Source organism: Mirounga leonina, unplaced genomic scaffold (genome assembly GCF_011800145.1).
Source record: "Mirounga leonina isolate KUSES-001 unplaced genomic scaffold, KU_Mleo_1.0 Mir_178, whole genome shotgun sequence".
NCBI lineage: Eukaryota > Metazoa > Chordata > Mammalia > Carnivora > Phocidae > Mirounga > Mirounga leonina.
The window spans coordinates 11,783,708-11,927,886 of record NW_023270464.1 but is presented as its reverse complement, the minus strand read 5'-3'; the positions used below and the strand labels follow the sequence as shown (position 1 = coordinate 11,927,886).

General features: G+C 46.0%; 1 protein-coding gene across 1 annotated transcript; it reads right to left on the bottom strand.

Moving 5' to 3' along the window:
• Nucleotides 1-66,164: 66,164 nt before the first annotated feature.
• Nucleotides 66,165-127,597, bottom strand: FAM169B (family with sequence similarity 169 member B). The gene is made up of 6 exons (XM_035024046.1): nt 127,478-127,597; nt 115,456-115,555; nt 95,129-95,214; nt 89,025-89,202; nt 70,338-70,520; nt 66,165-66,625 (listed from the first exon to the last, which is right to left on the bottom strand). The coding sequence occupies exons 1-6, from the start codon at nt 127,520-127,522 to the stop codon at nt 66,480-66,482; spliced, it is 738 nt and encodes a 245-aa protein (XP_034879937.1). The 5' UTR covers nt 127,523-127,597; the 3' UTR covers nt 66,165-66,479.
• Between the last annotated feature and the right edge of the window lie 16,582 nt (nt 127,598-144,179).

Below are 144,179 nucleotides of genomic sequence, written 5' to 3'. Positions count from 1 at the left end.
AGAGAGAGAGCACGAGCTGGGGGGAGGGGCAGAAGGAGAAGCAGACTCCCCACTGAGCAGGGAGCCTGACATGGGGATGGATCCCACAACCCCGAGATCATGACCTGAGCTTAACCAACTGAGCCATTGAGGCGCCCTAATAAAGATACATTTTAGTAGGCTGCCCATTTATCTCTTTCCTAAGAACACCGTGACCATTAGCCACCGCCGAAGATCATGGTGGGGCACAGCCCTCCATCCCCACTGAAGCCAGAGAGCCCAGCTGACCAACAGCACCTCCAATCGTCAGGGAAGAGCAAGCAGTAAAGCTTTTCAAGAATGCGATCGTTCCCCCTCACCCCTGCATTTCTCAGCTCCTTAACAAAGGGAAGATGCTCTGGGACCTCTTGAGGGATGTAGTGGGCAGAGAAGAGCAAAGGTTTCACAAAATAAATCCACTTCCACGTTCCCATCCCCGGAAGCCTTTGGATCCCTTTCTCTATATTATGCCGAAGAAGTTCCGGCATCTTGCCGTCATGAAGTGTGGGTCACCACTGGGTCCGAGCTGTACTCATCCAACCAAATAAACCAGTAGATCCAAGTGTAGCTGCATGTGACCTCTGGGAACTCTGGTAAGTGCAACCATACAGAGACATGTGGTCCTCCAGTGCTGTATCCTGTCTTCTCTGTCTAGCAACCTTAAAATACATCACTACACGTAGTCCCCAGGTTTCTGGTAATATAAGTTATCAAAATCTTGCAATTATTTTGTAATATAGGCTATTTCCTCCTGTGCAGGCTTTGTACTCATTCTCTGGAGGGTGCTGGGCAGTGAGAGGTGGTTGGTTGGGTTTTGGTTAAGGTAGGCCTACCACAAAAGGCCACTTCCCCACGTGAGATTATTTCAGTGTCTTCACACGATAAAAGCCTGGTCTCCTCAGGCACAGAAGGCAAGCTGCTTCCACAGTCAAAAAAAGGATCAAAGTGTCTCAGGGCTTCCAAATTATCAGCTTCATCTAAGTCCATCCAGATGTCCCCATAGCAGGACTCAGGGACCCACTCCTTCCCAAAGAACACCCTAAATTTCATGTGAGAGACTTGCCATAGCTCTGATTTCACTTTTTATTTCAAAAAAGGTTTTAATTCTGCAACCTGCACAATTAAATATTTTGTCTGATTTTCAGGAAAGTCAGCCCTGAGGCTATAAGGAAAAGAGATTCTGAGGGCGGTCACCCTAGAAGCTCTCTGGTTCTCTGACCAAGACTTGAACTGAGAGTTTAAAGATCCAAGTGTGCTGTTTTTCTTTCTGTAAGTGTTCCAGCCCATTGAGAAATGCCATCCTATATCCCAGAGTCCTTGCAGTCATCATTCTACCTAATGGTCAAGTGCCACAGCCTCTTGACCCCCCATGGCCCTTGCTTCAGGAAGCATTTCATTAAAGGCCACTGTAGGGGACACTGATTACTCATGATGTCACTCCCTGCCACAGCCAAGAGCTCAGCACTGAATTCAAGTCCAAGAACATGATCAAATCATGCCCAAATCCCATCTTTGAGATCTTTTACCCCCTGAGGGTCATTCCTGGAACCATTTTCTGTATCATTTAGGGTTTAGTCAGGAGACAGGAAGCACATCAATTTTATTACTGAAAATTTACTATAAAGTCGTGTTAACTAATATTGGGGATGAAAAGGAACAGGGTGGGGATGCCTGGGTGGCACAGTCGGTTAAGCATGATCTCAGAGTCCTGAGGTCGAGCCCCACATCAGGCTCTGCACTCAGCAGGGAGTCTGCTTATGAGAGATTCTCTCCCTCTGCCCCTTTCCCCATTTGTGCTCTCTCTCTCTCTCAAAATAAATAAGTAAATAAATAAATCTCTAGAAAGAAAAGGAACAAGGTGGACACATAGTTATTGTAGAGGAAGCACCTAGACTATCTCCCAAGTGAGGTTCCAAAGCAATTCCTCCAGTCTATAATGTTTGGTAATAAAATGCAAATGACACGAAGAACAATAACAGGTCCTGATACCACTTAATAATCTCAGCTAATAATAAGTTATAAGTGCTTCCCACGGAAAGCAGCTACCTGGAGGAAGCAGTGACTGGCCCTGAGGCTGCAGGGACAAAGGGAAGAGGTTGGGATTATCAAAGTTTAGAGGCTTAAAGGAGAGACCCTGCAGCGCTGGAAATCAGACCTTCCAGGACAGGCCACCACTCCATTTGGACTGGGTGCCATGCTGGCTGGTAGTGTGTATCCTGGAAAAGGGCAACCAGGCTGGTTCCGAGAGCCTAAGAAGGCTGCAGTTGGACCCATGGGGGTGAAGGAGAGTGACTGCGGTGACATCAGAAGGACAACACCCCTCCTTCATCTCCCGGACCTCCAGTCTCTCCCCAGAGGCCCCGACTAGCAATGCACAATCGAGCCTTTTGGCAAAGGAGAATGTGGCTTCCAGAGCGCCATCCCCCACATCAAAAAAGCTGTATGCAAGGGTAGGTCTGCAGCTCAAAGACAATCGGTTAATAACCAGCAGACCCACATACAGAGAAATGCATAAAACCTCCGTGTATACAAGTTAAACACTGCCAACTCCAAGAAGCTCCTTCAAACCCTGTCCATTCACAGGCCCTCCCACCCCACCCCACGAAGGCAATCACAGCCCTAACTTTTAAGGTCTCACCTCCATGCTTCTCTTTATACTTTCACCACCCATGTCTACATCCCTAAAGACTGAAGTTGATTGTTACTGGTTTGTAAACCTACAAGATGTATTCTTTTGTGCCTGCCTGGGTTCTTTTACTCACATGTAATTGTGCATCGCTATAGTGGATTCATTTTTGTTTTTGCTGTATAGTATTCCATTGTATAAATATATCATCATTTATTAGCCATGATAGTTGATGGACATTTAGGATGCTTCCAAACAACCACTAATTTTAAGGCACCAACAGGTATTTTGAATACTTAAGATATTCTTTTGGATAATTATTCTCAAACTTGCTGGTTTCAAGATCCCCTTATACACTTAAAACTTGAGGACACCAAAATAATTTGGTTTATATAGATTTTACCTATCAATATTTACTGTATTATAAATTTAAAATGAAAAACGTGAATATATTAACTGACAAAAAAAATAATAAACTATTACATGTTAACATAAATAACATATTTTTACTTTTAAAAACTGTATTTCCTGGGGCAGTTGGTTGGCTCAGTTGGTTGATGTCCAACTCTTAATATCAGCTCAGGACATGATCTCAGGGTTGTGAGATCGAGCCCCACATCAGGCTCCACGCTCAGTGTGGAGACTACTTAAGATTCTCCCTCTCACTCCCTCTGCTCCCCACGCCCAGCTCATGAGCACTCTCTCTCACTCTTTCTCTCAGAAAAAAAAAAAAAGCAACTATATTTCCCAAAACAAAACAAAACTTAGTGATAAGAGAGGCACTGTTTTACATTTTGCAAATCTCTTGAACATCTGGCTTGATAGAAGACAGCTGTATCATTGGATCTGCTTCTGCATTCAATCTGTTGCAATATCTGTGTGTGTGTGTGGTGGAAGTATATGAAGAAAACCCAGCTTCACACAGATATGTGACTGGAAAAAGGGAGATCTTGCAGACTCTCAGAGTCTTGGGGACCCCCAGGACCACCCTTCCCAAACTTTAGAAAAAGGCCAGGTGGGTTTTGCCAGTCCTTGTGACTCAAATGCTCTGGTTTAAACCATTCCCCCTCTGCGAGCCTCCTACCACACCCTGTGCAAAAAGAAAAACAGTAAATTCATATGAATAGATGGGCAGAGGGAGGCAGAACCGGGCTGGGGGAGGGAGGGGCATCACCCCACCTGTTGACCAGGCAGTGCCACATCTGAATCCCAGTTTAAATTCAGCTGGAACATGCTCTCTAAGAGCATTCTGAGCAACTTCTATAGGAAACACATAAAACTTTCATGATAAGAAAACAAAAGCAATTTCCTAGAAGAAAAACTAAAACAAGGGGGAGAGACAGAACATCCAGAAGCTTTCCCCCACTTTTCTTCTTCACAGTGGGAGCCCCGGAGCAGAGAACAGGATGGTGACTGAGAGGCAAGAGAGGGGGAGAAGCAATGCCTGGGTAGCTAAGAAGCCCAAGGTTCCGCTCACAGACAAGAAATTCGCATGACACACATCAGAATGTGATTTCCTGTTCTGCAAGAAAAGACAAAGGTATTTTTCTAAGTTCGTTATTTCCCCGTTGATGGGATTGAAATGCAAACCTTAAGAGTCAGGAATAGAAACAAGGAGTAAGGAGAATACATCAAAACCCGTTGGCCAAGACCCCCGCGCCGCCCGCCACCCCGGCGCTGCCTCCCCCTTATGCATTACTCAGTGTCTCTGAGTTCCTGCTTGAGCAAGGAGAGTAATAACCCCCAAGATCCCAAAGCAGTCCGCTAAGTCAGATAAAGAAAACTGTCTGCAAAGTAGAACTGCATCTGAGCACAGAAGGCGGGGCCTCGCTAATGAACAGTAACCTGGTTGACAGCCCGGGCCGCTGGCCAGACTCATTCGTTTCCAGGCCTTCCACCTGCCAACTGAAGTGGTTGAGAACTAATAGGTCCCCAAAATATTTCTCTGGATGCACAATGTAAGAGCTGCCAACTCTGGTCAGTTTCACTGATGTCAGAAGAAGCAACATTGAAATGAAGTGAAAAGGAAGGGTGGAGATACGGTAAAGCATGCTCCAAAGGGAAGGCATCAACGGGATGGTTCAGTAGAGGCACAGCGTTGGAGGGCACCGTTCCTCCTAAATTCAGCGTATGCTCGCAGGTGTCGGCAGGCTATGGGGAGAACACGAGAAGGAAAGCCTGCCTCTGCCACCATAAATAATAAATAAGCGTTCAAATTTACGGGCATTTTCACTTAAAACAAGCCACGGAGTATATACTAATCTGCCTTGGGGGAAATGACAGAAAGGAGCTTTTAACTGGAACAGAGAATAAAAGGTGAAGCAAAATGACAGGAGAAGAGTTCTGGGATTCTGATAAAGATAAAATGTTAACCCTTTGATACATATTAAAATCTCTTTTTTAAACTAGGCTGATTGGAGCAGATCATTGGCTGCAAAGGGTCTCCCAGTATGTTTTCTCATCACACGTGTTCTTATCAAACTGCTTTCAAGGCTTTTGTGAATTTTGGGATTTGCCCTGCCCTCAGCTTCAACCCTCATGACAAGTCTACGTGGTTAATAAGCATCGGGTCTCCCGTTGGTTGAGTTTACTGGGCTCCCAGCACAGTGCTCACTGCTTTCACATACATTACCACATTTGGTTCTTGAGACAACACAGAGAGATGGTTATATTTATCTCCATTTTCCACATGAAGTAACTGAATTTCAGAAGTGAAATAACTTGTTCTCTGATATATAAACACAGCCTTTAAATGCACCACTATTGGGATCAAAACAAAACAATACGCAACTTTTTTTTTTTTTTAAGATTTTATTTATTTATTTGACAGAGAGAGAGTTAGCAAGAGCAGGAACAGAAGCAGGGGGAGTGGGAGAGGGAGAAGCAGGCTTCCCGCCGAGCAGGTAGCCCAATGCGGGGCTCGATCCCCGGACCCTAGGATCATGACCTGAGCCGAAGGCAGACGCTTAACGGCTGAGCCACCCAGGCGCCCCAACAATACACAACTTTAAACTCTGTGTGTGTGTGTGTGTGAGATGGGAAGTGTGGCAGAAGGTGACAAAGTTGCCTAGAGCTACTTGCATGACTTGAGAATCATCTCCTATGAGCTAGATTCAGAAAGTGGCTGTAAGACATTCACATTTATGTGTATGGAAAAACCTAAGGAGGAATTCAGTTCGGCATTTCAAGGTACCACTAAGGAAAAACTCTAAGAGACTGAGGACAGACAAACCGATAACCAGGAGCTACAAGCTATTTTCAAGCTTTAGTGGCTCTATCCCCCAAAGCACAGCACATGTTAGCTATCTTCAGAGACATGTAGCCAAAGGAATCTCCGACTTTAAGAGAATGTCTCCACAAAACAACTTACACCCATCTCAGACTATCTGAGACATGGTTTCTCCCCATTAGCCAGTCATGACTTACAAGATTCAATACGTGTGTGTCAGCATCCCAAGCAGTCTGTATCAGTCAGGGCTATCAACATTAGCTGCTGTGACAAACAACCCCCAAATGTCTCACTGATAGAACAGACCAATGTAAGCTGGGTGGCTCTATTCTAAGCATGTCTTAGACATATCTTGTGGCTCTGCCACTGAGCTTTCTTAAAGTCCCTCTGGATCCTCCACATTCAGAGTCTGCATCACATGGGAAAAATCATTTCTGTCCATATCCCTGGCCTGAGCTGATGTAAGGGAGGCCTGGAAAAAAAGCAATTTAGTTGTGTGTCCAGGAAGGAGGGGAAAACCAGCTATTGTGAATGCAAGCAGCTCAGCCAACAGTCCCTATGATTCCCGGGGTGCCACCACAAGAGGGAATGTCAATGGGGGGTTGGGGGGGGCAGTGTGGAGGTAGTGCTGGAAGAAAGGAGAAGGACCCACTGAATTCAGTCCCAGCTCTGCCAAGGACTAACGCTGTGTCTTGGCCCAGATACTGAATCTCGTGTAGCCTCAGTTTCCCCCATATGTGACATGATGCTTAAAATAACTAGTTCCAGGGTTGTTATGAGGACTGATTAAAGCAATGCACAGAAGCGTGGGCTTTGAATGATTAAAGACCAAATACTGGACCCTTTGCCAAGGAAGGACTTTGATAATGTCACGGAGGAAGCAGAAGAGAGCTGATGATTCCTGCTGGTGGGAGGCGTGTTGCTCAGGAGGCCCCCAGCCTGAAAGCTTTTCCTTGCCCCAATCCAGGAAAGCCTGTCCAGCACATGGCCCCTGCACTCTGGCCCCACCCTCTGACCCCACAGAGTGTGCGCTTCGCCCAGAGGGGCAAGGCAGAGGCATGGTGTCCTGAGAAGGAAGCTTGACCCCAAATAATAAGCACGTAAAGCAAGTATGAAGAGTCCTTAGCAGAAGGTGCCTCAAAGGAGGGAAACATCCTCTGGTTCAGCTTTGCCTGGATCCAACAGCAGCATCCTAGGATCCAGGGGAACTAGCAGTGTGGAAATCCACTCTGTCTTAGACAGTGACCTTTGGATATTGGCAGGGAGAGGGCCTGAAGGTTTTTTTCCAGTAGTCCTACTGGCCTTGATACAAGGATGCCTCCTGTTCAGCTCAGAACCCAGAGAGAAGGGAACTGACTGGGGCCCTACAGGTGGACACGTGGTTATACCAAGGGGATTGAGGAGACCCAGTGAAGACCAAAAGAGCCGCATCCCTCAGCCACACACCTGAGGAGGCCAACGGCACCTCCTCCTCCAGCCCCCCCAAGCCAAGAGAATGCTCCACTGCTCACCCCCTCAGGGAACCTTATGCTCAGTCATCCCAAATGACATCACCATGCTGCCCACGACTGGATTTTCTTTTGGCTCTATGCCTGAAGTCAGGAAAAGGATTTTATTCTAAATCTCAACTTCATGGCTTGGGGCTTGATCACTTCAGATGCTTGATGGTGGGCTCTCTCTTTCCCACCTGTCCTCAGAAATCACAAAGGGGCCGAGTTCCTTCTAGCTGCCAATGCCACCAACCTGAGGACAGAAATTCCATCCTTGTGGTTACAAAATGGCTGCCCAACCTTCAGCCCTTCCACTTCTGTTCCAGACTGGAAAAAGAGCAGAAGGGGAAAGCAAAAGGCAAAGAACAAAGAGCAAAAGGCACATGCCAGCTGACCCTGCCCCCTTTAATCACGAAAAACAAATAACTTCCCCAGAAGTTCCACCCAAGTAGACTTCCATGACTTTGGCCAGCACTATATTCCACAGCCACCCCCAACTGCAAGACTTCATGGGAACTTATATTCTTTGGCCTGTACATTGTTCCCTTGGGGCGGGAGGGGGGGGTGGAATCTGTTCATAAAGAAGGAGGGAAAACACATATTAGGCAGACAGCCAGAAGTATTGGCCACAGAGTGTATCCAAAAGGCCCACAGAACTTCACTTTGGGGAAAAAAAATTAAATCTGGAATTGGGACTGAGGCAGGTAGAATGATGCCCTTTTTAGCATCCACTCTGACAGTTCATTTCCACCAAGGCCCAAATGCCTGGGACAAGACTATCAGCCCATCATCCACTTGACTCACTCAAATGGCTCAAAATGTGTGCATTTCCACATAATTACTGATTTCCTCAACAGATTTAATGTCTAAGTTTATCTTCACTTTAATCCAATTTCATGCTTGGAGCAGAGGGATTTCAGCAGAAGGTCTTCCTTAACCTTCTGATATCATTAATTATTGCTACACTGGGAGTTAGTGCATGGAACAAGCAGGTTTTTAAATAGAAATCATTTGTCTCTCAGCAGGGAGACTAACGGCTTTATTTCTGAATACTCAAACTGCCGCACTTGAGTAATCGGTTCATGGTGATCTCCCTGCACTCACCTCTGTGCAGGATCAATCCTTCCTCCTTGGTTCCCAGATCAGCCCAATTTGCCACCTGTAGCGGGAGGAGTCCATTTCCTCCTTTAATTGTTGAACGAGGTTTTCAAGAAGGAAAGGCAAGCCTTTCCCTGAGCTCTGGGCATTTGGTCATGGTTCCTGGTGATTTTCTGCTAAAGGAAATCCCCTAACTCATTAAAAAAAAAACAAAAAAAAAATAGATTAATTGACCAGTTCAGTAACAAGTCGCTCCAGGACCCAATAAACTTTGCAAAGAGTACATTCCAATTACAACTGTGCTCAGCGGGAACCTAGTGGGTAGGCCAGCACAATCTTTCTCCAGCATGCAAGAATTTTTACATTTTCTTTTAGATTTATGTCACTCTTTTCCTTCAGCCTGGGCCATGGGTCCTGCTGCGGTGGCCCCACCCTGTCACTCTACCTGCTGCTGTGGCCCGGAGTGGCCAGCAAATGACTCTGTGACACTGGGGTAGGGGCTTCTCAGAGAGGGTGGCTGCAGGCTTGAGTTTGCAGGAGCTGTTGCATGAGGCATTTGGGCCGAGGTGGGACCATGGTCCCTAGAGCACAAACATCTGGGAAGTTGTCGGAGCCCCCGGCTGCTGGTGCAGCTGCAGCCTGCCCTCCACAGCATGAGAAGGTCAGCAGGAAGCAGGGATTTTGGCAACTAGCCTGATTGCAAAAGCAGGCCCAGGGAGTGAGAAGATAAGGCACTTGCTGAGAGACTTGGCAAGGACGATTCTGAATGGCTCTGCTTCCTTTAGGATGAGCTACAGCAGCATCTGGAGGCCTCAGACACCAAAAACAGCCCCCTTGAAAGGACACCAAATAGAGAGAGTGTAAGAGATTTCATGCAGGTACGGATTCCAAATCAGCACCCCGTGTGTCAGCTCTCATCCAGAACTCAGGGGTTGCAAAACCTGTAAGTCAAGGTCTTTGCCTGCCTCTCAAATAAAATACAATTTAGAGGTAAAATGAAAGCCCAGCTACTAAAGCATTCTAAATTCAGCATCTCTTCTCTTTGGCTGTCTTCCCCTCGACATTTTTTCCCCACCCCAACTTCCATGCACTAGTCTCTCTTTCAATGCAGGCCAAAGGAGCTGGTGCCAACCAAGGATGGAAGGACAGGACTTGTTTCACACGAGAAAAGGCAAAACCAACACCTGAGTCCATGTGGGGACCCAAGGGGAGGGGCTACTGCTTCCAGAAACCCACAGCTCGCAGCCCTTGGGTGACCTCTAGCTGCATGCCTCCAAGTGTGTCCTCGCCATAGCTGACAAGCTCCAAGGTCACCAGTCAAGTCTGATACATCTCAACACTCCCAGTCATTGGCACAGGGTCCAGAAGCTAGTAGGTACGGAATCAGGATTTCTCAGCCTCAACACTATTAACATTTTGGGCCAGGTAATTTGTCATGGGGGCTGTCCCATGCACTGGAGGATGTTTAGCAACCTCCCTGGCTCCACCCGGCAGAAGCCATTCCAGTAGCACCCCCCACCCTGGTTATGACAACCAAAAATGTCTTCTGATGTTTTGTCTCTTTGGAAAACCACTGAACGACACAAATGTTTGTTAACTGAAATAAATGAAGAGCCACCATAGTGTCTGAGTTGAGCTGCACCAATACTGCCTTTTTTTTTAAAGATTTTATTTTATTTTTTGAAAGAGAGAGAGAGACAGCATGAGTGGGGGGAGGGGCAGAGGGAGAAGCAGGCTCCCCCCTGAGCAGGGAGCCAGACATGGGGCTCCACCCCAGGACCCCGGGATCATGACCTGAGCCGAAGGCAGACGCTTAACCAACTGAGCCACCCAGCCAATACTGCTTTCGAATTCTAATTTCTTATAGTGTTTCTCATGATCTTTGTGGAAGACCCCATGGTTGGGGAACAGGGGGATCACATGGATTCCCCAGGCTCTTGGAGTCTGGGACGTTCTCCCTGAGTGTCGGTGCTACAGCCCATGAGATGCTTATCTCAGAGATGTGGTAGTCATGGTCATGGTCAGAGAGCATGGCACCTGCTGAAAATGCGTCAGGTTAAAAGGTCCATAGCCCTTGCTGCACCTTGCAAGTTTTCGCATGATCTCAAATCCCCGTGTCCTCGCCAGCCTCACTCCCCACCACCCCCTCTGGGCCTCTTACCTGCCAGACACCATGCCAACCTCCCAGCGTTCTCCAAGCCTGCTCTGTCCTTCCTCCTTCGGCCTGGACCATCTTGGCCCCGTGCCACCCTGCAGAATGCCTCCTGATGGTTCAGCCCTGGGCTCTGAGCTCACCACCCCTCCCGGAGCAGGGGAAACACCTCTCCCAAACCCCCACCTGCCACAACGCTGCAAATGCCAGCAAGGCTCTGCTCTAACATAGGGCCAAATGCGCATGTTCCATGATGGACATCATTCATGGGTTAAAGCCTGAAGCACAGTTTCTGTGCCCTCACCCACACGACATCACGCTAAGTGACCAACTCTCTCCATGCTCCGCCCAAAGCAGTAACACAACACTAACTCAGTTTGTTGGGTTTTTTTTTAACATCATTTAGGGAAAGAAAAATAACAACCAGTTGATTAACTAAATTTGGAGTTGTTTTGTTTTTTCTTCCCCCCTACTGGTTATTTGGGCACTGTGAATACACGATCAGGATTCGTGGTTCTCCAGACCTTACAATAGTATTCTAAGCATGCTACAGATATTCAAAAATTACACACTGCAGTGGGAGGTGTTTTAAAAAAACGCATTAGTAAAATTGGATCTACAGCACCAAGTGTTAGCGACGGTTTAAAATATTAATGCATGTTGGATGCCACGTTATTCTGAAGGCTCAACCAGACTTCTAATTTGGCAGGAATAATTTCATATAGGCAATTAGATACACGTGCAAATATTTAACTATAAGTTGCTGCTTATACCGTTGTAATACAGTGGTTTATTAACTAGCCACCTGGTTGGCAGGGCCAATTAAGGGTTTGCCCATATTACAACAAAATCCTCTCCACCTTTTAAAATTCTCCCACCTTTTCAGCATTCTGGGAATACAAACAAATTGGGCCAGTTTTAAGGGGGAAGGTAAGAAAGGTTCAAAGAGCCTCTGAATTCTAAATTCTCAATGGAGTCTGAAGGGCTGGAAATAAGCCAGCTGTATACAGTCACCTACCCCTCACATTTCATGTCTCCTAGGGGATCATGAATTGCTGAGTTGGCTAAACACACTCAAACTCATCCTTCAATTTGGATGAATTTTCAACAATTGCATATTTCATGTAAGAAATGAACAATTTCGAAAAATCAATTAGCATATGAAAGATCACGTTTCATCCTATATATTGAATAGTAAGTGCTGACGTGGGTATAAACACACATACACACAAATGGGGAAGATATATCAATGGAATTTTCCAATGTCCAGCTTTACCACTTGTCCTGAAGAGCCAAATGACGGGAAATCCAGCATAACATGAAGGAGCAAGAACCGCACTTGGGATCAGAATGTAGGATCCATCCTGGCTCTTTTGTTCACAAGTGTTTGACCCTCGGTAAGCTAACCTCTCTGAGCCTCAGTTTCCTCAATAGCAAAGTGGAGAAAACTGTATCTACCTTGGAAGGATGTGGCAAGAATTGTAATTGAAGAAGCCAAATGCTCACTTTCTTCTTTCTTCCTTTCAGAATAAGGGAAGCCAGCCCTCTAACCCACTCTTGGCCAGGGCCCCTGGTCTTCTGAGGGGCTTGTTTATGATGCAGGGAGCTTTCTCCGTGCTCCTAGAGCATGCTTTGGGAGTGGTCCTTCAACAGCTACACATGTCTCCTGAGACACATGTCTAAATTAATACAACATTTTATTCCAAATGAGCCTGACGTTGGACAAGCAATGTGGGGCTGGATTCAGTAACATGAACTACCCCAGTGTTTAAGTTACAGGCATTCCAACAATTCCAAGAAGCAACATTTTTTCAAGACAGGTATGGCACATTTTAACCATGAGACCCATATTTCAGGCTTCTAGCTTTTAAATATGGCAAGCCCTTCAAATTCCCTACGCCAAGTCCATCCAAAAAATTTCCAGATACACGTATTCTTTCTCATGAAACCCAAAGTAGCACACTTATATGGCATTTTGTCATTTATTGAAATGCTTCTGTGCCTTGCAAAGATTAGTCCTAATACTAAAATGTACCTTATCTTTTTATTGGTTGGTCAACCATTTTGCAAAAGACAATCTGATCCTCAAAAATCTCAACAGAGACACCTGTTAGTATCTTCAAGCTGACAACCCATGAGAGAGTTTGCATCATTTTATGTCGCAGCCAACAGCAGACCACACAAACAGTGTTCCCACTCCTTACAGCCTTGTTTCACTAGGAAAGCAGGACAGCATGTGTGAAAAGACAAAGATGTAACCATTGGACAAAGGGGCCCTATCTGGCTTACTAACTGTATGACTCTGGACCATTACTTACCCCTTTATAGCCTCAATGTCCTCATCCATAGAATGCAGTAAGGACAGAGGACCGGAATAGACATTTTCCCAAAGAAGACACACAGGTGTCCAACAGACACATGAGAAGATGCTCAACATCACTCATCATCAGAGATGCAAATCAAAACCACAGAGAGATATCACCTCACACTGTTAGGATGCCGTGTATCAAAAAGACAAGAACTAACAAGTGTTGGTGAGGATGTGGAGAAAAGGGGAACCCTCCTGCACTGGTGGTGGAAATGTAAATTGGTGCAGCCACTCTGGAAGACAGGAGGGAGGTTCCTCAAAAAAACTAAAAATAGAACTACCATTTGATCCAGTAATTCCACTATTGGCTATTTATCCAAAGAAAATAAAAACACTTAATTGAAAAGAAATATACACCCCTATGTATGTTACAGCATTGTCTATAATAACCAATATATGGAAGCAACCCAAGTGTCCACTGATGGGTGAATGGACAAAGAAGATGCGGTACATACATACAATGAAATATTACTCAGCCATAAGAAAGAATGAAATCTTGCCATTTGCAGCAACATGAATGATCTAAGAGGGTACTATGCTAAGTAAAATAAGCCAGACATAAAAAGACGAAGAGTGCATCATTTCATTTATTATGTGGAATCTAAAAAACAAATGCACACACCAACGGCAACAAAACAAAGAGAGTCTCATAAATGTAGAGAACAAACTGATGGTTGCCACATGGGAAGGGGATGGAGATGGGCAAAATGGATGAAGGAGAGTAAGGGGAGTAAGAGGTATAAACTTCCAGTTATAAAATAAATAACTGACAGAAATGAAAAGTACAGTAAAGGGAAAACAGTCAATAATATTGTAAAACACTTATCACGGTGAGCATTTTGTAATGTATATAACTGAAGAATTATGCTGTACACCTGAAACGAATTTAATATATGTCATTTATACTTCAATTAAAAGTAAAAAGGATGCAAAATAGTTACACCTATGACTCGGGATCACTGTGCGCCATTGTGTTCCAGGTGCTGTAGAACAGAGCCCGAGAGGATCCAGTGCCTCAAAAGAACAAAGGTGCTAAACCCTTCCTTCTGCACAAACAGAATACCACATGCAGCATGCTAACCTCACCCCCCTCCCCACTGCCCCAGTAGTGGCACAGATGTGTGGTGAATAAAAATCCTCTCTGGAACTTTCACTTCAAAAACTTACTTTTGGAACTTTTTTCTTTGGAAAAAAAAATACCGTTTTTCAGACCTTATTCCATTTTCACCAGTTTTTACATGCACTCATTGTGTGTGTGTGTGTGTGTGTGTGTGTGTCTCCAGGCAATCTGATCCCATAAACAGATTCTTGTAACCACCACCACCATCAGAATATAGGGGAATTCCTCCTGCAACCCCTTTACAGGTGCCCCTCATCCCAACTTTTAAAATGGATTGTGGTGTACAGCACCGTAAGTCACAACAGAGAAAAGGTGGAAGGCACCCATATGTCCACTGATGGATACACAAAATGTGGTCTATCCATACAACAGAATATCATTCAATCTTAAAAAGGAAGGAAATCCTGACACCTGCTACCACCTGGATGAGCCTTAAGGACATTCTAGCAAGTGAAATAAGCCAGTGACAAAAGGACAGATACTATATAACTCTGCCCATCTGCGGCACCTAGAGTAGCCAGGTTCATAGAGACAGAAATTAGAACAATGGTGGCCAGGAACTGGGGGGCTGGGGGGGATGAGGAGTTGGTGTTTAGTGGGAACAGAGTTTCGTTTTACAGGATGAAAAGAGTTCAGGAGGTTGGTTGTACAACAACATGAACCATACACCTAAAAACGGTCACGATGGCAAATTTTATGTTATGTATTTTACTGTGATTAAAAATAAAAATAAAGAAAACTAGAGATAAAACTGATTATGATTATGTGGCCTTCAGGCACTTCCAGGTGAACTTCGGTGTCATCCTGAGGAGGAGAAAGCATTGCACAGCAGTTAAGCACAGCACCCCTGGAAACAGGACAACCGGGGCTCAAATCCCAGCTTGGGATGTTTACTATCTATGCGGCTCCCTCCAGGCATTTACCTATTCCAACCTCATTCCTGCTCCTTCCCATCTGAAAATGTCAATAGCAATAGAACTTACTTCACAAGGTTTTGATGAAGATTAAATAAGGTATTGCCTTCAAAAGGTGCTTGGCCTGTGTTTCATGCTCAGTGAATCCAAGACATAGGACTAGAAGGCCACTACCCTCCTGATGGGTTTTCCAAGCCTCTCCTGCAAGACGGGATCTGGGGGCTGGTTTGGAAAGGAGCTGAGATAACGAGGTAGATCACCAAGCAGAGCAGGCCCCCTGTTCCCAGGTCGCCGTCTGCCCACGGAAGGACCTGTGAACCCCAACTCACCCCAAGAGCGCTCCAACTCCTCACCCACCCCCTTTGCAGTTTTTATCACATTTCTATTGATTTTCAGTCACAGAGTTTTGTGGGTTTTTAAAATTTCAGTCCTAAATCCCACTTGCCCTGCCTTGGTAGCTTAAAAAATGTGAGAGGTCACAGAAAATATAGGCCAATGAAAATAACATTGCAGCAAGAAATTAATTGCTAAGCTTGTTTAATATGACAGGGGACTCCCTAAAATCCTATTATATCGTTCCCTGCTTCCTTTCGTCGTGTGCACTGATTCTGTGCACAAAGGCCAGGGCAGGCTCCCCAGTGCATTGCTGCATTAATTTGACATTTCTGGCTCCAATTAACCTTACATTTTAGCTATTTTCTAAAGATTGTTCTTTTAATTTGCGATAAGGTTATTTTTTTTTTTCTATTGGTGTTCACTGGCTTGTGCACAAAGGCCTGTTGTATAAAATCCAGCCCAGTTTCTGCATGCTTCAAGGTAACACACTGTTGTCTATACTGGTAAGCAGAGAGTTGGGTCAGAGACCGTCTCACACCATGTGTGTTAGCATGGGACAGGCCTCGACTCCAGAGCTAGATGGAGTGACCTATGCAGGTACAGTGGGCACTTAGTGCTACTAGCCCATACTTCAAGGCAAGATCGAGAAAATCAGAATATAAAAAGAACACTGGATTCTGACTCAGTAGATCTGGATTCAAATCCCACCTGCATCTCTTACCAACTATGTTATCATGGGCAACTTGGCTGATGCTACGGAGCCTCAGTGTTCTCATCTACCAAATGGGGGCAAGGCCACCTCCCTCCTTGGAGTATTAAATAAGAGATCAATAGGAAAGAGCCCTTCTCAGAACAAACCTTCAGGGACCTGATCCCTACCTGCCTCTCCTAATGTCACACACAGTTCAAGAGCAACAGTCAACAAACATGGCCTGTGAGCCAAATCCAGCCCACCGCTTGATTTTTGTAAATAAAGTTTTATTGGAACACAGCCGTGTTCATTTATTTTTCTCATTATAATGGCAGAGTTGAGAAGTGGTGATGGAGACTTTATAGCCCTCAAAACCTAAAACATTTACTATCTGGCCCTTCACAGACAAAGTTTACCAACTTCTAGAGGAATGAAAGAAAGCAAGGAGGCCATGGGTCTTGGCACCCCTCCTTTACCACTGCCTGGCTTTGCCTAGTGGCTGGATCCTAGAGGCTTGAGAACTAGGGAAGATGCCTGTGAGGGTCCCCCACGTCCACCACACCACAGCCTCAAAGCAAAGCTTCAGCTGATACTGTGGATGATGCCTACCACTCAACTGGGGACCCTGGGATTTAGAATTCTTAGTTTCAATTCTTTATTTCCAGAGCTACCCTAACTTTTAAAAAAATCATCTTTAGAGTTGAAGCCCATTGTGGGATCAGATTTGACTTCTGCCAACACAGAATCGATTTCCCATAAGGTATTTTGAGCAAGAGAACATTCCCCCAACTTCCTTCTTTCTATAAACTGCCACCTTTTAGGTCCTCCCGTGGGAAAGGCACTGTGCTATGAATGACACTTGGAGGGGAACAAAAATGAACCAGACAGCAGTCCTTTTCGCCTTGATACTTATACTCTAATAGGGAATATACACAAAAAACAAAATGTGTGACACAAAGTGGCAAATGTGTGTGTGTGTGTGTGTGTCTCCAGGCAATGAGTGTCTCACTCTTACTCAGTGTGTGGTCCAGGGACCAGCAGCAACAGGGTCACCCAGATCTGGTGAGAAACTGGGAGTCACAGACAGGAGACTGATAAGCGTATGTGTCAACTGGGTAAACTAGGCGTTAGAAGTACAAGAGATTTATAAAGGGAAAGGGGCTCAGGAGCAGGACGGGGGCCTTCAGTTCCCATGTGATGGCTGAGAGAGCAGACAGGCAGGAGGCAGGCAGCCTCACATCCAGATGCAGCCCCGAGAAAGCTGTGGCCAGCCCAGCAGCAGGTTGCAAATGAGCTGGAGTGGATAGTGACCATTTCAGTGAAATAACCAGCCCCGCTCTTTCTCATCCTGCCCTTACTTCCCTTAGTCCTAATTTTTCTTTTGTAAGCCTCAAAACCTATGTGTAAGATCACATATTTAAAAAAAAAAAATTCAGATAAACTTACTTGTATTTCTTGAGTTTGAGTAATCTCTTCTCAAAAGATGACCCTTCTCGTTGAACATTGATATCATTTTTCTACAAGCCAGTATTTAATGAAACTGTTTTATGGCTGAAATGTCAAGGATCATTTTTAAGTGCTTCCCGGACCATCAGATATAGTCGCCCCCCACCCTGCCCGACCCCAACACCATCTTCCTCTGTCAACGCTTTATGTTCTCCAGTAAGGTAAGAAAAACTTTTCCAGCTTTCGGTACGCACAAAAAGGATTAAAAAGATATTTTTTTCACACTTCAGGCATCAGATGCTGGGTTTTAAAATACCCTGCATGGTGTGAACTTAGCTTTCAACATCAAATGCAGCTTTTTTCCAAGTCTGAAACCAAGCGGCTGAGAAATGAAGATGTTGAGCAGCAACACACACACCGCAGAGCGAGCGTCGTGCCGTTAAATTGACATAAGTGTGGGCAAGTGTAGCCATTCACACCCAAATAGACATCTGGAGATCCATACGTGGATCCTGGATCCTCCACCCCCATCCCCAGCAGGCGTGTGGGGGGAGAGTGGACGTGCGTGTGCCCGCGCGCACACACACACACACACACACACACACACCGGTTACTAGACATGCCAACTGAAATGCTGTGTGTCCTTTGCGTTAATGTCAATTCCATATGTGCACCTGACATCTGTACTGGGGGAAAGATGGGGAGATGCCCAATGAAACAGAGCTGCTCTTCTTCCTCTTTTAAAAAGAAATAGCCCCTTACACCCTGGAAATCACTGTGCTTGTGTATCATCCTGATTTGCTCTGTTTCAACAACTCAGATTATTGAAGAACAGAAAATACTATTGAGACTCTGTAGGATCGGGGCCTTGTTGGCCACCCGCAGGTGCACCCAGGGGTGACACTGCCAATGATGTGTGTCCCTGGCCCCGGTGCTTGTCCCATGTTTCCAAGTCTAGCCTTTGTGATATGTGTTCTTGTGGCTGTTCTGTGTGCTGAATCTCAAAGGTAGGTGATCAGTGCAATAGGAGAAACCAAACTTCGGGTTGTAAGATCTGGCCCCAGTCCTACCTCTACCCCTGGCTCCCTCTGTTTATCAAGTAAGCCTCAATATGTTCATCTGGAAAATGGGTACATGTCACTTCCTTGCATGGCTTAAGTAAGGATTCAAGGAGTGAAGGCAAATGGGTTTCATATACTATACAGGGGCCTACAAATCAAGGTCACCTTCCAGAGCACATGGCTATCACCAAGGAAAGGGGAGACCAGGGCCTGGGTCAGATCTGAGAAAGTACGAGGTCTGAGAAAGTATGAGAAGTCAAAAGCCTTTCCTACCCTCACCCTCCAAAGTGCATCTTCCCAGGGAAAAGCAGCTTTAATTTTTTTTTTTTTTTTTTGACAGAAAGAGACAGCGAGAGAGGGAACACAAGCAGGGGGAGTGGGAGAGGGAGAAGCAGGCTCCCCGCGGAGCAGGGAGCTTGATGCGGGGCTCAATCCCAGGACCCTGGGACCATGACCTGAGCCAAAGGCAGACGCTTAACCGACTGAGCCACTCAGGTGTCCCCGCTTTAATATTTAACAAAGTATGACAAACCCTTTCAACATTAGCACTTCCTTCCAACCCGACCAAGCCCCTGCAAGGCTCTTTGGAGAAGTCAGACTCCTAGTTTTTATTGTTTTGAAGCCTGATCAAATTCATCCTTTCTAAGCATTTCGTAACAGTAACTATAATAACCACACTATTTGCTACAAAGCACTAGTAATAAATGTTTTATCTTCTTCAGCCCTCGTAGCAATCCCTATTTCACAGATGAGGAAAATCGAGGCACATGAGATGAAATAAGTCACCTTAGGTCATAAAGCTAATAAGGGGTGACACTAAGATCCAAACTGACACTAAGATCCACCGAGCTCTCCTGCCTTACAAGCACTCCTTAAAGGAACATTCCCCCCCGCCCACCTCTCCAAGATGATACTTTACAGATTTTAGATACATAGGAATATTTTGGGAGCTCCTGAAGCAAACGCTGGGATGGCGAAGGTAGACACAAAGAAGAGGCCATGATTACATTGGTGTCTAGTTCCCAGAGGGACCACCCTGACTATCCCAGCTGAAGCCTGATGTCCCTGCTTCGTTAAAAGCTTCTCCCTTCATGCTCAGAAGTGGCCAGACCAGGTCAATAAATCGTACGGTCACCCTAGGGTTAAATCTTTTGCAAAGATATATAGACATTAAATGAATAATAAAAGGAATTGCAAGAGAGTACTGTTATGGAAAAATTAGCCACAGTTTCTCTGCAAAAATCCTGGGAAGACTTTATCTCATGCTTTACGATTTTTAGGTACCAAGTCCTTAAACCTAATCTGGATCACAAATTATAACATTTCTCTACAAATTAAATATCCCATACCTTAGAATGCAATACCACAAATCTAGGGGCCCTGGGGTTATAACATTTCTCTATAAATTAAATATCCCATACCTTAGAATGCAATACCACAAATCTAGGGGCTCTGTTTTAAAACCTGGTCACTTCGTTTTAAAGTATGCGTTTGTGTGTGTGGTTCTGTTTTGCTTTGCTTTGTAAATCATATTCCTACTTCAGTTTACCTTTTTCTTTCTAATTTATTCCATGAGTGTGGCTAGTAAATAAAGGAGACAATTATTTAGATCTTATTCTAATTGCATAGTTTCTTTTAAGACTATGTGTACACTAAAACTGATGAATGTTTATGTTCAACTGAGTTAATAAAAAGTTCCATTTTATAAAAGTCTTTCTGGTTAGTTACCTCTAGACACCATAGCCAAGTAAATAAGGAAAGCTGAACATAAAAGTATAATTCCCCAGGGGCGCCTGGGTGGCTCAGTCGTTAAGCGTCTGCCTTCAGCTCAGGTCATGATCCCAGGGTCCTGGGATCAAGCCCCGCATCGGGCTCCCTGCTCGGCGGGGAGCCTGCTTCTCCCTCTCCCACTCCCCCTGCTTGTGTTCCCTCTCTCCCTGTGTCTCTCTCTGTCAAATAAATAAATAAAATATTTTTTTTTTTAAAAGTATAATTCCCCAAATCTTAGCTATTTAAATGTGGTATTTGGGTTAATAATAACTAAGGCATACTGGCTCCTCGGTGTGATGAAGATTTCTCTCTCTGTTGAAAGGCGTAATTTTGTGGGAAGAACCTTCTGCTGGTCCCCCACTGCAGGATCTCTGCATGGGGAATCAGAGTCCATCCTATTGCCTGAGGGGTACCAGAGGAGGAAATAAAGGATCTTCTCAGTACAAACCTCCCAACACAAACAGCTGGAGCCCCCAGAGGCCACAATTCTCTCCAGGAACCCATGGATTTCCTCCCTGAGACCTGGAAGCCAACCAATGCCCACCCATTCCCGGCAATTAGCACAGGATACAGGGAAACTCTCCAGGGCTCTGTAGGGTTCCTACACCAGAATGTTCCCTTGGCTAACTGGGGGAAACTGCAGACAGACAAAAGTTTGGGGGAGAGAGTTCCAACTTAATCAACCTTAAATAAAGCAACTATTTTCCAGGAACAAAGATTTTTCTAAGCTGCTTTTTACATAATGCAATTACCCACATTTCCAATTCTTTTCTCAGAGCCCCAGAGCTGGAACGTTCGTTTCCTGTAAAATGGGGACCTCTGACCCCCTTTGACGTTGAAGTGTATCCCAGGTTGGGGCTACTGATTATCTCCTTTTTATTTTAGCTAGTTTCACTCAAAGGACAAAACATAGGGTCCTTGAGCGTTTGACCCTCCTGAAAATATTTAACATCTGAATTAAACCGACAGGCTTTGCCAGAAGTGCTCTTCACATTTTATGTCTGAGGCTATTTTCCCCCAGTACTGAATCACTAAAACATAAGTAGACAAAGACAGCCCTGATAAATTGTGTTCCCTGAACTAAATGCCATCAAGCAAATTCTTGAATTTTCCCTTTTCCACAGCAAGTGTTATAAACTGTTCTATACCCTTCATGTTCCCACTGGATTCAATTATTCTGGAAACAAACATTATTGTTCAAAATGAAGATCCAGGGGCTATTAGCATGATCCACCAGCTGTACTAGGGGTGAACCCAAAAGCAATGAGGCAGAGATGCGGATGGAGGTGAGAAAGGCTGCTTTGATGGAGGATGAGAAACAATAAAATTATACAGCCATCTTGTTTACTGCCCTTTAAGGATTAACACCAAAAGACCCATTCCATGACAGTGGACTACAAAGAGGAATAATGGGGTTTATTGGACATTTCCAGAAGGCATGTCTGGACTACCTTTTTCCCAATGAATCAGTCAACAATATTTATTACGCACCTCTGTCATATAAAGCATGCTACCGGGATATAGAAAAGAGAGAAAGCACAGTACCTTTCTTAAGAAAGATAGGCATTCTTCTCCCTGGTTAACTGAGTACCTACTTCATGCAAAGTAATCGACTAGACACGGCGACTAAGGGGAGAGACAATCTAGCCCAAGGCTGTGCATGCCCAGCTCCCATGCAGCCTGGGGCTTCGGTGACTGTGTCAGGGCTAGTGCTCTTGTGGCCCTGGCCACAGCTGGACTCAACAGAGCAAAACCCCAGATCCTGGGTATGAAATGAACCCTCCTGAAGTCTGGCGGAAACCAGTGGTAGTCTTTTTTGAGAAGCTGAGCCACAAGACAGAGCAGGTCGGTGCAGTGCCGATGAAGCCACACAGACTCGGGCTTATAGGAGGGGCCAGAATACAGGGAGAGATGGCAGCACAGATGACCAGGGCCACGTGCAGCTGATGTGGCTGGAGCTGTAGATGACCGTGTGGGCCCTGAGAAAGGGGACAGGAACTCGGGTGCTGACCTCAAGACTTCAGCTTGCACGGCTCTCTCAAAGTGAGGCTCCGAGCAGATACCTGGAAGGGGGGGCACAGTGGCCCGTGTCTGGCCCGTGCTTGAGGGATCTAACAGAGAGGGGCAGAGGGTCTCCCCTCTGCAGGTGAGTTGGGGACTCAGGGAGGAATCCACAGGTGGGAGCTTATCCTGGAAACATTTTTAAAGGGATGAGACCATGGGGCACGTGGGTGGCTTGGTCAGTTGAGTGGTCAACTCTTTGATTTCCACTCAGGTCATGATCTCAGAATCGTGAGATTGAGCCCTCCATCAGGCTCCACGCTCAGTGGGGAGTCTGCTTGGGATTCTCTCTCTCTCTCTTCCTCTCCCTCTCTCCCTCCCCCTGCTCATGCTCTCTCTCTCTTTCTCTCTCAAATAAATAAATTCTTTAAAGAGATTAGACCACAGGGGCGCCTGGGTGGCTCAGTTGGTTAGGCGACTGCCTTCGGCTCAGGTCATGATCCTGGAGTCCCGGGATCGAGTCCCACATCGGACTCCCTGCTCAGCGGGGGGTCTGCTTCTCCCTCTGGCCCTCTCCCCTCTCGTGCTCTCTGTCTCTCATTCTCTCTCTCCAATAAATAGGTAAAATCTTAAAAAAAAAAAAAAAGAGATTAGACCACAAAGAGGTGTGTGCATGTAGGTGGGTGGAGAAACCGAGCCTGAGGAGGGGGCAAGAGCAGTCAGCTGGAGTTGAGTACTACCTTCTTCCTGAGGGCCAGAACCTCTGAAGGACCCATAGACACATCTGCATGATAACGATGGAGAGGTGGCTTTGGAGGTTGGCTAGGCCCAGAGAAATAATTGCATCTCACAGTGGTACTAATCAAGTGCTACCAAATGTGTCCCTGCCCCCACCCCTGCCAAAATCCATACATTGAAGCCTTGACCCCCAGTGTGATGGTATTTGGAGATGGGGCCTCTGAGAGATAATCTCTTAGATGAGGCCATGATGGTGGAGCCCCATGATGGGATTAGTGCCCTTTGAAGAAGAGACACCAAATGGCTTGCTTCCTTTCTCTCTTTCTGCCAAGTGAGGACACAGTAAGAAGGCAGCCAGCCATCTACAAGTCAGGAAAGAGGGCCCTCACCAGAAACCAACCATGCTGGCACCTTGAACTTGGACTTCCAGCCTCCAGAACTGTGAGGAAACAGATTTCTGGTGTGTAAGCCCCCTAGTCTATGGTATTTTGTTATACAGCCCACACTAAGACATCCATAAAGTGGTCCTTACCTCCTCTCTTCCATTCTCCCTCCCCAGGCTCCAGCCTTGAGGGGTCAGTAGCCAGAACTACACGGTGAGGGAAGGACAGCAAGTGAGGTGACTCCATACCCTCCCATGGGGCGGGCAGCTGGCCCTGGTCTAGAAGTTTTAACTTCTTCTGAATCAGATTCAGAGCGTTAAATCCTATGCAGGACTGGCATCTTCATTACTGGAAGGAGACTCCATTTGCTGTAGATGCTGCAGGACCTTCCATTACTTTAGAGTGATGGGTAAGGTCATGGAGTCCAGGGGTGGCAGGAAAGTGGGGAGAAAATTGAGTTGCATTTTGATCACATCCCCAAGTCGTGGATGTTCAAGAAAAAAACCAGAAGTGACTGAAAAAAGCCTCCACCGTGGAGGTAGCTTCAAGTGAGGCAGGAGGAATGAACAAGGTCAAGTAAGTCAGGGCAGGGAAGGGAGAAGGTCAGGACAAGAAACTGGAAGGGTTATCGGTGGCCCGAATGTGAACTGGTCTAAGCAGAAAAGTGGCATGAAGTGAGCCATGTTTGGGGATGATACCAGAAGCAAGGCTAGTTAGCAGTTTTACAAATTCCTTAGCCAAGGAAATTACTAAGGCCTGTGGGACAGAAGCACAAACAGAAGAGAATGGGCACAGCTGAGGCCTTCAAAGGTAGACTCCGCAGGACCTGGTCACAGGCTGGCTATCGGTGGGAGGTGATGGAGAAGAACGGTCACAAAAGGATGGGATACCACTGATCTGGGGAGAGAAGAGCAGATTTGGGAGCGAGATTTGCATTAGTCAGGGTTCTCCAGAGACACAGAACCAATGCGAGGCTTCTAAGTACAGAGAGAGATTTATTCTAAGAAATTGGCTCACACAATTATGGAGGCTGGGAAGTCCAAAGTTGCACTGTGGCTTGTAGGCTCAAGACCTAGAAGAGCCAATGATGCAGTTCCAGTTCAAAGAAAGTCAGCTGGAGAACCTTCTCTTGCTGGGAGAGGCCAGTCGATTTGTTCTATTCAGGACTTCAGCTAATTGGATGAGGCCCACCCACATTGTGGAAGCCACCAATCTGCTTTACCCAAAATCTACCAATTTAAATGTTCATCTCAACCCCAAACATCTTCCACGTTGATACATAAAATTAACCACCACAAAGAGCAGAGAAACACCCATCTTGCTCGTTGTCCAGGGGCACAGTAAGAACTGATTGTTCTCCTCAGTACAGAAATGTCAAAGTTCTCAGCCTCCAAGGGTAGGTACACATCTCCTTGAAGAACCATGTGAGGACTTCTACTGACACCAACAGAAGCAAGTCCCCAGCCCTGCTGATGTCCAACCTGCAGCCCAGAAGTTAGAGCCATTAAGTGGATCCTTTAGAAACCTCCCAGCTGTACCCATGAGCCAACCGTGGACTTCATTACCAACTTAAGAGAGAAGTTTCCAGAGTTCACCCCGTAGTCACTATGGTGAAGGAGGGAGAATATGAAAGGTTATATAGATTTGGGTAGAAGATAGGGATTTTCCTAAACAAGGAAAAATGTCTTACCTAGCAAATATAGAATCTATTTCATACTCTGAGTTCTCCAAGTTCCCGAAGCAGCCTGCAAAGTTCAGTTACTGGGTGGGCTAAAGGCTACATGGTGTACAACATCACCTTGCATCTGCTGCATGTTTTATAATGGGCAAAATGTGTTCACGCACCTCTTCTAATTTAGACCTTAAGACAGCTCTGAAAGTTGGGTCGTTATTTCCCACTTAGAAGTTAGGAAAGGAGACCAGGTGGTTAATAAATGAGAGCAAGTGAGGACACAGCCCATGGCCTCTGACTCTGAGTCCAGTGCATCTCAGGCAACAGAGGCCCTTCTGGAATGGAAGCCAGGTGAGTGCCCAAACCATGGGGCACCAGGACCGATCCCAGCAAAGACTGTTGCCGATCATGGTGCATTAACCCCTAAAAGGAAGAAGGAGTGATGTAATAAACTGGGGGGAAAGGTGCTGGGAATAAAAATGGAGAACCTCTTCCTAGTAGGTCAGGAGGAAGCACACAAAAATGACTCAAGAAAATGACTCATTCTTCATGTCACTTCAGCCTCTGCACTCAGGGGACATATTTAGAGGCAAGCAAACCAGAGTGCCTTCAGGGAGATGAGCTGCCCAAAGAGATGCTGGAAGGATATACTTACAGTAACAAGAACTACTATGGCAGGCGAGTTCTTGGAAGGCCCCTGAGCTTCCCTCCCCCTGGTATTCCTGGTATACCCCTACCTTCTCCCAAATATTCCATCATCAAACACTAATCTGCGTGCTGCCATGAAGGGGTTTTACAGATGCAATTAAGGTTCCAAAACAGTTGACCTTAACAAAGGGAGATTGTCCTGAGTGAGCCTGACCTAACCAGGTGAGCCCTTAGATGAGACCGGGCTTCTCTTGGCTAAAGAGCCTCAAAGCATCAAAAGGGATTTGATGTGGAGCACCTGGGTGGCTCAGTCATTTAAGTGTCCACCTCTTAATTTTGGCTCAGGTCATGATCTCAGCATCGTGAGGTCGAGCCCTGAGTTGGGCTTCATGCTCAGCAGGGAGTCTGCTTGAGATTCGTTCTCTCCCTCCGCCCCTCCCCCTGCTCTTGCGTGTGCTCTCACACACACTCTTGCACACTCTCTCTAAGATAAATAAATAAATCTTTTAAAAATGAAAAGGAATACAATGCAAGGGCAGATCTCTGTGGCTGGCTTTGAAGATGGGAGGGGACCATGTGGCAAGGCACGTGGGTGACCTCTAGGAGCTGACAGCAGCCCCCCACTGCAGGTCAGCTTAAAGAAACAGGGACCTCATCCCCACAGTGGTAAAGAAGTGAATTTGACCAGCCATGTGACTGAGTTTGGGAGCAGATTCTTGCCCAGATCTCCCATAAAGGAACACAGCCTGGCCAACACCCCGATTCAGCCTGTCAGACCCTGAGCAGAGAATCCAGCCATGCCATGCCAGGACCTTTGACCTACAGAACTATGAGCTGACACATGGGCAACCCATTAAGCCACTAAGTATGTGGTAATTTGTTACACAGCAATAAAAAATAACTAATATAATTGCTAATACTCAGAGCTTCCTCTTTGCCGGACAGTACAAGTTGGATTAATTCAACTAATTCTCGGGACCCGTGAGGTAGACACTGATTCCCATTTTACAGGTGAAAAAATCAGGGAACAGAGCACTTAGCCAGTTCTCACCCATTTCTTCTTTTTAAATAAATACTGTGTATATGTAAGACATACAACATGTTTTGATATACAAATACATACTACAGTGAACTAATTAACATATCCATCCCAAACTTACCTTATTGTTGCTACTGTTGTGACAGCACCTGAGATCTCTCAGCAAATGTCCAGGCTGCAATTCAGTATTATTAACTATAGTCACCACGGTGCACTTAGATCTCGAGAACGTATTCTTCCTATGTAACCGAAACTTTGTACACTTTGACCAACATCTCCCCATTTCCCTGACCCTTGGTAGCCACTGTCCTACTCTCTGCTTCCAGCAGTTTGACTTTTTCAGATTCTACATATAAATGAGATTATACAGTATTTTTCTTTCTGCGTCTGGCTTATTTCACTCGGCATAACATCCTCCAGGTTCATCCGTGTTGTTGAAATGGCAGGATCTGCTGTTTTAAGGCTAAATAATATTTTATATTCAATATTTCATATATATGTCATATAGACATCACATTTTCTCTATCCATTCATCCATCCATGGACACTTAGGCTGTTTCCATATCTTGGCTATTGTGAATAATGTTGCAGTGGTGCAGATATCTCTTCAAGATACCGATTTCAGGCACCTAGGTGGCTCAGTTGGTTGAGCGACAAGACTCTTGATTTTGGTTCAGGTCATAATCTCAGGGTCTTAAGATCAAGCCCCGCATCGGGCTCCATGCTCCAGTGCAGAGTCTGCTTGTCCCTCTCCCTCCCCCTGCTTGTGCATGCTCTTTCTCTCTTTCTGTCTCAAATAAATAAATAAATAAAATCTGTAAAAAAGATACTGATTTCATTCCCTTTAAATATATGCCCAGAAGTGGGATTGGTGGATCATACAGGGTTCTATTTTTAATTTTTTGAAGACGTTCCATATTGTTTTCCACAGTGGCTGCACCAATTCCCATCCCCATCAACAGTCCACAGCGTTCCTTTTGCTCCACATCCTCACCAGGAATTATTAGCTCTCGTCTTTTTGACAACAGCCATTCTGATAGGTGTGAGGTGATAATCTCATTGTGGTTTTGATTTGCATTTCCCTGATAATGAGTGAGATTGAGCACATTTTCATGTACCCATTAACCACTTGTGTCTTACCTACTTCTAACATTTAGTCAGCACTGAAATTCCAGGTGTCTGCTGGCCTCCCTCCCGCAGAGCCCTGGATCATTTTCACAATCCCTCATCTTTCTACTCAGAATTAGTCTGAGGGGTACCTGCCTCCTGCCCCTGCTGTTAGGGCTCCAGTCTTACCTTCTTCAAGGCTGATGGGGCAGCTCCTTGAATGAGGTGACTTTGGGGCCCCCAAAAAGGGTGCTGAGTAGCAGACAGGTCGCCCAAATCAAGCAGAGGGTGAAAGGCCCTATGCTACTTTGGTAAGGCTGCCATAACAAAGTACCACAGATGGGGGCAGCTTAAACAACAGAAATTTATGTCTCATGGTGCTGGAGGCTACAGGGCCAAGATCATGGTGTTGGCAAGGTAGGTTTCTTCTGAGGCCTCTCTCCTTGACTTGCAGACGGCCACCTTCTCCTCTCTGGGTCTTCACACGTCTTTCCCCTGCGTGTATCCGTGTCCTAATCTCCTCTTCTTACAAGGACACCAATCGAACTGGATTATCTCCCACCCTCATGACCTCATGTGAACTTAATTACCTCTTAAAGACCCTATCTCCAAATCCAGTCACATTTTGAGGTACTGGGGTCAGGACTCCAACATATGAATTAGGGGGAGTGGGGCGGAAAGCTGGGGAAGAGACACAATTCAGTCTGTAACAGGCACCAAGGCCAAAGCCAAAGGTTCGAACAAACTTGTCAGAGCCCAAGTGAAAGGCTCTTCAGGGCTCTGTGTCAGCAGTTCATGGTCTGATGCCCAGCAGAGCTGCCGTTCCCCCTGATTCTATCTCCTCTGTCTCCCCAAACCTCCCTCCACTTGCACCCAGGACCCTCGGCACTGGTACCCTTTCCTGCCCCCCCCACTCGGAGATACAGGCTGTGCCCCATGGAGCACCAGGTACCACAGCATCATCAGCTCTTCTCATCAGAATTTCAAAGCCGAGCAATATTTAGCAGTTCAAGTGGGGCCAAGGGCTGACATTAAACAAATTTCAAGGGTTATTTGAAGTTAATTGAGTTTAATCATATAAGGATTTTATAATTAGTCATAGTGCTCTTGTTTCTATGTGCGTGGACCCAGGCTCTGAAGAAACAACTGTATCAGCCAGGGCAGCATTGGGGGAAGGCAGCAGGGCTAGGGAGAAGGGAGTGGTTTACAGATGAGCCCCCAGAAATGCTCTCGTGCCCTTGCTGGGTCCCAAACTGCACCAGCCTCGAGCCGGGATCCCAGCTGGGCCTCGGACATCCCACCAGACTTGCTGGTCGTTTCTGTGTGTCTGTCCTGCTGACTTGGGGTGGGCACCCCATCTGTGTTGAAATGGAGCCTTATCACCAGGAGGATAGCACAAGGAAAACTTCTAAGGTGACCAGACTCGTTTCCAGCTCCCCAAATGCTGCACCGGACCAGACCATGAACTCAGCAAGGTATCTGGGTGCATCCCCCAACTCCAGACTGCAATTTGTATGCTCAGCCCCTACTGACGAGGCCACCAGACAACAGCGACTGTCCTCCAGGATGTCAGCCTCCTGAAGGCGCAGCTGGAAAGGGAATGGCAATACAAGGACATAGGGAAGCCCCGGTGCTCCTGAGCACAGAGGAAGGCCCCAACCTGGACTGTGGGATGGAGCAGAGAGGGGTTCCTCAAGGTAGCCACCGACTTGAGTCTTGAAGGACAAGGAGAGCAAGTCACCAAGGGAGAAGAGTGGCCCATTACAGGGCAACAGCCCACGTGGAGAAAGGCGGATGAGAAAGGCTAGCCCTGCTGCGCCCAGTCTCCCCTTCTCATTGCTCACTTGCTGATGGGTCTTGCTCACTAACGTACTAAAGTTTCCAGGGGAACCTGGGTGGCGCAGTCGTTAAGCGTCTGCCTTCGGCTCAGGTCATGATCCCAGAGTCCTGGGATCAAGCCCTGCATCGGGCTCCCGGCTCCGCGGGAAGCCTGCTTCTCCCTCTCCCACTCCCCCTGCTTGTGTTCCCTCTCTCGCTGTGTCTCTCTCTGTCAAATAAATAAATTAAATCTTTAAAAAATAAATAAATAAATAAAGTACTAACGTTTCCATTTGCTCGTCCGCAGAAAGGGAGCTAGTGTGTGGGGCCGTGAGGCTGCTTCTCCAGAGAAGGCCATCTGCCCACCCCCTCCCGCCCACCGAGGCTCCTCCTTCCTCAGCGGACAATGCCAGCGTCACTGCCTCAACCTCCAGGCTCCTGTTGGTTTCCTCCTTCAGCCTCCTGGCTTCCAGCCACTTCCCTCCCTTTCTCTCTCTCTCTCTCTCACACACACACATACACACACACGCTTTTGCACACTCTCACGCAAGCACGTGCACTCACACTCACACACAGGCATGTTCATACATCCGCATCCTCACACACTCTCATACCTCTCCCACACACACTCACACCTTGCACACTCATTCACACTCACACATGCTCTCACAACATTCATATACTCTTACAACTCACAACCGATCATACACATACCCACTCTCACACACACAACTCACACACATACACGCTCTCACAGAAGCATGTACATTCTCACACACTCACACATGGGCATATACACTCACATACAGACCCTCATACACTCAAACATCTCACACATACACACTCACACATCTTGCACTCATACACTCATACCCAGTGCTCTCACAATACTCACATACACTCACAACTCACATGCTTTCACACACATACACACACTCACACATCTCACACACATATATACCCACATACACGTCTTACACACATACACAGTCATGCACATCTCATACACCCACACATTCACACAGAGGCACACTCTTACACACTCATCACTCAATGCTATTGCACACATACACACACACACACCCTTATACACACAACCATCCACACACTCTCTCACATACATACATACTCCCACACACAGTCACACTCTCACATACATACTCTCACACACTCACAAATACACACACTCACACACACAGTCTCTCAGTCAATTCCATTAATCTCTTCCTTCCCAACGGGATCCGGTCACCTTCAGCTTCCCTGCTGCTCCTGTCAGTGCTGAGCCCTTAAGAGCAACAGTCTAAAACTCTGGCTACCTCCCCACAAGTGTCTCCCAGAATACCTGTTGAAAATGCAGGCTCTTGAACCCCATGCTGGGAGATTCTAGTTTGTGTAGGCCTAGAGCCAGCATCTGTGATCTTACCTGATGATTTTGAGGTGTGAGGATGAGCTCAACTGCTATCACTCCTCTCTTTCCCCCCGAGAGACTTTTCTCTCCCCGTGCTTCCAGGTTCGGAGTTCTCTTTGAAAGCTGAAGGTTTCACTGGAAGGTTGGTCTCTGACTGTCTGAGGTTCTACTATTCTTTAGGGAAAGTGCCATTTTAAAGCAACACTAAGTGCAATTTCCATCATTCATGGAATGACAAACCATGAAGGAGTGTCACCAGCATGGAACCGGTATTGTTGGTTACCTCTGACTATCTTAACAATTCACCAGGCCAGGTCTGTGGCTTCTAACACCCATGCTTCCTCCTTATGGGACACCACCCACTAACACCCTACATCAAGAGATCTGTTATTAACCACTTTGACTTCCCAGGCCTTTTTTTTTTTTCAGACATTCTGAAATTCAAAACCCCTTCCCATACTCAGCAGCTCAAATTGTGGGTTTTTGTAACATTAACCAGCATGATTTGGCCAAAATCCAGGAACACAACTTTACCCACAACATCTGCCAGTGCCGTGCCCAGTTTAGATGATTCCAACTCCAAGTAACACACCACCCAGATTTAAATTGGTTTTAAAATATGGACATTGATGACTTCCTATAACAGGGTGTCCAGGTGGGGCACTGATTTGTCAACTCAATGGTGTCTTCAAGGATTGTGCTCTGTTATTCCCAGTCAACGTCATCTTAACACTGGTCCTTTGAAGGTCCAAAGATGGCTACCACCAGCAGCCCTCCATCAAACAGGCGGGCTGCAAGGTAGATTGCTCTTATCCTGCACCATCAGTCCATCAGTAGGCTCTGGAACTTTTCTCACTGGGCTAACATAGATCTTGTGCTCACCCTGTGACTCAGCTCGGCCGCCAGAAGACTGCTACATGCTGATTCCCCAGCCACATTCCCTGCCTCCCACAGCTGTACTGGGAGAGGGGGCCTAACAAAATTGGGGTCCCTTTAGGAAGGGGAATTGAAAGCTAAGTAAATGGCCCCAAGAACCACTGCAGTTCCCAGGACCTTGGCTCTTCTCAACACAAACTCTGGATCAGACCCCCTTGGCCAATACATGACAAGCCAGAATATGCTCTGTAAGGCACATCTCTCCAGAAAGAAAATCATCCACGTGGGGAGCTTCACAAGCCGGTCCTGGCAAAGGCAGACTCCTCCATCCCCGAGCCCTTCGTTGCTCTTATGGATTTGCAGGAGTTTTTTAAGTGCTTTAAGTACCTGGTTAAACATTAATAAAAGGTCAAGGTTATGGTCCTAGGGACCTCCTAACAAAAATCACTCTTTGTCTCTCTCCCCAGGAACCCTCCTGTTGCAACATTTGTCTCTCTATCTCTCTGCTTGCCCCATGGCTGTTTAAGAGCTGAGAGACCATGTGATCAAACTGTCTTTGGCACACGTAGAGGGAAACATTCCCAAAGCTTTGGCATATAGGAATGTTGCCCCAGATTTGGGGCATTTGAGGCTCTAGTTTAAAGAGTTTCGGCCTCCATACAAAGTACTTACAGACCACAAGAAACGGGTGGTCAGCGTGATGGAATCTCTGCATTCAAGGCCACCTTTCCTGTAGGTTAGTGTTATTGATTACCTACACCTCAGGCCCTGACAGGTAATCAATAGGCCCTCTGACCCAGATATGTGACTTGGCCTGTGGGGGCTTTAAAAACAAGAAGTGAACATGGCAACTCTGGTTCACGCTTTTCATACACGAGAATTACATTTTTTTTCCCCAGAGCTGCAAAGCTGTTTCTGCTCAAATTACCCCAGCCATCTGAAGAGAACATACTCAGAAGGTTCTGTTCATTTTTCCTGCTGGATAGTTCCACAACCAACTGAAGTCATTAAGAACAAGTGACAGGCCAAACTTTGGGAAAATCTATTGATGACCCCAAAGAGGTAGGATTCTATACCATCATCCTTTAGGAGGCCCCACCTTAGCTTCTCAGTAAGGGCTGTGGGAAATGAGGATGCTGAGGTGGGGGGTGGGAGAACAAAAAGGGGGCCGAGCGCCTACCAGGGAAAGAGGATAGAATATAGAAGCCGTTGACATTGTGACCTTCAGAAATGGAAGGTTCATGGCTAGTGATAATGACATTGACCCTTAGAATACCAATGTAGTTGGATGGGGTGGGAAGTGAAGCTGCAAACAGTAAAAGACTCTCAAAGAGAAATAGAAGCCCAACATCTCCAAAATGATTTCTGGTGTCATCTCCTCCAGGAAGGCAACCCTAACACAACTTGACACCCTCTACAGACTGGGAGCTGCCTTCTCGGTGTGCCCATATTCCCTGGGTAACACTTTCTGTGGGTCTCTGTGTGTATGTATATATTGCTATCCCTTCAAGGGTGTGAGTCCATTGAGGTTGAGGGTAGGAATCAAACCAGTTCACATTGAAATCCCAGCCCCAAATAAAACCCAGCACCTAACAGACTCCCAACAAAGCCCACTGAATGAATGAGTGAATGAATGAATGAATAATGTTATGAATGAATGATTTTATGAATGGGTGAATTAATTTAGGAGTGAGTGAATGAAAGTATAGCATCCAACCAAACACAGAATACAAGGTGTTAATATCCCCAGTGGGGATCGTTCATTTCTTTCCCAGAAACTGGCGAAGAATTGGCTAGATGCAATAAAAAGAACATAGACTTTTACATCCAGGGCTGGGTCCAAATCTTGGCTCCACTAGCAAAGTGAGTTGAGGTAAACTATTTAGCCTCACTGTCCCTCAGTGGTATCACCTAAGAAATGGGAACAATATAAGGCCCACCTTATCGAGTTGTACTGAGAATTAGAGATAGGGTATGCTCAGTGCCTGGTGCATGGTTGGTACTCAGTAAGTTGTAGTTACTATGCAGCAAGAGAGCAGAGTGGGCAAAGCTAGGGTATCTGTTACCATACAGGAAAGGTTAACCTCACAAAGAATGCCAAGGTCATTCTAAGGTATCAGATGGCTGAGTTGAGTGCCAAAAGTATTAAGACCATAACTTCTTTCTCCCCAGTCTTGAAAATGATAACAAATTCTAGCCATCCAATAGGCCATCAGAGAAAACTTCCTCCAGGAATGTGAATGGTTGAACCAGGGAAGGCAAAGGCACCGCCTCTGTGTAAATGAAGTTATGGCAAATATTAAGTTGCTAAGAATGCCAACACTATGCATTGGTCAGGATATGCTAGGTTGTGCTGCAGTAACAAACAATACCAAAATCTCAGCGGGTTAAAAGTCATGTCATATGTCCTTTGCCAGTCTGCAAAGGGACTCAGCTTGGAGGTCCAGGCATACCAAACAATTACAATGAATGAGTGAATTAATTTAGGAGTGAGTGAGTGAATGAAAGCACAGCTTCCAACCAAACACAGCATATCAAGGTGCTCATATCCCCAGGGATAATGAAGGACAGGGGTATCTTTCATCTCTTTCCCCCAGTGCCAGGGAGAAAGGGAGTTCTAGAGGATCTCATATTGACAATTAAATGCCCAGTCTGTGGGTGACATGGTCATGCACAATCACCGGAACCCACCCAACCACCAAGGGGCCAGGATGTAAATCCAACATGTGCCTAGAGTGGAAGTAAAGGGACATAGTTGCTGAAGAGCACTAACAAGCACAATACGCCACAAGAGAAGGAACATCTAGTAAGCTCCGTCTAAACCAGCCCCGGAAAGCGGTGCCATGAGGATGACTGGAAGGCAAAGGCATCAACCCGCTCCCGGGATCCAGAAGCTCAGAGAAGGGGGTCATGGCAGAAGATGGCTTTACTTTGCCTTTAGCAAAGGGGGGGGGGACTCAGAATTCCCTCGCTGCTCTCTTTAAAAGTCAGCTGTGTTCATACTAACTGAGCACGCACATCCTATCACAATACTGCCTGTGTTGGGCGAGTACAAGACAGAAGGCCTCAAAGAATTCAGATTCTTGCACGGGAGTGAGAAAGGGCTTCTTTCCCTAATTTGGAAGTGAGTTTTAAAACGTGCAAAACAGCAGAAAGTCCTCTGGGCATATTACTCTGCCAGGTACGGCTGTGAGTTATTAGTAGCAGCAGTACCCCCGGCTCTGCCAAGGCTTACAGGGGACTCAGGAAAGGACCTCATTTTCCAGGTCAAGATCATTAGGGAGTTTAATTAGCACCTTGGCTTCAGAATCTTTATGTACGCCCCTCCTCTGAGGCCTATATAAAATCAACTGGGAGCCCCATTCCTTGCCAGATGGAAAGTTCAGTTCTCCCCAAGATATCTTTGGACTCTTGGGGCTTACATTCACAGGGCTCCTATGGTGTTGCTTCCTTTCTCCCCTGTCCTTCATCCCACCTGCCAAAGGGAACCAGGAGCAAGATGCAAAGGTGGGGAACTGCCTCATACGACTATACCAGCAAGGGTTCTGGTGCTACAAGAACAAAACGGGGACGTGAGAGCGGGCTGGCCGACAGGGCACAGGGGGTCTTGGGTATCACGGACAGAAGCTGGACTCTAGCCCGCCCCTGGTGGAGAGGCAGGCAAGGATTTTAAGCAAGGAGTGAACAGAGTCAGAGATGCACTTTAGATGGATCAGGGGACAACTATATCTCTGGCTATCAGTGAGGAAATCAACAGAAACGGAGAGAGTCCAGAGGGGAGGCTCCCACAGGAGTGCTGGTGGGAGGCCAGGTGTCTGACCTGGGGTCGGGAAGGGGAGGGAATGAGGTAGGGACCAGATTTTGAAAAGGATGGAGAAAGCAAAGTCAGCGGGGCTTGGTGACTGAAAACAGGGATAAAGGAGAAACAGGGGTTCAAAGGGTGATGGGAATCAGTGGAGGCAGAGGATGGGGAAGCCAGGACGTGTCCAGAAAAGAGCAAGTCATCCAGCCGGGCTGGTAGGTGGAATGTTGCGGGGGCAACTTTGTGCTGACTCCTATAGGAAAAGGGTAGCCCCTGGAGGGTGCTAAGCAAAGATCTAGCAGGTCTGGCTAACTTTGCTGGCAGCTTGTCTGTCTCAGCTGGGATAAACCAACATGGAAGAGCTTTATAGACTAACTTCCTTAGAAAAATAGAGAGTAACATTTATATAAGGGCTACGGTGATTTTAAAATAGGTCCCCAAATCCTTCAGAACTGCTCCCTTCAAAGGTGGAAACTAAGTCCCCTCTCCTAAAGTTTGGGCTGGATTCTGACAAATAGAATTTGGGGGAAGAAAGGGTATCTGACTTTAAAACTAGGTCTTTTTTTTTTTTTAAGATTTCATTTATTTATTTGGCAGAGAGAGAAAGCACAAGCAGGGGGAGCAGCAGGCAGAGAGGGAGAAGCAGGCTCCCCACTGAGCAGGGAGCCCGATGCAGGGCTCGATCCCAGGATGGTGGGATCATCACCTGAGCCGAAGGCAGATGCTTAACCAACTGAGCCACCCAGGCGCCCCAAGACTGGGTCTTAAAAGGCATTGCATCCTACCCATTGCTCTGTCTCGTGGACCCTCTGCTCTGGGAAAAGCCAGCTACCATGTCGTGAGAACACTCAAGCAGCACTACGGAGAAGCCCACATGGTGAGAAACTGAGGCCTCCCACCAGCATGGGAGCGCACCATCTTGGAAGTGCATCCTCTGGCCCCAGTCAACCCGTCAGATGACTGGGACTCCAGCATCTTGGCTGCTACCTCACCAGAGGCCCTGAGCCAGAACCACTTGGTTAAGATGCTCCCAAACTCCTGATTCTCTAAAGTGTGTGAGATAATAAATATTTGTTGGTTTGAACCAGTATATTTGGGGGGAAGGATAATTTATTACACAGCAATAGATAGCTACACTGGGATGCTCAGGAAATTACTGGAAGCTGAGTGACAAAGTAAAAGGAGAAAGGAGACCCGTTAGACAGCCCTTGTCAAAGTTTAGAAAAGACACATGAGGGGTTGAAGGAGGGTGATGGGAACAGAAAGGACTGAACCACCCAGGACTGACGAAAGACAGAAACACTAGGGACCTCAGTAACTGGTCGACCACGAGAGGTGCAGGACAGATGGATTGCAAAGATTACTGCAAGGTTTAGAGCCCGAGAGACTGAGAAGGACGTAAAAGCCCTTTGGAAATTGAAACTGCGTGGATATGTCCTTGTCATCATAAACATCATGCCCACCATTGTTAGTTTTGGTGCTTAGAACACTTTTCCTTTTTTAAGATTTATGTATGTATTTATTTTAGAGTGGGGGATGGGCAGAGGGAGAGAATCTTCAAGCAGGCTCCCTGCTGAGTGAGGAGCCCCACGCAGGGCTCGATCTCACGACCCTGAGATCATGACCAGAGCCGAAACCAAGAGTCGGATGCTCAACCGACGGAGCCACCCAGGCACCCCAAGAACAGTTTTCCTTTTAAGGAATATATTCTCAAAGATGGCTTCTTAGAAAACTATTTCACTTAGAGGGGTTTCCAAACACACCAATTCAGTTACTGAAATGGCCAACGCATGTCCTGTTCCACAAAAGAATCTCCACGTTGATGTCATGTTATCTGAAATGCTTGTAATTATCCTTGAGTTTCTGAGGAACATGGAGCCGGCCTGGTCTCTTTCAACGGTCAAATAAGCAAGATAAAAATCCTTTCCAGCAGCATCTTGTAGCACTTTAAATGCGTGTGTGTTGACCACGGAGCTAGCTCGCATGCATGCGTGCACACAGGCTCACCGCCGCCCCATGAGAATCCCCAGTGGAGAGAAAATCGCAAGCACCACATTGATTGACCCATCAACACTCCAGAGCCAAGCGGGGAGAAAGGAACTCAGCTGGACCCGGGGCGGAGTGTTGACAGCGTCTTCTGCAAAGGATTCTTGAATCAGATGGTACTCTCCTGTTGGACATCACAGGCAGCAGATGTAGATACACCTCTGCCAAGCGCCAGATACAGCCAAGCATTTGGCAAAAGCTGAGTCTGGCCCCCTGGAGCCGGCACAGAGAAATCCATTTGCACACTTTTCGCCGCCACTCCTTTAAGGGGCCACAGACACGCTGCGGGAATTCAAGGTTTAATGGAAAGGTAGAAGAAGTGCACATTGCCCGCCTGCCACCAAATGGACATTGCTGCTTCTCCCCCGCAGTCATGTCAAGGTGAAGGGAAGGTCAAAGCAGAATAAAAGGGAAGGCCGTTGTATTCTTCACCTTATTCACAGATAACCTCCACCTACTTTCTTTGGGTGCCAATTCAGAGCATCCATCACGATCCTCCCATGATATTCAGACAGTTCCCCTCTTGACTGGAGATTCTGGGGGCCTGTGCTCAATTATCTGCTCAACAGGCAGGTACTACGACCTGAGTGCCCGATCCACTGCCTAGCCTCTAGAACAGAGCCTCAGCGGAGGCCCTTCCCGCCTCCGCAGAGGCTCAGTGATTGGTCCATCTCTGCCATCGGATCAGCGGTTTTCAGCCAGTGTGCTCTGTGTCACCCAGGGGGTGCTGAGTAATGCCTGGAGACATTGATTGTCAAAACTTTGGGGGGAAGGGAGATGCTACTGGCATCGAGCGTGTGGAGGGATGCTGCTGAAGCTCCTTACAGAGCACAGGACAGCCCCCCAGCACAGAGTTCTCCAGCCCAAAGGCTAATACTGCCCAGAGTGAGAAGCCCTGGTCTGGAGTTTCAACTCCATCCAGGCAGGCGGTGGCTCTTTTCCTGTTCACTGCTTTGTCCCCTGTGCCTACGACACAGCAACTGGCTCGCAGGAGGTACGGGAGGGACGCTGGGAGGGGAGGCACATTTCTCTGGAAAAACGTAAAGCCAGGACGAAGGAACATTACTAATTTTGGCTTCACCGATGTATTAGAATTTTAACGCCAAAACTGTACCCATCCAAGCCCAGCTGTTGATGTCAAGCCAGATGCCCCTCCTGGCCCATCAGGCAGCGTCACTCTTAATCAGCACACTTAATGTGCACACTGTGCACGTGATTCAACAGTCTTGCACATTTCACAGCACTCACCATAGCACATACCCTCCCCATGTCTATCACCCAGCCACCCCATCCCTCCCACCCCACCCCCACTCCAGCAACCCTCAGTTTGTTTCCTGAGATTAAGAATTCCTCATATCAGTGAGGTCATATGATAGATGTCTTTCTCTGATTGACTTATTTCGCTCAGCATAATACCCTCCAGTTCCACCACGTCGTTGCAAATGGCAAGATCTCATTCCTTTTGATGGCTGCATAATATTCCATTGTATATATATACCACTTCTTCTTTATCCATTCATCTGTCGATGGACACCTTGGCTCTTTCCACAGTTTGGCTATTGTGGACATTGCTGCTATAAACATCGGGGTGCACGTACCCTTTCGGATCCCTACTTTTGTATCTTTGGGGTAAATACCCAGTAGTGCAATTGCTGGATCATATCTGCCTGCTGAGTTTTACATAAATGCTGGTGGTAGCTCCATTCAAATGAAAAGTCCAGCCTTCCTGCAGCCACCTAGGAAGACTTCATCTGTGACAGTGAACCATGCAGTGTAGAATACCATAAACACAAGCCAAGACCTTGAAGGCCTGGAGCACAGCCTCAATGGGTGGATTCCCTGAAGTTCAACCTTCCTCCTTCCTGGGGACCAAAGATGTCTCTACTGACCTCGTCCTTTACTTTCTGTATGCTAATGCTTTGACATCTGAGGCCTGACTGACCCTGGAGGGACTGCCCCTTCCAGGGTTAGCCAATTCCTAAACAATTCCATGACACAGAGAACACTTTTCATATGCAAACCAGCCCATCCAGAGCCCACAACCCCCAGGGCTTCCTCTATCAGGCTGGCACACTCAGAGCAGCTATGCCCCTGCCCTGATCACCCAGGACCACAGGCACCAGACAACTAGGGACAGAGACCCTATGCCCCAGAGCCCTGAAACTATTCAACCCAGCCAATCTGAAGCTGCATAACCTGCCTCGCTCATCCCTCCTCCCACGGAAACCACAATGAACGTCCTTAACCCACATTTTCTTTTTTTTTTTTTAACCCACATTTCCCTTGCTCCCTCTGCCTCCTGACTGACCAGGGTGCGGCCCCCTGTGGCCCCAGGGGGAGTGCTGGGCCCCTGCCCCTGGCCCTAGAGAATGGTGAAGGTGATAAACTTCTTCAGGATAATCCTCATTTCTGCTTCTGATCAAAACAAACCCCGGGGGCCCTCGAACCAATGCAGTCATCAAAAATGCCAATGCCGTCAGCATTTCTAGATGCCTGTGCCCACTTGGGCCTGGGTCATGGCTGCACATCCAACACCTCCTCCAGCTTCGACGGGGGAGGAGTGAAGGGAAAAGACAGGATGGCGGGGGTGGGGGGACTCCTTGCTTTGGAAGCACCGACTGTGTGCAAATATAACCCCCATTAGAGACATTCTGCCTTCTCTCAGGGTTACACACTTTGAACTTGGGAGGGACCCCGAGGCACTTAAGGCCTCACGCTAATCAGATCTGGAACCAAGATTTGAACCTGAGCCTCAAACTTGGGCACCCCTTCCACCTCCCGAGGCTGCCCTCCCCGATGGATGCATCAAAGCATCAAAAAAGATGTGTCCTTCTTCTTTGCCGGGCCTGGCAAGGATCGTGCGGAAAAACCAGCTACAGGGTCATTGCTAGAGTCATAGCACGTCCCCTACGGTCTGGTTCTCCACCATCCCCTCCCTGGTGACAACTGGTTGGTGGGTCACCTCCGGTAGCCCATGGCCAGCCATCCCCTTCCAATGTCCCCTCTTCTTGGGACAGCAGCATTTTAAAGCTCCAAGGGTGAGGACGCCTCCCAAGTGTTTCCTCCAAACCCCTGCCGTGTGTACCCATAACACACATGGGAGTGTTTTAAAAACTATGCGGCAGAACTGCCAAGAAGGGAAAAGGTAGATTGTTCCCAGGCCGGAGCTGCTCCTGGGGGCGGGCGGAGCAGAGCAGCCTGGCCGTAAGTCCAGAGAACGGGGTGTCTGCGAGGCGTGGGAGCCTCCGGCATCGCTCATGCCTGACGTCGGAACTTCCTGCCAAAAGCCAGGAGGCTCATTCAGCTCTTGCAACCACAGCGGAGAAGAAAGACATTTTTTTTTCCCCAGAGCCCACATTGAAAAAGAGCCACCTTTGACACGACAGCATATGCACAGATGCTGTGGAAGCAAAGAGAAATAGGACCAGCTCGAGCTAGGAGGAAGTACTCGGGGAAGGTTCTGGCTCTAAATCGGCCTCCAGATGTCACACCCGAGAAGGAACAACATCCCCTGCGCTGTGCCCCCCCAGCACGATCATACAGCGACACCGGACAAGTGCAAAACAAGGGACGCCCCACTTTAAAAAAAAAAAATAGAGATAGTATATGCTTTAAAAACGTCAAGGTCATAAAAGAAAGAACTGTTGGGGTAACACTGCAGATGAAAGGGGTCTAAAGAGACATGATGAATAAATGCAGTCTCTGCTCCTTAATTGGATCCTGTACTACTGGGGGCAGGGGAGAGGTAATAAAAGACATTATTAGATAAGTGACAGAACTAGAGTACAGATAGATTAAAGGAAAGTACTATACCAATGAAAATCGATATTGATAACTTCACTGTGTTCCCACAAGCAATCATCTTCATTCTCAGGAAAATTCACATTGAGATATTCAGGTTTAAAAGGCCATGATACATGTAGAGACCTTGAACGGATCAGAAGAAAATATTACACACAGAGCAAATCTGAGTAAGGGGTGCAAGGATGCACCTGGTACCAGCTGCGGTTTTGCAGCTCCTGTCCATTTAAAATTAACTCCACGTAAAAACTTGGTTTTTAAATCTGATCTTGAGTGGCTACCAGCAGAGGTAGAGAATGCTCCGCCATCAGAGCATTAGCCGGCGACAAACTGGGATCAGGCAGGGGCAGCACCAGCATGGGCCCAGGAGAGGAACCGTTCTGATCTTCTCCAGTATCCACTATGTTCCAGAAGCTTCCCTAGGTCCAGATATAGTAGGGATTGAAACTGACAATCTCACGGAGTTTACAGACCGGAGGAGGGGGAAACAGATGAGAAACTGGAAATCATACAAGTAAATTCCTCACCACAAACTGCCAAAAGCTCTAAGAGGGAAGTTTGAAAAGATGTCAGAACAAGTAAAATGGGAAAGTGAAATTACAGATGAGTTAGCCCCAGGGCAGGAAACAAAGGAGGGACCAGGCAGAGCAGTGAGGTGAAGGGGTGCCACTCCCTGAGATGGGACCACCTCAGGGGCACCGTTCACACCACTGTTTCTTGCACGTGGACGTCTTGCTCCCTCCCTAAGGCTCCCTTGCCCTCACCTGGTCTTGCCCCCTGCACCTGTGGCCCAGCTTCTCTTCTTGAGAAGCCTAATTCTAAAACCAGAGCCTCGCCCATGCCTCCTGGCGGCCTTAGCTGCTTGAGCGCTTTCTTTTCAGCCTCTCCGATGGACTCAAAGCTGTGCCCTGTGGGGGCTCACCTGGTTTTCTCCGGCAGCCCCAGGGCTTGGGGAGCTGATCTGGGGGGGAGAGGAGGTGAGGATGCCAGTGGAGCGATGCACCCCCAGAGCACCGGGGCCCTCTGCTTCTTCTAATGCCAGTGAGAAGAGACAAATCTCAAGACGTCCCAACAGGAACAGCCCCCCTCAGTCTGGACACGGCTTCCAGGGACGGCTTTTAGGGGCCGCCGTTCTTCAGGTGTGGCCTGACTCAGACCCTCTGTGCCTCTGTTTCCTCACCTGGTAATCTGGTACGGGACGGTCCCGCGGTCGTGGGGTGTGGCGAGGATCGCACGAGTTACTTCTTTTAGAACAGTGTCCAGCACGCAGAAAGCATCCCGCGAAGACCCTTGGTTCCAACCACAGCATCGTCTCTGCTGCTGCTGTTCCTTCCAAGGAGACTGCCAAGTGCAGGGGTGCTAGGAGCCGTGGCCCTCTGCTACCCAGAACTCCACGTGTGTCTCACGCCCCGCCAGGCCCTGAGACTGACGCTGCCTCCAACCTTCGGCTGGCCCTAAACCCAGGACCAGCCTGGTGCCCCGCCAACGCCCACAGGCCCACGCATTCACGTGCCCTCGCCTGATAGCCTCAAACCCAGCAGAAAGCTATGCCTCTCTGGGGGCCTTCTGCAGGTCCCCTGCCAATCTGCGCGGGGTTTCCTTTTACTCCTGTCACCGCTAAAATGATGCACAGATACACAAAAGAACAAGAGGGATGCAATCAGATTAGAGGCTTTCCCGGGGAAGAAAACAGCCTGTCACCACTTTTATGAGCACTCCTCCGCCGACGGATATTAGGGCCTGTGACCTGAACTATGCCACCCCAAGGGGCTAGGGCTGGGAGCCCGGGGGGGGGGGGGGGAGGCATGCAGTGGATGAGAGGGAGACTTGTAAAGTCCTAAAGAGCTTTCCAGCTACAATCCCACAGTCAGCCTTCCCCCTGGCCAAAGCCTCCTGGCTGCATATCATTTCCTGAACATCTTAGTGAAATAGGCCTCGGCTCACAATGGCACGTTGTTATTTCACTTCGGGGACTCTGGTGGAACCGGGGAAGGTGGGAGGCGTGCCGGCGCGCAGCCCGCAGGAAAGTGCAACAGCGCCATCTAGTGGCCGCATCGGGCAGCTGCGGAGGTCCGCTCGCCGAGACCCGGCTTTCATTCCAGGGAAAACGTGGCCCGCCCCATCCGTGGTCCCAGAGCCGAGACGCGGCCTCCCGAGCTTCTGAGATAACAAGATCAGCTACCGCTGCCACGTCGGTAAGAGACGTAAAAGCCAAAACGTGTACAGGGGGGTTGACCTATTCGACCTGGATGTTGATGAGGGACTCAAAAGGGAAGCGGCACAGGATTCCTGGGACTCCTGGGTGCAAGGAACCCGGTGCGGGGCCTCTCGGGTCTCAGGGCCTCCTGCCAGGGCTAAAGCCAGCCAGCACCGAGTGCCTGTCTGCCTGGCCTGCGGGTTAGCAAAGCTGCTACGGAAAGGCCTCCTCCTCAAAGAGAGGAAGGCTGTGTTCTTTGGGGAAGAGACACCTCAAAGGGGCACAGGTTCTCAGACCTGAGTGCGCATCAGTGTCACCTGGAGGCTTTGTTAACACAAGGATTCCTGGGCCACAGCCAAGGCTCTGACTTGTAGGTCTGGGGTGGGGCCTGAGAATCTGCATTTCTATCACGTTCTTGGTTACATTGACGGTGCTCATCTAGGGCCCAACTCTGAGACCCGCTGCTTAAGCCTAATAGTTTTTTGTTTGGTTGGTGTGTTTTTTTGGGTTTTTTTTTTAAGCCTCATAGTTATTTAGGCTGGACTGCTTCTCCCTAAACATTTGGAAAGCACCCCTGGTCTGCACTTATCTTACCCCAGTTACACTGGCATCGTTCCAGGACCTCAGTCTGGCAACTCTCTTAGGAAAAGCCGGGGAGGGACTTGGAGGACAAGGAGGAGGAGATAAGATGGAGCTGAACGCTGGGGCTCTCTTTCCCACTCCCACGCCATCACAGGTTGGAATCCACCAGGAGACAAGGTCAGACCCAGCGCCAGGCCTGCTGACCCCGCGAAGACCCTTGGTTCCAACCACAGCATCGAGCAGGACAACGAGGTCAGTATACCTACCATCCACACTCATGGAGGGACAGCTTTACATCATCTCTGCAAAGTTAATGTTCGTGTGCTTTCCACAACCTTCACAGAAAGACTCGTACTGAGGCCATTCCATGATTGAGATGTATTAACACAAATGGGAAGCTTCTGCACTGCTACAACAAGCGTGATTCCTTGACAGGACCGTATTCTCAGCCTACAATTTTGAGCTTGCAAGCTTTGCCTGACACCCAGGCCAATAAGCTAGCACGTGTCCAGCCAATCAGAAGTGTGCAGTGCTCTTGGTAATAGCCTATCACATTCTGTCCAATCAGACCACAAGGGTATTTAGCCAATCAGAAGTGAGCACTGTCCTGAGTCCCAGCCCCATCATATACAAGCCAATCACAACACAAAAGTTTCCAACCAATCAGAAGTAGAGCACTGCTCCGCGCCCACCTTCACAGCCAGTCAGACCGCCGATAAGTTCACCCAAGGTGAATTCACCAAGTGATTAATAGGTTGAACCCTGCCCACCAAAATCTACAACACTGTTTATACCTGTTCTGTTAAGAACTGGGTCTCAGTTGATGTGGCTCTTAACTGCATCAAAGATCAATTGAAAAGGTGATTTGCCTGTAACTGGGAACTAAGTATTCGTTACAAATGTTTGCCCGTGACAAAACTGTATATAAGCTGGAGAAAAGCTAACACCCTCAGAGTTGACTTATCCATTAGCACAGCATGCACTCTGCCTAGGGCTCAAGGAAATATTTTATTTTAAAATAATAAAGAAAAAAAAAAGAATAAACTCTGTCCTGGGTTAGATTCATCTTTATACTAACAGAATAGCGAAATATAATTTTTTTTTTAATGGAGAAAGGGGCCCACAGAGGCAAAAGTGCGAACACCCATGGAAGTCACACATCGAGCAAATGGGCAGAATTAGATTGTCCTAAAGGCCAGTAACAGCTCTAACCATCTGTAGTTGTGTGTAACCTCTTTGCCTTCCATTATTACAAAAGACAGAGTAAATTGGAGAAAAAAGAATATCAGTCTGGACTCTTGGTTTCAAGTTAAAAAAAACACAAAAAACCTCAAACTGGCTTAGGCAAAAGAGAGAGACTGCTATTGCTTGAAAAATCTAGGGGAAGGTCTCGCTTCAGGTGCAGCTGGATCCAGGGACTCCATCAAAGCCACTAGGATTTGGTGCATCCCAATCTCTCAGCTCCAGTTCCATTTTCTGGCCCTCCCCTGTAGCCACAAGATGACAACAGTCTCTCCATGCTCACTTCCCACCAGCTTCTTTTCAGGCAGCTTAGACTCATCCTGTCTTGACCAACGCATGCTCTGCCTGGCCTCGGTTGGGGTCACCTGCCCCACTCAAACCTCAAGGCAGAACAGCCAACGTGAGAACCCAACGGCACATGCCTTACAGGTGAGAAGTCCCTGCATACATCAGCATATGGGATCACCCAACAAACCCTGGGGCCCAGGATCTCATTATCCCCGTTTCACAGATGAGGAGACTGAGGCCCTGACAGGTTAAAAGGCTCATTCAAGATCACCTACCCGGAAAGTGGAAGAACCAGAACACAAAGCAAATCTCCAGACTCCGGGTGTGTTTGGCCACCTGACTACCGTCTCCTTGCAGTCTAAGAATCGAGGAGAGAAAAGTATCACAGACCCAAGAGAGGTACGGGGGAAGAAAACAGCAAGATGCGAAAATCCCTAACAAACTTTTACCAGCGCCCTTGCTGATCAGTTCACTGCTGTAAGTTTAAGAGACATCCTTCCAGGTCAAGTCTTTTTGCTGTTTTCCAACCTCCATCATACCCACATCACTCCTGCAGTGTTGCCAGGTGTACTATTACCGACTTATTTTTCTTAAGTCAACTTACTTATTCTACTTACAAAAATGGGTTTTAAACATCCTATCACAACTGTAAATCAAAACAGTAACATCCTTCCACAAATGAAGACTCCTTTCAAAATCAACCCAGAATGATTCAAAGTGGTCATCTGCACACCACTCAACATCACCCCACATCCCAGGTGGGGTAGGGTCCACGGGCTCTCTTTGGGGAACCCAAGCTAGCTGGTCACACCAGAACACAAGCAATCACTGTGCTATTCTGCTAAGGTCCTCTCCAGTGTGCCCACCACATCCCACGCACTCTGGGGTCCAGGGGAGGGAAGTGAGAGCCCACTGGAACAGGAGGCTAAAGGTGCTGTATTAGCAGGCAGGCCCCAAATGTGGCCAAAGCACCGCTAGCTTAGGGCTCGGTCCTCTTCCCTCCATCCCAAGGCTGCTGGGTCTGCCGCAGCATCCGTGATAGCTAATTTTATGCGTCAACTTGACTGGCTCACAGGGTGCCCAGGAATTTGGCTAACTATTATTTTGGGGTGTGTTTGTGAGGGGGTTTCCAGATGAGATTAGCAATTGGATCAGTAGACTGAGTTAAGAAGATGGAGGATGGCCCTCCCCAATTATTGGGCATCATCCTAATCCACCAAGGGCCTGAATAGAACAAAAAAGTGGAGAAAGTGAGCTCTCATTCATTCTCTCTCTCTTCCTCCCTCCCTACCTCCCTGATTGCATGAGCTGAGATCTCAGTCTTCTCCCCTTAGACGGGGACTTACACCCTCATCACTCCTGGTTCTCAGCCCTTCAGACCCAGACTGGAATTTATACCAACTTTCCTGGGCCTCCGGCTTGAAAATGGCAGATCCTAGGACTTCTCAGCCTCCATAATTGCATGAGCCAATTCCTTATAATAAATCTCTTCTTAGAGATGGACAGGTTGGTAGGTAGGTAGGTAGATGGAGAGGTAAATACTTCATTAGTTCTCTTTCTCTGGAGAGCCCTAATACAGCACCTTTAGTCTCCTACCCTCACTGAGGCAAGATGTTATTCAGGAGCCACAAGATACTCGGTGGTTTCCAGCATGCTCTTACCTGGCCATTTAGTCACCTCAGGTCCCCAACTTACTTCCTCCATGATTATTTCTGTGATGCTCTGGGTGGAGGAGACCAAGGCAGCCCCAGGGTGAGCCACGGCCATACCTGCATCTTTGCCTACAGTCACTCGGACAAGCTAAACAGATGTATGGTAGTGTAAGTTTCTGCAGAGAGTCAGGGAGAGCCTTTAGAGCACCCACAGGGAGCCCCTCACTCTATGGAGATGGAAGCCTGCCCAAGTCCCCCAACCGGGGGTGGGCAGATATGAGTTAGGTCACAATCCCCTGACTCTTAATACAATTTTCTCCCTTACTCGATCAAGAATATTTCCACTCCAAATTAAACTGGGTCAGCTAAGGTTCCTAGCTCCAAGGACAGAGGGTACAAACCCCTCAAAGGAACAATCTAGAAAATGGGGCCAGACTGATGAAAGAGAAGGGGAGAAGCAAGACCAAATCACAGTTAAGGTCTGTCTCTAGGTATGTGGTCCCCCCAGCGTTTCCTGAACCCCTCTCTCCCAGGGGAGAATACTGAGGGGCCAGCAGAGCTGAGAGGGAGCATGGGGGCAGGGGCCTGGAAGGAGGAGCCACCAAGGCACCTGGGATCTGCGTTCCTCCCCTGCGAGCTTTGCTCCTTGATCAGTCAATGCACCCTCCCCCGGGAAGCTGGGTTTGGGCCTCCTGGGACCCCCTGCAGTGGTACACAGAAGGAAGGGAATGTGCTGAGTAAAAAAAATATAATGCTAGCGAATGCCAAAAATGAGTCTGGCTGAGAGAGTCCTGCCCTGGGGGGCACCTTTAAAGAGACAGAATTGAAATCAGGATCTTGAAGAGCTATCTGCACCCCCTTGTTTACTGCGGCATTACTAATAACCACGACATGGAAACCAAGAGCCCGCCCACAGATGAACAGGGAAAGGACATATGGAATATGCATGCAATGGAATATTATTCAGTCTTAAAAAGGGAAATCCTATGATCTGCAGCAACACGAATGAAACTGGAGGACATTCTGCTGAGTGAAAGAAGCTGGACACAGAAGGATAAATACTGCAGGATTCCACGTATATGTGGCATCTAAAATAATCAAACTCCTAGAAGCAAAGAATTGAATGCTGGTTACCAGGGACTGGGGGAGGGGCCAGTGACATGACATGAGTAAGTTCTAGAGATCTAACGTACAGCAGAGCACCTCCAGTCAACCATACTGTATTATACGCTTAAAACCAGTGAAGAGGGTAGATTTCATGTAGGTGTTTTTACACCAATATAAGGGACACAGGAAACTTTTGGAGGTGACAGATCAGTCCATTACCCAGATATCGTGGTGATGGTTGCACAAGTGTGTGCATATGGACAAACGCATCAAATTGTACGCACTAAATACATGCAGCTTCTTATGTGTGTGTTATACCTCAATAAAGCTGTTTTTAAAAGAGAACTGGGGCGCTTGGGTGGCTCAGTCAGTTAAGTATCTGTCTTCGATTCAGGTCATGATCCTGGGGTCCTGGGATAGAGCCCCGCATCGCTCTTCTTCCTCTTCCCTCTTCCTCTCCCCCTCCCGTTTGGGCTCTCTCTGTTTCTCTCTCTCTCTCTCTCTAACAAATAAATAAAATCTTTAAAACGAGAGGGAGGGGCGCCTGGGTGGCTCAGTTGGTTAGGCGACTGCCTTCGGCTCAGGTCATGATCCTGGAGTCCCGGGATCGAGTCCCGCGAGCGGGGAGCCTGCTTCTCCCTCTGACCCTCCCCCCTCTCATGTACTCTCTCTCTCTCTCATTCTCGCTCTCTCACATAAATAAATAAATCTTTAAAAATAAAAAAATAAAAATAAATAAAACGAGAGGGAGAACCAAAGGGAACGATCTCCCCATTTCCCTACATCCCAATGCTGATGGGGAGGATGGGGGCCACACAAACAGGTGGAAGAAAACCAAGAAGGCACGGTTCCCTTGACCAGCAGCATGCTTGCTTCCCTTTCGAGACCGCATCACCAAAGCACTCAGCCCATGCGGGATCTGGGGAGGAGGCGAGGGTTCCCACTTTACCCAGCAGCAAAGGGAGGCAGGGTGCACTGCGGTGTGTTGGAAGCCCCACGTCTTTATTTTTGCATTGGCAAGCCCATAGGGTTAATGAAGAAATGGGGAATTTGAAACCTGTCTACACTCCTGGACTCACAATGAAAGCTAAACATTTTTTCCTTTCAAAAACACATCAACGAAACAGATTCACAGAAGCAAGTATGTGCAGTCTGCACTCCTGTTTCTTTAACTTATAAAGCTCGGTGTTCCCAACTACAACTAAAGACGCCCCCCTGGCCAGGCTGGGCCTCTTTGGTTTCTGCAGGAAAGCCGGTGGGTGTCCACTGCCCTGGGACACCCCGCTTGGGTCTGTGGTCCTGGGCTGAGCAGACTTTGGTTTGTGCAAGGCTGCCATCGTGTGGCCGCCGCGGGTATTCTCACAAAACTGCCCAGAGGGAGAGGCGCAAGCTCTCTGCAAGTCTAGATTAGGATCACCCATCTACTGCCACCAGCCAGAATGGGGGCTGGAGACATAGATTAAGAGGAAAATCAAGTTCTAATGTTGCCATACAGGGCTGAGTCTTCTCCAGAGCACTTCCCGGGCCCTACTATGGACTTCAACTCTAGGCACACAGTGATTTCTGCAGTAAACGAGGAAGAACTTTCTCACCAGTCAGGACATTACGGAGGACCAAGATGTGAAGCAACCCCAAGCACCCACCTGGTCTCTGCTGGGTTATCCTGCAAGCCCCACCCCAGCCTTGGAACTGCACACAGTCCCGGGGGTTCCTTGAATCCTCCTTGTGCAGGAACTGGACCAGCACAAAACAAGCACTCAATCCACAGCACTTTGGTTTTTTTTAACATTTTTATTTATTTATTTGACAGAGAGAGGGAGAGAGAGAGAGTACAAGCAGAGGGAGTAGTAGAGGGAGAAGCAGGCTCCCCGCTGAGCAGGGAGACCAACTTGGGGCTCAATCCCAGGACCCTGAGATCATGACCCAAGCCGAAGGCAGACACCTAACCGACTGAGCCACCCAAGCGCCCCTCAATAGCACTTTGAAGTCTTCATCCTGGTCTCCTCAAGGCCTGAGCTCTCAGCTTGCTCCAAAGCCAGAACTGAACAAGGCTGAGGCTGACTGAGCCGGCAGCCACCCAGGATTTGAGAGCTAATGGCATCTGTCAGTCTGGGGCAAGGTTTCTCAATCTTGGCGTGACATCTCAGGCCAGGTAATTCTTGGAAGTTACGAGGGCTGCCTTGGTGTTTTAGGATGCTGAGCGGCACCCCTGGCTTCTATTCGCTCGATCCAGTTCACTCCTCACCTGACTGTGACAGCTGAAAATGTCTCCGGACATGGTCAAATGTTGCTGGGGGTTCTCATCAGCACCAGTCAAGATCCGCTGTCTGGGGGTATACTCATTTCCTACTGCCTCTACTAACAAATTACTACACATGCACTGGCCTAAAACAACATGGATTTATTACACAGTTCTGGAAGTCAGAAGTCCTAAAGGGTCTCCCTGAGCTAAAACCAAGGCATCCACAGGGCTGTGTTACTTCTCGAGGCTCCAGGGGAGAATCTGCTTCCTTGCTTTGTCCAGGTTCCAGAAGTTACCTGTACTCCTTGGCGCATGGCCCTTTCCTCCAATTTCAAAATGTGCCAATGGTTGGTGGAGTCTTTCTCATAGCACATCCCCCTAAGGATGTCTTTTGTAGTCAACCTCCCTCTGCCTCCCTCATTTAAGGGCCAAGGTGATACATTGGGCCCATCCAGATAATGCAAGAGAATCTCCCCATTTTGAGATCCCTGGAAAGTCCTGTTTACCATGTAAGGGAATATATCACAGATTCTAGGGAGTCTAACGTGGACATCTTGGGGGGGTCATTATTCACCCTACCGCAAGGGAGTACAAACGTGACTGGCCCCAGCTAGTGAATGAGTCCCACAGCCAGTGAATGGTGGGGACACACACTTGCTGGAAAGGACAACAGCGTCTGGGTCCTAAACCCCTGGTGTACCCCCAAACAAATCTCTTCTGTAAGTGGATTCGGGCCCTTGAGCTGCCCCTTCATTTCACTGATGAGGACCCTGGGTTTCCTGGAAGAGAAGTGGCCATTCCAGGTCCCACTGGAGTGAGGGGCCAGGCTGGAGCCAGGCCCCATGCTCTTTTCAGTCCTGGGACACAAATCCTGGTTACCACCCACTCCCAAAGGCAAACATTTCTAACTGTGGGATTTCAAGCTGTGCACCAGGCCTGTGAGAGAGAAACGGTGGCCCCCTGCTGCTGACAGCCCACATCCCACAGGAGGCTCAAAGACTGTGGGGCTGGGCCAAGGAGCCTGCTCCGCCTGAGGGATGTGATGTGGACCAGTGTGGGGACCCTAACTCTGCCAGGCATTCATAGTATGCACTCAGGGTTTGGCTCTGTGCCCCATATGACGACACAGGACATCACTGAAGGGTGTGGAAAAGAAATGACCAGGTAATTGGCTTTGGAGTCTGAAAAGCCAGACTCATTTGGGCAGGGATGGGAGGGGATGAAAGAAACGCTCAGATTTGGGGGCTCCAGAATGGAAAGGAGGTATGCCCCATCCCAGCCTGGAGTTCCCAGAGAAGGAAAGGCCCCAAAGAACAGCCTGAGCCCCAGGCTATGGGAGCTACATGGGGGTGCCAGGGCCCACTCCACATCAAAGCCACAATGTCCCCAGTGGAAAGCAAATGATTTCCCATGTGGCCAGGAGCAGCAAGACCTGTGTTGTGAGGAAACCTGCAGGCTTCAGCATCACCACCCAGCGGGGACCAGGCGAAGCATCAGCAGATGCTAGTGGGGCTGCAGGGCCAGAGTCCAGGTGTTGGAGGCCACCAGTGCAGCCCTTCATGGCCACCTGGTTGGGTCCCTGAGACCAGAGACTCTGACAAGACAACTGTACACATGAGCTGGTACCAGTGTGGGCAGGACAGATCCAGGCCAAGAGGCGATGCCCCCTCCTCGCCAAGGCCCCTGTCCCGGGCAGCCCCAGCAATGAATGCCCACTTAGGGCGGCCGGAAAAGGCCCGAGTTCCACCTACAGTGTTACACTTAAGTATGTTCCTTATAGGATTTCCTTGTGTAGCTTATGTGGATTTAATTTATACAAATCTTTTTTTAAAGATGTTATTTATTTGAGAGAGATAGAGAGTGCACAAGGAGGGGGAGCGGGAGAGGGAGAAGCAGACTCCCCACTGAGCAGGGAGCCCAATGCAGGGCTCCATCCCAGGATCCTGAGATCATGACCTGAGCCGAAGCGCACTCTTAACCAACTGAGCCACCGAGGTGTCCTAATTTATGCAAATTTTCTAAAGTTATTTTACAAATATAATACACACATTTGGCCATATATATATATGTGTGTGTGTGTGTGTATATATGTATGTATATATATGAATATATATACACACACACATATATACACACACACACACACATATATATACACACACACATTTGATGACACGCTTTTGCCTGCTCTGTTGGTAACCCGAGAATCCAGCAAACATTCCCCAAATCAAGCAAGTGTAGAACCAAGAAGGAATAATAACCAACCAAGCCCATTCACTGAGCCAGGAAGACCACAAAAATGCACCCAAGGCCACGCCCTCCAGTCCCATGAAATTCGAAGAGCCCGAGCACCCTAGCACCAAAGGAGCCATCTGCTCCGTATGCACCTCATACAGCCTCCGTGAGCTGTCCACCAGCGAGTAGGTGCCACGAGTCGGGGGCAATGAAGGCCATGAGAGTTCGCAAGCTCTGCAGCTCATCTGCACACTGCCAAGGGTCACTGTTGGAGAGGTGACCTTCTAGAAAGCCTGAAGAACACATTCAGGGAAGCCTTTCAGTTGCCGGGCCGTTGGTAGGAATTTTCCTACAGGACAGTCTTTCTGAGAAGGTCTCATTTGATGCTGCAAATGACAGAAAGCCCAGTTCCCTGGATGTTTGCTTGGGTGCTGGGCTTGCAGACCCTCCGTGAGTGTTGCTGTGGTTTCCAGCTCTTTTCTCTTGCTTGGCCATGGTGACATGTTGTGCCCTGTGTAAAATGGTGGAGGTAGAAGGGGGATGAGGAAGGTGGCCAAGGAATTTCATGGCTTCTCAACATGGAAACCCAGACACCTAACTTCAAAACTTCCAGATGCTGACCATCTCTCCCTAGAAAGAGAACTAAATCAAAATCAAAACTTTTAGAATGCTTCTTGCAGAAAATAGATATTTTAGAAATTCTCTCATAATCTGTTGGGTCCCTAAGGTTTCTGCAAGTAGTCAACCAGTTGGATTTCTTTCTTCCTCATGCCAAAGGGCATGTTCTCAAAGACTTCCTGGAACAAAATATCTGATGCTAAGATAGCCTAAAACCCTACTCCCCAAAAGAAAATGTTTGAGGCCCCAGTACATAACAGTGAATGTCCATCACCACTGCCCAACCCCGAATCCATGAGGCAAGCTTCTGCAAGACCACGGATTCCCAACATCCTCTGCCCACCTCGCATCTGGTTTTTCCCACTTAGCATAATGTGTTTAAGGTTTATCCATGGTATAGAATGTACCAGTACTTCATTCCTTTTTATAGCTAAATAATATTCCATTGTATGGATATACTACATTTTGTTTATCCATTTACCAACGGATGGGCTTTGTGTCTGATTTCAGTTTTGGCTATTATCAATAATGCTGCTTTAAACATCTGTGTACACGTTTTTTGGCCACAGTTCTTCGGTTCTCTTGGTTATGTACCCAGAAGGAAATTTCTGGATCATATGGTAAGCTTGGGGTGGAACAACACGCAAGGCAATACACCTCTCGCAGGACATGAGCCTGGGATCCAGAGATGGGTTTCTTCTAAGTAATGACTCCTTTGTGGATTTTTTTTTTTTTTAAAGATTTTATTTATCTATTTGACAGAGAGAGACATAGCAAGAGCAGGAACACAAGCAGGGGGAGTGGGAGAGGAAGAAGCAGGCTTCCCGCAGAGCAGGGAGCCCGATGTGGGACTCAATCCCAGGATCCTGGGATCATGACCCAAGCCGAAGGCAGACGCTTAACGACTGAGCCACCCAGGCACCCTGGATTTTTCTATAATCATTGTATAATCAAAAAACTTTCTCCGCAGTAACTCCCTTTGGATGGACTGCATTTATAAGACACAATCATTACTGCAACACCAAGGCACAAGCAACCAAAAAAAAGTAGATAAACTGCATCATCAAAATTCAAAATGCTGCACCTCAAATGACACTATCAAGAAAGCGAAGAGACAACCCACAGTATAGGAGAAATTCTCTGCAAACAACACATGTGATGAGAGACTTGGTTCTAAAATATATAAAGAACTGCTACAACTCAATAATAAAGACAACCCAATGAAGAAATGGGTAAAGGATCTGAGTAGACATTTCTCCAAAGAAGACATAAAAGGAGCCAGCAAGTACAGGAAAAGGTGCTCCATGTCATCAGTCATCAGGGAAATGCACATGAAAACCACAATGGGATACCAGCTCTCAAGCACTAGGATGGAGGCTACCAGCAAAAAGATGGCTAGCATCAAGCGCTGGCTGGGATGGGGAGAAAATGGAACCTTCACACATTGCTGGAGGGAATGTAAAATGGTGCAATCACTTCAAAAAATAATTGGGCAGCTCCTCAAAAAGTTAAAACATAGAGTTACCTTATGACCCAGAAACTCCACTGTTGGGTATATACCCAAGAGAACTGAATATGTCCACATCAAGACTTGTGCATGAATGTTCATAGCAGCATTATTGGTAATAGCCAAGAAATCAATCCAAAAGTCCATTAATTGGGGGCGCCTAGGTGGCTCAGTCAGTTAAGCATCCGACTCTTGATTTCAGCTCAGGTCATGATCTCAGGGTGGTGAGGTCAAGCCCCATGTCAGGCTCTGCACTTAGAGGGGAATCTGCTTGGGATTCTCTCTCTCCCTCTCCCTCTGCCTCTCCCCAAGCTCACTCACACAAACTCTCTCTAAAATAAATAAGTCTTTGTAAAAAATAAAAGTCCATTAATTGGTAAACAAATACGTAAGCAAAATGCAGTATATCCATACAATGGAATATTATTCAGCTATAAAAAGGAACAAAGAGGGAAGGAAAAATAAAATAAGATGAAATCAGAGAGGGAGACAAACCATAAGAGACTCTTAACTACAGGAAACAAACTGAGGGCTGCTGGAGGGGAGGTAGATGGGAGGCTGGGACAACTGGGTGATGGGCATTAAGGAGGGCACGTGATGGAATGAGCACTGGGAGTTACATGCAACTGATGAATCACTAACCTGCACCTCTGAAACTAGTAATACACTATATGTTATTTAATTGAATTTAAATTTTAAAAAAGGAACAAAGTACTGATACAAGCTACAATGTGAATGAACCTTAAAAACACCATGCCAGAGGCGCCTGGGTGGCTCAGTCGGCTAAGCGTCCAACTCTTGGTTTTGGCTCATGTCATGATCTCACGGTCCTGAGATCAGAGTCTGCTTGTCCCTCTCCCTCTGCTTCTCCTCCACTTTCTCTCTCTCTCATAAATTAAAAATCTTTTTTAAAAAATCCTTAAAAAAAATTATGCCAAGGCAAAGAAGCCAGATGGAAATGACCACACATAGTATAATTCTACTTGTACATGTCTAGAACAGACAAATCTATAGAGAGAGAAAGATTTGTGGTTGCCTTGGGCTAAGGGTGGGTGGAAAGGGAGAGACTGCTAACAGGTACAGGGTTTCTTTTTGGGGTACTGATTGTGGTGTTGATTGCACAACTCTGTCAATATACTAAAAACCATGGAATTGTATACTTCAAATGAAATTAACTTTATGGTTTGTAAATTACTGATTTAACAAAAACAACAAAACACATATGCACACACACACATGCTTTATGGGCATTCCCCATACAAGCTTCACAGAAGGGAACACTGCACAGGGCCCCAGACCCAACTCGTCTGTGTCACTGGCTGGAGAGGGGGTTGCTTGGAGCTCCAGTGTGTTTCCTTCTAACTCTGCAGGGTTTGTCTTCACATCTTTAAATGAACAACACCAACACATCAGTTCTTCTCCCTTGGGAGGATGCTTTTATCGAACAGTAACTTCATCAAACCCCTGAGACATTTTTGTTGGTTCATTTCCATGTAAACACAAAGCACCAGCCATTCACCTGAACAGTGCCAAGTTCACAGAACCCACCGAGTCACACATTAAAGGCCATGTCTGCCATTACACATGGAGCACCCGCTGGTTGCAGAGCCCACTTTTATGGTCTGTGCCTCATTCACGAGGGGCCCACATGCACTGGGGGACCTCACGAGGTCTCCGTACAGAGGCCTAAACTCTACTTCTTTCCACTGGACTCTTCCCTCTTTCTAATGGGTGAAAGACAACAACTCCAGGGGAACACTCTAGAAGAGACCGTTCCAGAGAGAAGAGTTTGAGTCCAGTAAACACATTTCACTTACCTATATATCCCCAGTGCCCAGCACAGAGCTCAGTCCTGAGCAAGCATGCTGAGTATTTGTTGTATATCAGGACGGATGGATGGAGAGATAAACAAATGGGCGGATGTGAGCACATGGATGGACTGACAGGTAGGTAGGCAGATAGATGGACAACTGGATCGATGGATGGATAGATGTCATTAGGACAGATGGACAGACAGGTGGGTAGATGGATAAATGAATGGAAGGACGAACAGATGATCAGATGGGTGGACGGACAGATGTGGACAGATGGACAGTTGAGTCCATCAAATAAATGGATGGGCAGATGAATGGACAAATGTGGACTGATGGATGGAAAGACAAGTGGGTAGATGGATGGATGGATGGACTGACAGCTGGGTGGATGGGTGGGTGGACAGACAGATGGATGAGTAAATAAGTAACAGAGGTCCCATCAGATGTGCCCTCTGACCACTCAGGGAAATAGCAGTATCTTGCCAGCATATGGTGCTGGTGGTCTCCTCCCTATCCCAAAGCTCCAGGATGGGCTTTACTACACCCCTAAAAGAGCTGAAACTGTTCTTCCATCCATCTCCAGGGTCTACCCACAGAGGAACAGAAGGAAGGTGTCACCCCTCACCCCTGAGGTGATCTGTTACCATTCATTCCCCACAGTTACTGAGGACCAGCTCTACACAGCTACTGAGGACACGAGGGGCAACTGAGCAGGCCCAGGGCTGACCCTGCTGGTGGCTCACGGGAGTCACAGCCGAGTGCCCAGTGCTTTGAGGCCATGTGGGAAGGGGAGGAACAGGTGGTGAGGAAGGGACATCAAAGCTGAGACTAGATGTGTGAGCAGGAGTCAGCCTGATGTGTGTGTGTGTGTGTACGCGCGCTCACAGGTGGGGGGAGAGAGAGACAGAGGAGGACAGAGAGAGAAAGAGAGACAGAAGGACAGAGGAGGGGAGGGAGGGAAAGGCACATGCCCAGGGCAGAGCGAGTGCATGAGTGCTGACCCCAAAGCAAGAGCACCGGTGTGTCTGAGGACAGGAAAGCCCAGGCAGCCGGGATACAGAAGGCAAGGCCGACTCTGCTCAAGGCAGAGTCATCAGGGCCCCAGGTGCTCCAAAGACAGTGATAAAGCCTCAGAGGGGTTGCCCAGTGGTAAGATCAGATGTGCATTCACCCACAAGCAGGGGCTGGGACGGGGCTGCCTGCCCCAAGACGACCCAGCCAGCCCCCGCCGGTTGGAAGGTTAAGAACCCAACTGACCATCAGTGAGGCCTGGCCAGCTGCAGAGAAAGGCCTACGGCAGTTTCCAGGGAGCAGGCTCTGGGGCCTCAGGAAGCAGCCTGCACCGCGCCTTACCCTGTGGAAGGCCTGCCTCGTCTGTCCTCACCGGGGTCTTACAGGCAGGGTCCTCAGCTCAGCTCCGAATCTGCAAGCACATGCCCCGAGCAGGGGGTGACAGTGGCTGAGGAGGGAAGGAGCATCACAATCGCCTTGACCAGTACAAGCCTTTCCCCTCACGGCGCCGTAGGCTGGAGGGCCAGCAGCACAAAGCCCCTCTGGTGGCTTCCCCTCTGAATGAAGTGATGGCTAAGATCCTGATGCCCGCCTGGAGCCCACTCGGCCAGACGCGGGCGAGGCGCCAACGAACTGTGTGCCTCAGGCAGTCCGGGCCACCGCCCTCGTCACGGAAGCTTCTCTGGAAAAGAACCGTGTCTCCCCTAGAAACCCCTCTGGTGCCTGTGGTCTCCCAGTGACATCTGGCTGGTGGGGGCAAACCTGAGACAGAGTTCTGCAGCACAGACCAGAATGGGTGTGGCCCTTCTCGGAGTTTCCTTGCACTCAAGAAAGAGGCATATTCCAGTGGTTCCAGTACAGTCTTTACGAATTCATCCCGAGTAACAGAAACCGTATTAGGTTTAACAAACACGCTTCTGGGATCTGAGCTCGGGAAAACAGCGGCCTGCATAGCTCTCTGTGCTTGAGGGATGAAGCACTTTCTTAGGCTTTCTATCACCTGAACCCGCAAAACAAGCCTGAGGTGGGTGGGGTCTGTGCCGTCCCTTTCTCCTCAAAGGACAGCACAGCAAGGGCAGAAGCCAGCTCCCAGGCACATGAGCAGGGAGTGACAGAATCAGCTCTCACACCCCTGTCCCCTGGGGTCCAGGCAGGCCTCTCGACGAGATTCGGGTTTGCCTCTGAGAGTCAGGAGCTGGGCCCCAGGTGCTTCTGCTGGGACCCCCAGGCCAGCCCCGCATCCACCGCAGTCCTCTTGGCCTCCTTCCCCTCCGGCCTGGCCCCGCAGGCTCGTCCAAGCCGCCCCGCTGCTGCTTCTTTCACTCCGCAGTCCTGACCACTCTTTGTCTCCTCCCATTCTCCACGGGTCCTCTCCTGAATCAGAAAAGATCAACAGGGGTGCCTGGGTGGCTCAGTCCTTAAGCATCTGCCTTCGGCTCAGGTCATGATCCCAGGGTCTGGGATCGAGCCCCGCTCAGGTCATTATCCCAGGGTCCTGGGATCGAGCCCCGCATCGGGCTCCTTGCTCAGCGGGAAGCCTGCTTCTCCTTCTCCCACTCCCCCTGCTTCTGTTCCCTCTCTCACTGTGTCTCTCTCTGTCAAGAAAAGAAAGAAAAGAAAAGAAAAAAAAAGACAAAAAAGGAAGGGAAGGGAAGGGAAGGGAACGGAAGGGATGGGAAGGGAAGGGAGGAAGGAAGGAAGGAAGAAAGAAAAGATCAACAAAGCTTTCCAGTGCCTGCCGTAAGGGGCCTGCCGGTGTCCTGGCCAAGCCGGGCCCTTGCACACGCTGCGTGCTCAGATTCAGGCTGGATGAGCCAGGCTCCAACACCCCGGCCAGCCACGAGGACCCCGTGTTTTGTTCATAAGATGTTCTGAGGACCAATTTACTGGTGGGAACGTATTTCCTGACAGGAACTGAAGAGCCCAGCCCATGGAGATCAGAGAAAGAGCAAAGCAAGGAAGCACTACTTTAAAAGGTGGCGCTCTTACGCCTGAGTATGTGGACCTCCCCAGACACCTGCCCCTGGGCGTGACGTCACACTGAACCTCCTGCTTCTCTAATGGCCTTCAAGGCTTAAGAGCAAAGTCGGGGATCAGCAAAGAGGCGAAACACAATACTCTCAGTTCAGTGGCCTCAGAGGCCGTCAATGAGCCCCTTTTTCCACTGTAAACCAAGGAAAAGGAAAGCCCTCCCCTGCCAGCCTTTCTAAAACAATCCAGCACTTTCTGGGATATCTTATGCCTTCGATGTTGAGTCTTCTATCCCCATACCATCTCCTTTCCAAAATAAGCAGGACTGCTCACAAGTTGCAATTCTAAGTTCTAGAGTTTAAAATCATTAACAACTTTTTAGGACTTCAGAGCAAAGACCCTTCCGTAGCAGAAAATGAATGTTATCAGAATTACCTTGCATGGGTGACGGTCTGTCTTGGCTTCAGAAAACACTTAATGGAATCACATCGCTTCAAAGTCTTATAAAACACTGAACAACAGATAATGGGCTACGAAGAAATACTTAGCAGCCATCCTTGTCCCCAGTTCTCTTCTCCCATCACCCTGGGTTCTACAATAACCTAATGCCATATTCCATTTTCTAGCATCGGGGCTCGAGGGGCGGAGGAGGAAAGAAAGAAATTTGTCCACACATTTGCTCTGCTTGAAAGATGCCGGTCCACGGCAGAATGTGAAATTCAGTTTTCAGTATTTCCTTAATAGTGCAAGGTTATGGCTGATTCCCACATGCTCTGTCTAGTTCTGGCTTCATTAGAGCTTGTCAAGCTTAGAGAAAAGGACCAAGAGTAAATAGGTCCTCAGAAAGGTCTAATTACGAAGGCCTCTCCTCATACCACAGGACAGAGACTCCGAGTATGAATCAACGACCCACTGCCATGGAGAAGCCCAAAGCCAAGGTGATTAGGAAGATGCCTTGCAGGTTTAGAGCTCCCCTAAACAAGCACAACATGATTGCTAAGAAAACAAGACCCAATCCTAGAATGACATATTCACCACTGTACCTTCTTGCCTTCTTCAGACTGTCTGGGTCCATCATCTGGAGACGTCCGCCCTTGACTGCTCACATCCTCCTTGGCATTTCCTGGGTGAGCTGCCCTCCCCAAGCAAGAGAGCAGGATAAACAAATGGGGGTGTCTCCGGGGGAATGGACAATCAAAAGACTAATACACTGGGGACCTCTCCAAAAGCACTGATCACCATGACCCAATTCCATCCTCCCGACTTACACTATGACGCCTGCTATGGTACTCTCCAGAGGACAGGGAAACCTGTCAGGTTTGGGGAGACAGGAGGTGATGGCTCTAGTCAAACATTTCTGAGCTGGGCTATGATCTTTTCTTCCAATTATTCAGACATTAAATGGAGTCAGTTTCCAGTGCTATTTATTCCTAGGCCCTTCTCTTTGCTCACTAGAATTTTTACTCATAAGAGAGCCCATAATCACACTTTCTAATTTAGCCCCCCACTCCCTTTTACCAAATCAGTCCCAACTTGGAAAGGGATGACTTTCTTATCCCACTGTGTGGGATTCCTACACCCCATAATCTCTATGTGGAGGTATGTGTGTGTTGAGAGGGCATTCAGATCCTTTAGGAAAAAAATACTCAGTTTCCCATTTGAGCTGAAAATGCAAATGAAACACATTTTTCAGGGCACCTGGGTGGCTCAGTCAGTTAAGAATCCAACTCTTGATCTCAGCTCAGGACTTGATCTCAGGGTCATGAGTTCAAGCCCCGCACTGGGCTCCACGCTGGGCGTGGGACCTACTTTATTTATTTTTTTTGAAAGATTTTATTTGACAGAGACACAACGAGAGAAGGAACACAAGCAAGGGCAGTTAGAGAGGGAGAAGCAGGTTTCCCGCTGAGCAGGGAGCCTGATGCAGGGCTCGATCCCAGGACCCTGGGATCACAACCTGAGCCGAAGGTAGACGCTTAACGACTGAGCTACCCAGGCGCCCCAAGGAACCTACTTTAAAAAGGGGGGGGGCACCTGGGTGGTTCAGTTGGTTGGGCGACTGCCTTCGGCTGAGGTCATGATCCTGAAGGCCCGGGATCGAGTCCCACATCGGGCTCCCTGCTCGGCGGGGAGTCTGCTTCTCCCTCTGACCCTCCCCCCTCCCGTGCTCTGTCTCATTCTCTCTCTCAAATGAATAAATAAAAATCTTTAAAAAATAAAAAAATTTAAAAAAGAAACACTTTTCAAAAAAGAACATATTATTTAGTTGTTACCTATATAGATAAATTATAAAGTTTATTTACAAACTTTATGAATTAGCCAACTTTGGTTTGGCAAAACTGAATCATAAGTATTTAAAAATACCAGCATACTTTAGTGCTTTCTTGGAGTTTCTATATCATGCAGTAATGGTTGCCCACGTACTTCTCTTTGCAAAAATGTACGCTCATAAATGAGTTCAGAGACTCAGTCAGCCTTATTCACCACTGTATCCTTATCACTTCTGCCAGTGGTCTGGCATTGGTAGATCCTCCATCACAGAAATTTATTGAATGAATGAGAAAATACATGAACGAATGAATAAATGAATGAATGAATGAGAGAATGAAGTAAACAATCCATTATTTTTTTTAATATTTTTTTTAAAGATTTTATTTATTTATTTGAGACAGAGAGAATGAGAGAGAGAGAGCACATGAGAGGGGGGAGGGTCAGAGGGAGAAGCAGGCTCCCCGCCGAGCAGGGAGCCCAATGCGGGACTTGATCCAGGGACTCCAGGATCACGACCTGAGCTGAAGGCAGTCGCTCAACCAACTGAGCCACCCAGGCGCCCCCAATCCATTATTTTCTACCCTGATGTGTGAAACTGTGTTTTTATGTGGTATGGACTAAAACATGCTAGAAACTACCAAATGTTTACTTGTATTTTATTCCTAACCAATAAAGGTCCAATAATCTTTAAAAATGAATGCTCTAGTTTGGAAGATTCAGGATAAGAATCTGAGAAAGCAACCACACAGGTAGGTCAAAGTAAGTTACCATCCACGAGTTACCATACAGGACACAATAGACGAAAATGGCCACTAGAGGGAACCACACAACCTTTCAAAGAGCAGCATTAGGAAAAACCCATCCAGTAGAGTGGTTCTGCTCTCAGCACTTCCCACCATAGCTCACCACCATAAAATTGCTATTACTACTGCACTATATAATGTCCAACTCACCAGAACAAGCTGAGACAAAGTTAGAGTTGCAGTTTACTAGGATTCAGACTTTTAGAAAAATGACCCCGCCTCCCCAGCTCAAATATTTCACATCTTTTCATGTACACTCTAGCATTAAAAATTAAATGTAAATAGAAGAAAATTATTTTCCCTATGGATGATGATTGAAACTATTAAAAATTCACCTGGAAAGAAGACAAGACTATAACCTAAAGAATGAAAAAATTAATTTTTAAAGCTGTGTGCAATTACTTCTTGTCTCCAGCCATATTTTTGTAAAGGAACTTTTCAACTGTTGGAGCATTCAATTTCACCTCCTCCAGTAAAGAAACAAGGCATGTGCAAGCTGAGAAGTCACACCAGATAATATTATGATCCTATTGGTCAAGTTTCAAAGGCTTCATATGTAACTGAGTGTAGGAAGAAAAAAATTTCCCACAAACTCCTTCTCTCAAAAGTTCTGAAAACCCTGTAAATATTTTCAGGGCCATTAAAAGCCACAGATGTTATCAATAGGCAAGATCCATGCAAACTTTAAAAGACCTAGTCCATAAAGGCCGCAGCTTCAAAAACAGATTTTGAAACATTTGAAAGGAACACAAGCTAATTTCCCTTTGGAACAATGTAAAATGTCCATGCCTTACTTAGAACGTAAAAAGCAATTGGCTCTAAAAAAAAAAAAATTTAAAAAAAAAAAAAAGCAATTGGCTCCACTGGGCTTCTTGCTTACAGTTCTATTTCTACAGCACATAAAATTGTAGGAAACCTCCAAAATAACAGTCAGAAATAAAGGAACAAAAGATAGAACTTGAAAAACAGAACAATTCAAGAAAGCAACTCTAAGAATAACTAATTAAAAACTAAAATTAAATTAAATGGCTGTGTGAGATTTCCAAGGCAAGAGAAGATTCCAGAACCTGCACTGTTTGGTGACCTGTGGGAAAACCTAATGGGCTAACACTTGCAGATTTCCAAGAAGGCAGACAGACTAGAAACTGAGAAACTGCAGAGCATCTGGGCTAATCTGTGATTGCATTTGCAGCCCCCACTCACCAACCCGGAAAAAACCTGAAATGTCAGTGCTGACAAAATTGTTACAAGATGAAGCTGGCTGGCTGAAAACCTTCCTGAGTGAATTAAAATCCTGACTGCTGGCCCCGGGGGAGACAGAAGTTGTGGGTGAAAACTGGGAACTAGCCATGATTTACACAGGGAGTGAAAAGATCATAATTTAGATTTTTTTTAATTACATAGTTTTAGTAATCTAATTATATCATAATTATAATGATGACCCTTCTTCCTTCAAAGGACTCCAAGCATGCTTCTGGAACATTCTCTGTGAAAGTTCCCTCATTTGCTGCTTTAAAGAGAGAGTTGGCAAATCTCACAGAGTGAGTTAAAGTGACAGGTCTGGCATCTGACTTCCAGCTCAGTTTCCTGTGACCAGACCACACCAACTCTCAGCTCTTGAAATAACCCCCAGCGGAATTCTCTTCGGAGGAAAGCAATCTCCCCAATTATGAGAAAACGCCCTCCCCTTCTTTACCCCCCTCTGGCCTGTGCAATTTCCACATTATTTCCACATTCAGATTCACAAACTTTTTTTTTTTTCATTCCCAGCCAAGGAACTGCAACATCCAAGACACAAAGGCCTCGTCCACGTGGGAGCTGCAGGCTCATTTGTAAAGCTCCTGGATAAACCTAAACCCGCACGGCTGTTCACCTTAGTGCATGGGTACTATCTCCATTTCTAACTGTGGATGCCACAGGGCAAGTCATTTAACCACCTCATTAGGATCGTAGTCACAGCCCTGCCATGGCCTCCTTCTCAGGTGCCTGGTCACCCCATTAATATCTGTAAAGATCCATTAAGTCTTCTAGCTGAAAGGCACCATAAAAGCAAAACCTATCACTGTTATCATCAATAAACTCCAAGGCGCTCTTCCCTGTCACGACCTAAGGTAAATCAGTTACCCACTGCCCCCTAATGAGCTACCTGCAGCCTGGGATGTTGCATTTGATGCTGACCAGAGCTTCCTTTCCCAGCAGGGAAGAAAAGCTAGGGCTTTCACTTTGGCCAGTGAACTTAAAACTCTTAAAACCTCCTGTGCCTCCCACCCATACACCGCACCTGCAGCCTCACGGGCTCTGCACGGATCCGGCCCTGCCTCCAGGGACCCTCACCTTGAGCACTGAGCTAAGAACCACCAGCAGTGTGCAATCCATGCTCAACGTGGGAGAGGTGGAAGACACACTGTTAAAAAGTAACTTGGAGGGGCGCCTGGGTGGCTCAGTCGTTAAGCGTCTGCCTTCGGCTCGGGTCATGATCTCAGGGTCCTGGCATCGAGCCCCGCATCGGGCTCCCTGCTTGGCAGGAGGCCTGCTTCTCCCTCTCCACTCCCCCTGCTTGTGTTCCCTCTCTCGCTGTATCTCTCTCTGTCAAATAAATAAAAAATCTTAAAAAAAAAAAAAAAAAAGTAACTTGGAGAATCAGACACCAGTATGTCTGGTCTTCCCAGCCGCTGCCTCCCTTTGGGACCCTCCACCTGTTCTCATTGCTCGAAAACCCCCTCCATCAACACCCCGCCAGCAAACTCACCAAGGAGCTCTAACACCCCAAACTGAGGACAGTGTCTGTCTGTAACCGGGGCTGCCCAAATAAACAACATCTCCACCCAGCAGCATACTATGCTGCCAGTAAAAAGGACAGGAAGGACAAGGTACTCCTTTGCAGAATGCTATCTATGCAACGCTACCATTTACGGATGCGTGTCATCTCCCACAAGGGTGGCGGGAGGGGGCATGGAAGGCTGGCTCTTCAGAGTAAATAAACCCTTGTGTGGCTTTCCAATTGTTAACCAGGTGCACACATTCATCTAGGTTTCAGAGATCCTTCTAATTATAAACGAGGAGCCCCTCCGTCCCTGAGAGCTTCTGATTTAGCTAAACTGGGGGAGATCTAGCGCAAGGTTTAGAAGGTGTGGTTCGTTCAGGAAAGGACGGTGGGCCAAGGACAAGAAGCCCCCACCCTGGTCTCCCTCCCCCCTCGGTTCTTGCAACATTAAACAGAACACCTGTACCGGCCTGACTCCATCAGCACGCATTAACCCGGGCTTCAAAGGGCACGGCGCTCACTGCGACTCACAGTCTGGAGGTCTTGACTGCTGCAGTTGAACCTTCAGCCAGATGCTGCCTCGCTGGCCCCAGGCTCCTGGGGGCTCCACCTCCCACAGGCGACCCCGCTCCTCCGGATGGGCCAACAGGAACTTCCTGCAGACTGAGCACGCGCACTGTGAGCCAGGAAGGCCCGCCCCCTTCTGCCTCTCAAGGCACTTCCGGTTCCTGGCGAGGCCCCGCCCACCCCGCCCTGGCTCACTGTTCCGCACAAACCACCGTTTCACCTTCTCACCTGCCACTTGGTGCTCCCACTTTCACCTACCCCCATCTTAGCTTGGGGCCGCCATAACAGAACGCCACACACTGGGGGGCTTCAACAGCAGACTCGCTGTCTCACCGTCAGGGAAGGGAGTCCCACCTCCGGATGTAGGCAGAGGCTCGCTGAGGGCCGCCTTGTCGCTGTACCTTCACGGGGTCTTCCCTCTATACCTGTGTCCCGGCCCCTCTTACAAATAAGAACCTCTTCTTACCAGTCTAGTGGATCAGAGCCCCACTCATATGACCTCACTTAATCACCTCTTTAATGGCCCCACCTCCACACACAGTCACGTGGGGGACTGAAGCTTCAACATAAGACTCGAGGGGACCCAATTAAGGCCATAACATCACCCCACACTGTCCTCTCCTCAGGCACTGTCCTTCCTCCCCCTGAGCCTCCCCAGCTCTCCTCTCCCACAGAACCTTCCAGCACATCCTCTGCAGATGCCTTGATTCCAGAGTCATCTCAAGGCTTATAGACTTCTATGTCCACGTTCACAGGGTGAGCATTTTTCACACGGCAGTGCCCCAAATCCAGCCAAATGGGAAGCTGCTCCTGGTCCTGCAGGTGCCCATGGGGACACCATCAGGCCCTCTCCTAATATTTCCCGGCCCAGGGCAACAGCACAGATGGAAACCTCCAGAGCATGACACTAAGTATTCAGAAAGTGTAAGCCAAGCTAGCAGAGTGCTAGATAGAATGTTCTGCTCTCCTATCTTGACAAATATAACTTCATAACAACAGGGAAAGCCAGTTTCAAATTTAGAATTTCTTGGACTCCTTGGAGTTTTGCACCAGAATGTGGCAATACCAAGAGAGCCGGCCCCCAGCAGGCTGCCCACCTGCTTCTCCTCCTACCCCAGCCCCACACACATACACCACAAGGGGCCTGTGCATACAAATGTGGACACCATGCCCACACTCCATCCACGTCCCACCAGTGGCTGTCCCTGGGGTCTAAAGACATGCAAACTGGTGGCATGGTCCACCCTTAGATGCACAGATCCAGGGATGGAGTCTACTCCAGCCCTCAGCACTACTGGCAGGAATCCTGGAGACCTAGTACCTTGAGCTGTCTTAGGAGTGGCCTGGACCCAGGAGGAATATCCTTTTGGGCCCACAGACTCCTGACGCCATGGAGTCACAGCTGCAAGGGGGCTCTAAAGAATGGGGCTGTGGACAGGAGTCCCTGTTGTCCATTCAAAGGTACTCAATAAAAGCCAGTCAGTGAAGGGTGCAGTCAGTGCACCTGGATCCAGGCTTGAGCCTCCAGAAGCTTCTTTCTCCACACTCTACCTATTCACCTACATGCCCAGATACAGCCAGGGGTGATATAAAAGCCTGAGGCCCCAGCATCCTTGGCTAGGAAGCTGAAACCCCTAAGACAAGTAGCATGCTTCAGAATCAGCACCTTCATATCTTCTTTCTCTGCAGGGCAGAGAAAGAGGAGGGAGAATAGGGATCCACAGAACACTGCAAGGGTCTCAGCAGAGCTGGCCCTGGAGCAGCCCCCCACCCTTGGAGGCTGCTATTTCCCTAGGAAACCTGAGGTGGCTGCCCTGGGAGGCCAATGCACTCAAACAAAGGTCTCAGAGCCGAAGCAAAAATAAGGGGGGGGGGGGCACCTGGGTGGCTCCGTCAGGTAAGCATCTGCCTTCAGCTCGGGTCATGATCCCAGGGTCCTGGGATGGAGCCCCACATCTGGCTCCCTGCTCAGCAGGGAGTCTGCTTTTCCCTCTCCCTCTGCCACTCCCCCTGTTTGTGTGCTCTCTCTCTCTCTCTCACTCAAATAAGTAAATAAAATCTTAAAAAAAAAAATGAGAGGAACAGGACAGGCATGTGGACAGAGAACCAGCTGCCTAGGTTCTGGAACTTTCCAACACCTCAAAGTGAGCAACACAATGCAGTAAGCCTGGAATGCTCTTTGCAGAAATTCAAGGATCTTCAGAGTTTAATTATAGACCAAGACTTTGGAAATACAAAGAAATGACTAAACCTACTTGAAAATATGTTTCACCTGCTTTTCTTAGGACTTCAGAGCAACAGAAATTTCCTTACCTTTCCTACCTTCTCTCTCTTATCTGTTCTCCCCATATGATAATGGCACTGGAAACTCAATACTAAGGGTCCAAAAACATCTGTATCACAAGAAGTGAAACAGAACCCAATGTGGGGTGGGTGGGCTTCGTGGGCGGGGGGGGCACAAAGGGACCCTGGGGAAATACCCACCAGAATCTGCCCTCCTTACTGACTTGGAATGTGATGTTTAGTATCAGAGCTTTTTTCATTTCCTCTGACAAATATATATAAAGATTTCTCTTCCAGAATATGGAAAGGGACTGTGACAGTTCACTTTAAGTGCCAACCTGACTGAGCCAATGGTACCCAGATATTTGGTCTAACATTATTCTGGGTATGTCTGTGAAGGTGTTTTGGATGAGATCAGCATTTGAATCAGTAGACTGTGTAAAGCAGATTGCCTTCCTGCATGTGGGTGGGCCTCATCCAATCAGTTGAAGGCCTGATTATGGAACAAAAAAGCTGACCCTCCCACAAGTAAGAGGGAACTCCTCCTGCCTGTTGAGCTGGGACATCGATCTTTTACTGCCTTTGGATTTGAACCAAAAACTTTTTGTTGGCTTTTCTTGGGTCTGGCGCCTGTGGGCATTTGGACTGTTAGGACACCATCGGCTCTCCTGAGTCTCCAGCTTGCTAACAACTGCAGATCCTGAGAGTCTCAGTCTCCACATCATGAAAGTCAGTTCCTCATATTAAATCTCTTCTCTCTATATATCTACATCCTATTGGTTCTGTTCTCTGGAGAACTCTGACCAATACAGGGACTCAGTGGGTCAAGAATGGAAGAGGGGACTGTCTTCTGCAGTAGGAGCTACAGAGGTGCTTGGGGGCTCAGTGCTGTCAGAGCTTGCCTTTGCACTCCAGCTGCCCTCCCAGCTGAAGCTCCTAAGGATCGCTTGCAGCTTCTAGTGGAAAGGATGACGTCATGGGCTCTAAGCTTCAAGTAAAGGAGCAAAGGCCCTCTGAGCGCCCAGCAGCAATTGGCAGCACAGACGCACTTCTCTGGATTCTACTTCTCTCTGAGGTTGTGTGACTTCTTTTTTTTTTTTTTTAAGATTTTATTTATTTAATTGTCACAGAAAGAGAGACAGCTAGAGAGGGAACACAAGCAGGGGGAGAGGGAGAAGCAAGCTTCCGGCTGAGCAGAGAGCACAATGCGGGGCTCGATCCCAGGACCCTGGGATCATGACCCGAGCCGAAGGCAGAGGCTTAACGATTGAGCCACCCAGGCGCCCCTGTGACTTCTTTTTTATTAGCTCTAAACCAATTATTTCTCAGGCTGGGAAGGGCTCGCCGCCTGTGATACAGCATAAAGCCTCATCTGTGCGGAAGCAATGGGAGATTTCTCAGGAGGAAAAGAAGACCCACATGCCGAGAGTGCCAAGGAACCTCCCTCCTCACAGTCACCTAGAACGCACATGTGTTATCCATCACCATTACCCCAACTCTTCCTCCTGATACAAGGTGGGTTTACCTTGGTACATGGCAGGAGAAATTGGCCAACTGACGCCCAGAGCCTCGTCCTCTCGGAATGTCTCACAGAAGTCCTGCAGCATGGCCATGCCCAGGCCTTGGCGACGGTACGTCCTCCTGACAAACACGGTGTCGAAGACAGGCAGCAGGTAGCACACACCTGTGCCATCACCACACAGGCTGCCTGCAGGGAAAGGAAGTGACATGCACTGGCCCCAGACTTGCACCAAGCTGCCAGAACCCTGCAGAATGCCCACACAGCCGGGTCATTGGTACCACCTGGAAGAAGGGCTCACATCACTGACGAAACAACCTGACAAGACAGCAGATCCTCCCAAACCACCAGTTCTCCCCAGCTGGCGGGTCAGCCCACATGTGATTGATCACTGGGAGGACAGCCACCAGACTACTGCACGGAAATGAAAAGCAAACCCAGGTGAATGGACCATTCATGCACCCAAGACCCTGAGATGCTGCCCTCACCACGCACAGTTCACAGAGACACTTGAAGCCAATGAGAAGCATCTGGGCGACATCGAAGTTCTCCATGAACCCAGGCTGTACGGGCTGGGAGATCCACCCAATACATCTCTAGGGCATGGACTTGTTTTGGTAACTCTAACAAGGGGTCATCATGTCCTATTAAGGCAAAGTACATTTACCCCGAATAGACTAAGTCCTGTTTCCCCTACGATATCAATGACCTTGCTATAGCAGAGCAGGAGAGGTGACAGTTGGCACCCTTCCCACTTTTCTTTTTTTTTTTAAGATTTTATTTATTTATTTGACAGAGACACAGTGAGAGAGGGAACACAAGCAGGAGGAGTGGGAGAGGGAGAAGCAGGCTTCCCGCGGAGCAGAGAGCCTGATGCGGGGCTCGATCCCAGGACCCTGGGACCATGACCTGAGCCGAAGGCAGACGCTTAACCACTGAGCCACCCAGGGGCCCCCTTTCCCACTTTTCTACCCTGAACTGAACTTCACTGCAACCAGCACCAATACCAGCACAGTTGCTGTTTCTGCAATGGGAGCTTAGTGTTGCAGCCAGTTGCCTCTGTCATCACCCTAACCAGAAAATCAGTGCTACATGGAGCCTACTACATCATCTTTCTCTCTTCCAAGCTGCACAGGGGCCTGTGTCCTAGATGCACTAGAGTCCAGGAGAAGGAGTATGTAGCATATTCAGCTCCTATTGGAAAAAGAGGTATTCATCCCCACCAAGATTCAGAAGGTGGGTAATCTCCCAAACAAAAAACTGACTCCAATTCTAATCGGCCAGACTGAGTTGCAGAGACACATGCTACCATAATAACTGCAAAAATGGCCACAGTTATTACCCCTCCTGTATCCACATCCCTTTACATGTGGTTCTGAAGCACCTGCCATCAAGAGACTGGGTCTGGCCACATAGGGTCCAGTGCCCATCTGTTCTCTCTCATATCCCTGCCACTCACCCCAAGAACAAATCTGGACTAGCCTGTCACCATGAAAGAAACATGGCCTGGGTACCCTTGTGGTCCCAGCAAACATCGAGCCACCCCCAAAAAGCAGAGCCACCTACTGTCAATCAAAAGGATGGTGAGCTGAATGGTTGGTTTTGTGGGAAAATGAATGAAATAAATAATCTGTGGCCAGTGATCAATACCACCAAATTCACTTGAGATGGTAATTGTAGAGTATTTGAATTTCACCTTCATTGTTCTTGAAATGATAGTACAAACTTGGATTGGAATTCTATAACTTCCAACTTCTACAGACAATGAGAACAACATTCCCCAAATGATAAAGTCTTCCAAAGCTGAAAAGGTTTAATGTTAAATAAAAATACAATTCCATTCATGATAGCCTTAAAAAAGAGTCGGTATTTAGGAATATATTTAAACAAAAGAAGCTCAAATCTTGAATACTGAAAAACTAGCAAACATTGTCAAGGGAAATTAAAGAAAATCTAAATAAATGGAGACATTCCATGTTCATGGATTGGATGACTCAATACTGTTAAGATGGCAATTCTTCCCAAACTGGTCTGTAAGTTCAATGCCTATCAAAATCTTAGCAGGCATTTTCTTTTTTTAAGAGAGAGTGAGAGGGAGGGCAGGGGGTGGGGAGGGAGGGAAAGGGACAGAGGGAGAGGGAGAGAGGGAATCTTAAGCAGGCTCCACACCCAGCATAGAGCCCAACACGGGGCTCGATCTCATGACCCTGAGATCATGACCTGAGTTGAAATCAAGAGTCAGACACAATCAACTGAGCCACCCAGGCGCCCCACCAGCAGGCATTTTTGTGGACACTGACAAGCTGATACTAATATTGACATGAAATGCAAAGTCTCTACAATAAGCAACCCAGTTCTGAAAAAGAAGAGTAAAGTTGGAAGTTTTACACTACCCAATTTCAAGGTTTCTTATAAAATCAAGGCAGGCAAGCCAGTGGGATACTGGTGCAAGGATAGGCACATACATCAGTGGAACAGAAATGAGTCCAGAAATAAACTCTTACACTTTGAACTTCAACAAAGGTGCCCTTTTCAAATAAGGAAAAGACAGTCTTTTCAACAAATGGTGGTGAGATGACTGGATATTGATAAATAAAAAAAAATTTTTTTTTTTTTTAAGGGAAGAAGCTGGAACAGAACAGAAAGCCCAGAATTAGACCCACACAAATATAGTCAACTGATCTTTGACAAACAAGCAAAGTAAAGTCAATGGAGAAAGGACAGTCCCAGTAAGTGATACTGGACAACTGGATATCCATATGAAAAAAAATAATAATAATCTAGACACAGACCTCAAGCCCTTCAAAAAACTTGCCTTAAAATGAATCACAGACATACATATAAAACGCAAAACTACAAAACTCCTAGAAAATAACACAAGAGAGAGGCACCTGGGTGGCTCAGTCATTGGGCGTGTCTGCCTTCGGCTCAGGTCATGGTCCCAGGGTCCTGGGATCAAGCCCCGCATCAGGCTCCCTGCTCCAGGGGAAGCCTGCTTCTCCCTCTCCCACTCTCCCTGCTTGTGTTCACTCTCTCTCTCTGTGTCTCTCTCTGTCAAATAAATAAATAAAATCTTAAAAAAAAAAAAAAGAAAGAAAAGAACACAAGAGAATATCTAGATGACCTTGGGTTTAGCGATAAATTTTTTACATACAACAACAAAGGCATGATCCATGAAAGAAAAAACTGACAAGCTGAATTTCATTAAAATTAAAATTTGCTGCTCTGTGAAAGACCATGTCAAAAGAATGAAAAGGCAAGGCATGAACTGGGAAAAAATATTTGCAAAAGACACATTTGTCTGATAAAGAACTGTTATCTGAAATATACAAAGAACTTTAAAAAATCAATTGTAAGAAAACAAACAACTTGATTAAAAAGTAAAAAGTAGACCAGAGATTTTAATAGAGATCTCAATAAAGATGTATACGTACAACAGATGAGCGTATCAAAAGATGCTCCACATCATGTCATCAGATAAATGCCAATTAAACCAACAAGATATCACTGCACACCTAATAGAGTGACCAAATTCCAGAACTGTCAACACCAAATGCTGGTGAGGATGTGGAGCAATAGGAACTCTCATTCATTGTTGGGGGAAATGCAAAATGATATAGCAACTCTGGATGACAGCTTGGTGGTTTTTACAAAAGTAAACATACTCATATCATATAATTCATCAGTTGTGCTCCTTAATACTTATCAAAAGGAGTTGAGAACCGTAATTCAAGATGGATCTAGGCATAAATAGAAGTTAAAACTATAAAGCTTTCAAAAGAAAACATAGAGGAAAATCTTCACAACCTTGGGTTAGTCAGAGAGTTCTTAAATTCAATACCAGAAGCACAATCAATTGACAAATCTGACTTCATTAAAGTTAACTTTTGTACTTCAAAGTTAGACTGCAGAAAATATTTACAAATCACATTTCTGATAAAGGACATATCCAGACTATATAAAGAACTCTAACAATACAATAAAAAGAAAACAACCAATTAAAAATGGACAGATGATCTGAACACTTTTTCAGAGAAGACATACAAACGGTTAATAATCAGTGAAAAGACACTCAACATCATTAACCACTAGGAAAATGAAAATTAAAACCACAATGCAATGCTACTTTTGACCTACTAAAAAATGGCTATAGTCAAGATGACAAGCAGTAATAAATGTTGACAAGATGTGGAGAAATTGAAACCGTCCCATACGCTGATGGGAATGTGTAATGGTAAAGCTACTTTGTCAAATAATTTGACAGTTTCTTAAAGTTAAACATGTGCTTATCAGATGACCCACCAATTCTATTCCTAGGAAGCTAGTATTTGCTACAATTTGGATGAACCTCAAAAACATTAAGTAAAATAAGCCAGACAGAAAACACCACATATTGTATCATTCCATTTAGATGAAATACCCTGGAAAGGCAAATTGATAAAGACAGAGAGCAGACTGGGGGTTGCCTAGAGCTGGGGTGGAAACAGAGATTGGCAGCAAACAGGCAACTTTTTGGGGTGATGGAAATATCCAAAACTCTAAATTTTTTAGAAATCCCTTACCATCAGCAAATTTTATGGAGTGTAAAATTATACCTCAACAAAATTGATTTTTAAAAGATTCAACGAATTGTATTAAAATTATTGTATTGGGGCACCTGGGTGGCTCAGTGGGTTAAGCATCTGACTCTTGGTTTCAGCTCAGGTCATGATCTCACAGTCGTGAGATTGAGCCCCACATCTGGTTCCCCACTCAGTGTGGAGTCTGCTTCAGATTCTTTCTCCCTCTCCCTCCCCCTTTGCCCCTCTCTGCTCACATGTTCTCTCTTTTTCAAATAAATAAAATCTTTAAATAAATAATAACAATAAAATTATTACATTGAAATTATATGAAAAAGATACAATCAAGTGTAAAAGAGGAAAAATAGTAACTTTACAGTAGAGAAACCTACCAGACACCCCCTTGAGTGATCAGGGTGAGCATTGCTAATAGTAATGTTGGCATCATGTACCTTCACGTGTGATGGAAGCATGTGATTACAAGGACACTTCACTTTCCCCCAAACCCATATCCCACTCTAATCATGTGAAAATATCAGACAGACCTAAATTAAGAGACATTTCACAAATCTCCTGACCAGTACTCTTCAAAAGTGTCCAGGTCATGAAAGACAAGGAGAACAAAGAAATGGTCACAGATCGGACCAGGGAACTAGGACAATCTGAAAACTACATGCAAGGTCGTATCCTGGATCAAACCCTATAAGAGATAAAGGACATTGCTAAAAAATTAACAATGTTAATTTCTTAGGTTTGATCCCCATACCATGGTCATGTATTACCAGTAGGGGGAGGTAGGTGAAGGGTATAACAAGAACTCTGAACTATCTTTGCAACTCTTCTGTAAATCTAAAATTATTTCAAAATAAAAAGCTGGGGGAGGGAGAGAGGCAGAAGAAACAAAAGCATCCCACCAGCCCTTTCTAACAGCTAATCATACCATCAGGTTGGTCAAATAAAATTTATCTTCTAAAATCAATTCCTGGGGCACGTGGGTGGCTCAACGGGGTAAGCGTTTGCCTTCAGCTCAGGTCATGATCCCAGGATCCTGGGATCAATAGGGCTCCCTGCTCAGCGGGGAGTCTGCTTCTCCCTCTCCCTCTGTCCCTCCCCCCCCCCCCCCTCCTCTCCCCTCTCTCTCCCTCTCTCAAAAAAAAAAAAAAAATATATATATATATATATAATCTTTAAAATCAATTCCCAAAACCCAAAGAATTGGCTTTTTTGTTTGTTTGTTTTAATAAGGATACTAATTAGCTGTAATAAGAATATTATGTGATTATGAACAGGGGCAGAGGCAATGAGCTGGTTGCATGTCAACAGACTCTCATCATCAGCACATCAAGCCTAAGGAAATCATATCATATAGCATGGGATGGTTGGGAAGAACCCCAGCAATGATCTCATTCATTCTACCCATTTTACAGACATGGCAGGTGACAGGGTCAAGAAAAGTAAAAACAAACAAACAAAACAAAACACACAGACAACAAAGGGCTTGGCTCCCTTCTATCAGTAACACCTGCCCAACTGCCTCTCATCAGCTCATAGAGAGCCTGTTGATCCCGAGCAAACTCAGACCAGCCCACAGCACCAAAGTAGCTGGTGGCAGAACTGAGCCAAGAACCAAGACCTCGGGTGCCTGGGTGGCTCAGTCGGTTAAGCATCTGCCTTAGGCTCAGATCATGATCCCAGGGTCCTGGGATCGAGGCCAGCATCGGGCTCCTCACTCAGCAGGGACTCTGCTTCTCCATCTTCCCCTCCCCTCTGCTTGTGCTCTCTCTCTCTCATGCTCTCTCTTTCAAATAAATAAATAAAATCTTAAAAAAAAAAAAAAGAACCAAGACCTCTGGGCCTCTTGGTGCCCTTTCTTCTTCTTTCTGGCTGCTTCGTGTCTAAAATTACTTTCAGTGATTACACAGGTTTTCTGTACCTAAAACGCTTAGGAGATTAAAGCATATTCCAGATGGGCACTGTTCAAAATCGGAACAAAGATGCTGTCTCTCAGGCAAATTTAAATATCCAGAAAGGTCTTTTACCTGAGGATAATTGATCATGGAAAGAAAGGTCATGGGAACAGATCCATGGAGACTACAATTCATAGTCAGTGGTGGGGATAAAACAAAATAAAACAAACAAAACTATGGTAAAGCACAAACCAGTCAGAATGTTCAACCCATGAGGCTACACCAGGGTGAACTGGCTAAATGGGCAGCAGGATGAGATCATTTTTACCATAAATGCTGATAGGAAAAAAACAAGAAAAACTGAAAATTAACAAGCCAAGCATCAGAATTTAAAAGACTGAAAAAGAACAGGAGAGAGACCCAAAGAAAATAAAGGGAAGGAGGGGCACCTGGGTGGCTTAGTCGTTAAGCGTCTGCCTTCAGCTCAGGTCATGATCCCAGGGTCCTGGGATCGAGCCCCGCATCGGGCTCCCTGCTTGGCGGGAAGCCTGCTTCTCCCTCTCCCACTCCCCCGGCTTGTGTTCCCTCTCTCGCTGTCTCTCTGTCTGTCAAATAAATAAATAAAATCTTTAAAAAATAATAATAATAAAGGGAAGGAGACAAGGAGGATAGAAATTAATAAAATAGAACACAAAAATACAATATAAAGGATTTTTTAAAATTTTAAGAGTTGCTAAAGTAAGAATGAATATACCATACATAAAGCACATTAGGAATTAAAATAAAGATATGGCTACAGATGTGGCAGAAATTTCAAAGGTAAAAGAATATAATAAATATCTCTAAGCCAATAAACTTAAAAACAGATGAAAAGGACAAATTCCTAGGACAATACAAACCACCAAAACTGACTCATAAAAAAAACAGAAAGACTAATGATGCTCCTATGAGCATCAAAACATGAACTCAGTAGTTTAAACCTCTCCCACACTGAACACATCAGGCCAGGTGGCTTTAGATATAAGTTCTACCAAACTTCCAAGGAAAGCCTTCCAGAGAACAGAAAAAGGGAGAATATTCTCCAACTTAGTCTATGAGTCTAACCTTTTAAGGACAAAGGAAAAAACAGCCAAGGATCAGAAAAACAGCTAAACAACAGTAATTCTTAAGCATAAGTCAAAAAAATTTAAACCGATATTAACAAACAGAATTCAAGAGGGTGCACAAAGTTAATCTAGATCACGGTAAGGGGCTGGTTTCTCTGCTCACCACTCTGGCTGTTTTCGAGGAGATGCAGAATCAATAAGGTATCTTTGAGGAAACCATGACCAAGGGGCATGAACTAAGACTGCACATAATGAAGGCTTTGCCTTCAACAGCCTGGGAGGACCTGAAGACAGAACCTCTGAGAGAAGAAAACAAAGCCTACCAAAGAGGAGGCAATGTGGTGACAACAGGCTGTCCATTAAAAATAGGCACCCCAACAAAACACAGAAAAAGACAAGGAGGGTTACTTCACAAATTCATTGAGGGAATTCTTGGAATACCTAAGACAGCATTCACAGATGGTGCGCCATGGAGGAAATGATAGCAACAGGCGGCCAGAAAGTAATAGAAGAAACGGAATCTGCTTCAAAGAGAGAGATTTGTCAGGAGGAAGATAAAACAGGCAGGTGGCGAGACAACAGTCTATGACTGTGGGTGGGTGTATTCCCACCGCCGGCTGTTTTTGAGAACTAAGACCTGGGCCCCAGGGAAGTTATGATGGGAGGACCCAAGGCACAAAATAGCCAAGTGCCTGGCCAAACGCAGCCTGGCTCTTGGTGCGTTTCCTTTTGCAAAGTAGCATTTGTGGGTGCTAGGAAGCACCTGTCCAGGTTCGCTCTGCTAATCCCAAAGACAATATGCTGTCCGTGGTGGTTGGAGACGCTTGGCTCTGACACATTTTAAGAATAACTGCTCTAAAAATCCAAATTCAGGCAACAGTTGCCAGTCCAAGAGATTAAGTTCAGACTATAAAGATATTTGGGATACTCCTAACCCATGGAAACCCAACAGAGAACTAGCTAAAAGTGTTAACTTTTGCCAGCCATTAGCACTCTCCTTTTGTTACAATCATACTACCTGTGGGTGGTGAACCCACTGTACAAGGTCAGAGCCAGATATCCCTTGGAACCGGGTCAGAGCCAGACTCCCTGGGAACCCACTGCACAAGGTCAGAGCCAGACTTCCTTGGAATCTGGGGCAGCTGAGCATCTACTGAAGACATCAGTAAATGATCTGGATGTTCCTGAATTCTTCCCGCCAGGGAGCGCTGCTAACACCTATCTGCATAAAATCATTTTATTTTTTAAAGTATGAGACATTTAAATTCTATCTGCCGGACTAGGCACCAGCAAACTTTTTCTGTAAATTCCAGACAGAAAATACTTTAGGCTTTAGGAGCAAGCACTCATCTCTGCAGTTGTGGACAAAATCAGCTGTGGACAATACGAATGGGCATGGCTATGTTCCAATAAAACTCTATTTACAAAAATAGGCGATGAGCAGAATTTGACCTCCAGGCCATAGTTGCCAGTGCCCACTCCAGAAAAACATCACTTTTACAGGGAGGACTAAGCGTTTATAACACCTATTTGTAATACTTGCCTTTTCTCGAGAACAATTGAAAACAATGCATTAACCTGAACCACCCCCAAACAAGACACATTTAGAGATAAGCATTAATTATATCATTTTTCTTCTAAAAGTTTCATTTTACTATTACAAGAGGAATTAAAAAAAAACAAGAGGAATCTATTTATAAGGTGCCATGAAATTTGATTTATCTCTAAAATATTGGGGAAAAGAGTTTATCTGCTTAAATAACTTTGGCCAACTTGACTTTATCTCAGGTTGTTAAATAGAAGAAAATCTGGGGGCACCTGGGTGACTCAGTCGTTAAGCGTCTGCCTTCGGCTCAGGTCATGGTCCCAGGATCCTGGGATTGAGCCCCGCGTCGGGCTCCCTGCTCAGCGGCAAGCCTGCTTCTCCCTCTCCCACTCCCCCTGCTTGTGTTCCCTCTCTCGCTGTGTCTCTCTCTGTCAAATAAATAAATAAATAAATAAATAAATAAATAAATAAATAAATAAATAAATAAATAAATAAAATCTGTATCAGTAATTCACCTCCTTTTTGGATTACAGGAGCAAGAACTGCTCCAGTTCAACTCTGTGCTGGACCCTGCACATAATCTAGGCCACGTGGCCTAGAGCAAAGGAAAATTATAAAAGCCAAAGAAAACTACCAACAAATTATAGAACTAAGAGGAAAGTCTAGCAAGGTTAACAGACATAAGATCAACATGTAAGAGATGGATGGCATCTCTATCCGACTAGCAATGATCAGAAAATAGGCTCTAAAATAAAATATTTCATAGCCACGGGATCAGCAACCACAAAAAAAGCTGGACAATACCAGTGTTGATAAAGATGTGGAGCACCAAACACTCTTCGCCTTTTGCAGGTGACAGTATACACATGTCCAACCATTGTGGGAGACAGCTGTGCGTCCCCTCAGGAGAAGCTGAGTATATGCTTCAGCTAGCGGTTCCTTTTTTTTTTTTTAAGATTTTACTTATTTATTTATTTGAGAGAGAGAGAGAGAGAGAAAGCAAGAGCAGGGGGAGGGGCACAGGGAGAAGCAGGCTCCCCGCTGAGCAGAGAGCCCAGTGCGGGACTCGATCCCAGGACCCTGGGATCATGACCTGAGCCAAAGGCAGACGTTTCACTGACTGAGCCACCCAGGTGCCCCTCGCAGTTTCTCTTTTAAGTATACACTCTCAAGTGGTGTTGCCCAAATGTTTTCTCATTATTACCAACCTAAGGAGCCATTTTTTCCTAATCACCACCCTCCCCCCCAACTAAATACTAAGGAATAACACTTTGTGGGGTAGGGTTTAGGTTTGGAGAGCCACAGACCATTGTATTATCCATGATTCTTTTGCTTCCCAAAAAAAAAAAGGTTTGATTGTTGGGGGCAATGCTTCCCCACTGAGAATGCATGCCTTGGGTGAGTGTTTCTCCAACTTCAGTCCTTGGGAGTCACCTGGAGGGCTTGTTAAGACAGATCGAAGGGGCCCAGTCTACCGCCAGGGTTTCTGATGCAGCAGGTCTTTTTTTTTTTTTTTAAAGATTTTATTTATTTGACAGAGGACAGCGAGAGAGGGAACACAAGCAGGGGAGTGGGAGAGGGAGAAGCAGGCTTCCCGCAGAGCAGGGAGCCCGATGCGGGGCTCGATCCCAGGACCCTGGGATCATGACCCGAGCTGAAGGCAGACGCTTAACGACTGAGCCACCCAGGCGCCCCTGATGCAGCAGGTCTTGGATGGAACCTGAGAACTCCTGTAGCCAATAATATGTGAGCAGCACGAACTGTCTGCTGAGCACTCCGTCTATTACACATCGTCCACTGTGCAGCAATGAAGGGCTGCCTGGTGGTGGTGACTGCAAGTATTCCAGGCCAGACTGAGACTTTATAAACAGGATTCTTCCATGGATTATTATGGGCTGTCTATCCAGCCTACGGTCCTTTAACATGGCCCCACCACAGCTAAAAACGAAGGCCAGGTGGCCATATCTGAACCATGAAAGCCAGCCCCCCCATCCACAGTCAAGCTGAAGGTGAACCCATGATGCACAAGAAAACCAATCCACAGGCCAGCTGGGCCAATCTGATTCTTCCGAGAGACTTTAAATGAAGTGAAACGAGGACCACAATAGATCTTGGCCCTTTAAGGCAGGCACAGGGAGAGGCCAGGTGGGCATCGTAGCAAACTAAAGTCAAGCCTATGAGGAAGCAGGAGATATAAGTGGGCAAAGTTAGCAGGTTTGCAAGGCTGAGAATGCAGCAGCTGCTGGTGCACATCCCAGCAGACGAAGCCAGGCTGCATCCTGTGCATTTCTCCCTGCACCCTCCAATACCCCGTCTTCAAGGGGACCTCCATTCCTCATCAACAGCAACCCCTTTCTCATTGGGCAGCAGTCGGTACCTGATCCAACACCGCACTCCCCACTCATGCCACCTTCGTTACTTATGTTTCTGCTGAAGTCCAGAAGAGGGCCTGGGGGGGGCCTGCCCGATGAGACAACCCAGCAGGAGGTATCTGTGGCATTGGACATCTGGGGGAGGGGAGAGCAGAAGACCCTCACCCCCCCCCCCCCACTGCGATGAGCAGGGCAGCTGAGGTCACTTCGAAACATCACTGCCATCTCGAAGGTCACATGCTTGTCTGGATTGCAAATCACCTAATTTAATACTTTTAAGTGTCACTCCTGCTTTTATGATTTGCATTAGTGTTGGAGTTTTCAGACATCTGAAATATAAAGCTGTTCTTTTTAGATTTTTATACAAAAGCAAAACACTTCTTAGGTCTGCCTCAAATTGGCCAACTCGCCCCTTACCGGTCCAGGATTTTCTTCCCTTGAAAGCTAACAGTCTTGTGGACTAGTGGTTTGAGAACAAAAGTTAAAGTAAAACCTCATTAGTTTTGATTACCTAGGGAGAATTTCAACATAAAATAGTTAAATGGCTGAAGTGTCACTATTTCATATAAAAGACAATTACTGAACAGTCAAATGAAGGGAGAAATGCAAACCAGCCTATTAAGAAAATATTCCCAAAGAGAGGTCTACCTGAAAAGATCTCATTCAGCCTATACAAAGGCGCCCACTTGTTTCAAACTGAATGTGCTCCTCAGCAATAAAGAGGCACAAACTACTGATCTACACATTGACTTGGATGAATAGCATTATGCCGAGTGAAAAGAGTCAGTCTCTTGGGGCGCCTGGGTGGCTCAGTTGTTGGAGTGGCCGGGTCTGGATTTCAGCTCAGGTCATGATCTCAGAGTCCTGGGATCAAGCCCCAGGTCAGGCTCCACATTCAGCTCGGAGTCCGCTTGAGATTCTTTCCCTGTTCCTCTCCTCCTCCCCTCTGCTCGTGCTATCTCTATCTAAAATAAATAAAATCTTAAGAAAAAAAGAAGAAGAAGAAAAGGGTCAGTCTCAAAGGGTTACAAACTATTTGATTCCATTACATAACACTCTAGAAAAGACAAAACAATAGTGACGGAGAATAAATCAATGGTTGCCAGGGGTTTCAGGTGGCAACTAGGGGGTACGGAATGACTATAGATAGCATGAAGGAGGTTTTGGGGATGGTGGATTTTACTCTGTATTTTAATTATGGTTGTAGTTATATGAATCTATACATAGGTCAAAATTCACAGAACTATAAAGCCAAAAAAAAATAAGGTCAATTTTACTGTCTAATAAATTTTTAAAATACTTAAAAGTATGTGCCAAGAAAGCTCTTAGAAACAATGTATACTCTTAAATAGGTGACCCCTGGCCCCTGTGATCCAATTTATGCAGTGAATCTGCACATTTGCTTTTCCTCTCAGAATGAAATTATACACTGCAGCCCAGCTTAAGCTAAATTAACAGATATTCTGAATCAAAAGGAAAAATTGTAATGCTGCGAAGTTGAGAAGCATGCCATGTGCTATGCCCATATCCACAAAAACACTGCATAATGCCCTGACAAGCACAGAGGACAGAGCCGAGACTGAAGAAACGTTAACTGTTCTGAACTTGTGAACTACAAACTCCTCCTATTGTAGTCCATTAAACCACATGTATTCACTGTGATTTTTCGTAAATCATGTGTGCAAATAATAAGACATAATAAAATATATCTATTCACTAACTAAATCGTTTTGTTTAACATACTTATATGCTGCTATATCAACCATTTCTTTCTTTTTTTTTTTTTTAGGTTTTATTTATTTATTTGACGGAGAGAGAGGGCACAAGCAGCGGCGGCAGCAGAGGGAGAGGGAGAAGCAAGTTCCCCACCGAGCAGGAAGCCCCACACAGGACTCAACCCCAGGATCCCAGGATCGTGACCCAAGCTGAAGGCAGACACCTAACGACTGAGCCACCCAGGCGCCCTGCTATATAAACCATTTCTTAATTCATCAAGATATATCCCTCTCTCTGATTATAGAAAAAGATGAGAAGGAAAGGAATAAAATTCTATGATCCATATCTGAACAGGATCCCCATCAGATAATGGTGGTGGAAGGAAATGGTCGCGCAAATCCCACATATAATAACTACTTAAGAAATAAATGTAAGAAATCATTTAAAGACACCACTAGGTAGACGAAAATTTAATTTCAGGAAATTGCAACTGGAAAGAGCACCTATGTGGTTCTGTTGGTTAAACGTCCAGCTCTTGATCTCAGCCCAGGTGTTGATCTCATGGTCGTGAGTTGAAGCCTGGCGGTGGGCTCCACACTGGGCATGGAGCCTACTTAAAAAAAAAAAAAAAGAAAAGAAAAGAAAATTGCAATTGGACTAGGTAAAACCTATGAGTTTGCAGTTTACTGACCATGGGGTATAACTCAACCCCCAAAGCTACAGAAACCACTGGTGGGAAAAGCTGAAAAATTACCAGTTAAAGGTGTCAGAGATCAGATTTAGGATTAAGAAAGTAGCTGGAAAGTTAAAGCAGCATAAGAACCACAGAATGAACCAAACTCAAATTCAGAGCAACTGCCCAAATCCCTAGCTTACAACTAGCCTACACATGAGTGAAGGAGCCCCCACGGAACCCAACAAGAAATATGTCAAAGACCAGAGAGATAGTTTGAAAAATGGCACCACACAGGATCAGATCTGAGAGTTTGGTGCTTTTCTCAAATATAGACATTCCTCAACTGAGACAGCTCAAGTGGCAGAGAGCTGAAGCCAAATGGGCTTGAACAGTGAAAGTACAGAACCCCAAACCAGCAGGAGCCAAAAACAAACAAAACAAAATAAAACACAAAACCACAAAAAAAAAACAGGAAAGGTAAGCCAAATCCATATTCAAATCTTTGGCCACCAAATCTGCAGGCACAGGGAAGACCTCTACAGGGCCAGGCTAAAGAAACAGCCATGGGAAGTCACACAGACAGATGTCAGCAGCTACAGGTCACAAAGGAGACAAAGTCTACCATTTAAATCTAGGCAGGTTGAACAGCTACTAGATCAAAAATCTAAAAATCCTCAGAAAACACACACCAAAAAAATTAGTTGTTACACTATATCTGCAACATCTAATTTTCAACCAAAAATTATTCAACATGAAAAAAAAACAGGGAAGTATGACCCATACTCAAGAGGGGGAAAAAAAAAAGGTAGTCGATATAACTAATTTTAAATAGACCCAGATGTTGAATTTTGCAAAGGCCTCAAAATGGCTTTACAAATATATTCAAAGTATTGAAATAAAATAATTCAAAAAGTTAAAGGGAAATATATGGAAAATCTCAACAGAGAAATAGCAACTACAAAAAATAATATAAATTCTAGAGCTTAAAACTACAATAACTAAAAATTTTCAATGGGCTCAACGACAGACTGGAGATGGCAAGCGAACTTGAATATGTGCCAGTAGAAATTATCCAACAAAGAAAAATGTTTGAAGAAAAATGAATAAAACCTCTGAGACAAAACTTAAGACACTATGAAGCACCCCAGCATACACACAACTGGAATCCCAGGAAAAGAACAATGAAAGCAGAATTTTTTTAAAAATTGAAGAAATAATGGCCCAAAACTTCCAAAATATGGTAGAAAACATAAAGATTCAAGAAGCTCACCACACCTCAAGATAAACAAAAATAAAATCATTCCTAGACACACACTACAGTCAAACTACAAAAAAGCTAAAGTTAAAGGGAAAACTTTGAAAGCCATCAGAGAAACCTACATGTTATGTATGAGGGAATAATAATAAATAACTGGCTGACTTTTCACCAGAAACTATGAAAGCCAGAAGACTGGAAAAACATATTCAAAGCACTGAAGGGGGTTGGGGAGAATTATCAGTAATAATTCTATATCCAGCTAAACTACCCTTCAAATATGACTGCAAAATAAAATAGATTTTCAGTAAACAAAAACTGAGATATTGGTTGCCAGCAGAACCACACTACAGCAAATTCTAAAGGAAGTACTTCGACCTAAAGGAAAAATGACACTGAATGGCAAGTGGGACCTATATTAAAAATTTTTTTAAAGATAAGTATGTGAGAAAGATTTTAACTGTATTTATTTATTTTAAAACATATGACTACTAAATTAAAAATTATAAATCCATAATGATAGGTTTATAACATAAACAGATCTAATATATAACAATAACACTATGTAAATAAGAGGTAAACAAAAATATACTGTTGCAAGATTTCTGTATTTCATCTGAAGTAATTCAGTATTAACTGTAAGTAAATTGGGAAAACTTTAAGATGCATATGTGATCCCTGGAGCAAAAACTAAAAATTTAAAAATGCAAAAATATAGAACTAGAAAGCCAATAGAGAAATTAAAATGAAATACTAAAAAATATCTGATTAAAATAAAAGAACACACAAAGGAGGGACAGAGGAACAAAAAATACAGAAGACACAAAACAAACTGCAAAAGGGAAGACCTCAGTATATATCAATAATTAAATGTAAGTGGACTAACACTCCATTCAAAAGACAGACTTTTTTTTTTTTTTTAAACAGACATTTTTAAGACTAGGTTTAAAATCCAAGGCCCAGGGATGTCTGTGTGGCTCAGTAGGTTAAGTGTCTCAGGTCCCAGGTCTCAGGTTCCTGGGATTGAGTCCTGCACTGGGCTCCTTGCTCAGTGGGGAGCCCGCTTCTCCCACTGCCTGCCACTCCCCCTGCTTGTGTGAGCATGCAAATGCTCTCTCTCCCTCTCTGACAAATAAATAAAATCTAAAAGTAAATAAATAAATAAATAAAATCCAAGACCGAGTTGTATTCTGTCAACAAAATATATGCTTCAGATAATAAAGACATAAACAGACTAACAGTAAAAAGCTACAAAGAATGTATTCCATGCAAACAATAAGCATAAGAAAGATGATGGGTCTATATATTAATATCAAACAAAACAGACTTCATAACAAGAAATATTACTGAAGACAATTGGGGACTTCATAATGATAAAATGGTCAATATATCAGGTAGGTATAACAATCATAAATATAGATGTAACTGATAACAAAGCTTCAAAACACTTAAAGTAAAAACTAACAGAACTAAAATGAGAGATGAATCCACAATCATAGACTTTAACAAACTCTCAGAAATTGATAGAACTAGACAAAAATACCAGTAAGAATGCAGAAAATCTAAATGACATTATTAATTACCTTATCCCAACTGATATTGCCAGAACACTAAACCCAATACCTGCAGAATATACACATTTCTTCAAGTCCACAGGGCATGTCTACCAATACAGACCATATAATGGGCCATTAAACAATTCTCAATAGTTTCTAAAATCTTAAAATGTAATAGACTACATTCTCTTACTGCAACAGAATTAAGTTAGAAATCAAAAATAAATAAGTAAAACATCTGAAGTATCTGGAAATTTAAAACTTACTTTAAAGAACTCATAAAAATCACAAATTAGAAAATATTTTGAACTGAATATAATGAAAATTGGTAAATTGATAAAAAATAGATTTCATCAAAATTTCAAATGTCTGCTCTCTGAAAAATACTGTTGTGCCAAAATGAAAATGTTTTCCAAATACATATCTGATAAAGAACTGCCATCTATAACATACGAAGAAACTGCAATAAGCAAACAACCCAATAAAATATGGGCTAAAATATTTAACAGACACTTAAAGAAGATACGTGACCATCAACAAAGCACATGAAAACATAATCAATATCGTTCACGATTAGGGAAATGCAAATTAAAACCAAAATTAAATACTACTTCCCACCTTGTAGAATAGGTAAAATTAAAAAGACTCACAATACCAAGTATTGGCAAGGAAATCTCACACATGGCTGGTGGCAACATGTATGTAATTATTCTAACAGAAATATTTTTATTCTGTCTCTCTAAAAATAAGCTAATCCAGCAAAAGACAGTAAAAAAAAAAAACGTCTGAATTGGAAAGGTATACCTGAAGCATATATTCTACTGGTTTGTACTTCTTAAATGAAATAAATTGAGTAACTAAAATTCAATTGCCACTTAAAAAAAATCAGTTCATGGATGAAACGGCGTGACCCAGTAAGCAGCTTCAGAGAACTTTCCACCAAATTTGTGGAATTCATCAAAAATGAAGAAGAGGCAGAAATCCAAGCACCTAGTCTAGTCTGCCTCAGCTCGACATCTTAAGGTCCTCCTTCCACTCTGAGTTCTGGGTCAGCCTCTGGAAGAACAAGGCAGATACAACCAACCTCTCTACTTGAGTATCTGGACTGACCTTGACAAACAGTTAACTACCAGAGTTACTTGCATGGGAAACTGGTCATCTCACACTGAGAGGGAGAAAAGGGAGAAAAGTGGATTTCCTCCATCCTGGACCAGTGGAACAAACACAGTGTGAACAAAGCTCAACACCATAATCAGCCTTCCGAACCCCCTGAGAAAAACATGTAAACCAGGAGAACAGCATGTCCGTGGTGCTTCACCAGGAAACTTTATTCTTGCTCAAATTTAGGACTTAATAAGAACTGAAGGACAGGGCTGGGACTGCTTGGAGTAGAGATGTTGACAGCTTTTTAAAAAACTCAAGAAAGCATTAAAGAAAACAACTTTAAAGAAAGAGACCAAATCCCTGAGGCAAAATGGTCCTAATATCACACTCACTTCTCATCGCAGCCCCTAAAAATAAGTCCCAGTATTTTACCCCGACCTTGATATCATGGCCGACCTCCCCCTCCTCTGAGGTAATGTCTGTAAATCTGGGCATCCAGTGTGCTTTTGAGCCACATGTCAGCTATTAGCAATGGTATTTTTCCTGACGGCTAATTGGTAACATTAAAGAAAAGAAATGAAGAGCATCATGTTTTGCAGAGTCATTTTACACCATTAGCAGCAATAAACATTTTATGAGGGACATGGCACTGCCTGGGAATCAAAAGGACACGGTTTTCACCCTATTTGCCAGTAAAATGAGCAATGAGAAAATGAAATCCATACCTTGGGTTTACTTGGGTTTATTTACAGGACAGCTGAATTAGTGACACTTCCTGTGCCAGAAGATTCTCTCCAAGGAACACTTGTGCTGAGGGAGTCCTCGGAGGCAGGCAGACATCTAGGGAGCCTCCCCACCCCACCCCTCCCCCCGACCTGGGGCAGCGTGTCCCTTACCTTTCCTTTTGGTTGTGTAAAATCCAACAGCTGATCCATCCCGCCACAGAATCTTTGCTTGCTCCTTCACAGAGTGAGGTAAAAAAAACATGTCACCATCATCCAAATTTCTCTCCAATCTTCCAAAAATAACGACGTTTAGAATGAAAAGCACAATCCTTTCCCCAAATGACTGAACCTTTGAAGGGAAAAAAATAAATAAATAAGAAAGAAAGAACAAGCAAGTGAGAGAGGAAAATCACATGCGATAAATTTTGCACTTGGAACCAACCCACACATCGGGGCCAGGTGTGTGCGCCATCACACGATTCCGTTCATGCTCAAGAGCCAAAATGTGAATCATAGTCCCTCACGGGGGTTTTCACAACCCTGACCTTTCGCACCCATCGGCCTCCAGGAGTGAGGGGCAGTGCCCAGAGGGGTCTCCCGGGGTCCCTCCCGGGCCACCTATATGGAATGTAAGTAGACAGAGGACAATCCATTGCAGGTCAAAAAACAAGAAGTTACCTCTGGAGGGGCACGCAAGGCATTTCAGCAGATCCCCTGGATGTGTCTAGAAATAAATCCAATCCGCCATTTTTAATAACAGTCCCAGAATTCTGGCCCTCAGAAGGATGGTAAAGAATTGGGGGCATCAAAAAAAAAAAAAAAAAAGAATTGGGGGGATCAATGGCTACATCAGAAGCAGATGATTTTCAATGGTTTGTGATGTGGTAGATCTGGAGCACACACTACAGTCCCAACCCCAGAGAATTACGGGGAGTCAAGGGCCATCTTGTTCTAAGGCTATAAAATGAAACCACTTCTTGCCTCCCACAATGTCATGACAGGTGAAGAAACTATGTGGTCAAGGTCAGGCCCACACAGAGCTTTAGCATTAACAAGTCAAAATGACTTCATGGTCCCGCCTGTTAAAATTTTCTGCATTTGTATAGCCCACAGGTGGCAAATATGTGGCATAAACAGAGGCCTCCAGCTCCGGCACCCACAGCAGACATAACTAATCAATCCTACTCTATGTGGCTGAGCCTGGACATGGTCACAGAGTCCTTCTAAATGCATTCCTCCAGACAACCACAAGCCAGCACTCAATGTGATTCTTCAGATGAACCCAGTCAACTGTTGATCAAGTGACAGTATTGTTTTATTAGATTGTAACTCTGACAAGACTTCTATGTGACAGCCTGCTTGTGTGGGCATTTTTCACCCATCCTATGCATCACCATAAGATCTGCAATGCCATTAAATGGGCTGTGACTTCCACCCACAAGCTAGCATTCGAGTCTCTTACCCGCTGGGGAGGTCCTGATTTGTAAGTAAGGAAATTGAAACTCAAGGAGGGTAAGTGACTACATTTATTGATTTCCCTGCCTCATTCCAAAGAGGACTTATATGACAGCTGGATGAGGGCTCTGTCAGAGGCCGGCAGGCTCAAAACAATAGGCCAGGGCTTCTGAGTCCCAGCCTGGTGTACCTGCGACAGCCCAGCCCATGGTTGCCTTCTGCATCTTCATCCATTACAACCAAGGTTTTGGAAATGGGAAGTTTAATATAAATATCTACACTTAGTTTTATATTGAATACTTAATCCTTAAAGTTTTATCATCATCATCATCATCATCATCATCATCATCATCATCATGGGTGACTGTGGCTTCTTGGCCTGTGGATTTGCCGAAAGATCTTTAGCAATGCCAACTCTCTGAGCCTCAGTTTCTTCCACTGGTCAAAAACACTTGTTTTTGGGGAAGGGTGGGTAAAACAAACAAACAAACAAACAAACAAAACACTTGTTTTCAAATGCTCTAATAAAAAATAAGGCAGCTTGCTGCCCTCTCGCAAATGGCACAAAGTGTTTGGTGCCAATAAATTTATTAATTGGTCCAGAATGTAAAACAGTTCACCTTCATCTGGAGCCAAATCTTAACTGAGGAAAAGCTTTGTGAAAACCACACCTGCTCAGCTCTGAGAAGCCACCCCAATTTTGTATCTCAGACAGTAGCAGCCAAATCCAGTTCAGACGTGAAGAATCACTAGCTGGTCACAAAACCTGAGTGGGGTGATGTGGGAGGTTATATTTTTCAACTTATAAAACCAAAAAGTTCAGAGGAAAGCCAGAAGAGAAAAGCAGATTGCATCTGGCAGAAAGGAAATATCCAATCAAAAACTGGCAGGAGAAAAAGGAGGAAAGAAAATGCACTTAATTTATCCAATTTCATTACGGGGCGGGGGGAGAAATGTGTGTGATTCTGACTTAGAAACGTTTCTGGAAACACAAAACCAAGATCCAGTTCTAATCCCTCAATTAGGACTAGTAATTATGTTAACAGAAAGAACATTAAGCCTTTTTTTTTTTTTTTTGGTAATTTATGAATAGCTGGCTAAGAAACAAAATGTAATTAAGAGAAAAAAAAAATCAAGACCCCATATTCTACAAATGGAGAGGGAAACTATCTCCCTAGATGAGGCAGATCGATCTTTACAACACGGTTCATTAAGTGCAAGTGGCATCCAAGTTTCTTTCTGTCCATAACATAGGCCACATTTTCAGAAAATCTGGGGTTTCCCTCATCTAAACATGGAGGAATGGACACACGGAAGAAGTGACCACTCTTGTTCTGGGGAAAAAAAAAAGTATTTAAAGAGCAAGTCAGACTCCTCCTGGCATTCAGAACCCCAACCACTAAATACCTCTGGCCCACCTGTGGGAAGGGGCCGGAACAGCAAGATAAATGAGTATGCCAGGCCATCCCATTGGGTACCCCACACTCATTGGCTGAATCTCAAGCCACTGTTAAATTTGCTGGGGGTGGGAGGAGGGGACACTTTTAAAAACAGTATCTACTGAGTCAATTAAAACCAGACCTGAGGGCACCTGGGTGGCTTAGTCGTTAAGCCTCTGCCTTCGGCTCAGGTCATGATCCCAGAGTCCTGGGATTGAGCCCCGCATCGGGCTCCCTGCTCAGCGGGGAGCCTGCTTGTCCCTCTCCCACACCCCTGCTTGTGTTCCTTCTCTCGCTATGTCTCTCTGTCAAATAAATAAATAAAATCTTAAAAAAAAAAAAAAACAGACCTGAAAATACCCTGCTGTTTGCAACAATATGGATGTAACTAGAGGGCATTATACTAAGTGAAGTAAGTCAGGCAAAGACAAGTACTGCATGATCTCACGTGCATGTGAAATCTTACAAAACCCAACTCATCGGAACAGAGAATAGAATGGTGATTACCAGAGGCTGGGGGTGGGAGAAGAGAGATGTCGGTCAAAAGGTACAAACTTCCAATTATAAGATGAATAAGTTCTGGGAATCTAATATACAGCAGGGTAATTATAGCTAATAATACTGTATTATATTAAAGTCGCTAAGAGAGTAGATCTTAAATGTTCTCATCACAAAAAAAAAATGGTAATTATGTAATATGATGCGGGTATTAGCCAACACCATGGTGGCCATCCTTTTGCAATATGTAAGTATTTCAGATCAACACCTTCTATGCCTCAAATTTACACAATGTTTATGTCAGATATATCTCAATAAAGCTGGGAAGGGAAAACAGGCATGAAAAAGACAACCCACAGACGGGAAAACAATATTTGCAAATCAAATATTGCAATACATGCAATAAGGACTTGCATCCAGAATATATGGAAAATGTTTACAACTCAACAGTGAGACGTCAAATAACCCAATTAAAAAGTGGGCCAAGGATTTTAATAAATATTTTCCCAAAGGGGATATACGAATGGCCAATAAGTACATGAAAAAATGCTTAACACCCTTAGCCATCAGAGAAATGCAGCTCAAGACCACAATAAGATACCACTTCCCACCCAGTAGGATGGAGAGCATTAAAAAAACAGACAATAACAAGTGTCAGGGAGGACATGGAGAGATGGAAGCCATCAGATGTTACCAGTGGGACTGTTAAACGGTGCACCTGCTGTGGAAAACAGTTCGGTGGTTCCTCAACAAGTTATATAGAGAATTACCATATGACCAGCAATTCTGCTCCTGGGTATATGCCCAAGAGAATTGAAAATATATAAGCTCACAAAAATCTATGCACAAATGTTCATAGTGGCATCGTTCCTAATGGCCAAAAGGTGGGAAAAACTCATGTGTCCATCAACAGATACACGGATAAACATACATGCTGTAGCCATGCAGTGGGATATGATCCAGCCATAAAAAGGAAGGAGGCTCTAATGCACACTACAATGTGGATGAACCTTGAAGACATTATGCTCAGTGAGAGATGCCAGACACAAAAGCCTACATATTATACAATTCTAGGGATGCGAAATGTCCAGGATAGACAAATCCACAGAGACAGAAAGCAGGTTCCTTGCCAGGGGCTGGGGCAAGAGGGAAATGAGGGGTGACTGCTGATGGGTAAGGGGTTTCTTTTGGGGGTGATGAAAACATTCTAGAATTCAATAGTGATGACTGATGCACAACTCTGTGCAAATATTGAAAATCACAGAATTGTATACTTTGAAAGGGTGAAATTTATGGTATGTGAATTATATCTCAATGAAGTTGTTGTTTAAAGGGAAAAAAACTGAATTTGTTTTTGTTTTTGTTTTTTTAAATTGTTCAAGAGAAGGAAAAAACCCAGATTATCAATTTGTTCTCTAAACCAAACCCAAAAGAATACTGATATTTCATTCAGTATTTGTAGGTCCCAATGAGGGAGATCAAGTGGAATTCCAAACAACTGTGGACAGATCCACCATTTCAAGACTGCCAAGAAGCACCTATGGAATTAAGATAAATATGCCAATCAAATGAAAATGGACAGACGTGAGGCAAATAGTCCAAATTCTTCACTAGTTACTACCTTTCTCTTCAGCCGGTGACCCAGCCAAACTGCAGTTGAGCGGACACCACAGGGACTCCAAGGTGCTGCTGTGGCACCTGCCCTCACCCCTGCCATCCTAGGTTTTGGCTTTACAATGGCTCCATACAGCCACAGCCCATTAAAGACCTCCAGGGCTGACGTCAATGAGACTGGAGTTTGTGTCCAGTTCAATCACTCTCTAGCTGTGTGGCTCAGCCTCAATTTCTGCATCTGCAAAACAAATATCTTGAGGATTCTAAAATTAGATAATCCCTATAAAGAGTCTGAGGACATAGGCGAGTACCTAACACAATATCTGACTCAGAGTAAGTACCAAAAAACATTACTTGGATGCAATAGGCAGAATTTTCCTACACACTAGAGAGAGACGATGGGGATTTAAGTTTTAAAACGAAGACATGGGAGGCCACTCAGGAAGGTAAGAGACATCTGCCAATAGCCTGATGCCTGTTGCATACAGCCTTTTATTACTATTTTCCTTAGTGGCAGGGCATTCTAGATTGAATCTCATCCCCCAGAAAGTTGTTGCAAGCCCTAACGCCCAGTACTTGGGAATGTGACTTATTTAGACATAGAGTCTCTGCAGATGATCAAGTGAAGTCATTAGGGTGGGCCCTAATCCAAGATGATTGGTGTCCATATAGAAAGGAGGGATCTGAACAGAGAGAGACCCTCACCGAGGGAAGATGATGTGAAGACATGGGGAGAAGGTCATCTCCAGGCCAAGGAACACCTGAGGCCCCCAGCAGCCAGGACAGATGCCTGAAACAGATTCTCCCTCACGGCCCTCAGAAGGAACCCTGGTTTGGGTGCCTGGGTGGCTCAGTTGGTTAAGCGACTGCCTTCGGCTCGGGTCATGATCCTGGAGTCCCGGGATCGAGTCCCGCGTCGGGCTCCCTGCTCAGCAGGGAGTCTGCTTCTCCCTCTGACCCTCCCCCCTCTCATGTGCTCTCTCATTCTCTCTCTCTCAAATAAATAAATAAAATCTTAAAAAAAAAAAAAAAAGAACAAGATCTGTCATTTTAAAAAAAAAAAGAAGGAACCCTGGTTTCAGGCTTATAGTCTCAGGGCCTATGAGACAACAAATTTCTGCTGTTTCAGTGCCCCCCGGTCTGTGAAACTTTGTTTCAGCAGCCCTAGAAGATTAAACACCAAGGCAGACTGCTTTCAATTATTAACATGATAATAAGCACAGTGACTTTAAAACCTGTTTTGCACTATTTCAGTCTACACCACCTCACCTTCATCAGACCTTCTCTAGCAGGATCAGAGGTTCGTAGGACGTCTTCGGTGGGCCACCAGGACTCCTTTATGTAAACAGCCACCACTAAAGAGAAAGCCAAGAGAAAATGATGATATGCGCGCAGCCAGCCGGCCACCAGAGGAGCAGTTTCAACAGCCTGCAGCCACTGTTAAGGTGAACAGACAAGTACGTGTAGGTAAAGCAGGTGATGTTTCTAGAGCTAAGTTCTCCAAGAGCACTGACCAAGACAGAGTGACCACTCTCACCCGAAGGTCTTCACAGAGGTCTTCACAGATGGCCTGTTGCCACCTCCAAAACAGGAGGTGTGTGTCCCGATGTTATTGGGCAAAAAGCCCTACACACCAAATTTGATGGAAAAGAATTACATCTTTTTTTTCCAAAGTCCAGTTATGTGCCACAACTCAGAACTCCCCATGGAGTCAAATCCAACATTACTGAAAGGCATCGAGCACAGAATCTTTTTTTTTTAAGATTTTATTTATTTGAGAGAGAGAGAGCATGAGCAGGGGGAGGGGCAGAGGGAGAGGGAGAAGCAGACTCCCCACTGTGCAGGGAGCCTGACATGGGGCTCGATCCCAGGACACTGAGATCACAAGATGAGCTGAAGGCAGATGCTTAACCGACGGAGCCACCCGGGCGCCCCTTGAGCACAGGATATTCTTATCGCCCTCAGCACTGGGCCTGGTACTGGCTTCTTTTCCGTGATTTTTTTTTCCCTTCCCACAGTGATACTGTCACCTGCATTTTTCTGAGGAGGACACTGACACTCTGAGAGGTAAAGTAGCCTGAAGGCAGCCGGTGAGGGGGGCCTGAGGTGGGTCCACCCCTGAGCCATGGACTCCAAGTGCAGTGCTCTCTCGCAGAGGCCAGAACTAAGTCAGCTGGTAGGAAATGGGGTGAATCATGCAAGGGTGGTGGGGGTGCCTTTGAATAAGGAGGCTCTGGGGCTGGATCTGCAGGAGAAGGAAGAGAGACATCTCTCCTCCCCCCTACTCCTGCCCCACCCCAATCTAGACAGTCCCTGAGGCCTGTGGATTCCACCCATTCCATGTTTGGACAAGGGTCCTGCTATTGTAGGGGTGACCTTGGAACAACCTCAACCTCACTAAGCCCCAGGCTCCTCATCAGAGTTGCCCAAACTGATCACCCAAGGTGGCTGACAAGTTCCAGTGAGGACTGGGTGCGAAACACCCACCATAGAGCCCCGTGTGTCAAACTGCTCGGTGACAAGTGATCAATGTCAGCTCTCCCCCCCCCCGCCCCACCCATGCCCCTGCCACCAAATCAATCAGTTCCACCTGCCACCTCGTGATGGGCTCCATCCCCTCCTCCCCAACCCCAGATGCCAGCAGGGTCCAGGCCACCATGCACAGAAGACCGTGATAATACCTCACCTGGTTCCCTGCCTCAGTCTCCCCCACTGATCCATCCCTACCAAGTGGCCACTCCAAAGGCAAATCTAATCATAGGGATTCCATTTAAACACCAAAGTTACTTCAGTTATTTTCCGATATTTTTTTTTTAATTAAGATCATTTTTTACAGCAGTTTTAGGTTCACAGCAAAACTGACAGGAAGGTACAGAGACTTCCCATGTGCCCTCTGCCCGCACATACATATAGCATCCCCACCATCAACATCTGCACCAGAGTAGAAACATTTATTACAACTGATGAACCGACACAGACACACCAGAGTCACCCAAAGCCCATGATCTACATTAGAGTCCACTCTTGTTCTACATTCTATGGGTTTGGACAAATGCGTAATGACATGCATCTATCATTATGGTATCATACAGAGTATTTTCACTGCCCTAAAAATTCTCTGGTCTCCATCTATTAACCCCTTGATCTCATCCCCCACTCCACCCCTGGGAACCACTAATTTTTTTTTTTAAGTCTCTATACTTTTGCCTTTTCCAGAATGTCATTTAATTGGACTCATACGGTTTGTAGTCCTTTTCCGATAGGCTTCTTTCACTTAGTAATAAGCCTTTAAGTTTCCTCCCGGTCTTTTTCTGGCTAGAGATCTCGAAAATCTTTTTTAGCACTGAATAATACTCCATTGTCTGGATGTACCATAATTTCTCCTCTGGTATCTTTTTTTCCTACCCCTTTTATTTAAAAAAATGCCATTTTTATACCATCTTCTCAAGCCAGGCGTCTGAGGCTGAGGGGTCCAGAAGCCATACGATAAAAAGATGACCTTCCCAGTCAAATCTTTTTAGCTGAAGATGTGTAGGAAAATAAGATGGAACAGAAAACAACAGTCATTTGGACATTTATATAAGGCTCAAGACTTTAAAACCAATTTTGTGGGCCAATCAGGTTAAGCCTGCTACCACCTTCTTCCCTATTTCTGTCTGCTCTTTGAGGAACTTTAGTAGAAAATTCTGTAAGGACCAGGTTACAATGACATTAGTCAGTTATTAAGCATTAACTCTGCCCAGCCAGCCCCACCTCCCCAAAGACCAAGAGCGTCTAATCCACTATGTCAGTTTCATATCATTGGTGAATTACATCATCAACAATAGTTCCAAAATTGATTGAGCTGGCTGAGAGAGAAGGGCCAATTAAATGTTTGACACCTGCCTTCATTTATTCAATTAAATTCATGTTCAAAATAGCACCTACTAGAACTTACAGTTGGTTTATAAAGCCATAAGGATTATTTTCCTGCTTAACAAGGTGAATCAATAAAAGATGTTCCATTTACTAGTATGGTGTATTACTGTAATACAGATGTTCAATTTGCTAAGACAGTTTCAAACAGGACACGTGTTATGATTTGGCATTTGTGTGGCGCCTTGCAAGTTTCACGGTGTACTACAGAACATTAATTAGTCACACAAGTTGTCACAAATTAGATTGAACTGTTTTTTTCAAAATGAATCTGAAGCTGCTAAGGATACATAACAATGAAGGGGAAGTCCAATCAAACTTAACAGGCCTAAAATAAATTGTCCTCCAAACCAACTCTTAAAAAAAAACAGAATCAGCCTTCTGGAAATGAGCAGCTTTTGATCAGAGAAGCATAATTCCTAGTCAAGAGGAAACCGTAGGAGAGAATGGTGGCAGAGGCCTGGGAGAGAGACTGTATCCAGCTCAGCAAGGACAAGGGACAGATCCTGGGCACTGCAGAATCAGCCTCAGGGCATCACTTGAGCCCCTGAAGCCAACAAGTTCCAAGAGTTAGAAAGTGGAAGGCACACATCTGTGGTCTTAAAAGAAAAAAATTGATCCGTCTCCTCTAGGCTGTCTCCCATGTAGGGCCTGAGCAGAGACTGGACGCTCATAGAAGGCTGTCCAGGGGTGACAACAATCAACAGGGCGTTGTGAGTTAAAAGCCAGTCTCGCTGCATGAATTTAATTTCTCTGCGCCCCCAAGTGACAGGTGATGTGGACCTCAGAGAAATGTCAGTAATGGATTCTATTCTGGGACACTCCAAGGTTTCCCAAACAAGTTAAGACAGCAAGGTCCCTAAGCCTAAATCCCAGCGGCCTGGCTTCATTGAAGCCCAGCATGGTCAACTGTATTCAACTACCTGAATTCAGTCCCTGCATGCATGAACAGTGCTGTCTGTCCTAGGCTCCCAGCAGCTGATGAGTAAGTCCCCATCCTTGCCCCTGGGGGTTGGCAGGCTGCAGAGGAAGAGAGCGAGCGATAATCAAGCTGCCCCAGTATAGGCCGAGGCATGAAAGGTGCTGAACTCGAGATGGGAGCCAACGTGTCATCGGGACCCAGAAGAGAGAGGCAATTCTGTGGAGGGGTGTTGGGAAGGCATCCCCAGGGATTTCAGACAGCTCGGGTTCTGGATCGATGGGTAAGGCTTCAACAGGCAGAGACAACAGGCAAGGGCGCTACAGGCAGGGTAACCTGTGAGCAGAGGCACAGAGCCCTACAAGTTCAAGGCCGCTCTCAGGGCATCTCAACAGCAGGGATAGCTGGAATGAGGCCTAAACAATGGAAAGACAGGGCTGCAAACATTGATGACAACAAGGTTTCAGAATACAAAGCTAATACACAAAAGCCAACTGCTTTCCCACACACCAGCCATGAACAAGTAGAATTTGAAAATAAAAAACACAATACCATTTATATCAGCACCTCCAAAAATGAAATACTTAGGTATAAATCTAACAATATATGTACAAGCTCTACCAGGAAAATTATAAAACACAGAAAAACAAAATCAAAGAACTAAATAATGAGACAGTCTATGTTCATGGATAAGACGACTCAATATTGTCAAGATGTCAGTTCTTCCCAATTTGATCTATTGATTCAAATCAATCCCAATCAAAATCCCAACAAGTTATTTTGTGGATATCAACACACTGATTCTAAAGTTTATACGGAGAGGCAAAAGACCCAGAATAGCCAACACGAGATTGAAGGAGAATTTGGAGGAATGACCCTACCCAACTTCAAGACTTACTATAAAACTGCAGTAATCAAGACAGTGTAGTTTGGTGAAAGAAGAGACAAAAAGATCAATGGAACAGAATGAGGAGCCCAGAAATAGTCCCCCATAAATACAGTTCACTGACCTTTGAGCAAATACAATAAAATGGAACAAAGAAAGTCTTTCCAACAGATGGTGCTGGAACAGCTGGGCGTCCACACACATAGAAATGAAGCTAGACACAGACCTCTCGCCCTCACAAACATCATCTCAACAAAATGTGAGCTTCATCCACTCACCTATCTCTAACGGACTTTGCTGCCAGTGGAGAGCAGGATGACATAAAGCACTTGATGTGGCCCCACGCACCCGTGTAGGGAAAAGACCACAGCCTTCAGAACCAGATGGGGTTCAAATTCTGGCTTCTCTAATTACAAGTTATGTGACCTTAGCCCCCTCCCCAGCCTCAAGTCCCCCACCTGTCAAGTGGAGACCACAACATCCTCCCACCTGATCATTACCCAGGTTAGGTGAAAGAGTTCCCCTCCTCAAACTGCTTTTCCTAAGGTGTTGGAAGCTTGTCAGTGGTTTCCAGAAATTTCCTCCACTTGCTTCAAGTGGTGCGCTGGGATTTTGAAGAAGTATGAAAAGCCCTTTGTTACTTGTTGGCTTTTGTCAGTGAGACAATGGAAACAAGCATGCTTCATAACATTCCCTTCTCTTCCTGGGAACTCCCATTCCAAACTTTCTGCTCTGGTTTGCACGGAAATGTCTGTCTTTCTCCCCCCAGCTTGACTACGGCTGTCCTGTCTGCTCCCTCAAGTGGATATAGGTTTCTACCCAGCACATCTTCTCATGCCCGCTCCTTTTTCTGTCAGGGGATGTGAATCTGACCACTGCATCCCTCACTTTCTCCTTCCAAGGCTGTGGGCACACATCATGCTTGATTAAGACACACACTTCAACCCACCCAGTACCTCCCAACAAAATTTTTAAACCTTTCATCTTGGCTACTAAGATTTCTTAAAGGAGCTAACTTCTTTTTTATTTAAACATGCTCTTTATAATGAATCAATAAACAAAGCAACCATTGTTGAGAGGATGACACGACGTTTCCATAGCACAGGACAGGGAGAGCTGGTTGTTGTCACCTATCACCTCGGAAGGATGGACTATGACAAGAGGGGGGAGCTTTCCTGAGGAGGATTCTGAGGCCACATTCCAAGTCGGCAAGGAGGAAGGAGCACTGGGCTGGATTAGCAACAGGTTGCACTTGTCCTCCCTCCTCATCTGCTCCAGCACAGGGGACAATGACAGAATGCACCCCAGTGGTACACGGACCCTCCAAAGGTCACAACTCTGAAGCACTTGCTGCCCATTGAACCCACACGCTGAGTCACTAGGATGTGCGAAGCACAAAATAAATCCACTCAAGGAATTCAATTTAGACTCTGGCTTAAGACACTGACAGCTCAGAGGAGGAGACAGTGTCTGGGACATGAAGCAGAAGAAAGCAAAATCGGATCAGGACAGCAGAGAGGAAGAAGCAGGCATTCCTACCGAGGGGCCGGGAGAGTCTTCGGTGAAAGGTGTCCGCAGCAGGCCTCCAGAAGGAGTCAGGCCCAGGCAGGAAAGGGGACTCTGGATGGGGCAGGGGACAGAGCCTCAGAGATGTGAGGGCACACAGCATGCCAGGCAAGGACAGGAAGGCACAGGGAGGAGGCCAGTCAGGGAGGACTCGAGGGCCCTACTCCGGACACCACTGCCAGCCATCATGCTTCAGAGGCAATAAAGGGACATGACCCAGTTACAGTTCTAAAACAATAACGTGTCCCACAAGACACTCACCCAGCGTCTGGCACGACACCAAGGGCGGGATCACGGTTCCTGCTTGCCACAGCTGGTTCGTGTGTTCCAGGCGACGCTCAGAGGGGTTAAGAAACCTGCTCAAGGGCATGTGCCTATAAACAGCACCACTGGGGCCGGATGTGAACGGGGTCCTGCTGGCTCTGGAGCCCCCGTGCTCCAGGGGAAGGAACCGACGGAGAGCCAAGAGGAGAGAGCCAGGGGCCAGGCCCCCGTGAAAGCTCGCAGAGTCGGAGAGAGCGAAATGAAGGATGAGGAAGAGACAAGCCAAGACACTATGACAAGAAAGGAGAGACCAGCACGGAAAGACCTTACCACAGTGGATGCCTGCGGATTTCATTTTGCACTTCGGGAGGGGGCGGGGGCGGCCATTTACTCAGCACTGACAAGTGCCAGGCACTGTCCTTGGCACCAGTGGGGGCAAGACAGGTGACCGGGCCATGACCACACACACCATGACCTCCCAGACATGAGCGGCAATCACGCACCCACCCAGGGGCTGTATGTTCATCCACTGGGGCTGCCAGGACAAAATGTCATAGACATCTATAGGCTTATAAACAGCAGAAGCATAGTTCTCACAGTTCTGGAAGTCTGAGATCGGGGCGCCAGCATGAGCGGGTTCTGGCTGGAACCCTCCCTCTTCCAAGTTCCAAGCTGTTAACCTCTGGCAGGGTCTTCACATGGCGGGAGGGGCAAGAGAGCCCTCTGGGATCTCTTGGGTAAGGACACGATTCTCATTCATGAGGTGGAGCACCTCCCCAAAACCCCACTTCCTAAAGCCATCACACTGGGGTTTGGATTTCGACATATGAATTTATGGGGGTCACAAACATTCACAGCACAGCAGTCTTTCTGCAGGAAGAGTGCCAGTCAAAGGCCTGAGCCAGACTGGGCTTCACAGCTGGGGGCTGTGGGGGCCAGGCTGAGGTATGAGCTTCACAGAAAGTCTCTGGAAGAGTCTGGCCAGTGAGAGACATAATCAGAGTGGTGTTTTAGAAAGAGAACAGTTGGATTATGGCCAGGTAGGAGGAATTAGCCCTTTTGAAGTTAAAAAAAAAAGGTTATTGGAGAAGCATCTCACTGCCTGGGTGTAGAGAATGGTTTCAGGTGAGGCTGGAGGCAGGGAGGACAATGGGAGGCTGAGGTGATCCAGACAAGAAGTGAGCAGAGGCTGACTGCAGAGCAGTCATGCTGGTGGGGAGCGAGATGCCCAGGGGAGAGAAAACATCCCTGGGTATCGGACTGGTCTAAGTCAGAAGAGACAGGGGAGGTTGGGGTGGCAGCCAGCTCTCGAGCCTGAGTGAAAAACACAGGTGCCTCCACCAGGAAGAAGGGAAGACCAAAAGATGGAGACGTGAAGGCTTCAGTTTTGAAATGCCTGTTAGAGAGATCGAGGTCGGGGCAGCCAGGAGGCAGCTGGATACACAGCCCGGAGCTGAGCAGAGACACAGAGAAGGTCCCTGCCCCCATACCATCCTGGGAACCAAAGACGGGAAGGGCTGACACACATACGTCTTACCCCCTCGCACTAACCGCAAGTTGTTCACGTACTGGTCCCTGGTCTATACTTCTTCAATCACAACTGAAAGGGCTTTAAGTCCCCTGCTGCCCACCCCCCCGCCCCACCTTGATGGCTCCCCTGGACTCTAAGCTAACATCAATTGCCCCGTTACAAATCTAAGAAATATGTAGTTCGACAAAAAAAAAAAGAGCACAGTTAAACCAAAGTGACAGGCCATCTTCCCAAAAGCAAAATACACGTAGGGGGGGAAAAAAATGCTGAAAAGTTCTGGCAGAGGACAGCACATAAACACATTCCAAGGCATTGCATGACTTTTATGCAACATTGAGCGAGCCGGTCAATAATTTAAGGGGAGGAGAAAAATACGCAAGTTGACATAGCAACTGTCACATCACATTACTCGGGCTGCCATTTCCATACAGATGTCTTCCTTAAAGGAAAACACTTCCCCAGATGCCCCATGAACTCGGGCGCCTCTCTGCCATGGAGAAACATCTGGTTTGCAATATATTTGCAACAGGCTCCCTGTGGCTCTCGGGCCTTTGTTGCCTTAAGCAATTTTGTTTTCATGAGTCTAGATTTTAACTCAGGGAAGAGGGGCAAGATGGGGTGGCTGGATCCTGAGCTACAGCTGGACTGCAAGGTGTTGGAGCAGAAAGAAGCCCGCACCAAAGCTAGTGCATGGAGGAAAGGAATCTTAAAATCACCAGGCTGGACCGACCAAGGCAAGTGCAGTGAGTTTCTCAGGCCCCAGGGAAGCAGAGAGAAGTGCAGGCAGCCCACAGTGCACGGGTAAAACCCTCAGATGCCTCCCAGACGCACCCCTGCCCCCAAACAATGGCTCTATCTTTGGCGCTAGAAATATTTTCCTCAGACCTTCCCTGTTTCGCAAATACCATTAGTCCCTTGGTAAGAATGACATGTCTTTGTTTGCGGGATGCTGTTTTCCCCTACATTTAAATCCAACTCACAGTAAGTGCCATAAATTAACAGGGAATAAAGAAGAAAATCCCAAACAATAGCCAACATGTGTTCCCAAAACACGATGCTGTCGCTGTGCATAGTTCTTCAAACTGCATCCATCACTGCCCCAGGAAAATAGAACCCTCGGAGCCCCTCTGGCTTAAGTGAACTCTGGTCCTCCTGAACCTGGGGGTCGCCTTCACGGCTAGAAGGAACAGGTTTCTAAACTGAAGCTGCATTCCTGGCCAGAATTCTTTTCCCCCAAACTGTCAAACCCACTTACGTGGGACTCTACCTGTGTGGAAGGTGGGAGGAGGGACCCGTCCTCAGCTGACGTTGACCTTTGCATTACCCAAAAGGCAAGCACAGACTCAAAACTCCCAGATCCAGGGCACCTGGGTGGCTCAGTTGGTTAAGCATCTGCCTTTGGCTCAGGTCATGATCCCGGGGTCCTGGGATGGAGCCCTGCATCGGGCTCCCTGCTTGGCGAGGAGCCTGCTTCTCCCTCTCCCTCTGCTGGCTCCCCCTGCTTGTGTGCTCTCTCTCTGTGTCAAAGAAATAAATAAAATCTTCAAGGAAAAAAAAAACAAATGAACACCAAGACCCAACATCCACACGATCATGGGAAGCTACACCAATGAGGTGCCTACTAACCAGGTGGTCCCTGGACACTAGGTTTCGTGAGTCTGTGGGGTCCTCACACTTCAAAGCAGAAAAACTGCAATTACTTCTCCTCATGTTGAATTCAGATTTCACCAGGCCTGCAAGCCTCTCCTCCGCCCACCCCCCCGTCCCATAGTAGCTTGCTTTTTACCGGACATACAGAAACCACCATTTTATTGGGTCAGATTGACAGGCTCATCCTGCTAAACAGAGCTGTGTTTAAGCCCCAACCATCCCCCACGCCAGGAGGCCAGGCCTCTCCCTTTAAGGCCCACTCAGGACAAGGAGCTGCCCTAGCTGGGTCTCTTTCTGGGGGTCAGAAATTCACGGCACCCTTCCACCACCACCTTCGGGCCTTCCCTCCTTGACTCGTCCCCCAAAGTCTGGACAGCACGCTCAAGGGTGAGGAGCATCCCAGGTAGGGTTCCGCAATTCTGAAGGCCCCCGGGCAGCTCAGGGGTGCACCTCCCATCCCCGACTCCACACCCACCTGCCCCGAATGCAGCCCAGAGTCGGCCTGGACTCGGGCCCGGCGTGTCGCAATCCCACCCTGCCCACGACAGCCACTGGGAAGGCGGGCTCCGCAGCGGTTCCAGTTTCATCTGAATGTTTGCCTTGGCTCTTGCTGTCGCTGCAGGCCTAGAATGGGCATGCTTTTCCAGGAAAAAATCATCATTTTCTGATTCCCTGCTTGTTTTTCTCAGGGTGCACATGACATGCAATCACCAAAAACTGTAAATAAATTAGCAGCAATTTGAAGGATGAGTGTTATGCTTGGTCACAAAACGTCCTGGAAGCCAGCTAGGGGGATAGATGTTCTAACCAGAGAAGTCAACATGTGGCAAAGACAGCAAACAGTCTCTCCTCCGGCTGCCTTCTCCGGAAGGATCCTGCTTTCTGTTTGTCAGCCTGGCCACCTCCCCTGCACACGTCTGTCTGCCCTGCACAGGGAGCTAACGAGAATTTAGCCAACACCCTCCGGGAAGAGCCCCCACCCCACCCCCCCGCCAAGAGCTGACCATCCATCTAAGATCAGCCATAGGAAATGACTGGAGAGATGAACAGCCACCAGGGACCAACTACAAAGTGATGTGCCCCACACTGAAGGTGAGCCCAGGGCCCAGGGCCCCACCCAGACTCCTCCCTCCAATTTGAGGTCCTACAGACACTTCGGACATGAGCTCAGCTTACCCTCGCCCCAAATTTTTCCTTCCCAATCACCCGACATTGTTGGCATCACTGCCAGCCCAGCTGCAACCCAAGCCATTCCCAGCCCTTCCTTCCCGCACCTGCAATCCACCCCCAGTCCTGTCATTCCCACTGTTTCTCCAACCCTCCCCGCCAGGCAAGCCCTCAGCATCCCTCCCCTGGGCGCTAAGCACCTCCCAAGGATTTGTTGGCTTCTCCTTCTATACATCGTCCCTTCTGGTCATGCGTAAGGCATCTGCGAAGGGCTGAAGATCCAAACAGGACCCCCATGTCTCCAGCCCCAGAACCCACCCATCCTCCAGAGCATCACTAGTCATCTTTCTCTCCCTGCCCTCAGCATGGCCTCCCTGCAGCCAAGGGCCGGGGAGAAGGTTCTGTGAAAGGAAACTTCAAAATATTCAAAGAAGGGACTGGTGTGAGTCATGGTCAGACCCTCCAAGATGGGGAGCTGCTCGGAGTGGGTAGTGGGGGCCACCTTCCGGGTCCCCTGGTCCTCTGCAGGTACTCCTTCAGGTTCAGAGCCCCAGCCCTGTAGGGCAGAAGAGCAGTGTCTGTGATCACTGTGTGACCCCCAGTGAGCCCAAGTGCCCGGAGAGAGAACCAGAGGTCCCAGGAAATAGAGGAGAATTCCTGCCCCCTATTTTGACCAGATCGCTACTTCCCTACCAAGAACCAGGGTTGGCCCCTCCCTACACCCAGCAAGACCCAAATGACCCTTTATTCTGGAAACTCCTGTAGCACTGTGGCATTAGTTCTCCTTCATTTGACTTAATTATAAATTGCCATTTTTAATCAGCCTCTGGACATTCCTCCTCATCCTCTCTGATCATCTGACCACTGGGTTTTATATGAAAAAAAAAAAAAAACCCTGAACAGATAATTATCCGAAAAAGTGCTAGGAAAAAAAAAAAATCTGGCAAGTTTCCTAACATGGAAAACAGGTAGAGATCATCTAGGAAAATTACACATGTGGCCCAGAGCTTTGCAGAGAGACCTCCCAAACAGGAAGGGTCAGAGGTTAAAAGAACAAGTATAGAGGATGGGCGACCCCTCATAACCAAGGACAGGTCCCCAGGCCCAGCACAATCCTTTAAGATCACATGGGAAAGGCTGGAGCACTGAGTAAGTCTGAGCAGGCTGGGAAAATATTCAGGAAAATAGAGTGAGCAGCCTGGGGAGGCTGGCTCGATTCCGAGGGGAGAACCTGGAGGGAGGAACGCACCTTAGCCAGATGCTCTAATATTAGGTCACAGAGGACCATCTTCACTGGGAAGGTGGAGGGTCACCAAATTAGGAGCAAGTCTGGCAACTGGAAATAGTGGAAAGGCAAGAGGGGGTGCATTAGCTACTTCCAGAGGAGCTCAAATCTCTAGACACAGTGAATTTATGTCCCAGGGGCCAGAAAGTCCTGCGAATGTGATCCTAAAGTTGTAACCCTGAATCTCTGAGAGCATGGGAGGCCAGAAAACCCCAGAATGAACCAGTGCTATCCTAGTGTGTAAGGGGAAGATGTAGATCTTGGAACCAATGCCTGGTTCCCCGAACATCCCCTCTTAATGAGAGTCTAGAGTGAATTATAAAAGATGGTACATAACGACCCTAGGAAACAAAGATTGGATTTAAAATCAGCAGAAATTCACCAAGACCAAAGAAGACACACTGGCCTCACTCCCTCTTCTGACAAGTGTTCCAGGCTAGTGTTAGGAAAAATATTAAACGTAAGTAATCTTAATTTCACTGGCCAGATTTCCCCCCATTCTTAATTTCAGGCATGCATTTCATAAAAGCTCTTTAAATTTCCTTGTGGATGAACTAGAGATGTATGGTAAATAGTGGTTTGGGTGTATGTTCAGTGGTATAATTGCTGCATGAATTAAAAAAAAACAGCATTTTCAGGGGTGCCTGGATGGCTCAGTCGGTTAAGCAGCAGACTCTTGATCTCAGCTCACGTCTTGATCTCAGGGTGGTGAGTTCAAGCCCCATGAGCGGCTTCATGCTGGGTGTGGAGCCTACTTAAAAACAAAACAACAACAAAAAAAACAGCATTTTTTTTTAATTACTTGGATTAAAAAATTAAGAATGCACACCTTCAGGGGCACCTGGCCAGCTCAGTCAGTGGAACATGGGACTCTTGATCTCGGGATCGTGAGTTCAAGCCCCACGTTGGGGTGCAGAGATAACTTAAAAATAAAATAAATAAATAAACTTAAAATAAAAAAAGAAAGAATGCACACCTTCTGAAGGTTACATGACATTAACTTAACAACCAGAAGGAAGAGTTCATCTAACTGGATACAGGGACTTACTCTTCCAACAAGCAAAGTTTTCTTAGATGTGACACCAAAACTACAAGCCACCAAACACAGATAAACTGAGCATAATAAAAATGTTAAACTTTTGTACTTCTAAGGACACCATCAAGAAAGTAAAAGGACAACCCATAGAATAGGAGAAATTTTTTGAAAATCATGTATCTAATAAGGATCTTGTATCCAGAATATATAAAGAATTCCTACAACTCAAAAACAAGAACACAAAGAATCCAATGTAAAAACGGGCAAAGAGTCTGAATAGATAGTTCTCCAGAGAAGATATAAAAATGTCCAGTAAACACTTGAAAAGATGTTCAACATCATTAGTCATCAGGGAAATGCAAATCAAAACCACAGTGACTCTAAAAAATAAAAATAAACATAAAATAAATAAAATTTTTTAAAAACCACAATGACTCCTTGACATTGGTCTTGGCAATGACTTTTTTGGATCTCACACCAAAAGCAAAGGCAACAAAAGCAAAATAAACAAGTGGGACTACATCAAACTGAAAAGCCTCTGCACAGCAAAGAAAACCATCAACAAAATGAAAAGGCGACCCACAAAACAGGAGGAAACATTTGCAAATCACATATGTGATAAAGGGTTAGCTTTCAAAATATATAAAGAACTCCTACAACTCCACAGCAAAAACAAACAAACAATCCGATTACAAAATGGGCATAAGATCCATGTGATACTGGGATTTATAATAAGGAATATATATAGTTGATCTTCATCCCCAGTTTCTGGCAGAGCGCCTAAAACCACTGCAATTTCTTAAGGGACAAAGGTGTCTCTTGTTATGTTAACAAGGTGACTTTTGGAGCTTCTAAGGACAGAGGTTGGTTGTCAGGAGAACCAGCCATGGGATTAGTCATGGGAACTTCCAGTCCACCACCTTTACCTCTGAGAAGAGGAGGGGGCTAGAGGTCAAATCAATTGCCAGTGGCCAATGATGTAACCTATCATGCCCATATCACGAAGGAGAGGGTTCAGAGAGCTTCCAGGCTGGTGAACATGAGGAACTCCTCGCCCTTTCCCCAAACCTTGCCCTACACAATTCTTCCATCTGGCTGTTCTGAGTTAGACCCTTTGATATAAACCAGTAATGTAGTACGTCAAATGTTACTCTGAGCTCTGTGAGCCGCTCTAGCAAACAAATCAAACTAAAGAAGTGGGAAACCGATTTATAGCCACGCGGTCTGAAGCACAGCTAACAACCTAGATGTTCAACTGGCATCTGAAGTTCAAAGAGAAGGTTGTGGGAACGTCCAATCTGTAGCCAGTTGGTCAGAAGTCAAAGTAGCAATCTGGGCTTGCAACTGGTGTCTGAAGGGGGTGGGGAGAGTCTTGTAGAACTAAACCCTTACCCCTTGAGATCTGATGCAAGAAAGAGTTCATCTAACTGGATAGAAGGACTTACTCTTCCAGCAAGCAAAGTTTGCTTAGATATGACACCAAAAGCATAAACAACCAAACACAGATAAACTGATAGTAAAAATTTTAAACTTTTATGCTTCTAAGGACATATCTACCTCTACCCTGTCCCATCTACCTCTGGGTAGATAGTATCAGAATTGAGTTGAAGGGTGTAACACCCATTCAGAATTCAACCTATTGAGTCGAATAGTGTAACACCCAGCTGGTATATGGAGAACTACTTGGTGTTATGTGGGAAAACACCCCCTCCACACATTGGAAACTGAGTCTCAGAACACATGTAATACGAATAGACATTTTTCCAAGGAAGACACACACACGGCCAACAGGTACATGACAAAGTGTTCAATATCCCTAACCATCAGGGAAATGCAAACCAAAATAATGAGACATCACCTCCTATCTGTTAGAATGGCTAGTATCAAAAAGACAAGAAATAACAATGTGGAGGATATAGAGAAAAGGGAACCCTTGTGCACAATTGGTGGGAACGTACGTTGGGGCAGCCACTGAGGAAAAAAGTCTGGAGTGTCCTCACAAAATGTAAAATAAAACTACCATATGATCCAGCAACTGCACTTCTGGGTATCTATCCAAAGGAAACAAAAACACTGACTAGAAAAGACAGACGCACATCTACCCACACAAAACCTTGTATATGAATTTCCACAGCACCATTATTCCTAATAGCCAAAAGACAGAAATGACCCAAATGCCCATCAACTGGTAAATGGAGAGACAAAATGCAGTATATCCATACAATGGAATAGTATTGAGCCATAAAAATAAACCAAGTACTGAAACATCTACAACATGGACGATCCTTGAAAACATCATGCTAAGTGAAAGAAATCAGACAACCATTGCATGATTCCATTCGTACGAAAAATCCAGAATAGGCAAATTCAAAGAAACAGAATAGACTGCCCAAGGCTGAGGAGGAGAGGTGAGCAGAAGGAAGTGATACCTAAGGGGAGACACGTTGGTTTCCTTTAGAGATCGTGAAAATTACATGTGGTGATAAATGCACAATTCTGTGAATATACTAACAACCATTGAACATTGAACTGTATGCTTTAAATGGGTAATTGTATGATATGTGAATTATGTAGTAACAAATCTGTTTATATGTATAACGGGAATAAAAGTAGTTTCTACTGTAAGTTCAAAACATCAACTCCACAAATTTGGGAGGATAGGGCCATGTCTTAATAATAAGTTTGTGTTTAAAAAGCCCAGAAGCCAGATATGCACGGTAATGAGTTGTCAGCTGGAGGCGAGTCAACCTTGGGTTGGTTCTACGGAAATGCCAAGGCACACTGAGGCTGAGTTGGTGGAAGCAGAATGTCCGAGGGGAGTGAGAAAAGCTCCCAGCCACCACTCACGTCTCCCTATTCTTGAGCAAGCATTTCTCAGATGGTAATGTGCACCAGTTACCTGGGGATCTTGTTAAAGTATAGATTCTAACTCAGCAGGTCTGAGGGGGGCCCAAGCTCCTGCATTTCTAACAAGCTTCCCGGTGATGCCTTGCTGCTGGGCCACAGGCCAGACCACTGAGTAAAAAGAAAGGAAGCGGAAGCTCAGAGATGCTAAATAACCGAACCCAGGCCACCCCACTCATCCAGGATGGCATGAGCTCTGGAGGCAACGTGACAGGAGGAGCAACTGAAGAACGAGGAACGTGTGACAGACACAGCAGCTGGCCCAAGCCCGGGAGTATCTGTCCTGTGGAGGAGCCATGCCTGTAAGCTAGGACGGCCCCAAGTGGGGGCACCAGGCCAGGCAGGAGACATATGGGCATATCAGTTTGGACTCCTTAAGAATGTTCTACTAGTCAGAGCTGTCCCAGAATAGAACAGGCCATTCCAGGATGCAGAAGCCAGTGCTCCCCAGACCCCACCTTCCTCCTTCTGACAGAATCATACACCAGCCTTATTAGCCCTACCACAAAAGAGGCATCATTGGCTGTTACAAAAATAAATCTTAGACAAATCTTTCAGTTCTAGCTACAGGCTCTCAGCAGGGAGACCTATTTTCTTTTTTTCCTTTGTTTTTAAGATGAACAAGGGTTAGATAAGCATCAAAGGCATATTCGTGGAAAAGGAAAACTTTTTCCTTGATATATTTAGGATTGAACTAAAATTCAAAAGATCATCCATCCTTTTTCTCCTTCTGGAATTCAATCGCACCACCAAAAATCATCTTGGAAAATACTGCATCTAATGATCGAAACAACCCTTTGAACATGAGCTTCCGGACCCCTGCATCCCTCCTCCAGAGCTAAACAGCCCCGGGTTCCTCAAGCCTTGTTCAAATGGTTTCAAGCCCTCTCATCGCCCCGTTCTTCTGCATGGATAAGTGCCAGTTTGCTTCCTAAGGGGCCTGAGCAGCACCAAAGAGAACGGAGCTGTAATTGCACTGGGGATTATCTTCCATTAACGCAGTCCCAGGTCACGTCTGCTTTCCAGCAGCTCACTTCAATGCTGGGGCCCACTGTGCCTTCTGAGGATGTGAACTGCCATCGGAGTCTTTCTTTACCCAGGTGGTGTAGAGAAACACCCTCCCTGGCTCATCCTTGATCATTGGTTGCTTGTGGATAGACTGTATGACCTTTATCCAATGAGGCAGTTTGGGATCAGTAGAAGGAACAACTCTCTTACTGTTAGGGCTCTTCAAAAACAGACTAACCTGGCCTATCATGGTATTGCCTTCCTATCCATGAGGTATGCAAGGAGAATTCATCAGGGAGGGAATTCAGCTGCCAACTTTTGGCCCGCAGTGGACAAGAAGGCCTCCCACACTAAAATCCCATAGAGAAAAGGGAACCCTTGTGCACAAGGAGTGTCCTCACAAAATGTAAAATTTAGGGGCGCCTGGGTGGCTCAGATGGATAAAGCCTTCAGCTCAGGTCATGATCCCAGGGTCCTGGGATTGAGCCCCACATCAGGCTCCCTGCTCAGGGGGGAGAGTCTGCTTCTCCCTCTGCCTGCCGCTCCCCGCTTGTGCTCTCTCTCTCTCTGTCAAGTAAATAAAATCTTAAAAAAAAAATATCCCATGCTTCTATAACACAACACCCGAAGACGAAGGAAAATCAAGGAAAGGTGCTCCATGATGGAATAATTCTGCTAGGGTCATGACTACTCTCTGCCCGGGAGGCTCCAGAGCATCAGATGTTCTGCCACAAATCACTTCATTCCCCCAAACACTCTATGAAGTGGAATGTCCCATTTTGCAAATGACCAAACTGGCTTGGACCAAATCACTTCTCTGGGTCCCCCTGTCAGGTGGCAGAACCAGGGTGCCAAATTAGTTGTCTCTGACACCAAAGTCCAGGTTCATCCTATTCTATTCTGCAAATCGCAGGAAATGAGAAAGGCAAAAGGCCATCAACTGATGGGAATCTGGAATGCTAGGGTAAGCAGTTTTGATTTAATGCAGGAAATAGAAAAAAGACCACAGCTTTTTTTGATAAGGAGTCTTTTTTTATCTCTGTAAACACTTAACATCCGTTAATAATTTAAAAATAGGAGGAATAACAAAACAAGGAGGGAGAAATGAAAGAGAAGGCCCTTGAGAGGTACAGAGGTAACTAAAAAATGGGGGGTTCCTCAGCAACCTTGGTGACAAACCAGCCTCTGACCAAAGAAACAGTCCAGACTGAACCCCTCAGGGATGAAGACACGTGCTTCCCACACCACCTTTCTGGAAAGTGCATCCCCAACTTCTTCAAGGGGGAAGCTGGAGGGCCTCATTACTTACATCCTAACAGCAGCCTGTCATGTGCATTAACTGCTTGCCCCCCTGGGAATTCAGAACTCCAGGATGGTTTTCCTTTGCTCACGGGGTTATCTCGAAAGGCTATGATGGACTCAACCAGCTTCTCAATAATTAACTCATACACAGACGGGGCTTACCACACAGCACCAGATCCTTTTAGATTCCATCTAACCACACACACACACAAACACACACCTGGCCTTCCCAGATACAACCGTTCCAGCAGAATTACAAAGGAACCAGGGACAGTAGGATCAACGGTCACCACTGAGCACGCGGGTGAAGAGGGTCTAGGGATACCATCAGCTGCTTCTGAGTCCATATGTTTCAAGCCACGGGAGGTGCATTTATGCAATCGTGTCGGCTTCTCAATACTGGATTAAAGAGCATGAGGTATGGATTACACCTGCACGGTTTTTGGAACTCGTTCAAAATTTCAGCGAGCACCACAGAGCCCCAGCCGGTAGGAAAACATGCGAAAACTTGATTTAAATCGCTATGATACATAAGGAAAGGTCCGGAGCGAGATTGCTTGGAGCTTATGAATATTTATTACAATGCATTCTTGAAAACAACCAAAAAATTAAGTACAGTATAAATAGGAAACAGATTTAGGACTCAGTCATATGTTTACATTATGCAAATGATAGTTAAAGACCTACAACCAGGATGTTGTTAAATGCCAAAAAAAGGCAGGGGGTGAAGCGCTGCTGATATTTGGACATTTTCTTAGAATCGGCAAATGATATTTTGAGTTCTTTGACAATCTGTTCACTGAGGAGTTGCCTGTGGGCACATCTTGTCACTTTCGCTAACCTGGTGGGGGAGTCCCAAATTCAAGGCAAAGACGCAGGCCTGGGGTTTTCACGGCCCCCCCTTTGTTCATGGCAGGCAAGGCTTTGTGGGACAGAAACGGCAGTGGTCCCGAACCTTGACCCTAACGCTCTCACACACAGCTCAGCCAACCCTCAGCCTTGGAGCAATGAAGAGGCTTTGCCAACATGCCAAAAACTCCCAGACAGCTAGCTAAGCGCACTCGTGTCTCCAGATTAACAAGAAAAGAAGCATAAACAACAGTCTTTGTGCTGAATAACTTTCTCCAATCAAGGATGTCACCTTGGGTTTTGTGACACCAATCAGGCAGAGCATCCTCTGAGTACAAACCCCTGGATAGACACGCAGGGTGAAAGGCGAAGGTCTGTCTCCAGTGGGGCTGGAGAGCCGAAGGAAGCCCCCTTTGCAAATTATAGTGAAAGACTTCTAACCCCAAACTTTCACCAGATCCCACATCGTTTAAGGAGGGCTGACTGATGAAGGGTTGGTTTGGTTTTTTAACTTCTTAGGAGGAAAGCAATAAATAACACGGTCATGGAAGGAAATCCGTAAAACACAGAAAAATAGAATCAAGAAGAAAATTTCTAAAATAGAACTGAATTTCAATTGGGACCCCCTCAAAGTCAGAGACTTCAAAGGTGCTTTGCTTACAGCTCACGGGTGCTCTGGGCCCCAGGTGGAGGGATGGGCTGCAAGCCTTCTCCCCTCCCCCATCGTGCTGCCCACGGCCAACAGCCCCAGATCCCTGCCTCGTACGCAACTCAGCACTCACTCCAAGGAGCTGAAATCAGTCACAAATGGTCTCTTCATAATGCGGAGGAAGAATAAATGAGTTACAGATTACATAAACTTCCCCACCAGAAACAAAACCCCACCCAATCATCACCTTGCAAAATCCCCTCCCATCCACCAGCTGCGTGGCCCCGGGCAAACTGACCATCAGAGGCCTCATGCTGCAGAGGGCGATGAGACTCTCCAACAAACGAGCTCCACCCTGTGCACGCACCCCCTACAGATTATTAACAAGAACCGCAAGTGCTACCCTCAAAAGCAGCTCAGGATACAGCCATCGTGGGTGAGAGGGAGTCCAGTGTCTTAATACAAAAACCCACATGTGTGTGAATAAACACAAATAATGTGCTAGCTATCAGATGTCTAAACGCTGAAAATACATCCCTCCTGCTTTGATATTCATCTAGGTCCAGCCTCGGAGTCCAGCCATCAGTTCCGACATAGTTCTTTCCATTAGTTGTAAACAATAAAATCACAGTCCCTGTGTTTTAAATCCATTAGTAACTACCAACCTGTCTTCGTGTCCTGGGGATTAACCAAGACTAATATTTTATGTTGAGGTTCGTCACGGTGCACAGTGCAAAAGCAAACAGACGAAGCTTCAAGTTTAACCTGAAAAAAATAACAAAATCGGCATTTTGTTCTGTCATCAAAGTAAGGGCACAGGAAATTACTTACCAATTAATTAGCGCAGTATTCACTGGAAGAACACTGTTGCACGGAGGTTAATTTGACAGGATGGAAGCAATGTAAAAATGGAGACCTTGCCCACTCTGAGTTAAACACAAGTGGGATGGAACAAAGGCCCTTCCTCTGTCTCCCTCCCGGCCAACCGTCCCCGTCCCTCATTTACCTGCCCATCCATCCAAGTACCGATTAAACACCCACTCAGCGGATACCCTTCCAGCCTTTGCCGTCCATATGCTTCGGGCCCCCTCAGCCTTCCACACCCTGATCCCTCCCCTTGGGGCTTCAGCCTACAAAAGCTGATGGCCACACCCCCACCTCAGGCCTCCACCTGCCAGGCCACTCCATGGAAACAGCCTGAACAAGCCTGTGTCCACCCCCACCCCCACGCCATTCAGGCTGCCTGCTGGCCTGCCTCAGGTCTCTGCAAGGGGTCTCAATAAACCCATCACCCCCTGTGGGTCCTGCAGGCTCTGCTCTGGCTCTGGGGCAGCCCAAGGGTAGAGAACCTCTGCTGTGAAAGAGAGAGAGAGAACAGTGCTGGTGCCCATCTGCTTATGAACAAGAGGAACACCAAGCCGTGTGTGGGGGCCTCTAACGCTGGGACCCTCCCAGAGCCTTCTGGAAAGCGCCAGTATCCCAACCCTCTCTGTGGCCATCGGACGCATTGCTCCCAGCTCCCAAAGCAAAAGGTCAACATTAGCATTAGCGAAGTCTGTGTTGAAAACCAAGGAGAGCATAAGAAAATGAAAAGAGAAGGTGTCAGCTGAGCTAGGCAGGCAGGTCACCTGTAAAAGTTTAGCAGGCCTCCATGCTTTGAGAGAACTGTTTCCTAACAAATTCTGAGAGCCGCAAACATTTGGGTAGCCCCCTGTCTTCAAGTCACCTGCAGGGAGAGTCTCCGAGCTGGCCCTCCCCTCCCGCGGTGGTTATGTGAAGCACAGTTCACCCACCAGAGGGCTGTTAGAGGCCATTAAAATCATGTACAGATGCGCCAGGCTGGCTCAGTTGGGGGGGGAGCATGGAACCCTTGATATCGGGGTTGTGAGTTCAAGCCCCACGTCGGGTGCAGAGATTCCTTAAAAATAAAATCTTTAAGCGGAGCAAGATGGCTGAGGAGTAGGAAACCTGGATTTGGTCTCCTCTCAGGAATTCAGCTGGATAGGGATCAAACCATTCTGAACACCTACGAACTCAACAGGAGATCGAAGAAAAGAAGAGCAGCAACTCTCTGAACAGAAAAGCGACCACTTTCTGGAAGGTAGGACGTGCGGAGAAGTGAATCCGAGGCAATATTCGGGAGGATAGACGGCGGGAGAGGGGCCTCCGTCGGCCGCTTCTGGCAAGTGATAGAACCACGGAGCACAAAATCGGAACTTTTAGAAGTCCGCTCCGCTGAGGGACATTGCTCTAGTGGTTAAGTGGGGGGTGGAACCCTCTGGGACAGTGGGTCTCAGGACCCTCGGGGTCACAGAAAGACCGGGGGTGCCTGAGTGTGGCAGAGCTCCCAGGTATCGGAGCAGGGAAGCCGGCTGCAGAGGCGGAGCCCAGGCGCGGGCTCTCAGCTCGGGGTTGCCATAAACCACGATCCGTGGCACAGTCGGGCCACTGCTCCTCCAGCAGGGACCCAACAAGCGGCAGATCCAGGGAGACTCCCCTTCCTCCCCCGGGAGGAGCCGCGCAGGAGTGCACCGCAGGGATCTGCTGGGTTTGGAGACTCCGCCCGGGGTCGGGTGCCAGAGGTGGAGGCGCGTGGTCGCAGGCCGGGCGAGCGCAGAGTGCGGCCGGAGACCGGGGAGACAGGAGTGACTGACGGATTTTCTCTGGGGGCTCACTGAGGAGCGAGGCCCCGAGTTCTCGGCTCCTCCGGGGCGGAGATTGGGAGGCCGCCATTTTCACTCTCCGCCTCCAAAGCTGCACGGAAAGCTCGCAGGGAACAAAAGCCCCGGAGAGCAAACCCGAGCAGATTCCTTAGCCTGGACTGGGCAAGGGCGGGGCAATTCCGCCTCCGGCAAAGACATTTGGGAACCATGGCAACAGGCCCCTCCCCAGAAGATCAGCGAGAACAGCCAGCCAAGACCAAGTTTACCGATCAATGAGAAGGGCAGAACTCCAGCGCTAGGGGACTACTGCACATAGAATTCATGGCTTTTTTACCATGGTTCTTTACTCTTCCAAAGTTAATTTTTTTTTTTTGAATTTTTCTTTTTCCCTTTTTCAACGAACATCTTATCAATCCCTTTTTTAAAAAACATTTTTATTTTTCATTTTTAGAGTCATATTCTATCACTTCATAGTAGTTACCCGTATTTTTGGCATATATATATAAGTTGTTCTCTCTTTAAAATTTTGAGATAGTTTCTTCTAACAGATCAAAATATACCCTAAATCTCTAGTAAATGGTTTTTTTCTACTCCCCTGCCTGATCACATTCTCTCCCTTTTTTTTTTCTTTTTTCTTTTTTTAAATCCTCTTCTTTCTTTTTTCAAACAACTTCTTATCAATTCCTTTTATAAATTTTTTTATAATTTCCATCTTTACAGTCATATTCCATCCCTTCATCATATCAACCCTTATTTTTGTACATATATAAGTTTTTCTTTCTTTAAAATTTTGGGAGGCACTTTCTTCTAAAAGACCAAAATACACCCCAAATCTAGTGTGTGGCACTGATCTATATACGAGCCTGATCATATTTGATCACATTCTGTTTTTTTTGTTTTGTTCTCTTTTTGTTTGTTTTTATCTTTATCTTTTTCTTTTTCTTTTTTTTTCCTTTTTCCTTTTTTCTCTCTTTCCCTATCTTTTCCCACTGCTTCACATCTTTTCTGATTTGTTTAGAGTATATTTTCTGGGGACGTTGTTACTCTGCTAGCATTTTGTTCTCTCATTAATCTATTCTCCTCTGCACAAAATGACAAGACGGAAAAAATCACCTCAACAAAAAGAACAAGAGGTAGTACCGACTGCCAGGGACCTACTCAATACGGACATTAGTATGATGTCAGATCTAGAGTTCAGAATCATCACTTTAAAGATACTAGCTGGACTTGAGAAAAGCATGGAAGTTATTAGAGAAACCCTTTCTGGAGAAGTAAAAGAACTAAAATCTAACCAAGTTGAAATCAAAAAGGCTATTAATGAGGTGCAATCAAATATGGGGGTGCTAACTGCTAGGATAAATGAGACAGAAGACATAATCAGTGATATAGAAGACCAAATGATGGAAAATAAAGAAGCTGAGAAAAAGAGAGATAAACAACTATTGGATCACGAGGGCAGAATTCGAGAGATAAGCGATACCATAGACGAAACAACATTAGAATAATTGGGATCCCCTCCTACACTGTTGGTGGGAATGCAAGCTGGTGCAGCCACTCTGGAAAACAGTATGGAGGTTCCTCAAAAAGTTGAAAATAGAGCTACCCTGTGATCCAGCAATTGCACTACTGGGTATTTACCCCAAAGATACAAAAGTAGGGATCCGAAAGGGTACGTGCACCCCGATGTTTATAGCAGCAATGTCCACAATAGCCAAACTGTGGAAAGAGCCAAGATGTCCATCGACAGATGAATGGATAAAGAAGATGTGGTATATATATACAATGGAATATTATGCAGCCACCAAAAGGAATGAGATCTTGCCATTTGCAACGATGTGGATGGAACTGGAGGGTATTATGTTGAGCGAAATAAGTCAAACAGAGAAAGACATGTATCATATGACCTCACTGATATGAGGAATTCTTAACTGCAGGAAACAAACTGAGGGTTGCTGGAGTGGGGGGTGGGGTGGGAGGGATGGGATGACTGGGTGATAGACACTGGGGAGGGTATGTGCTCTGGTAAGCGCTGTGAATTGTGCAAGACTGTTGAATCTCAGATCTGTACCTCTGAAACAAATAATGCAATATATGTTAAGAGAAAAAAAAAAGAAGAAGAAGAAGAAGGTAGCAGGAGGGAAGAATGAAGGGGGGGAAATCGGAGGGGGAGATGAACCATGAGAGACAATGGACTCTGAAAAACAAACTAAGGGTTCTAGAGGGGAGGGCGGTGGGAGGATGGGTTAGCCTGGTGATGGGTATTGAGAAGGGCACATTCTGCATGGAGCACTGGGTGTTATGCACAAACAATGAATCATGGAACACTACATCTAAAACTAATGATGTAATGTATGGGGATTAACATAAGAATAAAAAAATTTAAAAAAACAAAAGAAAATTTAAAAAAAAGAAAGTTTGAGGTCAAGATGGAGGTGGTCAATGTCCTTTCTCACAGACATGTGAGAGAGCAACATAACCAAATGTTACATTTAGAGAATCTAGGTAGTGGGTATGTGGGGATTCACTGTACAATTTACAGCTTTTCCAATGTTTCAGTTTTTTTCTTAAATGTTAAGTTAAAAATAGTCCCTCTTCCCTGAAGATCTATTACAATCTGTTCATCCCTGTGCTATGTGTTTTAGACATATTACCTCTAATACTAAAAAGACTAAATTTATTAATAAAGCTATTTATTATATTTTCAAAAAAAAAAAAGAAGAAGAATTGGGATCCCAGAAGAAGTAGAAAGAGAGAGAGGGGCAGAAGGTATAATGGAGCAAATTATAGCAGAGAACTTCCCTAATTCGGGGAAGGAAACAGGCATCAAAATCCAGGAAGCACAGAGAACCCCTCTCAAAATCAATAAAAATAGGTCAACACCCCAACATCTAATAGTAAAACTTACGAGTCTCAGAGACAAAGAGAAAATCCTGAAAGAAGCTCGGGACAAGAGATATGTAACCTACAAGGGTAGAAACATTAGATTGGCAACAGACCTATCCACAGAGACCTGGCAGACCAGAAAGGACTGGCAGGATATATTCAGAGCACTAAATGAGAAAAATATGCAGCCAAGAATACTCTATCCAGCTAGGCTGTCATTGAAAATTGAAGGAGAGATAAAAAGCTTCCAGGACAAACAAAAACTAAAGGAATTTGCAAACACAAAACCAGCCCTACAGGAAATCTTGAAAGGGGTCCTCTAAGCAAAGAGAGAGCCTAAAAGCAACATAGACCAGAAAGGAACACAGGCGATATACAGTAACAGTCACCTTACAGGCAATACAATGGCACTAAATTCCTATCTTTCAATAGTTACCCTGAATGTAAATGGGCTAAATGCCCCAATCAAAAGACACAGGCTATCAGATTGGATTAAAAAACAAGACCCATCGATATGCTGTCTGCAAGAGACTCATTTTAGAACCAAAGACACCCCCAGATTGAAAGTGAGGGGGTGGAGGGGCGCCTGGGTGGCTCAGATGGTTAAGCGTCTGCCTTCGGCTCGGGTCATGATCTCAGGGTCCTGGGATCGAGTCCCGCATAGGGCTCCCTGCTCCTTGGGAGCCTGCTTCTCCCTCTGCCTCTCTCTCTCTCTCTCTCTGTCTGTCTGTCATGAATAAATAAAATCTTAAAAAAAAAAAAAAAAGTGAGGGGGTGGAAAACCATTTACCATGCTAATGGACACCAAAAGAAAGCTGGGGTGGCAATCCTTATATCAGACTAATTAGATTTTAAACCAAAGACTGTAATAAGAGATGAGGAAGGACACTATATCCTACTTAAAGGGTCTATCCAACAAGAAGATCTAACAATTGTAAATATCTATGCCCCTAACATGGGAGCAGCCAATTATATAAGGCAATTAATAACAAAAGCAAAGAAACACATCAACAACAATACAATAATAGTGGGGGACTTTAACATCCCCCTCACTGAAATGGACAGATCATCTAAGCAAAAGATCAACAAGGAAATAAAGACTTTAAATGACACACTGGACCAAATGGACTTCACAGACCTATTCAGAACATTCCATCCCAAAGCAATGGAATACACATTCTTCTCTAGTGCCCATGGAACATTCTCCAGAATAGATCACATCCTAGGTCATAAATCAGGTCTCACCCGGTACCAGAAGATTGGGATCATTCCCTGCCTATTTTCAGACCACAATGCTTTGAAACTAGAACTCAATCACAAGAGGAAAGTCGGAAAGAACTCAAATACATGGAGGCTAAAGAACATCCTACTGAAGAATGAATGTGTCAACCAGGAAATTAAAGAAGAATTAAAAAAATACATGGAAACCAATGAAAATGAAAACACAACTATTCAAAATCTTTGGGATGCAGCAAAGGCAGTCCTAAGAGGAAAGTATATAGCGATACAAGCCTTTCTCAAGAAACAAGAAAGGTCTCAAGTACACAACCTAACCCTACACCTAAAGGAGCTGGAGAAAGAACAGCAAATAAAGCCTAAACCCAGCAGGAGAAGAGAAATCATAAGATCAGGGCAGAAATCAATGAAATAGAAACCAAAAGAACATTAGAACAGATCAAAGAAACCAGAGGCTGGTTCTTTGAAAGAATTAACAAGATTGATAAACCCCTGGCCAGACTTATCAAAAAGAAAAGAGAAATGATCCAAATCAACAAAATCATGAATGAAAGAGGAGCGATCACAACCAACACCAACGAAATACAAACAATTATAAGAACATATTATGAGCAACTCTATGCCAGCAAATTAGATAACTTGGAAGAAATGGATGCATTCCTAGAGATGTATCAACTACCAAAACTGAACCAGGAAGAAATAGAAAACCTGAACAGACCTATAACCACTAAGGAAATTGAAGTAGTCATCAAAAATCTCCCAAAACACAAAAGCCCAGGGCCAGATGGCTTCCCAGGGGAATTCTACCAAACATTTCAAGAAAAATTAATACCTATTCTTCTGAAACAGTTCCAAAAAATAGAAATGGAAGGAAAACTTCCAAACTCATTTTATGAGGCTACCATTACCTTGATCCCAAAACCAGACAAAGACCCCATCAAAAAGGAGAATTATAGACCAATATCCCTGATGAATATGGATGCAAAAATTCTCACCAAAATACTAGCTATTAGGATCCAACAGTACACTAAAAGGATTATTCACCACGACCAAGTGGGATTTATCCCTGGGCTGCAAGGTTGGTTCAACATCCTCAAATCAATCAATGTGATACAATACATTAACAAAAGAAAGAACAAGAATCATATGATCCTCTCAATAGATGCAGAAAAAGCATTTGACAAAGTACAGCATCCTTTCTGGATCCAAACTCTTCAGAGTATAGGCATAGAGGGTACATACCTCAATATCATAAAAGCCATCTATGAAAAACCTACAGCGAATATCATTCTCAATGGGGAAAAACTGAGAGCTTTCCCCCTAAGGTCAGGAACGCGGCAGGGATGTCCACTATCACCACTGCTATTCAACATAGTATTGGAAGTCCTAGCCACAGCAATCAGACAACAAAAAGAAATAAAAGGCATCCAAATTGGCAAAGAAGAAGTCAAACTCTCACTCTTTGCAGATGATATGATACTTTATGTGGAAAACCCAAAAGACTCCACCCCAAAACTGCTAGAACTCATATAGGAATTTAGTCAAGTGGCAGGATATAAAATCAATGCACAGAAATCAGTGGCATTCCTATACACCAACAACAAGACAGAAGAAAGAGAAATTAAGGAGTCGATCCCATTTACAATTGCACCCAAAACCATAAGATACCTAGGAATAAATCTAACCAAAGAGGCAAAGGATCTGTACTCAGAAAACTATAAAATACTCAGGAAAGAAATTGAGGAAGACACAAAGAAATGGAAAAACGTTCCATGCTCATGGATTGGAAGAACAAATATTGTGAAGATGTCAATGCTACCTAGAGCAATCTACACATCAATGCAATCCCCATCAAAATACCATCCACTTTTTTCAAAGAAATGGAACAAATAATCCTAAAATTTGTATGGAACCAGAAAAGACCCCACATAGCCAGAGGAATGTTGAAAAAGAAAAGCAAAGCTGGTGGCATCACAATTCCGGACTTCCAGCTCCATTACAAAGCTGTCATCATCAAGACAGTATGATACTGGCAAAAAAACAGGCACATAGATCAATGGAACAGAATAGAGAGCCCAGAAATGGACCCTCAAGTCTATGGTCAACTCATCTTTGACAAAGCAGGAAAGAATGTCCAATGGAAAAAAGACAGTCTCTTCAACAAATGGTGTTGGGAAAATTGGATAGCCACATGCAGAAGAATGAAACTGGACCATTTCCTTACACCACACACAAAAATAGACTCCAAATGGTTGAAAGACCGCAATGTGAGACAGGAGTCCATCAAAATCCTAAAGGAGAACACAGGCAGCAACCTCTTCGACCTCAGCCGCAGCAACTTCTTCCTAGAAACATCGCCAAAGGCAAGGGAAGCAAGGACAAAAATGAACTATTGGGACTTCATCAAGATAAAAAGCGTTTGCAAAGCAAAGGAAACAGTCAACAAAACCAAAAGACAACCGACAGAATGGGAGAACATATTTGCAAATGACATATCGGATAAAGGGCTAGTGTCCAAAATCTATAAAGAACTCATCAAACTCAACACCCAAAGAACAAAGAATCCAATCAAGAAATGGGCAGAAGACATGAACAGACATTTTTCCAAAGAAGACATCCCAATGGCCAACAGACACATGAAAAAGTGCTCAATATCGCTCGGCATCAGGGAAATCCACATCAAAACCTCAATGAGATACCACCTCACACCAGTCAGAATGGCTAAAATTAACAAGTCAGGAAATGACAGATGTTGGCGGGGATGCGGAGAAAGGGGAACCCTCCTACACTGTTGGTGGGAATGCAAGCTGGTGCAGCCACTCTGGAAAACAGTATGGAGGTTCCTCAAAAAGTTGAAAATAGAGCTACCATGTGATCCAGCAATTGCACTACTGGGTATTTACCCCAAAGATACAAAAGTAAGGTTCCGAAAGGGTACGTGCACCCCGATGTTTATAGCAGCAATGTCCACAATAGCCAAACTGTGGAAAGAGCCAAGATGTCCGTTGACAGATGAATGGATAAAGACTAAGTGGTATATATATATATACAATGGAATATTATGCAGCCACCAAAAGGAATGAGATCTTGCCATTTGCAACGATGTGGATGGAACTGGAGGGTATTATGTTGAGCGAAATAAGTCAAACAGAGAAAGACATGTGTCATATGACCTCACTGATATGAGGAATTCTTAACTGCAGGAAACAAACTGAGGGTTGCTGGAGTGGGGGGTGGGGTGGGAGGGATGGGATGACTGGGTGATAGACACTGCGGAGGGTATGTGCTCTGGTAAGCGCTGTGAATTGTGCAAGACTGTTGAATCTCAGATCTGTACCTCTGAAACAAATAATGCAATATATGTTAAGAAAAAAAAAAAAAGAAGAAGAAGGTAGCAGGAGGGAAGAATGAAGGGGGGGAAATCGGAGGGGTAGACAAACCATGAGAGATGATGGACTCTGAAAAACAAACTGAGGGTTCTAGAGGGAGGGGGCTGGGAGGATGGGTTAGCCTGGTGATGGGTATTGAGGAGGGCACGTTCTGCATGGAGCACTGGGTGTTATGCACAAACAATGAATCATGGAACACTACATCTAAAACTAATGATGTAATGTATGGGGATTAACATAAGAATAAAAAATTTTAAAAATAAATAAATAAATAAATAAAATCTTTTAAAAAAAATGTACAAAGCATTGTATCGACATGGAAAGATGTTTATTACCGACCGGACTGTATTGTGAGAGAGACCTGAATGTTTAAAAAGTATATGCAGAAATAAAAATCATGGAAACACGTCAAAATATTCACAGCAGTTAACTGTGATTTTTTTTCATTTTCTCTGTCCCTGGTGATAGTTCCTAAATATTATACAACGAGCATACCCTGGTTTATTGCCAGAAAAATCTATAAGTATTATTGTATTTTAAATGTGATAGGGCAGTTTCAAGACCGGAAACAGTTACGGGCGCCTGGGTGGCTCAGATGGTTAAGCGTCTGCCTTCGGCTCAGGTCATGATCCCAGGGTCCTGGGATCGAGTCCCGCATCGGGCTCCCTGCTTGGCAGGGAGCCTGCTTCTCCCTCTGCCTCTCTCTCTCTGTCTCTTATGAATAAATAAATAAAATCTTTTAAAAAAAAAAAAAAAGACTGGAAACAGTTAATTAGGACTTTTCCGAGAACCAGAGCAATGTGGTGTGATATATCCTCAAACCACCTTCTCATCTTTCTTTTCGTTTGGAAAAATTTCTCAGGATTCCAAAAGAAAAGTTAAATTTGCAAAAGCAATGAGGAACTCTGATACTACCCCAAATGAGACTATTTCAACTGCTAAGTGATAGGGCGTGTCTACAATTTCTTAAGGAAATGCCAAAATGGTAGGAAAACAATTGAAAATATTCTCATGAAAATTTATAAAGTCCTTTCAGCATTCCTATCACATAAAAACAACTTTTTTTAAGGGCTGTCCTATTTTATTATGTTTTTGCTAATAACACTAAAATTATTCATTCACTGCACATACTTACATAGTAGGTTTTTTTTTTAAGTAATGTAATCTCAGAAATAAGGGTGAAATGAAAACAGAGGACTGAAAGGGCATCGTAGAGTCCTTCGGAGCTCTCGGATTTCACCCGCTTCTCAGGTTACACCTAGCCTTCCCCACACTCCATCCCACCCTGCAGCCCACAGCCCCTGGCTCCCCCAAAGAATTAGCAACCCTAACCCTAAGGGAGAGCTTGCTTCCTTTTTCGGCATAACTGCCACTAGGGGGCGCTGAAGGCGTGTGAGTGCTGGGACCTCAGTCTGCAGCTCCACAATGTAGAATCACCCAGGGGATTCTTCTAGGAGTTGATTATGAAGTAGCATCTCCAAAGTCTCAAGGAAGCCACAACTGTATAAGCTGCACAAGCCACTGTTCTAATGAACTCTGGAACAACTTCAGTACAGTGAAATAAAACTCTACTATGCTGGACAGACAGCAATGATATCATCTGGTACGAGTAAAATCTTCTACATACAAAACAAGAAAATCTTGTCTCTTTGAACAGATCAGACTTAAATCTGAAAGAAAGGTGACTGACTGAGGTACAACCCAAGATTCACATATTCTTTTCACTTACTGCATGAGAAAAACCGTTCTTCAAAATAACGCATTTTTAAAAATTTCACCCACAGTACCACCGTCCTAACAAACGGTTTTCATTTCTCTCTGTTCTCTCCCAGTCCTTAGCCAAAAGGTTATCAGTTCTAAAAATCACATTGATGTAACCAAATTCCAATTGACAAAACTTCATTCCAAACCACAAAATTTTAAAACTGAGCCAAACTTTAGAGACCAAAGAGCAACCAAGCCCCTCATTTTACACATGGGGAAACTGAGGCCCAACCAAGCATTACGTAAACACAGGGTCTCATTTAGTCCTTGTAATAACAATACAAGGTAAGTTCTGGGGGTTTTTTTGGTTTTTTGGTTTTTCTCCAAATAGGCTCCACACCCAACGTGGGGCTTGAACCCACAACCCTGAGATCAAGAGTCCCATGCTCTCCTGACAAAGCTACCCAGGCACCCCAGTAAGCTCTGTTATTGTCCCAATTTTAGATATGAGAACACCAACACCAGAAAAAGTTAAGACACTTGCTCAAGGTCACACAGCTAGTAAGCGATAGATGTGGGATTCATAGCAGGCTGTCTCACTCACCACCTTGCATAACCGGACTTACCCTCAGGACTCCAGAATGCCATTCTAGAATTCCTTCTGCTTCTCAAAGTGCAATTATTCTAGTATTCACTCCAGAAGTAGTTGTTGTTGTTTTTAAATCTATAATACTCTTTCTAGTACTAACGTTCTACTTTCTAGTAAGTTAGATTTTACAGAGCTCTCTACCAACAAGGAAGACCACACATACCTGCTCCCCCGTAGGAAGAGAGAAAAGCTCTACTGAGGGCTGCATCCCTTCCCTAAGCGTGGCATAGTAAGCCAGGGCTGCTTCCCGATGCCTTTCAGGGTCATCTTCCAAAATATCCACTGGGTAAACGCCTGCTAGGGGAAAAAAGACAGCAAGAAATGACATTAGCTTTATTCTTTTGTTAAAGGGGAAGTCCCTCATTTCCGAAGTGGTTTTTTTTTTTTTTTTAAGCATACAAGTAACACTTGCCGTAAAAATCATGTTCCCCTATTTTTTTCAAGGTTTTTTTTTTTTTTTTTAATATTTTATTTATTTGAGAGAGAGAGAGGGAGAGCACGAGCACAGGGAGGGGTAGAAGGACAGGGAGAAGCAGACTCCCCTGTTGAGCAGGGAGCCCGATGCAGGGCTCCATCCCAGGACCCCGGGATCATGACCTGAGCCAAAGGCAGATGCTTAACCCACTGAGCCACCCGGGAGCCCCGTTTCCCTTTTTTTTTTAATGAAAAAATAGTTCTGCATCAGGTGCCAAAAGAAAATAGAAGACATTCCCAATGGCAGGATTGGCAGCGACCCCGGGGAGATAGGAAGTTCTACCTGCCCCCCCGCCTTAGGATACTACAGAAACTTCCTTGCATACACCAAACCACCAAATGGTTTCCCAGGTATCTTCCCGGAGGGAAGCCCCAGCAGCTATGTGCACAGGCAGGGACCTGAAGAGCCCACACTAGCTGGTGAGAACCTTGATAACTGTGACAAAATCCAGCTTGAGTTACGATTCTGCCAGCCTCCATATTCGCTGTGCAGGTTGATGAGATCTGCCAACTCGTCTCCTCGTGCTGGGCTACTGTTATGTAGAGAGTTAAAATGTACTTGTTGGTAGGAACTGCAAACGTGTCCATACACAGGGAGACTACTGTACATATTCATTTGCACGTTTCCCCCTGGCTCTTCCTCAGTGTCTCTTTCTTGTCCTCACACTTGTAGAGGAAAATTATATCCTCGAAGAATCATCCAAATTGATAGCATCCAATTCAGCTCAGAAGCAGTGGTTAGTTTTCCCCTGAGATGCTGGCCGGCCTCGGGCTGGCATGTCCCCAAGTGGGAGAGGGTTCTGCGGTCCCCTCTTTTCTGTGGATCCTGCCTCTGATTCGGCTCTGGGCCTCCTATGGGGGGAGGCTGCCGAAACGGCCACTTGATCCTCCCCGTCCTCCACCTCCTCAAGACAGATAAGCCTTCACTCACAGAAATAGTGGCTTCCCACCTTTCTGAGTTTCCAGTCCTTCCTGCCAGCCACTTTTCAGGAAAGAGAGGCTGTTGTTAGCGGCAAAAGGGTTCAAGTCTCCAGTCTAAGGAGTTTGCCCGTGTGAGTGTTACCGCCATGGACGAGTTACTGGGGGAAATGTTCATGGAAAAGGGAGGACGTCCAGAGCGGCTGCGGACAAGACCCCCACCTATGCATAAGCCCACCTCCTGCCCCGGGCTTGACACACTGGACGTGTCATGGGCACACACAGAGAGTGACAAATCGCTGAGCAAATACATTCTCCCACTACCCAATTTTTTTAAAAGTATTTGAGGATAAAATGTGTCCCAAAAAAATGACAACTATAAATGCACAGATACAAAGGTTTCAAATAAAGACGAAGAATTAACAGTCCTCTTGATGACAATGAAATAAGTCAATGATGGACTCTGGGATCACTCCCTCTATAAGTATGTCTGTATAGGCAACATATTCTGCTGTGAAAGGCACACGCTTGTAGACACCCACGTACGTGCTCAGCCAAAGAAGCCCAGACCCCTCCCCATGCACCCAGAACCCCGCCCCCCCACACACACAACTGAGTGGACAGAGCCCCGGGCTAAAACTCTAGGCCCCTCCCCCTACTCCCTACTGGGCCTTCCAAGCCTAGAGCGTAGAGGCTGGATGGATCCAGGCTGGAATCCTGGCTCCTAACTCAGGGTCCACTTCAAACCTATCACCAAGACCATCCTGCCTCACCTCTCTCCATGCTCGTCCTTAGTCCTGATGCTCAGCTGCTCACAACAGCCTCTAGCCTCACCCCTCCTGCTTGTCCACCCTCCACTAGCCACCAACCAAAATAACCCAGCTGGGTTCCCTGGGGCCGAGGTGCAGCAGGATGCTGAGCACTCCCCACCCCGTATCTCAATGAGTTAGCTTCACCGCCATTTGCAGACGAGGAAACCAAGGCCAAGAGGAGAATGCTTGGCTAGTCAGCAGCAGGTCTGACTGAGCTCAGGATCTGTGCAAAACACTCAGATTATGTGAGTGACCCAGCCCAGAAGGCCCTTAGAATTCCACGCCCCCTCCCCCTCCCAGCACCCAAGAGGCTCTTATGCCCCCGCTCCTCACTCCTTCTATCTTGACATCCTCAAGGCCCATCTCAGGCACCAGCACTCCTAGGAGCCTTCCTGGAGCCCCAAAAGGCAAGGGCTCGGGGGGCCACTGAGTCCTATGTTCGAATCCCAGCTCAGTTTAGGATGGGAATGAATCCACATTTGCCGCCTCCCACTCCCTCGGGGCCACACACACAGGAACTCGGTGGGCAAGAGAGGCAGCCTGACCCCACTCTCTCCCAACCCAGGAACACGGAGTGCTCCTCAGAGCACCTTGTGTGCTTGCCTCTCTCCTCTCCCACCCTGCCACGGAAGACCCCTCCCCCGGCCTTCCCCACACCGAGCACTTAGGAAATTTGGGTGGGTGGTTAGCTGGGCTCTTCTTTCAAACTGCTATTCGTTCTTCTAGAAAGTCAAGTGGCTTCCCACAGGTATGAAAAGAAGACTGTGCACATTCAAATAAATTAAGAAGATCAAACGGGAAAGAGGGTTGCTTCAACCCCGAAGCACCCAGCTCAGGCTGCATGCCTGCCCCATGAAAGCAGCTTGAATCACCACGGTTCCCTAACTGCCCCCAGGAGGGAGTCAACATCCCCTACCCCCAGTTTATACTCTCTGCTGCCTGTGCTTCTCAAGGAGAGATGCTTGTCAGCCCCAAGCCTTCAAGTGCCCCCCGGTGAGGTCTGGGACTCCCAGGACAGTTGCATCCACCAGCTCCACTGAGAAGCCCAACTCGGCCCCTTGGGACAGGGGTCAGGGCACTGTGGTCTTCAGGGCTTTGGGAGAGGAGGCACCTCACCAGGGCCACAGGGCCCAAAAGCCTGGGTGCTCCTAGAGGGGCCCAGGAAGGCCCCTGCAGGGCTCCCCTACAGGCTGCCAAGGGTTACCTGGCATCAATTCTGGTCGCATGTGGTCATGAGAAATGCAATGAATGTGTTTTGCTCCTTGAACACCATGAAATCATTTCCCCTGCTGGTTCCGCACGCTGTGAGACCCCCCTCAGAGAACTCCTTGGACAGTAACCCCAGGCCACCTTTGGCCCTGGGGCGGGGGGGGGGGGGTTGTTTCTCTGCAGGAAGCCCACAAGAAGAATCAGGCCTGCCTCTGGGGAGCAGGGCCCTAAAACACAGAGATTAACCCTCTGGGAAGTGGAGGGCAGCTACAAACATCTCAACACTCACAGAACAACGCAGCACCCATGCCCCCTTCCCCTTTAAATAACCTCCAAGCTGGGCTCGGACCCCATACTCCTAAGAAGTGTCCTGGGGCAGGCAAACCAGCCTAGTGGAAGGGAGCTCAATTCTTCAGCCCTTCGGGGTTTAATTAGTACTCCTCGGTCTGGGGGGGGGTGAGTGTGGGGGTGAGTGGGGGAAATCCCCCATTAGAAAAGCTCCAGCAGCTTCGCCCTCACACACAAAATGTTTGGGTTTGTTTTCTGGAAATCTGGGTGGGAATGAAAAAAGGAAGTGATTAAGGCAGGAGGGGGAGCATCCAATGCCCGCTGGGAAAGGGAACCCCTGCCCTTCCAGAGGAAGAAAGACCCCTCCCCAACTTGGCAGGAAGACAGACTCCCTCCTCAGCCCAGGAGGGGCGCATGTGCGTACAAACACACACACACACACACACACACACACGACCCCAAGAGGAAGGAAGCCTCCCACTCCACCCCCCAACACACACCGCAAAGGCACACTTGGGCAGTGCCCAGGGGCCTCCAGGAAGTAAACAAGTCGGGGGTGTTTTACGCATGCGCTCTGGAGCTGAGCTGGGCGGCCAAGCTCCCCTCGCTGGGGATGGAGGCCAACTCTGGGCAGGGGCTTCCAGATGTGAAATGCTAACAGGCTTTAATGGCTTGAGCTGAACAGGAAATATTTTTCCAAAGCCAAAAGAATGTAATCTTTCCAGTACAATGTAAAATGCTTTTATGAAAAAGGCACACAGTTGAAATGATAATTCATTGCAGACTGTAAAGAAAATGAAATCCCCAAATGAGCCCCCAATTTAAGAATTCACTTTAAGCATATGTTTGCTGTAGTCACCAGAACGACAACAAAGTGGTACCTCGTAAAGCCTACTTCTAGGGAAAATACTTAAATCAGTCAGGATCTTTGTACCAAAGTTCCAGTTCCTAGGGTGGCGTGAACGGCGTCCCACTGAGCCACTGCCTGTCACCCAGTGCCCATCAGCCACAGCCTCAACTGGGACAGCCCCTGCTGCTCAGTCCGGCAAAGCCTAATGCTCTTCCCAGCACTTTTTGGTCCTCCCAATATAAACAGCAGTGCCAATTAATGAAAACCCTGAAAGAGGTCAATGCTGTGCACTTAGCCATTCGTTCAGTATCACTTGCAGAATATTCTCTTAACTACTACCTCACCACAAAGATGAGCAAAGTTCTTTCATTTTAGCAAAGTGGGATTTTTCTCATATGGAACTATTATTAGGAGAAACATTAATAGATATTTTAAATTTTACTAGCCTCGCTCTTGAGAATTTTGACCTCAATGAAAGCCTCTATCTATCCATCAGTTAACTACAAGGCATTATGTCACTGGAAAAGCTGACTGTAATCACTTGATTTTTCTGTAGTCATGTGGGTTGTCATTCTTGAATTACAGTTAAGAACAACTCTTGCTCATAATATTTGAAAAAAATCTCAAGGACACAAAATTATAAGGTAGTATTCTACTTTTATTTTTCAAGAATGGTTAAGGGTGGCTATTCCTAATATAGAATTTTTTTTTTTTTGCTTTTCTTTATTTTTCACACCAGTGGTCTGCTTTTCCCTCACAAATCAATTTTCTTCTGAAAGGAACTTATAAGAAAGGATCCATATTATAGAAGAAACTGCCAAAGGGAATTAAGTGACTAATTTGGGACTTAGCAGGAAACTTGGAGACTAGTTTGTAACCAGAGAGAGAAAAGCACCAGGAGACAACAAGGCATGTTGCAAGAAGAGTCTGTGGAGTTCTGAACCCACATGTTCTACACACCCAAGGCTGTGAGGGCAGCACCTAAAGGGAGAAGATTCATCAAAGCTGCCTCAGGTGCTCAGAATTCCAGACGAGGAATTCATCCGGTTCCCCGTTTCTAGAGAAACATGTGTTTTACCACACAGTGCAATCCCAGAGTTGTGTGTCTTCGAGCTGTACGCTTTAAAACTCCATATTCACAGGGCACCTGGGTGGCTCAGGTGGTTGGGCATCTGTCTTCAGCTCAGGTGATGATCTCGGGGTCCTGGGATCGAGCCCCGAGTCGGGCTCCCTGCTCGGTGAGGAGTCTGCTTCTCCTTCTCCCTCTCCCTCTGCCCCTCTCTCCCCCTGGTTGTGCTCTCTATCCCTCTCTCTCAAATAAATAAATAAAGTCTTAAAAAAAATTCCATATTTACAAATGCAAACTTCATCTTTTTTTTTTTTTTTTTTTTTTGCGAGAGAGAGAATGAGAGACAGAGAGCATGAGAGGGAGGAGGGTCAGAGGGAGAAGCAGACTCCCTGCCAAGCAGGGAGCCCGATGCGGGACTCGATCCCGGGACTCCAGGATCATGACCTGAGCCGAAGGCAGTCGCCCAACCAACTGAGCCACCCAGGTGCCCGCAAACTTCATCTTGAGCCACCAAAGCTTTCACCACACCACAGGATGCCTTCAAACTGAGAACTACGTTTAACTTAAAGGATGACTATGTTTAACTAAAAAAAAAAAAAAAAGGAGGGCTGTTGCATATACTGGTATCCTCCACTTTCCAAAAGTTCAAATGACACCCCTTCACTTTTATGAAAGAGCTCCCTGTTTTCACTAACTGAAGAAATCCAAAGAGGACTTTTGCTTTTTTTTTTATAATTTTTTTTTAAGATTTTATTTATTTATTTGACAGAGAGATAGAGAGCATAAATAGGCAGAGAGAGAGGGAGAAGCAGACTCTCCACTGAGCAGGGAGCCTGACGCGGGGCTCGATCCCAGGACCCTGGGATCATGACCTGAGCCGAAGGCAGCCGCTTAACTGACTGAGCCACCCAGGCGCCCCAAAATAGGACTTTTGCTTTGATGATAAAAGGTGAAAAGCAAAAATAGTGTTGAGCATCAGTTCTGCAGTGAGCTCTTATAGATACACTGCACAGCTGAGCCCTGAAGGTGGTCCTGATGGGCTCCTTCCCCAGGAACTAATCACGCACCAAGCTAAGCTCCCAGAGCTCTGAACAGTGTCCGTGAGCATCTGCCCTTTATCTCGATTTATTTTATGTATCCCTTAGCAAGATGCATCCTAAGCTATCAGACAACTCTAAGACAGGTTAGTTTTGCTCAAAATCTTTTCCGTGTACATTAATGGTAACTGATTCTTCTCTTTACACGGTTCCAGCTTACGAGAGGTTTCATGGGAACGCTCTACTTCCAGAGAGCGGGGGGAAACCGGTTGTGAGAAATACCCCCAGTTATGCAAAACACTGCCTGGCATTTACTTCCTATCAAAGAATCCAAGTCTGTACAGCCAGCACGATGACTCTCCTCGTGCCATTCCAGCCTTTTCCCAAGCGCATCCATAAGAAAGGCTGTGAACGGGGCTTCCAAGGCCAGCACATTTCAAAAAGGAGGTCCGCGGTGGCACTTAGGGGCGCCTGGGTGGCTCAGCTGGTTAAGCATCCGACTCTTTGATGTTGACTCAGGTCATGATCTCAGGGTTGTGGGATCGAGCCCCTTGTCGGGCTCCACACTCAAGCAGGGAGTCTGCTTGAGATTCTCCCTCTTTCTCAGCCCACCCCACATGCTCACGCTCTCTCTCTAAAATAAATAAAATAAAATCTTAAAAAAAAAAAAAAAGGAGGTCTGCCGGGGCACCTAGAACTCACATGCCTATCAGCAAGTGGAACATTTAGAAATCCTAAAGCAGTGGGGTTTGCTTAATCTAGCATTTATTGGGTGCCTGGGTGCTCAGTCGGTGAAGCAACTGCCTTCAGCTCAGGTCATGATCCCGGAGTCCCGGGATCGAGTCCCGCATTGGGCTCCCTGCTTAGCAGGGAGTCTGCTTCTCCCTCTGACCCTTCCCCCTCTCATGTGCTCTCTCTCTCTCTCTCATTCTTGCTCTCTCAAATAAATAAATAAAATCTTTTAAAAAAAAATCTAGCATTTATTTCCCAAACTCACTTAACCAAGGACCCCTGGTCCCAGAACACTAACTGACAGATGACAAGGACCTCAGAGAAGAGTGTTTCGGAGGAATGTCAGGGCAGGAGGAAGCATCACTCTCAGATAGACGGCAAAGGTGCAAACGCCTGGACCCCAGTGGCCCACCCAGCAAGAAAAGTGTAGAAAGAGTAGAAAACAGAAGGTGAAGCAAACACACACTTGGATATTTTTGTTGGTTTTGAAGAGCATCTGATTGCCAAAGTATTCTTAGCAAAGAATTGAAAAAAAAAAAAGTTGGAAGACAGAATGTAGAATATGTTAGAATTTTTCGAGCAGATGAGCAAAACTGTCAGGGAACGGAGGCACACTGGGGAAAGGTCTGCAGGTGGTGGCGGGAAGGTTTCGTTCCCCAGTAATTGACAGGGAGCCTGTCGCTCTGTTATCACATATTTAGTATTGGCCCACTTGCAGCTTGTCATTGCCTTGGCTGAGAATAAATCACTTGTCCCAAATCTAAGATGCTAAAATATGCAAATGACTTTATGTGCCACCCACACAAAGGTTTATGTAATCCTAATTGCTTCTAATATGAAGGTCTCATAATCTGAGCGTTGGTGCACCTTCCTTTTAGGCAAATGATACAAAGATAAAACTATTTTCCCCCCTGCATCATTCAAAAGGATATGAGGGGGGAATGAAACACACTGTTCCTTTTGCATACAAAGAGGTGTCACATCAGGGGACAAGCGTGCCCTGTTTGGGGCACACGGGATGAAACAGCATCTCACATATATGCCTCCTTATGAATGGTAACAGAAGAGGGGCCCTCACTGTGACAACTGCAGGAAGCTCAGGCTTCCCTCATCCCAGAACCCCAGCCGCTCTGTGCCACGTGGCCATCACCACGATGTCATATTTGTCTAACCTTTACTGAGAAGGAAGAAGGCTTTGGCACATGCTCAGGTGCCAATATACCAAGCCCCAGTGTCAATGACATCACCATTAATGGTGGCTCTAGAGCTGATGGGAAAATGCTGGGGGGAGCAACCGCCCAGAGTGGAACCAGAGCCCTAAACCACACAGCACACAATGAGAGGAAGAAAAATAACTCTTCATCAACGTAATGCTTTTAGCCATTACTCACAGAATAACATTTCTCCAAACTTACCCAAAAATCGTATCCCTATATGTTCATCTATTACACTGCAAACAATAATATCTCTGAAGAAGAGCAAAAAAAAAATCGGCTTCTATTTGGCATACCCAGCCCTGGGCAAAGCAACAAAGGGAGCTAAAAATAGACCTGTCCTTAGTCTCCGCAACCCGGTTCTAGATTAAGTTGTACACACCGCATAGAACTTAGACTCATCACCCAGACTACCATGCAAGGAGAATGGATGGAAAAGAATGGGTTTACCTTAAACCTAAAAAAATTATTTACTTAGGGAGAAGGCAGTTACTCCCCGGTAACTGGAAATGTATCAAGGTAGCTACATTTTTATAAGGGCACTGGACTCTTGTGTAAAGCTAAAAAGTAGATGAAGAGGTACACGCCAAATACGACTATTCAAAATCAGTACCAGCTCAGTTTTAAACTAAAAAAATTTGCAAAAAAAAAAAAAAAAAGCTATATTCTGCCTCTGTGGATAAAGTTTCTAAACTTTATCCAGCAGCTGGTAGGCTCAGTCGCAAGAGCACATGACTCTTGTTCTTGGGCTCGTGAGTTCGAGCCCCACATTGGGCATAGAGATTACTTAAAACAATACAAAATAAATTTTTAAAAAAAAGTAGTAGCTGGGAGAAAAAGTATTAGAATATTAACAATGAGTTCTCGCATTAAAATATACCCTTTTACACCTTACATTCACAGAGTGTTTTCCAGTTTACAAAGGGCTTTCACCCAAGTCCTTGCTTACTTGAAACTTATGTCAACCCTTTGAAGTCAATAAAGCACACAAAGCACTAACCCCATTTTTCAGATGTGGAAACAGAAGTTCAAAAATCAGAAAATTAGTAGTAAGGCTGGACTCAAATGCAGATCTTAAGATTTCCAGCACAGCCTTTACCAACGCCCCTGCTTACTAATTTATACCATGTCAAGAGCCACGCACTGTTTACCAGCACCAAATGGCAGCTAGTACTCAGCACAGCACTGCTTAAAATACCCTTTTTAAGGCTGAATAATATTACATTATATAATACGTGTATATGTGTGTGGGTATGCATGTGTGTGTGTGTGTGTGTGTAAAAATGCTATTTCGTTTATCCACTCATCTGTTGTTGGACACTTGGGCTGCTTTCATCTTTGGCTATTGCAAAGAATGCTGCAATGCACATGGATTTAAAATATTTCTTTCAGTCCCTGCTTTCCCTTCTTTTAGGGTAAATACCCAGAACTAGAATTGTTGGATCGTATGGTATTCTCTGTTTAATTTTTTAAGGAACCACCATACTGTTTTTCACAGTGGCTGCACCATTTGACATTCCCACCAAAAGTGCATGAGAGTTCCAATTTCTCCACATTCTCGCCAACACTTGTTACTTTCTGGGTTTTGTGGGGGGTTGGGGTTTGTTATTTTTATAACAACCATTCTAATGGGTGCAAAGTGGTATTCATTATGGTTTTAATTTGCGTTTCCCTAATGATTAGTAATGTTAAGCATCTTTTCATGGGCTTGCTGGCCATCTGTATGCCTTCTTTGGAGAAAGGTCTATTCGAGTCTTTTGAAAATTATCGTCATACGTTTTAACATGTACTTTGAAAACCTTGTGAGAAGTAAAAGGACGTGAATTCACAAGGGGTTAAATGACAAGGCTGGTGTGGCCTAAGTGGGCTACCTACAGAGGATGCATTCACACGACCTGCATCACAGGGCAATGATGCCCATCTCTGACCACTGTCCAGCTGAGCCACACTCCAAACAAAGATAGCAGTGGCTGGGAGGTGGCTGAAGTCAAAAGTGGACAGACTAAGTGTGCAATGCCTTTTGGTAAGCCATTTTAAAGGTTGGAGGGAAAAAAAGAGCTTCTATGAGTTTTTAATAATAATAATAATATAGTAACGCCCTGAATGAAGCCTCTATGACACCTGCTCCCAGGGCCCCTACCCAAGGGTGACATCCACTTAGACCAAGGTCTTCCTGACAGCCCAGGGTCCTAGGAAGAGTTCTAATCAGACCCAGGTCACATTCAATACCAACCCAACAGCTAAGGTTTGCAAAATTTTCTGCTATTAAAATGTGTAACATAAAACATCATGGCCATCATTTAGGGGTGCCAGGCAATACTCTCACAAAAAAGCAGAAACAGTCTCTGCACTTATAGAACTTACAGCCTGGTCAGGGAGACACAAAAACAATTAAACACTCATATGGTATGGCAGGAGAAGGGAAGGGGAGACAGGAGACAGGATGACTGGGGAAGTTCGATCTGGAGGCAACTTTCAGCAGAGGACTGAAGAATAAAATGTCAGCCCTGTGCAGAGCAGGGCAAGGGCCCCCAGACATGCAGGAGGAAGAAAGGAGCAGAGGGATTCCAAGAGTTAAAGGTCAGCCAGTGTGCCTGCAGCATGGCTGGCCAAGGGAAGAAGGGCAAGAATCACAGGAAGCAGGCAGGCAGAGTTACAGGACCCTGGCCTTGTTCCTGACTTCAGGTTTCAAGGAAAATGCAAGAGGAGGCTGCAGAAAGGTCCCCAACAGGACATGATAGCTGGAACGTGTGTTTACTGCTTCTTCCAGAGCACAACGCAGTAGGAAACCAAACCAGAGATGATGCAGGTTAAGGCAGGCAATGACAATGGCTTGGATCAGTGATGGCAGTGGAGATGAGAAGAAAGATATGGCAGGTGTGAGCCAGATGTGCGGTAGACATGGCAGAACTAACTGCTACTTGGATGTGTGGGGTGAGGGGCCAAGGTGACCTTCTACTCTAACCCCTCCCCTCCACATAAGTCAATGAAATTCTACTGGGAGTTTTCAACTTGTGACAGATTTATAAGCTAACATTGGAAGCAGCTTAAGTCTGCTAAGATCCTAGTTCTTTCCAAAGGGGAAAATCGATGCACGTGCCAACAGAAAGAATAAGATGTACATTATTCTAAAATACTAAGTATTTTCCTTAAGGTTTTATGAAATGAGCCCATCTGAAAAGATAGATGAAGCACCCACAAAAGGATGCCACTCTGTCAGATCTCCCCAGTACTGAGCCACACAGGCCGTGAAGTTTGAGCATGAGGGAAAGGCATCAGCTTTGGGGTCATTCAGACCTGATTTCAAAAATTGCTGAACCTCTCGGATCCCCTCCCTCTTCGGGAGCTTTGTACTATCACTCAATAAACTTTACTATTGCTCAAAAAAAAAAAAAAAATCTCTGAACATAACATGAAATAAACAGCCACAACAGGGTCAGCACAAACTAAACCAAACCCACAAAGACTTAGATGTTGAAATTATCCAGTATAGAAGATAAGGATAGTAAATATGGCTAAAGAAATTTAAATAGGAAATGTAAAGAGCCAGAATTACTGTTTGACCAATAAGATTCTAGGGAAAAAGAAAGTAGAACTTCTAGAAATGAATGTCTTAAATAGCTGATGAACTGGAAAATATATCTGAAGAAATTGCCCAGAATGCAGCATAGAAAGATACAGGTATAAAATATGATAGGCAGATTAAGAAAGAGGGTAAATAGGATAACAAGGTCCAGTAACAATCTTAACTGAGGTTCTAGAAGGAGAAAATAGGATGAATAAGAGTCAAGATTTGAAGAAATGATTGAAATTTTTCCATAACTGATGAAAGATACCTATCCTCAGATAATAGAATCCCAACCAATCCCCAAAGCAGGAAAAAAAAAAAAAAAGAGAGAAATACCCACCTAGACACACTGTGGTCAATCTGCAAAACAACAAACACAAAAATAGGACCATAAAAGCAGCCAGAAGACAAAGACAGATCCTCCAATGCCAAGTAGACCAACAGTGGCCTTCTCCACCGCAATTATGGCAGTCAGATGACAATGGAAGAACATTTTTTTTATTTCATTTTATTATGTTATGTTAGTCACCATACATTACATCATTAGTTTCTGATGCAGTGTTCCATGGAAGACTATATCATGGAAGAACATTTTTAAAGGACTTTCATCCTCCACCTAGTAAAAGTAACTTCCAAGAACATGGGCAAATAGAAATGTTTAGAAAAACAAAACCTGAGGGGGTTTGCTACCAGAAAATCCTCACTAAAATTATTTCTAAAGCATACACCTCAGGAGAAAGGAAAATAACCTCAAGAGGAAGTTAATTAAGAAGGAATGGGAGCAGGGGCACATGGGTGGCTCAGTTGGTTAAGCCTCGGCCTTTGGCTCAGGTCATGATCCTGGGGTCCTGGGATTGAGCCCCACGTTGGGCTCCCTGCTTGGTGGGGAGTCTGCTTCTTCCTCCCTCTGCCCCTAACCCCCCACCCATGCTCGCTTGTTCATTCTCTCTTTCTCAAATAACTAAATAAAATCTTTTAAAAAGAAGAAGAAGGAATGGGAGCAAAGAAAATAATATACAAGTGGATAAAATCTAAGCCAGTGCTGACCATTCGAAACGAAAATCTAACTGAAGGAAATTAAAAATCATCATAGAACAAAGGTGCTACATACCAACAGCACATAAACTGGGAAGGGGATAAGTGGAATGAAAGCACTCTAAGGCCTTTAGATGATTCCAGAGGTTTAAAATTCATTAATTTCAGAATTAGAGTTAACATGCATATTAAAATTTCTAAGTTAGCCCCCAAAAGAATAGAAACATAGGTATCCTATTTCAAAATAGGAGAGAGAAGAAATAGAATTAGGGCAAGGGTTGGGGTGGGGGATCTCAATATAAAAGAAATGAAAACAAGATGATTTGTTGATATTCATATTTCATTGTTATGATTAACAATAGATATTCATCAACAAGTAACTAGACTATGCCTTAGCAGAAGGACATATTTTGTTTCATTTCCCCAAATATTTCTTAGTATTTTAATATTTCTATTCAGTGTTCATGTAGTAAGAAAAACACAAAGCAATACCTTTCTTTCTGTACAGCTTAAAATAATTTTTTTTCCAAGATGTTCTAAGAGCCCAAATGTAGGCAATACACACGCCTTACAGAAATTACTTGTTCGAAGACATAAAGGTCAAAACGAACTGCCAACTATAATTCACTGTTTGTGCATTATACCCCTCTACCTGCATACATACACCCAGCAAAAATAATCCACGAAGTTGGGGCTCCTGGGTGGCTCAGTCAGTTAAGCATCTGCCTTCAGCTCAGATCATGATTCCAGGGTCCTGGGATCGAGCCCCACATCGGGCTCCCTGCTCAGGGGGAAGCCTGCTTCTCCCTCTCCCTCTGCCCCCCACCCCCCATTTGTGTGCTCTCTCTCCCTCTCTCAAATAAATAAATAAAATCTTTTTAAAAATAATAATAATAGTCCACGAAGTAGCAATCTAACAGAAGAGATCGGGACAGGGACATCAGAGGAAGGTTTATGCAATGGGGAAGTCTCCACAACATCAACTTCTCAAGCTCTTACCACTGAGTCAAATATTCAGGGACTCCGATTAGGGTTTATTTCAGCAAAATGCAATGAAGAAATGAACACAGCTTTCTCTCTGTCTTAACGGAATTCAAGAGTAGTGTTTAGAAACTCAGTTTCCAAGAAAAACACATTTATCTTAATTTCTGCAAGTCAAGGAAACCGAGCGGTCTAGAAGAGTTTTTTGGGCCTTGGGAGCCCCCAACGCATGCAGGGATGGGAGCTCCCCCTCGGCACTCCCCTGGGCCCCCCAACCCTTGCTTTAGCTGGGTCCCAGTGGCCCTGTGGCTGCCCTGCTTTGGAGGAGCAAAGAAGCCCTGGAAACGGTTTCTGTGCCTGGACAGACAATAGGTACTGGGTTAAGTAGGAAATGAGGCCACAGCCCGGGCCTGGGGAATGCAAAGGGTTTGATGTGAGAGAGCTCCCAGGGGGCCAGAGTGGGGTGGGAACGGCATGCCTGGATGTCAACAGACAGTGACCTTTGGATTCACACACGCTGTGTGTCCCACCCCCCCGACCCAAGCTTGCTGATGGCAGGCCTTGGAAAAGAAAACCCACAACAGAGGATGGGTGAACTAAAAGGCATGGAATTTCCAAACCACAGCTGTTACATCCTAATGAGCCTTATTCAAAGGCCCCAACCCTCAGTTGCTACTGACAGTCAGTCTTAACTGCCACCCCCCCACCCCCCTGCAACCCAGCAACCCTGACTTTAAAAGTCACATGACATGGGGGGCATCTGACCAACGAATGTGCTTGAATTTTGCCCTGACTTTTCTTTCTATACCACATGCCACAGCAGAAAACACAGTCATTTTCTACAATCCTCTGTTTGGAATTTCCCAAGGCTGAGCTACAAATAAGAATGTCATCAGAGCAGACAGGAGCCAACTGCTGTCAGGAACCCAGCTAAGGCCAGTCAGCCAGTCAGCAGACTAGGGTTTCAAAGGTCAGAAAGACAACACCTCAGTGCCCACTGCCCTCCCACCACCCAGCCTGAGTCCTGGCCACTCGATCATTCACTCCATCCTGCCAAGACATGGCAGGAGGTCAGAACACCAGCCATTTCTGGTCTGGCCTCATGCAGTGGAGATCCCCACTGAACACAGACATAATACAGCCCTTGTTTAGAACTGGAGGCGAGTGAGAAGCATCTCTAGCATGGATATCATTATATCCAAGGGGTGGGGGAGGTGACATGAAATGCCCAAGCCTTTAGGAGGACCTTCTCAGGACGGGGTCTCCCAGGACTAGCAGGACCCTGGAAAGGTATTCCAAGGGATGCACTGACCAGAGCACTTCAGGGGCACTCTGCCCCAGGGAACGCAGGCCAGCCTGTATCATCCCATATCCTGATAGCCCCAATCTGCAGAAAATTCCCCAGTAATCCTACAACCACACGACCAACAAAAGCTTTCACCAGCTCCTAGGGGAAATGATTTCTCCATTCAAAGCTCAGGTAGCTTCTATGTGCCAGGTAAGAGCAAGGTACTAGAGAAGAAAGATCAATGAAGGTCCTGCCCTCAAAGAGATTACAGTCTGCTTGGGTGGGAAGTAACTGACAAACGTCACGGCCAGGTGGATTTTTAGAGACCATCCCGTCCTTTCCCTTCCTTCCTAATGAAGGGATGGAGACTCACCAAGGGCCATGAAAGCACTTAGTGACAATGACAAGAGTCCCAGTGGCCAGCCCAGCCCCCTGCCCACTGCCCCCAATGAGGCCCTGCTTCCAGAAACTCAGACTTGCCACACGCCTCTATGGGAACCCTTCTACACCTTCAATACCTAGAGAAGATCCAAAACGGCTGATTGATATTTGATTTTTTTTTTTTTTTAAGTTTTGTGTTCCTATGAGGTCCTCCCTAAGGAAGGTACTGGATTCCTTAGGTACTGACTCATGGAGTACTTCCTTCCAGAGCCTACACTCTTTTTGGGGGGGGGGGGGTTCCACATCAAACATCACCATCATGACAGGTTCCTTTCTCTGTGGACTCAGACCACTACCACCACCCCCATGTGAATCTCAACCCTGCCACTTCCTAGCAAGTGACTTTAGGCAAGTTATTTCTCCCTTGCCCTGACCCACTTCCGAGCAGACCCAGGTCTGCAACTGCCTCAGCCTCTCTCAGCACCAGGCCCTGCCAGAGGCCTCTTTGCTTTCTGGTCTCTCCTCCTCTGGGTCCGTGTCTCATAATATCAGAACTTCACCCTCTCTGAGCCTTCAGGCCGTGCCCTCAGCTCTCTCCTCCTCCCACTTCCCAGGGGACACCCTCGCCAGGCCTCCTGGGGTCCCCAACAGAGCTCAGGGCAGGCACTTTCTAGGCCTTTCTAGATTCTTCCCACACTCCGCGGTTAGTGTTTCTGACTAACTCTTCAGTTATCTCCAATGAGAGGCATGTTCTGGAACATTCTGAAATCACTGTGTCTAGACTGCTTCACGTTTTCGCCCTCCGAAAGTTGCTTCCTTCACTGGCATCACCACTGTCCCTGTTCCCTCGACCCAAGCTTCAGAGTCAACCCATCCTTTAGAGTTTTCCTTGCTTGCTTGCTTTCCTGTCTATAAAGCTCTGCTTGATTACCAGTGCAAACGTCCAACACCGAACTTTTCTTACCTGGAACACTAAACTGAATGGAGATCATCCAACAGGCATATCTCA

Coding starts and splice junctions, on each gene's coding strand:
- FAM169B (XM_035024046.1), bottom strand. CDS start 127,522: ATGCAGCCCTCAGTAGAGCTTTTCTCTCTTCCTACGGGGGAGCAG. Junction 115,556..127,477: donor CTCTTCCTACGGGGGAGCAG/GTATGTGTGGTC, acceptor TATTTTTTTCAG/GTTAAACTTGAAGCTTCGTC. Junction 70,521..89,024: donor TTACACAACCAAAAGGAAAG/GTAAGGGACACG, acceptor CTTTCCCTGCAG/GCAGCCTGTGTGGTGATGGC.